At 37.4% G+C, this 124156-nt stretch overlaps 1 protein-coding gene across 4 annotated transcripts; it reads right to left on the reverse strand.

Moving 5' to 3' along the window:
* Positions 1 to 5670: 5670 nt before the first annotated feature.
* On the reverse strand, positions 5671 to 100546 carry TRIM24 (tripartite motif containing 24). 4 transcript variants are annotated; one of them, XM_027101783.1, is made up of 19 exons: positions 99838 to 100546; positions 61531 to 61649; positions 58086 to 58233; positions 54126 to 54258; positions 48467 to 48583; positions 44960 to 45074; positions 41635 to 41781; positions 34939 to 35056; positions 32289 to 32455; positions 27156 to 27329; positions 23102 to 23275; positions 19784 to 19919; positions 18217 to 18289; positions 16962 to 17130; positions 14371 to 14699; positions 12944 to 13076; positions 11905 to 11979; positions 10156 to 10305; positions 5671 to 9410 (listed from the first exon to the last, which is right to left on the reverse strand). In XM_027101783.1, exons 1-19 carry the CDS (start codon positions 100199 to 100201, stop codon positions 9201 to 9203), a joined length of 3051 nt encoding a protein of 1016 aa, XP_026957584.1. In that variant the 5' UTR covers positions 100202 to 100546; the 3' UTR covers positions 5671 to 9200. The 4 variants fall into 4 exon arrangements, with proteins under 4 accessions (XP_026957584.1, XP_026957583.1, XP_026957586.1 ...); XM_027101782.1 differs by having other exon boundaries at positions 32187 to 32455; positions 99838 to 100418; XM_027101785.1 differs by lacking the exon at positions 10156 to 10305 and having other exon boundaries at positions 32187 to 32455; positions 99838 to 100306.
* Between the last annotated feature and the right edge of the window lie 23610 nt (positions 100547 to 124156).

The raw sequence follows: 124156 nt of genomic DNA on the forward strand, positions 1-124156 counted from the left end.
AACATTATTAGCTTTTAGGCTGTATAAAAGCAGGCCATAGGTTGAATTTGTCTAACAGGCCATAGTTTTGTTGAAACAAGTTGTAGGCCCAAGACGGAGCCACTCCTGCCTGGGTGCGGCCTCAGCAAACCAAAATTTAAATAACCTTCATGTCCCTGTAAATGCTCCGCTTGACCAGAAACACAGTATATCCAGTTGGCCAAACACCAAGCCAACTTTGGGCTCTCTACTCACCTCTCTGTTCCTTATTCTTCATCCTCCCGCCTTCAGCCCCACTGTGCAGTTCTTTGAGCCCTTGCAAATGGCGAGTGCCTGCTTCATCAAGTGTCAGTTTGTTTGGACTCTGCCTAAATTGTCCTCTTTGATCATCTTTAACAGCCTCTGGTGATGAAGATGGAATCCAAAGCTGACTGCTTATGGCCTGTGGGACAAGATGCACAGGCGAACGACCCACTGAACCCTTCGCATTCATTGTTTTCTCATCAAAACCGAGGGCAAGCCACTTTTGGATTTGAGCCTCTGATCCCCCGCACACAGCTCTGATCCAAACCAACTTTATGTGAGGAAAAGCAAAGTGTATTCTCACACACACACACACACACTTCCCAGAAAAGTTCCAGGACAGCTATAAAAGGAGCCTACAATGGGTGGCAGCAGTTAGGGGATGCATAAACATAAGTCCACAGCATAAAGCACGGGGAGACTTGGAAAACTAAAACAAGAAATTAGTACTATTTGAACTAATGGCACAACAAAATCTAAGTAGCACAAGTCATACTATTAAAGTCATTAGGGTGACTGCCACTTGCATAAAGAAATCTCGGGCTTCCCTGGTGGCGCAGTGGTTGAGAGTCCGCCTGCCGATGCAGGGGACACGGGTTCGTGCCCTGGTCCGGGAAGATCCCACATGCCGTGGAGCGGCTGGGCCTGTGAGCCATGGCCGCTGAGCCTGCGCATCCGGAGCCCGTGCTCCACAACGGGAGAGGCCACAGCAGTGAGAGGCCCGCGTACCGCAAAAAAAAAAAAAAAAAAACAACTTATCATTTAAGGATTACATAGATCAATTGCTAATGCGAATCTTGAAGCCAAAGCTGCAAAAGTGGTGGGCATGGATCAAACACTTAAAAGACGTTAAAGCACTGGCCACCTAAATCTAAGGCTCCTGTGCTAAGTTGGTCATGCAACGGGTTACACTGACACTGCGCCACCTGACAACCTCAAGAAAAATTCTGTGCAACAAGGTACACTGTAAAATACCACAAAATCCCCAACCTAGCAGTACACCTCTCTTAGGTATTAATTTGGTTCTCAAACATCCAATGCTTACCTAAGAATTGGGATCCTCGAGTTTCAAAGAATTGAGCACTCCACCTTCCGGCACACCTGCTCATTTTGTCTAATAATTGTGGTCCTGGAAGCTGCAGACATCTACAAAAATGGCAAGTCTCACTAAGACAACCTAGCATTACAATGGCTATCATGGGGAACATTCCAATTAGACATATTGTTTAAGAACCACACTTGAAAGTAAGTGTTTCCAAATCAACCAGAATGGGACACCTATTTTAACTGGTATGCATTAGATTCCAAAAGGCTTCAAAATTCCAAATCAACTTCATTGCAAGATTCAACGCAAAAGGCTAATTTTTCATTAAAGAACGAAACAAGACAATAAGACCAACGTGACTCCTAAAACTCCCCTCTATTTTCCTTTACCCAAGTACTCACTGTCTACTAATCCTCTTACCTGAATTGCCTTTCCATTCTGAAGAGACAAGACCAAAAACAAAAATTCAAGTTGGTTTTCAAATTGCAGCAGCTCCAAGGCCAGAAACCTAAGATAATAATACCCACCCCCTCCCCTGAACTTGAATACCCCCGGTATCTACTCTCAAAGGAGGGCCCTCATGTGGGTCCCTCCCAGGGTTGATGGGACTCTGAAGGATTCTGATAAACTTCTATCAGTTATTCCCTGAAACAGCCAAGTGGAAACTAAAATTAAAACTCATGGAAAACCTTGTCAAATTCTGGTAGATACCAGAACTTACACTCTTCACTATAAACTCCACTCTGCGGGGTCTGCAGAATGGGGTTCTGGGGAAACTGGCAGAAGCCACAGCCAGAGGTGAGAATTCCTACCAATGTCACCTCTTCCTGAACCCTGTAGTTGCTGGTCAAGAGAGAAATTTCACGTCCTTCCTTTTCCAAATTCAGACCCTTGGGAATTTGATTTTGGGAACTCATTGGTTATTGATCCTTTCTGTCCCAGGGATAGCTATTGCCTTCTTGTGTCCTGAGAGCTTGGCTTTCTGCCTGCTGGCACATGCAGGTTGTTGGTTCTTATGTATGGAGGCAGCTCAACCATCAGGCCCCAGAATATGGTTGGACAGAAATGTGGGTTGTGTCCCATTTGCAGCCTACCAACTGTTGCCAGCTCTCAGAGGAATTGTCCAAGTACTTCATTCTTTTGGCCATCTTTGGGAGTGGCTCTAGATCTTGGGAGTATATTTTGGTGGTGTTCAGTACTGCCAGGAATAGTTACTGTTTGTCCAGTTTGAAACTTGATAGGGTATTTGAAAGAATTTTTTTTTTTTTAAAGTAACTTTATGGTCAGAAGTTGGCTGAACTAGAAGCTGATATTCAGAGCCAGATAGAAACTTTTTAGGCTTTCTCCCCTCCCCCACCCCCAAGCTAAAAATAAAACTATGTACCCAGAGGGGAGAAAAAAATATTCCAGACAACTCTAAATCTAGAACATAGGAATCTTTTAATTTTTATCTTAGTTGAAGATCTTCTCCCTGATATAAAGAAGCAAACTGAAGATAAAGTAGATGGTCAAGAGGATGATCAAAAGGTGGTACTAGGCACATTCTAGGCCCAAGACAAAGCCACTCCTGCTGGGGGTGCCACCTAGGCAAACCAAAACTTAATAACTTTCATGTCCAATAAATGCTCTGCTTGACCAGAAACGCTGTATATCCAGTCAGCCAATCACCAAATACCAAGCAAACTCTGGCCTCTGTACTTACTTCCTTGTTCCTTATTCTTTACCTCATAAAAACTTCCTGCCTTCCACCCCGTTTTGCTGTTCTCTGAACCCCTGCAAATGGAGACTGCCCTCTTCATGAAATGTTAAATGAAGTTTGTTTGGATTACCTAAATTGTCATCTTTAATCATTTTAAATAGTTTGCAGACCTCTCTTAGTCTAGTTATTAGAAAGTCTTAGGCTAAAATATTTTTGATGAAAGATGTCTAGGCTACACATGTAGGGTTAGCTAAACAACCCATGACAAACTGTAATTCAAAACACCAAAGCTGACGTTAGCAGCAATTTATAATTAACACCGAAGGATAGCAGTGATTGAAAACCACAGTCAACCACTGATAAAACTGATGCTTAAGCACCTTCCCAAGGATTTTAGGAACTTTCAATACCTGTGGAGGTATCCAGGCTTAAGATACTTCACAATGTTGTCTAGTACTGTCTAGTACCCAGGCTTCCTAGAAGACATTACATTAGTCTATAGCAAATTTTATCAACATAATTTAATTCAAACACTCAATTTCAGAAATCCTTTATAAACTCATATATATTGCTTACCTTAATAGTATCAGGCAGTAGTAGAAATGGAAGTCAACAAATTTTAAGTCATTGACTTGTAAGAACTTTTTTGGATTGGTTTCACAGCCCACTAAAAGACAATACTGGTTGACATAAAACCCAGCAATCCCACTACTGGGCATATACCCTGAGAAAACCATAATTCAAAGAGTCATGTACCGCAATGTTCATTGCAGCACTATTTACAATAGCCAGGACATGGAAGCAACCTAAGGGTCCATCAACAGATGAATGGATAAAGAAGATGTGGCATATACATACAATGGAACATTACTCAGACATTAAAAAGAAACGAAATTGAGTTATTTGTAGTGAGGTGGATGGACCTAGAGTCTGTCATACAGAGTGAAGTCAGGCAGAAAAAGAAAAACAAATACCGTATGCTAATACATATATATGGAATCTTAAAAAAAAAATGGTTCTGATGAACCTAAGGGCAGGACAGAAATAAAGACACAGATGTAGAGAATGGACTTGAGGACAGGGAGAGGGGGAAGGGTAAGCTGGGACGAAGTGAGAGAGTAGCACTGACATACATACACTACCAAATGTAAAATAGATAGCTAGTGGGAAGCAGCCACATAGCACAGGAGATCAGCTCGGTGCTTTGCAACCACCTACAGGGGTGGGATATGGAGGGTGGGAGGGAGATGCAAGAGGGAGGAGATATGGGGATATATGTATATGTATAGCTGATTCACTTTGTTATACAGCAGAATCTAACACAACATTGTAAAGCAATTATACTCCAATAAAGATGTTAAAAAAAAGACAGTACTGGTTGAGGTATTAAAAACAGTAACAACTGGAATCTCTATAAAGCATATTTTGCTTTCTGCAATAGGACAGAGGTGGAATTTGTCTGAATCCATAGTTTTATGTATAGAAGGAAATTTGATTTCTGTAAGTCTCTTCAGAGCACAGTCTATAGTGGCAAAAAGAAAAAAAAATCCTCCTGTAAGATGAACGTCAAAACCTTTATTCTGGACTTTTTGTATTTTGGGCTTTTCTAACATACACCCTCATCAGTAAATGCCTTAAACAATCAGATTAGAGAACCAGCATCATTGCCAAAGCATGGTACCTGGTGGCTCACTGAGCTTGTTGTCTCTCCTATTAAGAATGCCCTGATTTTCTTTGGGAAAATGTCACTTCTCAAATAAGTACCTTCCCCTTCCAAGGCTGAGACATCTGTTTAACCCTGGTTGATCCTTATATTCCATCCCCTCCCCTCAGTGAGAACTAGACTTCAGCCACTGTTTTCTGACTGAATTTTCTGGCTCACTTGTCTTGGATTAAAGGCAGTAGAGGACATGGGTAAAGAATTCACATTCACAAGTATGCTCATATATGGCAGACGATATTAAAATAGCCTTTCTTCCACACCACACTTGAAAATGTGGGAAAGATAGAATTTTGCTAAATGTTTAACTTCTAAGGAAGGATTTTTTTTCTAGGACTCAAATTAGGACTATTATTCTAGTTAAAAACACATTTAAGAATCAAAGAGAAGGCTTTTCCCACCCCCATCAATGTAACATCTAGAAAATATTCAAAACGGAGTTTTAAAAATACTTGTAATATCTGAGAATCAGAACTTTCCAAACTTTATAGGTGAAATTAACATAGGCAAACTTTCAAAGTGACTTGTAAATTCCCCACTTTTTGTGCCCCACCCCCACCCCCCCAAGCCCCGCCTCTTCCAATAGGTTTCAGACAAGTAGAATTTTTCATGGCATCTTTCGTTCTCCTTTCAGGGGGGTGGGACTCCTCGATTGAATATTATCTATCACCCTCTTCCTTCCTGTTTGCTAAATTAACTTTCTGTTTAGTTAAAGCTGGTGAAATCCATGTGTTATAGAGTTTTTTAAAAAAAGTTTTCCTATTATTTTTATGGACTAATAGATCATCCCTATATGTATTGATTTTATAGAGGAACATACAAAGGCAGTAATGGAGACCCGAACTAGTTAATATTCTACTGCATGACATACAGTAATTTTTCCATTAAAAATACCTTGTTGTGGTAAAATATTCACAGTAAAAATTCATCAAAGCTGATTTTTATTAAAATCAAAGCACCAGTTGACTCCCGCAAATTAAAAACAACAACGAAGACTACGGTCTCAGATATACTTCACAATAAGTGAAACCTTCATGGGCAGAGAAATCTGTGATCTGATTGGCTAGCATTATTCTCACTCAAGACCATGAGCCACCAACCTGTGAATTTTAGTAAATTCACACCAAAGATGAAGGGGCAATATAAATAAAAAGACATGAACTCTTAACTTACATGAGGTTATATAATACTTCAAAAAATATGTATATGCATGGTTATTTTAAATGAGGGCCTCTATTTCAATAATTAGACGGTTGAACTCATGGTTATGTCCATAATTTTAATGGTCAATCAGATCACTCAATTTCTCTCATTCATAACAGATACAGATAAACAGAAAATAAATATACCTTCTATTTAAACCTAAAAACCTTTTGCTTCAGTGCAGCAACCTACTGTTGGGATTCACGTTCACTTGTAGATCAGGCCTCAACAAAAGGGGGAGTTCCTCCTTTCATTGTCTAACTAGTCTCTCCACGGAACCCCAATTTAAAAGTTTAAACACTGTAACAGAATAGAAAATTGAAACACAAATTCATAAATGGAGCAATCGGCTATATACTCACCCTTTTGACTGTGGAGTGAATCTTTTTTGAAAGCATCCCTAAGTTGTATTACATCTACACTACTGTGTAGTAGTAAAATGTGGAGCCTATTCTTTAGCTTGGAAAAGAAAGTAAAGCTACCAAGGGAAGAGGACATTTTCCTCTCAGGACCTTCCAATTTCCTACACTTCCACTCAGAAAAGATAAGCAGGGCCTGTTAATTTAAAGGACAAAATAACTGCATTGCCAGGTGCTGAAGTACAATAGTATTTTGAATTTAATATGGTATACATTATCCATTTATACTTCTACCAAAGCCATGTAAGTCACTAACTGTGTACTGGGTTTCCTTTTTGCTGGAAAGATCAGATGCTTGGCACCTGGGAAAGCTTTCGATGAGTTTCCCAGGATTGAGTATATTCTAGCTGCCACATGGCCTGCTCATCATGTGATCCCATTCAGCATTGGGGGGTCTTGCAGATATGACATAAGGCTACTGGTTCTAAATCCAGAGGGTAATCTCCTGGAGTGTTTGATCAGAGGTAAACACTGGAGTTTTTTAAGTTTAGGTCAAGGTTGCTTGAGTTGCACTGACCTTTTGAAAGGAATGCTTTCCAAATGGGCATGAGGTTTACTTAGGCTCATCTTATAGCTTACTACTATTATAATTTAAGGACTACTTTGCTGGGATCCACCTGGACACACAGGCACCTGTTAATAAGGTCGTAGGACTTTAATTTTCAGATCATTAAGAAAATGTTATTTGGAGAAATACTTTTAGTATATATTATGTATGATTACAGGAAAGATGGTTTTCAAGTGCCTTTCATTCTGCAAAAAAATGATAAAGGTGAAAGAAAAATATTGTTTGAAAAGATTAATATGGCACTGAATAATAACAGTGAAAGTTTTGGGTATATTAGTAGAAATTCTGGCTCAGATGCATTTACAAAATTATAATTTTTCTCTCTTAAGTGCTACTTCCCTTTGTGATCATCCTCAAAATTTACCTGTGGTGCCCTGCTTTAACTCAGGAGACAAGTATCGAAGAAAAAACTATCATAAGAATAGTATTCTAAAATAAAAACAATAAACTTATTAGGAAAAGCTCCATGGCTGCTGTGCTAAAAATGCTGGAGCAAAAGAAGACAATTGGTGGTATATGCACTATTATCAAAATTTGTTCAAGTCTTTGGAGAATAAATGTCAAACACATATTCAAAACAATACAACAACAACAACTACCACCCTAAAACACATATTTGGAAAAGTGATTAAGACTTTTTAACCTTTAGTACATAACTGACATATTATGGACTAAACCTAAGTGTACACAGAAAAGATGCTCTTGCCAGTAAGTTCTTTTCTCATTTTATCTTTAGCAGTATCTGAAAACCCAATGACTTAGCCACAGGATATTTTCAAACTGTCCATTTTAAGAACTAATGCCATGTGGATACAAGCAAATCCTCTAGGTTTAATTCATGGGAGATGACACTATCCAAAGGATAAAATTCTTTCAAGTCAGCTATATTTTCATTCTATCAGCCTAGAGAGGAAAATTTCCTCAGCCAATTAATGTTTTATAAATAAAGGTTTACTTTGGCAAACTAAAAAAGTTCACATATAAATATACTGTCAAATGTTAGATTAGCAAATGGCACAATAATTTTCTTCTATCTTAACCTAGTTTCCTTCTTTGATACTGAACAACAAGTAAAAGGAATAAATGAAAGTCAGTAAACTAGCTAGGTCTGACCCATTAAGAATATGCTTGCCCTCAGAAGGTAGGTCTTTTGTATCTCTATCAGGAGAATGAACATGAAGTCCAGAATTAAGTCAGATGAAAGATTCAGTTTGAGGTTCTGCCTCTGAAGAATGGGAAATAGATGCTTCAGAAAAAAATGTAAATTTCACTCTAACTTCCTCCAGTTGCCTGCTCCCAAATTCCACAACACACTTCATTCCAATTTATGAAGACAGATGAAAACCACAAAAACTGGTCCCTTTCAGGGGAATTTATATTTAATGCCCAATAGGGTATAAGTTGAAGAATCCTTACATCAAATACGGCACACACTGCTGTATTGCGTATTCTGGACAGCTCCACTAAAAGCCATACTGAAAACAATGAGTCTTGTTATAAAAGGATCACCTGGCACAGTTAAAAAGCAAACAACAAACCACACACAGACACACAGCAAAACCAAACGAGTACACTTACTTCCTCAGTGGAAGAAGGTAGGTTTAGAAATGTACGAAAAATGGGCTTGAAAACCTGCTATACCAAACACACCTCTATAGACAGGAAAAAAACAAAAACAAAAATCAAACATCTGTTTTCCTTTTTCTTTAATACAATTGCCATCTTACATGATATACTATTAGGTGCCTTCTTAATAGCATCTAATCTACTTTTTCGTTGCACCAGTGGGCATCCTAGAATAGAACTCTTATTACCACTCATATTCATTGGAGTACTGCTCTTACGTACAGTACACCTAACTCATGGTTGGTCCATAGTTAATGAGTAGTGGTATTTTCTAAAAATGGATTAACGCACACATCCAAACCACATTAAATTTTCAACTTAGAGTTCAAACAAAGTCTATTTCCTTTCTATAGTTGCTATCACTCCAGACTGCAGTTTGAAATCCAATAAGTGGGGAGAATGTCTTTTTATTTTGTTGTTGATGCTTCTTTCTTTCTTCCTTTCTCCTTCCTTCCTCCCTCTTTTTCTTTCTTAATAAGGTTAAAAGAAATGGGTTATTAAGGAAATCAGAGTCTAGTAAACATTGAAAACTTAAAGTGGTCACAAGCTCTTCTTGGTAATGATGTTAAATTACTGACAAAAATGTTTTTTGAAAACAAAAAAAAAATCTAAAAACCAGCACACGCCAGTGGTGTTGCTTATTTAAGCAACTGGCGTTCCTCTATGCTTTTGAGGCGTTTCTTCCGGGGCTGTACAAAGTCATCATCTGAGTCATCACTAAATTTATTATCTTCTGATTCATTCCTGAATTCTACTTTAGGAAACCGTTTTTCTGGATAAAGGTTCTTCAGAAGTTCTTCAAAATAGCTTTCAAGTTTTATACCAGCATTGGCTACTTCTGAATCAGGCTGTTGAATAAAAATAAGAATTAAAAAAAATTTTTAGATAGTCAATAAAGTCGTGGATTTCTCACATTTTTGTTCCCTTCTAACTGAAGATTATGAATATCAGTGGATTGTTTTGGAGAAAATGTTTATGTATAGCTTTGATATAAAGTAAACAAAAGTCTGGGGCTAGACAAAATCTAGAGAAGATCAGATAAGAAGTAAATAAAAGGCTTTGACTCATCTGGATTACCAAAGAGATATCACAGAGATGCCATAATCAGAGAATCATCTAACAGGTATTTTTAGAACAAATTAAATGAAACGTGGAACTCTGGAATGAGTAGCCAATACAAAGGACAAACTATCAACAAGAGGCTATAAGTCTGATGTTTAGATAAACAGATGATAAAGTTTTTGAGAAAATTCTTAATTAAGAACTATCTAAACCACATTCTTAATGTTTTAATATCAACATCACAAAGACTGAACTCTGGTGAAGTGCCATATTTCAAGAAATAAAGGTGCTTCTGGGTTAAAATGTAAAGATAAAAATATTTTCTAAATTGTTTTCAAGTTGTCACCATATAATAAATCTTTGAATATACAGGTGGATAAAGTCTTCCTAACTACCTCTTTCATTCCCTGACAGACTTGAACTTTTGGTTATTTATGCTACCACAGATAGATATCTTGATCTCCTCGTTTGTTGGTAAGGTGTTTGGTTTAACATTACTTTCACATTGCTATTATTTTTTTTTCTTCTCACCTCATTGAATTCAGCACAGTTTTGAAAGATCAATCTAAAATCAGCTACAAAATCTTCAGGCTTTGTATACATGGAATAATCTTCTTGTAGTCTTTTCTTGATGGTTGACAAGTCCATTGGATTTTTAATTATTTTGTAATAATCTGGCACCTTTCAAAAGATATGAGATGCTATAATAAATAAATTCTACCTGGTCCTATATAAATCCTATAAGAAGTAGTATAAAATTCAGATTGTTCTCATTGCTTTTCTCTCTTCTATTTTGTCATTGATAAGGAAATTTATTCAGCAAAATTTACAAGTGCCTGAATGCTTCCACACATTGGTAAATGTTTAGTGTCACTTTTATCAAAAATCTTCACCAGTTATTTTTAATGAAAAAAACTTACCACATTTTCCCTCTTACTATTCTCCTTCATTATTAAACAAAAAGCAATCACTAGAAAAAGTATTACTTCTAGTAAGATTTGACATGCTTTTGCTGCATGTGTTATAGCAAGTGGGCTTTGAATCTGGGTTTGAACCCCAGCTCTGCTACTCACTAGCATTCTCCTGGGTAAGTTACTGGGTTCAGTCATTTCACTGAACCTGTTTCTTCATATTTCAAATAGAAATAATTCTACCAATCTCATAGGATTTTGTGAAGACTAAATGAGATGATATATATTAAGAAAAAGGGGGCTATTTTGCTGCTGCTATTAATGCCAAATGTAACTATAAGCCAACATCATAAAAAGTGCCAAATTCTAGGTTAACTTTTTAAATGAATGAAGTTTTTACTGGCATATTTTTGCCCTGGCTCTTTTGGGTACAAAGGACCCTTCCCCCTAAAAACTATTTACAGTGGATCCTTGAACTGTGCAGGTACACTTATACACGAATTTTCTTCACTGAATTCATACTATATTACTACAGGATCTGTGGTTGGTTGAAGTTGCAGATACAGAGGGCTGACTGTAAAGTTATATGCAGACTTTCAACTGTGCAGAGAGTCGGTGCCCCTAACCTCTGCCTTGTTCTAAGAGTCAACTGTATTCCTTATTCCTATCTCAACTTCTCAAAACTTGTTTTCAGGACAGAAGTTCACTGTTTATCAGCTCAATATATTTGCTAAGCTTGTTTTCTTTTCTAATGTTGCATTAAATTTTCTAAATTTATTGAACTGTTCAACAAATCTATTAGCTTTTTAAAGGAATTTCAGACCTCAGAGAAGAACACATTTTGAGTAGCAGGCCATTTCCAGCACTCTAAAATTATGCACTGAAGTCACATCAAATTTTAAATATGAAGTTTTTTGAAGTCAATGGTAAACACACACAAACACACACCTCTTCCTCTACTGTTAAAGTCTACTTATTACTTGAAGTTTGGACCTATAAATCAAAATGTGCACAGAGATTTGGAGAGGTCTTTATCTCAAATGGCAAGTTTTTTTCCCAACAGCTTTAGGATATATACCTAAAACTCCTGAGAGAGAAACAATTGATAGAAATCATCCCAGGGAATAGTAGGTAAAATACATGAGATGAGAAGAAAGAATATATGAGAAAAGAAGTTTTGGGCCAGTTTGTTAACCTTAAAATGTGCTTAAGATTAAAGCATGCAGTATGTATTAATAAGCTTTAAGATTTGGATTAATGTAAGAAACTTACTATTGAAAAATGGTACAGAAACTAGATTGTCATAAATCGAGTTTCAGAAAAATCATCCCACTGTACAAAAAAAGCACAAAATAACATCCATACTTACAGTTAGAGGAACTGGGTCTTGAAAAGCCAGGCTCATTTCATGGCAATAAAGAAATAAAAGTAGGCGTTCACACTTCTAAGCAATAAATAAAATGAAAATATAATGAAATAATGAAGTCATGGCTAATTTTTAGCAACAACGTTACAGGTCTCAAAGTATCAGAATAAAAGTTAAAACCAGATGAATACAAGAAAAATACTGATACTTGGAGCTTTGCTGTCCATTTCAATCATTTACTACAGTGTACTGTTTGACATTTTGGGGTGTATGTCATATGTGAGAGCAGTCGTTATAATTACAGGAACAAAAGCAGTATCACTAGAAACCTATCTGAAGTTGTTTAAAAATATATTTCCACTTCTCTCTCCAATTTGTGTACTGAATTATTAATAGTACACAAATTAATAGAAGAACATCCATATGTTGAGATCCAGAGGTAGAGCCCCTGCCATGGGGTGTTGGGTCCTAAGGACCCCTCTCTGAATGCAGATGGTTCCATCATGTACTCTGCTACTTCTCTGCTTACAAGTTTACCCCAATGAACACTGTGTAGCAGTGGCAGTGCATGTTTCAGCTCTCTCTTGCACAACAACTTTCATGCTGACTGTTCTACTTAATAATTTAGCAAAGGAGCTTCTTTAGTGCTAAAGGAGTGTTGACTTAGTAGCTTTAAATGTTAATTACAGTTAAATATATTAGCTAGCTTTGAGGTATAAATCTAGTGCCATTTGGTGAAAGGATGTAATTATTTCCAGGAAGAGTAAACAGAAAAACCCATCTCTTTGGTGCCAATTCTTAACAAATTCTGAGGAAGAAAACATATCTGAATCAAACCCGAAACTGACTAAAGGTAGACTAAATTTAAAAGTCTAAATCTGTCATTATTTAAGACTGTTACTTTTTTGTGGAAAAAGAGTACTAAAGAAAAAAGCAGTATAAAATTGGACTGAATATACACTTCTTTGATGAAGACACATCTGCATCGTACTAATGCATCTAACCAAAACAACTGTTTTAACAGTCTAGGTTGGAAACTTACCCTTTTATCTATTGGTGTTAGTTTGATAAGGCCTTCAGTTTTCTTTTTTTCTGAGTTGTGAATGGGAGCATCACAATCATACTCAACCTCTGGTTTAGATAAGTCTCGGCAGAAAGTGCAAATCCACTCTCCGCTGTTGGGGAATAAAGTATCTGGCTGAGTTCCTAATGCATCATTGCTCTCTTCACCACCTCCCTTTCCCACCTCCCTCCATGCCATCTATTATGCAGAATTACTTATTTGGCATCAGTGTTAATCACTGAGGATTTAGCACACATCTGCTTTGTACGTGGCACCATGCTGAGTGAGCTTGCAAGCAGAAATAGAGTTCACAGGCCTAAGTGGTAAACGTTAGCCTAGTTAAGGAGGCATGAAATATACACAAAATAAAAAAATAAACACACACATTAATCTATGGCTGATGTGAGGCACAATTGACCTTTCCCCCCAAATGATTTAAGAAAAAGAAGCACTCTTGGTACTGTTCTTATAACTTTAAAATTATAAATATTTATTTATATTTATTTTTTTTTCGGTACATGGGCCTCTCACTGTTGTGGCCTCTCCCATTGAGGAGCACAGGCTCCGGACGCGCAGGCTCAGTGGCCATGGCTCACGGGCCCAGCCACTCCGCGGCATGTGGGATCTTCCCGGACTGGGGCACGAACCCGTGTCCCCTGCATCGGCAGGCAGACTCTCAACCACTGCGCCACCAGGGAAGCCCTGAAATTATAAATATTTAAAAGTACAGTCTTGGAAGGGACTTCCTGGTGGTCAAGTGGTTAAGACTCCATGCTCCCAATGCAGGGGGCCTGGGTTCGATCCCTGGTCAGGGAACTAGATCCTGCATGCTGCAATTAAGAACCCGCATGCCGTAACTAAAAGATCCCTCATGCTGCAACTAAGACCCGGCACAGCCAAATAAATAAATAAATATTAAAAAAAAAAAAAAGTCTTGGGGACAAGGCTCACTTAAACAAACAAACAAACAAAACCTACAGCCTTTGAAGAACTAAGATATCAACCCAATGGCTCTTCTCTATGACCATGATCATCTCATAGGGTTTGAGAATTTACTCAAGGTATTTGTGAACAATACAGCTCAATGGCTGGCAAATAAGATGCACTAAGTTATGGCAGTGTTGTGCATAAGGATAACACTTTATGGTACTTCCCTTGTAATAATTTAAAGGGCCAGTTATTTTTTTTTTCTCCTCATAACAGACTAGGTTTTTGAGAGAAGCACTGGGAATGGGAGGCAGGGTATGGGAAACCCTGTGTTGAAAATTTTGGCGTATGCATTTATGCCAAGTGGACTCCTGTTTAAGTTTTTACAAAGGTTTTATGTTACAGTGATCATCAAAAGTTTATTGCTGTTATTATTTATAATGAAAGAACGTAAGGAAGGGAAGCAAGCACCGTCTTACCTTGGAAAATTTGCCAATGTGGGCACATGACAAGAGAGATGGAATACTTTGGGACACTTCTCACAGCATAGGAGTTCCCCTCCATTCTGACAAACTGCACACCAGTCCTCATTGGGGTCATCCTCTTTCCTTGTCTCTCCAACGTGAAGGGGTGACTTCTGTGAGGCATCTAGCCACTCAGACTTTCCATTTGAGGAATTTTCCTGGTTAAGTCCAGGTTGATCTCCTGTGCTATCAGGGGCATCTGATCTTAACACAGACTCTTCAGATGCAGAGCTCTGACTGCTATTTAAGAGCAGGGAGGTGAGTATGCTTCTTGGATAGTTGGTCTGCAGTGGAAAGAGTTAACATATGCATATGGGTATCTTAAACTGCCATTCTTTATTAGCACTACTGCAATTCTGGACTGCAGTCTGCCCACTCATGAGCACCTGGTTATTTCAAAGGAGTCTGTGAATCTGCATGAGACCAGAATACGTTTACTGCTAACTGTCCCTAATGGTAAAGAAGACATGGACCTCTACTGAAAAATACCTTCAAAACAGAAGATCAGCAGCTGTAACAGGGTGTGGATAACACAGGGAAAATCTTTGAATCTGCTGATGGCTATAGCAGTGGGTGGGTACTGTAGAAGTCAACCATGTGAACTATAAATACATTTTACTGGAGCTGTTAATTCAAAGTATATCTAAACACAAAACAGGCCTACTACAGATTTTTTATCATTCATAAAAAGGCATACTGCTTTAATTCTTAGAAGTAATTTCACCTCTGCAAGTGCCATTAATAACTTTAAAATGAACCTAAATGTTATGTTTGAGCCTAGAATGGTGAAAATTTCAAATTAATAACAAAACCTATTATCTCCTTTAAACATTTTTAAACATTTTGAAGTAATAAATGTAGATTTAGTTAAAAGCACAGGTATATAATATCATTCCTTGGAGCCAATTATTTTCAAATTATTTAGCTTTTCCCTCTGCTATTTACCTCCATACTTCTAAACAGTATGCTTATACTATAATTTTTCAGATTTTCAAATTTAAACATATTTTCAGGTTTTTTTTTTTTTGCGGTACGTAGGCCTCTCACTGTTGTGGCCTCTCCTGTTGCGGAGCACAGGCTCCGGACGTGCAGGCTCAGTGGCCATGGCTCACGGGCACAGCTGCTCCGGGGCATATGGGATCCTCCCGGACCAGGGCACGAAGCCATGTCCCCTGCATCGGCAGGCAGACTCTCAACCACTGCGCCACCAGGGAAGCCCTTCAGTTTTAAATGTATATATTTTCCCTTCTATGGAAGATCAGATTTTTCCTTCCTGATTCTCCACACCCTCCTTATACTTACACACACCATTCATACCATCCTCTGAACATAGTTTTATTAAGCACTGTTTTCTTTTTAGTTGGGAGGCGCCAGTATAACTGTTTATAGCCAGCATCTATTCCAGCTGGTCAGTATCATTGCTGTACTGGTTAAGTATCCTGAAAAATCAATTTTTGGTCAAATGCATATTCACGTTATATCCTGATTATATCCAGTTTTTATTTAAATTTGTATTCAGGTGTTTGTTTAAATCATTATGACTATATACTGTTCATTGCATAACCACAAAATGTACTATGACTACACTTCCTTTTTGTCTAACTTTTTGTTTTTCCTGTGAGTCAATAATTACCATATTTTAAAATTTAATCCATTTGCTTATTTTTCTAGATATCTAAGTCATTCTCACAATCCCCAACAGGGTTATAAAATGTTTCTCAATACTGTCAAAGCATTTTTCTCCCACTACATACATTCCTAATGGAGTCTTCTGTCCTCCTCCTACAGGGTGTACTGGAGGAGCTGTTGTATTGGGGACTAACTACCCTTTTCTTTGCCTCTCTTCTGTGTTAGATCCCAGAAATGGGATCTTATGTCTTTCTCTTTCTGGTTTAATTCATTTTTGATGAAGCATATTCTCAAATATCTTCTCAAATGAGTGCATGGAATTAAGTTTTTGAGAATCTGCATGCATGTCTAAAAATGTTTATTTAATCTTTACACATAATTGATAATTTGCCTGGGTACAGAATCCTGGCTACAAAATATCTTTCCTCACAATTTTGTTATTTTCTCTATTGGCTTCCAGCTTTGAGAGTCTGTGTTGAGGACTTGGTGACACTATGATGTCTGATCCATTATGTAAGGTGTTTTTTTCCTCTGGAAGCTTTTAGAACCTGTTTAGAATACTGGTATTCTGAAATCGATGAGGATATGACTTGAGTCTTTTTTTCATTTAATTGTTCTGGTACTTGGTAGGCCCTTTCAATTCAGATGCTCATGCCCTTCAGTTACAGGAAGTTTCCTTGTATTATTGCTTTGGCAATTACCTTCCATGTGTTTTACTCTGTTCTCTCTTTCAAATGCCCAACCTCCTCATTTAACCTCTGACTTTTCAAACTCTTCTCCCTGTTTGCCATCCATCTTTTTGTTTTGATCAACTGAAAGATTTAAATATAATAGTTTTTATCTCCTACGAGCTATTTAAAAGTTTCTCTCATCCTATCCCTCAAGTAGGAGTAGTATTGCAATCATAATATAATTACATTTTGAGCCCTAGATTCTTCATCTGATTCTTGTTTCACTATAACAACAGGAAAATCATAATTTTCAGGTGGTCCACTGTTTTCTTGTTTTATTCGGATTGGCTCCAACATGACCACTGGGACTTTGTGTGTAGAATCAGCTCCTGCTGGTTTGCTGGAAGAGCCAGAGCTATAAGTATAAGAAAAAAGAAAGAAAGAAAGAAAGAAAAAATCTAAGAAAGCTACCTTAAGTATCTTAAAACAAGGTATAATAATAGCTTTTCGGAGTAATGCTGTATCTTCACAGCAATGGTAACTATGTTACATCAGCAATAAATGATACATAACTGAAATGCATCTGCTGTATGCAAAACAGTTTCATTTATGTATAAAAAATGTGCCACATACTAACCTATCAAAATGGTTACATTACATACCTGGAAAGGTATTTAAATAAATTTAAATAAAACCTGAATTAAAACTGACTTCAATATCCTGAGGCTCTAAAATTGGGCAGCCAGATCTTAGAACTATCTTAGAATTAGAATCTTTTTTTTAGGATTTTCCTTTCATTCTCTAGTCAGTGACAAAGAGAAGTCTAGGCTCACATTAACGATTTACTGTCACAAAGTGTGAAGATAATTAACTAGGTTCATAATTTACTGGTGTTCTGCTATTTTAAAAAATGTAGTGCAACAAAAAAGCCATTTACAGATAGCTACTCTGTTCTCATAGGATTAAAGGCAAACTTTTCCCCTTCAGAGTATGCTACTTCCATACAATTAGGAAAGTAAGAATTGGGTTCACTATCTAGGAGAAATTCGCAAGCATTATGAGTGGGTGTGTAACACATAAAATACAGTTTCAACAACTGTAAAACAGAATCAATGTTTGGTTATTAGAAATGTCAGAACACCAATTTTAGCATAAAATTATTATTTGTTTTCCCTAAGTTTTTATTTGTGCATGTTCCTATATAGTGCAGTGTGTTACACAGACTTCATTTTTGTTTTTTCCTTGCTATTATACTAAAGTCAAATGTATTTTCTTATTTTCAACAGATAAACATTTTTGTATCTTTAAAGATAAAATTGTACTCTACTAAACCCATTGATTTATTACATTAACATATAATATACAATAATTATTAAACATTTAAAAATTAAAAATAAGGGAAATTGCTTAAAATGTATTGAGTACCAAAGCATGCTGAACACTGGCGAGAGAAATCTAGTTACAGATTTTATAGGCTAGAGAATAAGTTAAGTCAGTTTACCTTCCTCGGCTCCCAACGCTGGAGGCACTAGGTGAACGTATTGGTGGGTGTACACTTGTCATAGTAACAGGTCCTGAGATCATACACATTCGTAAAATGAATTAATAACTGTATTTAATTCCTACTCAATGTTCTCACTTAGTACTACATTGAAACTGGAAACACATAATGAAACTATATAAAACAAGAGTAGCTGCTGAACTCCCAGCACAGTCTAAAGTCCCCCTAAACTGGCAGGGCTGTTCAACCTCAGCAGTACTGACATTTGGGGACAGATAATTCTTTGATGTGGGGGCTGTATGTGCATCGTAGGGATGCTGAGCAGCACCCTCGGCCCCTACAGTTATTAGATGCCATGGCACCTCTACATACTCAGCATCCAGGGGTGTGACAATCAGAAATGCCTGCAAACACTGTCGAATGTCCCATGTTAGAGTAACCAGGGTAGGAGCTTAGTGAGGACGCTAGTGCCAGCAAAAGCTACAGAGGACAATAAAAAGTTGGTAGGGCTGGTATAAAAGCAGTCCAAGAGAGAAAGCCCCACAGAGGCTAATGAACAGAAGACACTGAAGCAATGTATAGAAGATACTTTGTCCCTTGCCTGACACTGAGTTAGTACTGGATAAACGTTAGTTTTAGTAATAGTGCCAAAATGGTTTCCAGAAATGTTTTGTCAAGTTATACTCCCACCAGCTATGTATCAGAGCATTTGTCCCATCACATCCTCATCAATGAGTATTTTCACTATTTAAATCTTTGCTTATTCAATAGTTAGAAATTATGTCTTTTTGAGTTTATAATGACTACTGGTGAGATGGAACCACCCATCTTTCTTCCTCTCCCCTGTTTTACTAACTAAATGTATTTCCTCTTTAGGGAATAATCTACTCATGTCCTTTTGCAATACTGTGTACTTTCCTTATTAATCTGTATGAACTTGTTACATAATTAAACAGTTTCTCTACCACATTTTGTCAACAATTTCCTTTCAGTTTGTTTATGTTTTAAATAAGTACCTCCTTTAAAATTCGACAACTGCTTAATTGTGCTTGTATGACTGGTGAATGGCATAAGAAATTCTCCTCTTTCCTTATTTTGGTCTAAGTCATCTAATTTGACAAGGTCTCCGCGAGTAGCATTAGTCAGAGTGCCTCTCTCTTGAAGGAAATAAGTAGTTGTGTCCAAAATTCTTAAACACAATTAAATAGCGAAAAAAACCACCAAAAAGAGTGATTGTCACTGATAAATTTTGATACTAGGAAAATTCCATGCAAAAAGAGATGATACTACAGGCAAATTATCAAAAAGAGAAAGTACAATACTAATTTCCTCCTGGGAGCACTATAGTGCCCATAAGTTCTATTCAAATTGAAAATGTACAGAGGTTTAACTTTTGCTTCCCACTTCGAAAGTACATTAATTTTAAAGAGTACCCAAAACACAGACCCATTTTAATCATCCAACAGAAAAAGGGAGGAGGCATAGGGTGATTTTTTTAAAAATTATTATAAATAGAATAAAAACTGAAAAAAAAACACTAATAAAAATTTTAAAAAGCCCACTTTACCTGTAAGGCCTGGAGATGGCACTGATGAATTCGGTGACTGGACGGTTCTGTTTGAGGGTGGTCTTGGCTGGCCATGATCTGTACTAGTATCTTTCCTCACAATATTGTCCAGCATAATAGTACTTGAGCAGTCAATCTGATGAGAAATTATTTCACGGCATTGTGACTTTGCAAGTTAAAAGCTACTTTAAATTTATAAGAAAACTTTAATAGTTTAATTATTATCAGATAATAAAACATGTAAATATCATATTTGAGAAGTTCTGATCCATACTTTCCCCATAAACAACCTTGAAAAAAAGCTTTCACACTTCTTAATATTTCACCTTAGTAAATATACTGAGTCACACTATTTCAGAAGTCATGAGCCAGGAGAAAAGAGTATTGTGTGCTACACCCTTAAAAATTAAAACAAAATTATAAAAAGAAATTCTAATAATGTTTCTTAATTTATTTAAAAATAATAAAAGGTACCAATTTAAAAAAAAAGCAAACTTGGTGAGAAGAGTAGCACAGTTTCACATTTTGCAAATTTCTTTATTGTCTGGCTTAATAACAGCCAACTGGAAACTTGTATCTTTTACTCAGTCTGCTGAGATGTGTGGTTTTGGCTGAAGAATAAGAAGAAAATCTGGTCTTACACAGAGAGGACCTTGTAGAGCCTCTAAAAAGGTTGTACGGACCCCCATGTCCTTGGCCCACACTTTGAGAACCGATGCTCTGGTATGCACTAGATTGATGAGACAAGTCTACGCATAACACATTTTCAGAACACTAACCTCACTTAAATACATTCTTAATGTTTGGTAGGAAAAAACTGATCCCTTAGAGATTCCTGCTTTAATGCAACAGGTATACAAATAATTGACTGCTTTCCTAATTGACTGCTAAGCTAAAATATCGATAAATTTCTACTGAATAAGACTTTAATACTTTAGATGCAAATATTTTTTTAATTTTTTCATTGATGAATAGTTGAATTACAATGTTGTGTTAATTTCTGCGGTACAGAAAAGTGATTCAGTTATTCATATATATATTGTCTTTCATATTCTTTTCCATTATGGTTTATCACAGGATACTGAATATAGTTCTCTGTGCTATGCAGAACTTTGTTGCTTATCCATTTCTATATATACCAGTTTGCATCTGCTAATCCCAAACTCCCAATCCAACCCTCACCCACCCCCCTTTAGATGCAAGTATTTTTAATGCTTAAATATACCATTTATTCCTCAAGAACGTTTTTGTGATTAAAATCCAATTTAATAGTTCCAGCCTTTCTCAATCAAGATTCTCCAAGAGAATTAAGTTCTACAGTCCGAGGGCATAGACTGTATATAATGAATTTACTTCTCGCCTCTGCATCTAGAATGGTACTAGTTATGAACCATCCTTGGGAGGACTGAGGAAATAGTCACTCAAATCAGTTTCTTTATTCTGTGGTTCAGATGAGGAATTTCAGTTGAGAAAGCTGGTGGACAAAGGGTCATCTGTATCTGAGGACTGCAGAGGAAAATTTACTTTCTGTGGGTCCTCTTTCAGTAGGGGAAGGAGGAAGTACACAGGGTTATTTATGTTTAATATTCTTTGGGCACTACCTTGGCCAATACTTTTCAGAGAGTGCAAAAAGTACTGGAATGACTAAATTTGTTAGATCTTAATGTAAAAAAAGTTATTTACATTGTGGAATAATCCTAAAAGCTAAAATAAAATTATAGGAATGACAAAAAAAGTTTCCCTATCGATTGCCTATGCATGAAAAATACACGTACTCTACCCATTTAAAGTATAAACAATTATTTTAAAAATGAAATAACTCTGGTAAGGTTAATGATGCAACTTTTAGGAAATACTAATTGATCTCAGTAACTTGAAAAACAAACTAAATAATACAAAATTTTAGATTCCTTCACATCCTACAAGATTTCTTAAAAGTTTTTAATGTCTGTATGAGTGATTACCTTAAGCTTATAAGATGAGAAAAGGTAAAACAAGTATCAACTTATGTATAAAGATTTGTTTATTCAATGTTATATTTTCTGTCTTTGAAAAATATTTTTTAAAAAGTCATACTGACAAAGAGCTTAGAGGGTAAATGTGTTTAATTTAAATAAAAATGAAATCAGAGGTAATTTTGCACTGGTTAGTAAATGTTATCATTTCTCTTATTATTATTATGATTTTTATTTGAGGGGAGCTTTTCCTGTGCCAGGCACTGGGCTTTACTTGCATTAGTTCATTGAGTCTTTTTTTTTTTTTTAACATCTTTATTGGAGTGTAATTGCTTTACAGTGCGTGTTAGTTTCTGCTTTATAACACAGTGAATCAGCTATACATATACATATATCCCCTTATCTCCTCCCTCTTGCGTCTTCCTCCCACCCTTCCTATCCCACCCCTCTAGGTGGTCACAAAGCACCAAGCTGATCTCCCTGTGCTATGCAGCTGCTTCCCTCTAGTTATCTATTTTACATTTGGTAGTGTATCTATGTCCATGCAACTCTCTCACATCATCCCAGCTTACCCTTCCCCCTCCCCGTGTCCTCAAGTCCATTCTCTACGTCTGTGTCTTTATTCCTGTCCTGCCCTTAGGTTCTGCCCTTCAAAACTAATTTCTTTTTTTGATTCCACATTTACGTGTTAGCATACGGTATTTGTTTTTCTCTTCCTGACTTACTTCACTCTGTATGACAGACTCTAGGTCCATCCACCTCACTACAAATAACTCAATTTCATTTCTTTTTATGGCTGAGTAATATTCCATTGTATATATGGACCACATCTTCTTTATCCATTCATCTGTCGATGGACACTTAGGTTGCTTCCATGTCCTGGCTATTGTAAATAGTGCTGCAATGAACATTGTGGTATACATGACTCTTTTTGAATTATGGTTTTCTCAGGGTACATTTCTATTATTAAACTTGTCTCCATCTCTTCTGGCGTCTTAAATGTTAGACTCCTTCTCTAACCTTATTCTATTGTAATATATCACATTCCAGCAATTCAGCCTTCCAGTACCTCCTCCCATGTCCTCACCCCTTCCTTCCCAGCTTAGATTCCATAATCCATCACCATAATCATTCATTTACAAACACTTTAACTCCAGTGCCCTGAAAGACATTCTGTAGTATGTTCAAGTGTTAATATTAATCTTTTTATTATTCCTGCTGTTACCATATTTCTAAAGGATAAAAACAACTTCTAAACACAAACGCACAGCCTATAATCCAACAAGCCCATGCCTTTTACCAGATCCAAGTTCACTTAAAATTTTTGAAACAGAGTCTTAGAATAAATTTTATGTATACTTACATCTGGAAGAGAAGGAAGATTATAGGGACCTCCCACGGGTGAGCTCAAATCAATCATAGGTGACCCAAAAGCCTTTCCATCATATCCTGCTGCACTAGTAATGGTGGGACTGGAAGGAGTAGAGGACGTGCTGTTGGCAGCTGATGGGGTGGCCTGACCACTGCTGACCTGCCACTGTGGTAGCAAGAAGGAAAGAAGAAAGGTGGTCTATCAGCAGGCCTGTAACGTAAAATGTCCATCTAATCCCTGTTCCAGACACAAAACAAAGTAAAAGACACAGTCTGCTATTTGAATTCAACTGTAATTTTAATGGAAAGGGGACAGGACACAAGTATATATAATTTTCATTAATCCTGTCCAAACGTAAAAAATAAAAAGAACTGATTTGTACCAGAAGACAACAGTTAGTATTCACAAGAAAACCACAGCACCCAATCTTGGAAAGCTTACACATACTGGAAAAGAAATATAAACATGTACAAAGCAACTTCAAGGTAAAGATGGAGGGCTGAAAACATACGTTTTCTTCTGTCCCTACCTGATACACCTGAAAGTAAAATGACAGTTAAGGGAATTTTTTTTTGAAAAAGGCACTGACCCATAAAGACAAAGAGAACAGGGGAGAAGACAGAAATCACATTTTGGAAGCTGGAAGGCAAATGGACAAAAAGCAAATGAATTAGTCGTAGCCAATTGGATAAAGCTGAAATCTAAGCTGGCAGTGGGAAAAACAGAGAAGCAAATCAGTATATACTGTAGAACCCCTAAGAGCCTGAGAATTAGAAGCATAAGAGGTGAAACTGGGACTAAAAACAGGATGATCTGTTGAGAGTCTGTTTAAGAAGGATTAAATCTCACGTTCGTTTCCTACTTTATCTGTAGCTACCCCAAGATAATAAGGACCACCTCCACCTCTGCAAAAGAAGACTGGAAATTAATTTTCTAGAATAGGTAAAATAGTCTTTGGGCTGACGAGCATCAGGCTCAGCTGAAGGCAGAATATTGCACTTGGGCTTCCCCAGTGGCACAGTGGTTAAGAATCTGCCTGCCAATGCAGGGGACACGGGTTTGAGCCCTGGTCTGGGAAGATCCCACATGCCGCGGAGCAACTAAGCCCATGCGCCACAACTACTGAACCTGCGCTCTAGAGCCCATGAGCCACAACTACTGAGCCCACGTGCCACAACTACTGAAGCCCACGAGCCTAGAGCCTGTGCTCCGCAACAAGAGAAGCCACCGAAATGAGAAGCTGGTGCACCGTAAGGAAGAGTAGCCCCCGCTCGCCACGGCGAGAGAAAGCCCGCGTGCAGCAACAAAGACCAAAAATAAATAAATTAATTAATTAAGAAAAAAAAGAAGCATTGCACTGAAAATGACGAGTAAGAAACCATACAGACACTGAATGCCGAGCTTCCTGCCCACTCTGCCTCCGGCCCGCTAATAATCTTCTTCCCCCAGCTGGCTTCAATGAGCAGCCAGGCCCTGCATTTCAGGCATGAAACAGAAAGATCTTTTGGGAATTGGACCACTACCTATGGACAGTGACCTTAGTAACTCTCCTAATAAACATGCCTAGCAAACCTCACGTAAGAGTGAAATTCAGCCATCAAACGTTAGCCCCCCACCCTGGCTTTCAGGTTTTTTTTTTCCTAAACACCCATTTCTCATATACAAACAGGTACTTAAGCATCAATAAACATCTGAGGAAACTCTTTGTCATTTAATGTTAGAGGCTGAAATAAACACATTAATAAAGGAACGCTACAGGGTATACAGAGATGAACCATGCTGCTATCTATACTTTACTTTGAAACCTATCAAAAAACGAGAAGGTTTGATTGACAGATGGATGGATAAATGGGTATATGGATAATAAGTGAGAAGGCAAATAGAGCAACCTATCCCCTATACAACTCTTTCAACTTACTATGTTTGAAAATTTTTATAATAAAATATTGGGGGGAAAAAAGCCACTAAGAGGTATCTTAAGACTATGCAGGGGAAAAAACTCCCAAACTCAGTTTCATTTATATATGGACTACACAATATAGAGTGACAGTGATGGAAATATTCTAACTTTGAAAAATCTAATTTACATGCTCCACTGAAAAAACTAAGTAAAAAACCCTGTGAATATGAATGTCATCTTTACCACATACCCACCCCTCGTATCCATCCACCTGTCTGTGTCTCTCTCTCTTCCTCCTTCCCTCCCCAGAATAAGCAGTTACAGTTGATGTGTATCTTTCCAGGTTTTTTCTATATATATATAAGTGAGATTTAAAAAACAAAAACAAAACCACAAAATTGAAAATAACTCACAAAAAAATCCGACAAAGTTTTTTGCCGTGTAATATACTTCGCAGATCATATATAGATTACTGCCTTTTCTTAATAGCCAAAAAGCATTTCCACTGTACAAGTATATTATAATTTGTTAAGCTACTCTATCAATTAAAACAAATTCCCCATTATCTTTTATCCTAGCTTGTTCATTTATTCATTCATGTTTAGACTTCTGACCAGGAAACATTTTTAAAAACCTTCTTAGAGTGCATGTCTACCCATTAAAAATAATACATAGGGAATAGGTGAGGAAATATTTGAGTACCCAGAATGTTCCAGGTGCTTTTATATACACTAACACTAAGTCTCAGCAAAACTCTGCAAGGTACTCACTCACTCTATAGTGGGGGCAAAGGAGATTTTAAAGAGTACACTTGTACAAGGCCACAAAAGTATTAGGAAAATAAACGAATTTAAGACCAAACTGCAGTCTGGTCCCTTTTCACCTCACCTCTAATGATGAAACAGAGATAGGTATAAATTTTATTGAAAATAATTAAAATATTATTTTAGAAAGTATTAATATTTTATCGAAACCAAACTAATTATAAACATATACACACACTTAGTATACGTACTTTTAGAATACTACTTTCAAATCATTTGATTAAAATGAATGTCACAGAATTATGGGAATAGCATCATATTCTTTATTTTGGTCTTGGCAAAAAAATTAAACTGAAATCAATCTACTAGTCCTAAGCTGGAAAGGCTTGACACAAGTACTTGGAGAAGACAAAGCACTGGGAGAACTTTTTGAAACAGTGTAATAGGGCTTCCCTGGTGGCGCAGTGGTTGGGAATCCGCCTGCCAATGCAGGGGACGCAGGTTTGAGTCCTGGTCTGGGAAGATCCCACATGCTGTGGAGCAACTAAGCCCGTGCGCCACAACTACTGAGCCTGCACTCTAGAGCCCGCGAGCCACAACTACCGAAGCCCACGCGCCTAGAGCCCGTGCTCCGCAACAGGAGAAGCCACTGCAATGAGAAGCCCATGCACCTCAGCGAAGAGTAGCCCCCGCTCGCCACAGCTGGAGAAAGCCCGCGTGCAGCAACGAGGACCCAATGCAACCAAAAATAAATAAATAAAATTTATAAAAAAAATAAAAAAAGTGTAATACCTAAAAAATATTTTTACCTGAAAACACTAAGAATATATATATAATATATATTATAAATTTATATAATACAAATATAAATTATAACTTAGATAAACATTAAACCTTCTAAGAGTTAATATATAACCTTAAATATTAAACTTTATCAGATGTATACGTACTACATATTAAAACTGTGTGATACTAAGTTTGTGCCCAAGAAGTCTCCCTGAAACACTTTGAAGATTTGTTTATTGGTCTCTCTTTAAGTATGCAATCTGTATTTGTTAGAATAATTCTGTCTTAGGAAATTTAATGCACTCACCTAAACGCTACACACATTAACACTGAAAAATTCATACCTATGACTCACCCTCCTTCACTTCTGTATAGTGGCTTGATTTCTCTTGTTAATTACAAAGCATCAAGATCCTCTCTTAGCTTTGTCTCTCTCTATAGGGCAGTCTGTAATAAACTTTGTAATCCACATTTATTTAAAAAAGGAAAAAGCTTACTCTTGCTCTTTATCGCCATTGCTCTATCCATAAATTCAATGTGATTTGGAAGTAGAGAGAAGCAGAACAAGCAACTGTGGAGAAGTAAATATATATACCTGTTTTATGGCTTGTTGAGCCAGGAAAGCCATCTGCAGGGGGTTGGGCTTTATTGCTTGTCGTGGCGTACTCTGGTTTGGTGGATATCTTAGCTGTTGAGGATGAGGAGGAAGAACTGGTCCATTGGGTTTGGGGCTGTGATTCTGAAAATTTATCAAACGTGGAGGAGGTTGCTAGAAAAAAAGAAATTCAACCAACTCAGTGACAATCATCTCCTGAAAGACAAAGTATGAAGAACTCCATTTTATAACTTTTACAGAACGACAGCAATTCTCTCACAGATGAATCATTTATTAAAATTACAGTCAGGGTACGGGGGAAGGGGACAGCCTTCCAGAATGTGTATAAGCAATTTAAAGAAAAGAAGTTTTATTAGGAAAGACCCTTGGGAGAGGATTTTCCAGCTGCAAGTAGGTTAAACTAGGATTAGATCTAGGCCACACTGGGAAGTAGGGAAAATTTGTCGTTGGTATTCTTCTAAGTCCCTGATGATTATATTCTGTAAAGAACTGCCCTCTTCAATCTTCCTAAAACAATGTGATGGTAGAATAATTACTAACATTTACTGAGTAGTTATTACATGTCAGGTACTACTTTAAGTGCTTTACATGTGTTAACCCATTTAATCTTCACAATGATCCACTAAGGTAGGGATTACCTCTGTTTTACACAAAAGGGAACTGAGATATAGAGAATTTAAATAACTTGTCCAAGAGTAACAAAGATAGGAGGAATGGAGCTGAGATTTGAACTCAAGTCCTCTGGCTCCAAGCAGTAAAACATAAATAATGAACAGATGAATATTAATAACATTTAAAAATTAATGAATCGGATCTTATTGCGATCAAACTATGTGCCAGGCATTGTGACTGGCATTTTACATGTGTTATCTCATTATTACCCTCCCCTCATTTTACAAATTAGGACACTAAACATTAAAAAGCTGGGATAAATTGAAAAAAGTCACACAGCTCGTTAAAGGCAGCACTAAGGCTTTAATCCAAAACTAGTCTGCCATTTCATTACCCAAACAGGTTTTGGTGTTTAGCTGGGGGTTAAGGTACTAATTACGGCTTAGAGGATGAGTCTCTCTAAAAGAAAACAGATTTTGAAAGGACACCCTTCAAGGACAACACTGGTTGATTATAGGGCAGGGTAGGGGCTGGGAAGGCAAGCCTAGTTTGCTCAATAAATGCTAGCCCTAGAAATTGAGACCAGTGTTCTAGAAAAAGGTAACCGTATATGCCAGTCTCACCTTGACTACCCAATTCTCTCTAAGGTTGGCAACTTATTGCAAAGTAAATACTTATTTTCAGGCTATCTTAACTGCATATGAATAAGAACTTCTCAGAAAGGGAACTATTAACTCCCACATTCAAGGTGGGAAAAATAAATGTGAAATTTATAAAGGCTGAAATAGCAACATCTTAAACTTTGACACTGTGAAGGCAGACAGCCATAAAGTGTAGCTCTGCCCTCTTTTTGTTCTTTTCCTTCTCCCATTTTTGGAATTCATCTCCTTTCCTGGGTAAATTATTTCTCTTTCCCCTCTCTTGCAAATTAGTTGGCACTGGGTTCACCGTCAATAACTTTCAAGAGTGACCAGCAATTACAGACCCAATGAAAAGTAGATTTAGACACTATTTCAAGATCAAGGGAAATTCTTGAAATTCTATTCTTCTGGGTGAAGAACAGAAAAATATTAGAGAAAACGAGAAAATGAAAAAATCTTATAAAAGCGTAAGCCTGAAGCCATAGCAATTCTCTTCGATTCTTCTATTAAAGTTTTGTGACTTGAAGGGTTTTATATCATAGAAACACAAACAGAGAAGAACTGGGGAATCATAGTGGAAAACTTCTAAGTTAATCAAAGAGACAATTTTTTAAAAAGTGGAAAAGCACCCAAAATGATCCTTAAGGGAGAACAAAAGTAGTTACAGAAGTCTTCTGCCTCCCCCTGCCCTGAGATTTATATATTGATTCAGTCAAGAAATGACACTTGATGCCAGAGTACTGTACTGTGTGAAAAACCAGTGTGGGACTGGGTGTCAACTCTCCCATCAAGGAATCCCAGTGTGGTAAGATGTAAGGTGATTTTTCTTTCCTCTCCCAAACTGTTACAGTTGATTGAGTTAATTTCTAAGAACCCTGTGACAGGAAAAGCAACTTGAAAGAATAAGACTAGCAGCTAGTTATGAGCATAAAAGAAATAGCAAAACCAGTGCTATTTTAATTAAATGGAATCAATTAATTTGCAAGAAGGAAAAAAGGGAGAGAATAGAGAAATATAATTGAGAGCTTAAGCAAACTGACATATAATCATCACTATCCTCACCTTCACTCTAAATACTTTTATTATTACAGGTTTTCATTTTATTCTATGTCAGTATAACCATGAAGCATAGCAGATGTCCTTCTAACATCCACCCACTGTTTAGGAAATTAATGTATACATATGAATGAGAGTTATCTCCAGAGCAGTAAATCTAGCCCGGGAGTGACAACCATTATGTATAAAATAACATACTTAGATCTAACAAACTTAGCCCTGTCCATTAGAGTATGATAGAGTATACTGTACACCGCTCAATAAACAGAGATGCATAATGTTTATCAAGTTTGTACCACTCAGTCATATAACTATGTATTCTAGCTCTGTATCACACAACTCTTTAATCATTCAGATTACACGGCTAATCTTCAGAGGAAGAAATAGGGAACTACTGTATAAGTGATTTTTAGAAGGAGGCCTTTAAATTGACATGGGTCCTATTGGACAGATGTAGAGTATGATTTGAACACACCCACAAAGAGGCACACACACACCCTGCTTACAGACATTTTCCCACATATATATGCAAATAAACTGTTAGAAAACTAAGAAAGCAGGTGGGTAGAGCAGTGTGAAAGTTTACAGATGAGGGAAAACTGATGAGTGAAAAATGTAGGAGTGGGTATTTGGTACAGAAGAGATAAAATGAGAGATGAGAGTACTGGAAGGAAGTTCGGGAGTCATTGAGAGAGGACAAAAAGAGAGGTGTGTGAGGTAATGACCAAAAGATGAGAAAATGACTTTACAGTTGATCTTTGAACAACACAACATGGGTTTGAACTGTGCAGGTTCACCTAGACATGGATTTTTTTCAATAGTGAATACTTCAGTACCACACAATCCGTGGTTGGCTGAATCCTCAGATGCAGAACAGTGGATACGGAGGAACCACAGAGAGAGAGGGCCAACTATAAGTTATACATGGATTTTCAACTATGTGGAGGGTTAGCGCTTCTAACCCCTGCATTGTTCAAGGGTCAAATGTATTGGTAAGTGGGAAAATTAGGCTGCATAATAAAGATTGTACATTATATATATCATATAGCAGTAAATCCTAGAGAGAAATAATAAGATCAAAAGAAAATTTCTGAGATAAGCAGGCTAAAGGCTTGATCAAGGTCACTTCTGGTTTGTCACTGCTTATATAAAAAACTGTTTGAGAATGTGACCAAGTCACGGAGTTATCTATTAAAATGCCTCAGTTCTTCACTCCTTAGTGAAAAGGGAATTAATACAAATGACGGATTTATCTTATTTCAGGTTAAGTATTAAATAAAAAATCACTTTAACATCTCTCGGACACAAGATAAATAATCATGCAAATGCTTAGCACTAGTCACTTAACAAGTAATTATTTTCTCTCTCTTTTCCTCTTCACATTTATCTTCAGAACAATTTGGGTGCTCTGCAGTCTACCTGCAATATGTCACCCTGCAGCCTGCAGAGGTAGTGACAAAATTATTCCTCAATTTTCTTAACAAAATCTCAACTCTGCCAGTTGCACTCCTGATATCGAAAGCGTACATGTCTTTTCCCATTGAACACTCACCAAACAAAGACCACTTAAATTGCTTGTTATTTACTTCCTTTTAAAACCTGGGTTAAAACAAAGTTCAAGAGGAATAATCAACTGGTCATGCTAATATTCTCCTGGATTTGACATGCCTTCTTAATCAAATTACTAGACAGCCACAAACTTAAAATACATCACACCTCAGGCCTTCACAGAAGCAATTTAACAAAATCAGTATCTACATATGCCCACAACTTTTATTCAGGGTTGAAATAAGTCCTATGAAAATCATGTTTTGTAAAACTGCTACCAAAAAATGCTATTATGCCATTTAATTGCTTTTTCATAAAGAACCACATTATATATTCCTCTTAGTGCTAGAAAAATACTAGTAAAAAATTTCTCCTAATGGCATGTTCCTTTTAATCAAATAATATAGATATTATTCTTGTTTCTTTTTTGTTTGGCTGACAAAAAGTTGAGCTAAGTTTTGCTCTCAAGCATGATGAGCACCCTTAGCCTAGCTCTGCATGCTTTGAGTATTCTTAACACTTATTAATCCCTCTGCCATTTCATTTGTCATTTACTGTAAATCAGTTCAAATTCTTCTGAGAAATAGGGAGTATAAATTAATAAATAAAAGTAACTGAAAATAACAGACAATTTGTATGGATTAAAATAAGAATGGTTCTTGGAACATTTGCTCAGAAATAAAGTTTGAAAAAGGTAGACTTCTAACGAATCAAATCCTTGCCCTTTTCTATTTCATTTTGTCCTAGTTTCTAAGATGCAATGTGATTTTCTAAACACTGCATCCTTACAGAGAAGAGATAACCTAAAGTATTAGTCATCCTGAAGCACTAATATAAGAATTATGAATTACAGGTACACAACTTTTCCCATCAATCATATGCACTGGTTATTTAAGAATGGAATCATTTATCCTCTTATAATCTGAAGATGAAAGAGAGCAGATGAGAATAGATGTCCCAATTAAATAAACCATTAATTTCTTTTTGAGAAGGGCTAAAATCTAGAGTTAAATCAGGGATCCTTAATGTGATAAATTTTTATAAATTCATATATTTAAGTCATGGATGAAAGATGCCTTGGTTATTTTAGGAGCTGCTGAATACAACTGTACTATAATTATCTAAGTTAGGACAGGCCTGCTTCCAAATTTACCTGATGAGAGATGGAAGGTTGCTGGATGGGCCCCTGCATTCTAGGGTTTGGTAAACCCACAGGTGCTGGCCTCCGTTGCACCTGTTGCCTCTGAGCCATTACCTGTTGCTGCATATGCTGGAGTCGTAATTGAGCTAGGCTGATCTGTGTTGGAAACTTGGATAACTGGTTTGAAGATAAACCACCTGGTGGCTGTGAATTCTGTTCCATGACAGGATTCTGCTTAGGCATTTGTGGTTGACTCTCTTTATCTTCGATTACTAAAGAACCTAATTAAAGAGAAAAGGTTAAGTTCTAAAGATTTTCTGGTAGTGAAATACCGTATTTTGTAGGGCTATTTTTACTGATCTTCAGAATTGCCAAGGAGCTTCTTTTTCTCTCAGGAACCCTTTATACTCTTAAAAATAGAAACCCCAAAGAGCTTCTGTTTATGTAGGTTCTATCAATCAAAATTTACCATATTCGAAACTAAAAATGAGAATTAAAAACATTTTTCCTCACTAATTCATTTAAAAGTGACAACCCATAATAACACATTTTTATGAAAAAATACTTATTTTCAAAAAAATGTAGTGAAGAGTGGCACTATTTTACATTTTCAAACATCTCTTTAAATGTCTGGCTTAATAGCTGAACTCTCATACCTGTTTCTGCATTATCTAATATATTGTTTAAATATATGAAGAAAATCCAGCCATACATGGATATGTACTTGGAAACAGGAGGCCTGTCATCACCTGAAGGAGCCTCAGACCCTACTTTGAGGACTGCTGTTGCATATCAAAACACAACAAGCAAACCTGACATTGGATCTAAAAACAATACCACAGTATTTCTGATTTAGTTATCTCTCAAGTTCTTTACACCTTCAGAGTACACTGTTAGTTCTCTGATGGAGAATACTCTGCCTTATAACTATACTGTTAGAGTTTAAAGGTACCTCTAACAGGTGTGGTCCAAGCATAAGGCAAAGCTTGATTTCTTCAACAGCAGAGACTCAGTTAAATGTTTCTGATGTAATAAACATATGCATCCTAAAAAATACAGTTATCATTCATTAAATACTTACTCTGTATTAGATACTGCGACAGTAGGTCTATGTATATTGTTAAAGTCCTCTGTACAGATAAGGGATTTAAGGTTCAGAGAGATTGAACAACTTACCCAAAGTCACAAAGACACTAACTGAATATTCATCCAAATCAACATTTTTCCCTTGTAGTCTTCTATAACATATTTCTCAGAAGCCGTAAATAACCAAGTTTGGGACACTTGTCTCCTTAGAAGATTTAAAATGTAAATCTCATTGTAAATGGCAATTTACAGAGCTGTATAGGACAGCTCTGAGAAGTCCTACAGTAAAGGATATTGTTTTACAAACTCCTCACAAATAGATGTTTTTGTTTTCGCTGTAGACTTAGCTAAAACTATATCCATTTATGTGTATACAGTTACACATATTCTTAATTTTATTTATGTTTACATCATGTGGTCTATATTTTAAATGATATGCTTACAAGTACATACAATTCTACATATGACTATTTGTGTGGATATATAACTGTGACAGGTTCTCTATATAGCTGCATGTATGGTGGAGGGTAGGAGATAGTTAACTTATATACACGCTTTGTATTAAGATGCTTCTTTTTAGTTACATAGGTGAGAGTGTGTATGATTCCAGTTGCTTGCTACGTATCAATCAATCAATAAATATGTGCTTCTAGACTGAGCTGCAGGAGTCAACTTATGACCTTTCCTTCAAAGGGTCACCTTATTACCATTCCTTCTGTTCTTCCCATGTATGAATGAGGTTTGTGTAAGCCTATTTCTTCCTTTCCTGGTGTGTTCTGAGAGCACTGGCTCTCTCTCCAGCCGTTTCTTCCTTTCTTATCCAGAATCTAGCTTAGGGAATGAGAGAGCAACCATCTTTCAAGATTTTGAAACAAAGTCAATGAGCCCAAAAACTGTCATCAAAGGGAATACTGGTGGTTGATGAAGAATGTATATGGAATTCTTAAATTTTTGTTTCTATAGTCTCCCTGTGAGAAATTAAGAAAGGAGGCAAAAACTGAAGACTTTTTCTACTAGCACATAATGTAGCAAGTACTGCCTGCAAGGATATTTGATGTTACCAAATGATACCATAATGATAGTCTCCCTTTGTGATAACTCAGTGCGCTCTAGTACTTAAAATTTGGGCACTTATCTGTACGTATAGTACACTTCAGTTAGGAGGTTAAAAATTATATAATAATTACATAAAAGGCAAAAGAAGAAAAGAGAAGTCTTCCCTAGCTAGATAAAGCAGCCTGATGACTGGCTCTCAAGAGTAAGTAAGCCAATAATTGTATGAGAAGTCCTGTTTTAACAGAAAACATTCTAAATATAAAAAATCCTATATTAATGGCAGTCAAGAGTTTTATCAACCATTCTGATAAGTATGTAATTAACAGTACAAGCAAGATTCTATGGGAAAGAAAAAAAAAACCTCCTAAATCCAGAAATCTAGACACCCTGAGTCAATATAAAGGATGTTTCATATCATCCACATATTTACATGTGTGTTTATATTCATGCATGTGTCACGCATATACACACGCTAATGAAATACTAGTGAAAATTCCATGTACTTAAAACAAGATGATAAACACACTTTGGGGGTGGAAGGGAATACATTTTCAATAATCTCATAATCATTAAGAGTTCCAGAAACAAATGGCACTTTGAGAAAATGTACATAACAGCCTACCTAAATTGATAATATTTTGAGCCCAGAAACTAGGATCACAGTGAAATTGGATGGTATTGTTGGTCACTGGGGAAGCATCACACCTTGCTCGAAGGAGGTGCCGTAACCGGTATGTAATCTAGAAGAAAGCAGAGAGACAACTAAACATCAAAATCTTTATTAGCGGGCTTGCCTGGTAGTGCAGTTGTTGAGAGTCCGCCGGCCGATTGCAGGAGACACAGGCTCGTGCCCCGGTCCGGGAAGATCTCATATGCCGCGGAGCGGCTGGGCCCGTGAGCCGTGGCCGCTGAGCCTGCGTCCGGAGCCTGTGCTCCGCAACGGGAGAGGCCACAACAGTGAGAGGCCCGTGTACCGCAAAAAAAAAACAAACACAAAAAAACACAAAAAAAACTTTATTAGGCAAGTAATTTATTAAGTTCCCAATAAATACACAAAAAGTGGTCTCTGTATCATATGTATGCTAACACAAAATAAGCAATCATATATATATATATATATAAAAGTTATAAAAAAGTGGACATACAACGCAGTTTTCCTTCCAAAACATGTTATTAGTTTTGAGGTACAACTCAGCTATACTGTTGAATACAAAAAACTAACTTTAACTATCTTAAAGTTAGTTTTTTGAATTATTTAAACTTCACAGAAGCACCAACCAAGTATCTGTAAAATAAAAAATTTTCACAAATTCTGCTCTTTTATTTATTTTACTTACTCTTTCAAAGAAGGATGCAGAATTGAGATTAGGCGGCTAATGAATTACAGAAAATACAAAATACTCTCTGCTCAGGAAACATAAGTACAGCTCATAACTAGGCCTACGAGTGGGATGGCTCTCCTTGCTCCCATGCTGTGAATCTCGGGTCATCACACCACACCCCCCATCTCCTCCACACTGCAGTCCTCAGTGAATACTCAGTCACTCTCCCTCAGTCTTGAAGAGTTTAGCTCCTGGCTCACCATCACCAACGCCAACATTACTCCTGTCTTAATTCTTGATGATTTTATATCCAACTAGATGATCTTTCTTTCCAGCTTACTCCCTTCTAGTGCCCAGATACCAATAAAACCTACAAACCCTAAAGGTCCTATAAACCTTTGCTCTTAAAATTTTCCCTGTCCTTCGACCTCATGTTACCAATACCCTTACCCTAGCCCTCCGTTTCTCCTTATCCGGCTCAAATCCCAGGGTTAATCCTCATAATCATTTCCTGGTATATACCCTCAACCCCTCTTTCTCTCACATGTCAAACTACACATACTCCCTTCCCTCTCCTCAACCTTTTCCCCAAACAACAACCAACAAACAACACTGGTTTAATCTAACTTTTGACTCACTATAATTGGACTGATAAAGGGACTGACCAAACTTCAAACACAGCCTGCTTACTTTAGGTAGGGCCCTAAGGTTGACGGGCCTCTGGTCCTTCATGTCCCTACTCTCCTAAATGACTATTTCAAACCTCCTTTCTCTTTTCAAATCTCCAGCATCTCCTCCCCCATTCTCCATCTCAGCTGATGGTCCTGATTACGGTTCACTGAAAAAACAGGAACAATCAGGGAACTTCCACAAACTTCCACCACCTACCAGTATTAGCGTTCCCTCCTATCACAATGGATTAACTGGCCACGCTTCTAGCTAAAGCCAATCCTTGCACTCGTGCAATAGTGCCCAACACCCTCTTGCCGACACAAAGACACTGCCCAGCAATTCTCTCCCCTCTCCTGTATCCATCAAGTTTTCCATTTTACTGCATCAGTCCCATTAACACATAAACATGTTTAACTTTTCCCAGCTAAAAACAGAACTCTTGGCTCCTTTTCTCCCGCCATCAACTGCTCTCTTTTCTGGCAAAACTCCCACTTTTCCTGCTCTCTTTTCTGGCAAAACTCTTCAAAAGACTCATCTATAATGTCCCCCGTTCCTCTCCTCCCACTCTTCCCTGAAACCATTCAGGCTTAGTAGCTTTTCACACAGGTGGTCACTTGGCCCTCAGGGAAGCATTTTCTTCTCTTGGCTTTGAACAAACTATGATCTCATGGTTTTCCCCTTATTTCACCAGCTGCTATATTTTAAGGCCGCTGAGAATAGGTTTGTGTCCCAATGTACCATCTCAGTTTCCATTGTTGGTTCTTTCACATCTCCCACACCAGGAATGTCCCAGGGCCCAGTCTTGCAACTGCTCTCTTTTCTCCTGCACCCACATACTTTAAGTGATCTCATCCAGTCTCATCGTTTATCCGACTCTTAAATTTATATCTCAAGCCTGGACCCCTCTATGAACTTGCACTTCCAATGGCTTGCTCAATATCTCTACCTGATTCTCTAACAGGTACCTCAAATTTAATATGCCTAGAAGGGAACTCTTGATCCTTCTCTTCAAGTCTACTTGTCCTATGATCTTCCCCACCTCAATTATTGGCAACACTATTTTTCCTACTGCTTAGTCCTTGGTTCCTTTCTTTTCCTCATGCCTTATGTTCCACTTGTCAGCAAATCCTGTTGGCTCTATCATTAAAAGATATGGACAATCCTACCAATTCTCCCATTATCAACTCTACTGTTACTACCCTGGAAAAGCCACCTCATTGCAGTAAGGTTATAAATAGTCTCCCTTATTTCTCCCTTGCCTTCAACCACCTACAGTTTTTTTTCAGCGGCCAGAGTAATTGTGTTAAACTGTAAATCATATTCTGTCATTCCTCTCCTCAAGTCCCTCCAATGGTTTCTCATCTCACTTAGATTAAAAACCAAAGTCCTCATAATCAACTACAAGGCTCATATACTATTTGGCTTTCCAGTACTTCTGACCTTACTCATCCTAGTGTCTGCTCATTCACTGTGTTCCACCCTCTTAGGCCTACTTGCTGTCCATATCACAAATAACTCCCACCTCAGTCTTTGCACTTGCTGTCTGTACTTGTGCTCTGCATGAATACTCTCCCCGAGTATCTGCATGGCTTGCTTCCTCACTTGCTTCAGGAATCTGCTCAAATATCACCCTCTTTAGATAGAATTCCATAACTAAAATCACAATCCTACCCCAATGCTCCTCGACTCTTCCCTTAATTTACTTTTCTCTAGAGCACTCAATACCATGCAATGGTCTATACATTTTACTTATTTTGGTATTGTGTATCTCTCTTCATTAAAATGCAACTTAAAAAATATTTATTTATTTATTTGGTTGTGCTGGGTCTTAGTTGCGGCTCACGGGTTCCTTAGTTGTGGCACATGGGCTCCTTGGTTGTGGCAGGCAGGCTCCTTAGTTGTGGCATGTGAACTCTTAGTTGCGGCAGGCAGGTGGGATCTAGTTCCCTGACCAGGGATCGAACCCAGGCCCCCTACATTGGGAGTGCAGAGTCTTAACCACTGCACTACCGGGGAAGTCCCTAAAAATGCAACTTCTTGAGGGCAGAGATTTTGCTTTGTTTTCTGTTCCCTTAGTACTCAGAATGCCACCTGATACATAACAGGTATTCAATAAATAATTTTTGAATAAATAAGTTTGCTTCATTCGATTGCTAAATTATCTTAAATAGCTACAATAAATTCTGTGTAAAAAAACGTATTTATTTTGGGACTACGTAGAATACATGGCACAGTGTTTAGCAAACAGCACTCAACACAATGTTCTTTTGCCTAAGTTTTTCTACCTTTCTTAATTTTTTTTGCATCTTCTAATAATTCTCATTATAAAACATGCTCATAATATGCTAAGCAAAAGAATTATGGCAAAAACTTTCCTATGAGGAGTCATAAACCCTGGCTACTGTAAAAGATAAATAAGGATTAATTAAATATACTTGTTGATCCCTTCAGATGTATCTGAACTTAAACTCAGGTTTCACACTGAAAACTTAGCTACTGTTCAAAAAGCAAAGGACAAAATTATTTTTAAAACTATGGAAGATGTCAAAACAGCTTTTCAGATGGCAATACTGTATACTTTCTCCTTTCTATTGAAGTTAAAATAAACTTAAAAAAGAAATTTAGTATTCGAGTTTCCAATCCTGTAAAATATAACATAAGGTTTTGTCTACACTTATTTATAGCTTCTGACAAGAGATGTTATCTGCTACCTTATTTATTTACCATCAATCTTTCATTGAGTTCCTATATATCAAGCACTGGGTAACACAAAATTTTTACCCTTTAAGAAGTAAAAAGTCTAATGAAATTCACAGAAAAATATGCAAATGTAATAATAGTAGATAAAAATCAGTAATAGTATTGATGGATATATGCATAAGGGCTTTGTAAACACAGAGAAGGGTAATCCAACCCAGTCTTGGTCATGGAAGGCTGCCAAAAGGAAAGGAAGACACATCTAAACTGAACCTGGTAGTCTCTACAAAGATGAGGATTTACTCAGGAGAAAGAAAAAGCATTCTAAGAAAGGCTAACAGTACCCAGGCAAAAGACCATGACATTCTGAACCCTGAGGACTAAAAGCAAGGAATTGTCGATGAGATATTCAGGAAACATAAGTCTTTGAAGATTAATTATATGGGAGGACGGGGGAAAGGGAGTAAAAAAGATTGTGGATTTCCCTTTTACTACCTATACCTTAACAGCTTCCTAATCACTAGTATTATAGAAATATCTATTGCTAGTAAAAAGAATACTGTGTTTTACTCTCCTGGTCTCTTCTGTCGGTATTTCTTGCCTTCCTTCTAAATAACATAAGGATAAACTCAATGTTTAACAGATGACAGAAGAATCCTAAGGAAATACTGTGAAAATGTTTTAAAATATATTTAAAACTGGACTTCTGAAAGGATCCTGCTATTCCAATGGGTTTGGTCTTTTACTGATTATAATTCCTATAGCAAAAAAAAATGAACTAAGAATTACAAGCTAAGCTTGAAATTTCAGGCCAGCAAGACGTTTCTTTTTAATTTTTAAGCATATAAAAGCCATCATTAAAAAAATAACCTTAGTAAACATGGCTATATTTATGAAGCATAGAAGCTCTAAAGGACAGAGTTGCATAATATAGTGACTTTCAAATTTTCTGAGGTTAAAAATCCTTCTAAATGTTTAAAAGTAATCACAAGCCTTAGCTCTGCATTCACTATAGGTAAATTATTTTACTAGCTATATCTGCTGCTAGTGATGTGATTGGGTTCCACAGACTTTTAAAAATTAAAAAACACAATTTAGTAAATCAGGAAGCTGGTAATACTGGTTGCTTATGCTTCACTGTGTTTATTTTCTCCTGTGTATAATATAGAGACCAATCTTCCTCTCTCCTATTTTAAGAGATCATTGTGCAGATTAAGTAATCCCATCTTCGAGTTTGTACTGTTTTCTTTGTCTTATAATCACAAACAAAATCATAGAATAAAATCAGAGAAACAAATTCTTAAACTGATAAGGAGATTGAATATCTGATTGTGTGAATAACATGCTTTCTTACACACATACGAATAAAAATATTCATAATGGGTCTAGTTGAAAAAAAGACAATTCTCTCATTTTCTCCTTTTATCCGTTTTGTTTGACTTACAGGAAAACATAAGTAACAGAGAAGGTATGTACTGTATAGAAGCTGTTTTTCATTAGACCAATGAAGCAGTAAAAAGGAAGAAAAAGAAAAAAAAGACTCAAGATTGACCACATCATTGATAATTATGAAAGAAAATAATCTTAAGAGTTGAATACAATTCATGATTAGGAATACTTATATAAATCAGTTTTCTAATAAGTTACTCAATATTTGAACCTAGTTTACAGAAGTTTATCCTGAAGTGCATTTCCTTATTTCAAAATGGTTGTAGAAAATTCCTTCCACAAAACTGAGTGGGTGAACAGAAAACAAATTTGGATGTCATAATTTGATTTCAAAGTGTCAATCTCTGTGGAATCTTTAATAAAATAAGAGTAAAGCAGGAGATTTTAAGAATGCTTATGTGGTGTGACTTCCACGGCTGAATGTCTTCTAGATCCTTTGCTACTAAAGGTGGTCTACGGAGCAGCACAGCAGCATCACCTGGGAGCTCGTCAGAACCACAGAATTTGGCCTCACCCCACATCTACTGAACCACCTGATTAGTATGCAGTGACCATATTTTCAGCAGCAAGGTTCTAGACTATTCTGAAAACAGCTGAACAAATGAGAGCCACTTTTCTCTAGCAATGGGGTTGAAATACCCAGCACCATATATCACTGACAGAGTAAACAACGCAGTACAGACAAAAGGAACACAGCCTTTGGGTTCAGGTGTCCAAGCTGAGTGGCCTTAGGCATGTTACTTAACTCTGTGCTTTGGTTTCATCACCCATACAATGGATGGATAGGTATACCTATCTCATAAAAATGATATAAATGTTTAAATAAAATATTACATGGAAATGCTTAGGATTAGTGCCTGGCACACTACAGGTGATCAGGAAATGTTTACTCTTATCTTTATTGTTAGTATTAAGTTCAACTGCCACTAAGACAGAGAAAACTTGGAAAAGAACAAAACAGGAGGGATGATGGTAGATTAAAATTGAAGATACGCCTCAATCATGGCAATATAAGATTTTTTAAAACCAAAATATTTTGATTGATAAAAATTAGAAAAAGGTAAAAAGCATTTAAGTACAGACTAATGAACATTTCTAAATTTTAAGCATTCTAATAACTCCATTGTTTCTCTCTGTATTTTGATAGTATGTTAAATGCCATACTTAGTTTATCTTACCAGTCGCTTGCTATAAAGTAATGCTGTACTGCTGCCACTGGAAACTGCCCATTTAGAAAAATGCATGACATGTTCCAACTGTTTAGAAAGTCCAGCCACTTCCTGCTGCTGTTGCATAAGTTTCATTCGATGATCTTTTGCAAGACTCTGAAAAAAAAAAGTTTCAAAATTAGTTCTGCATGTAACATACATTTTAATGGTCATCATCAGATTACCCAATTAGAATAACCATTATTAGAATAACCTCTAAGAACCCAGGTGATAGCAACCTATCCCTTGGTACAAAAGCTCATTCTCACTGAAGTAAAAGCCGTGCCCCCAGTGCCGTAGCCACCACCAACGCCACCCTGCCTCTGCTGCCTGCCCCTTCTCTCCAAGGCCCTTGGTCTGGTTGTACATATTTTGGGATGCAGGTTTCTGTTCATGCATCTTCCAGTATCCAAAGAGGTACAAAACCGTGGATTAGCTATAATACAGTAAATGCCCATTAAATTCAATACTCACAAATAAAATAGATGTACCATCCAGCAATCAAGTAAAGTTACCAGATCACATGATTTACTCAAGCACATGATTTCACCTTTTAGGCATTCTTATCCTGATTGCAACTAGCTTGTGCCAAGTCATGCCACATGGTAGACAACATTTATGCTTTGTGTGTAGTAAAAAAAAAAAAAAAAAGGAAGCAGGCTTCCCTGGTGGCGCAGTGGTTGAGAGTCCGCCTGCCGATGCAGGGGACACGGGTTCGTGCCCTGGTCCGGGAAGATCCCACACGCCGCGGAGCGGCTGGGCCCGTGAGCCATGGCCGCTGAGCCTGTGCGTCCGGAGCCTCTGCTCCGCAACAGGAGAGGCCACAACAGTGAGAGGCCCGCGTACCGCAAAAAAAAAAAAAAAAAAAGGAAGCATATAATTTTTGTCTATTGAAAATTACCATGGGAACCAATTGATATAGTGACTAATGGTACCAATGCACTCTCAAAAAAAACTACAGAAAAGCAGACTATAGAATTTCTCTAAGGGAAGTATACAAGCAAGAACATAGGTTAGTCACAAGTGGAAGAAAAACCCACTGAACCTGTGCTATTTTAAAGGTCTCTAACCTCAAATCTCCTTTACCTGGCAAGGAAAGGAGGAGAGAACAGGACTTTCTACTAGCTCTAAAAAAAAGTTTAAAAGTAAAATTGCTACACTCCAATATGGAATTATATTCTCAATAGAGAAAATGAACCTAGATCCTGGCCCTAGTTGGTTTCAAATTTGGAAAATACACATATGCTAAACTGAATTAAGTCATTGCAGTGACTATCAGTGGCTTTGTCGTATCTAATTTTAAGTCCAGAGATAATTTACTTATTAGGCTATTTCTGACCTCTGTAAAAACTAAGCGTTACTTTGGACACATTCTAGAAAGAACAGAAATTCTGTTGACTTTTAGGGATGTTGCAAATTGAGAATCAGAAGCCCAAGTTTCTTGGTCTTCTATAGTAACAAACTATTTGGGTCTGGAGTCTTAGTAAATACTGACTACATTTATTCGCCTTAAAGAAGGATTCTGTGGGGCTTCCCGGGTGGCGCTGTGGTTGAGAGTCCGCCTGCCGATGCAGGGGACACGGGTTCGTGCCCCGGTCCGGGAAGATCCCACATGCCGCGGAGCGGCTGGACCCGCGAGCCATGGCCGCTGAGCCTGCGCGTCCGGAGCCTGTGTGCCGCAACGAGAGAGGCCACAACAGTGAGAGGCCTGCGTACCGCAAAAAAAAAAAAAAAAAAAAGAAGGATTCTGTGAACCAGGAGACTGGGTATGAAGACTGAAAAGCATTTTTAAAAGGTGCTGCAAAAATTTTAAGTTAAGGGTTTCCCTGGGCGCAGTGGTTGAGAGTCCGCCTGCCGATGCAGGGGACGCGGGTTCGTGCCCCGACCTGGGAGGATCCCACATGCCATAGAGCGGCTGGGCCCGTGAGCCATGGCCTTTGAGCCTGCGTGTCCGGAGCCTGTGCTCCGCAACGGGAGAGGCCACAGCAGTGAGAGGCCCGCGTACCGCAAAAAAAAAAAAAATTGTAAGTCAATAAAGTTGATTTAAAATAATACTGATGACGAGGTTCATCCCTAGAGATTTGGGGATGTGGTCATCTTTTGTTCCTTATCTTGATTTTTAAAGAACTCCTCAAGTGATTCTGATTTACAGTGAAGTTTGGAAACAGCCACAGCAATGTGTGCACTATTCATCTCTGAGAAGCAAATCTATGCGACATTTGATTTTAAGCAGAGCTTTGAAATCTTTTAAAATAGTTTAAATGCTTCTATCTAAAAAAAAAACCCAACCAAACAAAAAAAACACACCACCGCCCGCCCCCCAGAACCTTGAAAACACAGTTACTGTAAATGTATTCCTCCTAGCCGAATACTTTTTCACTAAGTATTTGTTTCCAAGAGGAGAGAGAATTATTTTGGTCTTTGTTTCCTGTATGATTGATTAAACCATGGGAATGACCATGCTTTCCCAGGAGGAAGAGAACCTTCTGACAAAGACCTTATAATTTTGTCAACTATAAAATAAAGATGTTGAACTAAATTTTTTCTATGAGGCTTTTTTAAAAATCTCCGAACATCAGGATTCTTTTATTCTCTTCTTAATTTGCTTCTCTACTGTTAAATTCTTTTTGCACCAATACATTAAATGGATACCAAAATATCATGCAATTAATATTATGTTAAGATACCATGTAGAAGTTGTAACCTCATGTTATTTGAGTCAAACACTGACTCTGGATCTTGACCTTCATGAATATAAGAAAGCTGATGAAGTTAGTAATATTTTTCTTACCTGCAGTGACAAACAACTATCTTAAGTGCCTTGAGCATCTCTCCCTGAGTACTGCTTTCACAGTTAGGACTGCTGAGGGCAGGAGACACATCCTTTTACCTAATTTCTCGTAAGGTTAAATGTATATATTTGAGAACTAAATATAACTAACTTAATGTAACTTTCTGAAAAACTTTGCTCAATTGCACTCCTCTGGTGACCCAAAGCTGTCAATTCAATGGACCTCTAAAAAGATTCATCTCTTTACATCTCTTTAATATTTACTAAGCTCCTCCTTCAAGCAAGGCATTATATTTTGTGCTCTGAAGTAAACAATAAGGATTAAGACATTCCTACTGTATCATACAGCCGTAAACTGTCAGATACAAGGTAGAGCCTGAGAATGGAGAAAAATATTACTGAATCAAATGTAAACAATTATACAAAAAAGGCTGTGATTTCAAATACACGAGAAAATACTACAGTAAATCACTACAACATACTGTCCCATTAACAGTAACTTACCTCAAGCTGATGCAGTAGAGCTTTTCCTTTTTTATTTATTTCTACCATCAATGTAAATATGGCAACTTTAATATCCTGTTCCACCTGCTTCTGATTTTGATTTACTTCAATTATCCTGAAAATTAAACAAAAGGGGGAAGTCTAAAATCTAAGGCAGAAGATTTGTTTTACAGTATGTAATATTGATTTTCTAATCCCTAAATTAGACCAAAAAGTTTTCAGCTCTTAAAAGCTCAGCTTTTTCTAAGGGTGCTTCAGTTTAAATAGACTTTCTTGAAGATGAGATAGCAGAAATATTAATTCTTCCAAAAGACATAGTCAATTCAATCTTAAAATCAAAATGTATAAAACTGCAAGAGAATGAACACATCTTAAGAAAACATTATTTGGAAAGATTATGACACCTGGAAAAATTCTCAGCCTAAAAGGTTGGACAAAAAAATGATTTATAAACAAGATAAGGAAAACCAGGACTGAATGAGTTCTACTGTATTCACTGCAGCTAAGAAGTAGAAAAGCTTAAATGTGTCACTATTATCTTAGTCATCTGAACTGTTACCTATTCATTATATCTGAATAAAAGCAGAAAGACAATAATAGTAGCTTGCTACTTTTAATAGCACATTTGTCTTGAAATAAGCAGCCAAATAACTATATGTTTTTATCAACCAGCATATACATTTTTTCCTTTGATTAGAGAAAATGGGAATGCTATTTTCATGGAGATCAAGATGGATAGGAAAAAAAATACATAGCATTATACCAGAATATCTTATAAAAGCAGAAATAGAATAATGAGGCATCCACCATCAAACATTCTGAGATAAACAAAAAGCTTTATTTCTAAGGTAGATAGCTAGTGGGAAGCAGCCGCATGGCACAGGGATATCGGCTCTGTGCTTTGTGCCCGCCTGGAGGGGTGGGATAGGGAGGGTGGGAGGGAGGGAGACGCAAGAGGGAAGAGATATGGGAACATATGTATATGTATAACTGATTCGCTTTGTTATAAAGCAGAAACTAACACACCATTGTAAAGCAATTATACCCCAATAAAGATGTTTAAAAAAAAAAAAAAAAAAAAAAAAGCTTTATTTCTTCTGCCTGCTTATCTTCCAAAACTTAAGATGAAAAGGGCAGGGATTTTATTCTCTGTTGGAAATTCTTTTTTTTTTTTTTTAATTATAGTTGATTTACAACATTGTATTAGTTTCAGGTGGACAGCAAAGTGATTCAGTTATACATACATATATATATTCTTTTTCAGATTATTTTCCCTTATACGTTATTACAAAATATTGCGTATAATTTCCCTGTGCTATACAGTAGGTCCTTGTTGGTTACCTATTTTATATATAGTAGTGTGTATATGTTAATCCCAAACTCTTAATTTATCACCCCCCCACCAACATTGGAAATTCTTCAAGATAATTATTTGATATCAATATTGGCTAGAGGATCAAGGAAACCAGATAGGTCTAGGAAGCAAACAACCTCAAAAAAAAAAAAAAAAAAACCCAACAAAACAAAAAACCCAACTAATTTAAATCCTCATGATGGTAGAACAGGATGAAAAAGGGACAAGTAATGCCATGTTTGCACATGCATAAAGATGAATTAATAGCAAAGTCAGTCCAGTAAATTTAATCCTTCTATAATCAGGTAGCTATAAAGATACAAAGAATTAGCACCTAATCCAAACAGTCTTTAATTTTTACCACAATTCAAAAACTAAAATCCTTCCACACCATAATGTATTATTTTGTAAAAAGAGCATAAACTACTACTACTAAAAAAAAAAAAAGGTAAAACAAAATTTGGAAAATTCACACTATGTGATTTTAAGACTTACTATAAAAAGCTCTAGTCATGAAGAAAGTGGGGTATTAGCAAGAAAGAAAAGCACAATGGAAAGAGAGTCCAAAATAATCTCACACATATATGGTCAACTGATTTTCAGCAAAGGTACCAAGGCAGTTTAGTAGCAACAGGATAATCTTTTCAACAAACAGAACAAGTGTTGGAACAAATGAATATCCATATGTTAAAAAAAAAAAAAGAGTAAACTCTGGCCCATAGGTCATACCATATACACAGTGAAAGAGTAAGAAAGAAGTCAAAAGGGTGAATTTCATCAACGGTGGATCGTTTACATAAAATTAGTTATTTTACAATTACTACTGTTTGCCACTAGATGGTAGAGATTATCTACCCTTATCATTCCATAAATATTCATTATATATTTTCAATTACTCAGACACAAAATTTTAAACCCACCAATTACATCAATTTGGCAAAAATACAGTACTGTTATTAGAATACGACAAAGGAAATAGTATTTGGTCAACTACAGTTCTCATGTGAAAGAGAAAGGTAAAATGAAATGAGAGCTGATAACAAAAGAATAATAGAAACTAAAAGACGCACAACAGAACTTTTATTATCACAATGTATAGTAGATGTAATAATAACACCAGGGAGTCAAGAAAAGGTTAAATTATGTTTAAAATCTCCATTAAGGAAAGCAGGTAAACCAAGGAATTCCTTGGAAAAAAGTACCAAATGCCCCACCCTAGCCATGTTGAAAAATGATGAGTAACAGATTGTGACAACTGATCTTAAGGAAGATGAACTACAAAAAGGCTGATATACTTTTCCCTATGAACAACATTCAAAGCCCCTGCAAGGCCTCTCTTATTCAGGCTCTTTCTAATAAGCATTTCTTTACCTATTTAAGCAGTGACATGTTACTTTCATGTGCAAAACAACAAAAGAAAGGGAACATGGGATTTCACAGGTGTTGTAAAATGTCAGCATGTGCCTCAAATGGGATGCAAAGGGGGGTACTAGGCAAACTCCCTCCTCCCCACAGAGGTCAATGGTTTGCTCTCCAATCACTGAATTTTAGGACATGAGCCTTTGGACAGTTGATTTACTCCCTTGGAGGACAAACAGTATAACAAGCAATATGTAGAAGCTGTTTAAGTACTGTATCTGACAAGGAGTAAAAGGTATGTGAAACAGTTTAACAAGCCCTGTCTCCTGGTGTTCTATGATCTCTGCCTCATTGCAGTTAAAAGCTGACAGCTCAGGGGAGGCATCTCTAAGTCTAGCAATCCTTAAAATAGCAATTATGTATCTAATTAAGTGTTAAAATATTTTACAGTACTATAAAAATAGTTTTGTTTTTAAATCCTGGCATTTCTTGGATAATTGGAAAACACAAAATAATTAAAAATTATTAATACTTACCTGATAAATGAGCTGTTATTAAATGTAGCTTATTACCATAATAGTTTTGAAATTTCATGGCTGAAAAGAATACTTTCCAAACTTCCCAGAAATCCAAAGTTTCTGGAAAAGTCTTATCAACTATGTGTTATTAGACCCATCCGACAGCTTACTTGGATGTACTTCACCATGAGTTAAGTAAAATGTCTGTTCTTAAAGTTAATATACTTAACACATTATATATAGATGATTTAAGTAATACCATAAATATAAATTTACCTGTTTTGGATCTGATTTCCTGTGAATTTTATGTATTTTGTTTTTTCCATCAGTTTGGTGATTAGTGTATCTATGATCACTTTCTGATTCTGAAAAGCTTCTTCTATAAATTGATATCTGAAAAAATAATAAGCAACTTATTTCACACAAATGTCTGTCTAAAATGAGGAAAAGCCCCAAAGCAAACAAATAACTAATAGGAAACTATTTATGAGTATAAAGGATATAAATAATAATCTTTTTAAAATACCAAATATATCCACAGAAGGCAGGTCCCCCCCCACCACAAATTCTCTCTTAAAAAGGAAGGAGTCTTTACAGATATTAATCATGGACACTCTATTTTTTTAATTTCTATTTTTTAAATAAATAAATTTATTTATTTATTTTTGGCTGTGTTGGGTCTTCATTGCTGTGTGCGGGCTTTCTCTAGTTGTGGCGAGTGGGGGCCACTCTTCGTTGCGGTGTGCGGGCTTCTCATTGTGGTGGCTTCTCTTGTTGCATCTAGGCGTGTGGGCTTTGGTACTATGGCGTGCAGGCTCAACAGTTGTGGCGCACAGGCTTAGTTGCTCCGCAGCATGTGGGATCTTCCCGTACCAGGGCTCGAACCCATGTCCCCTGCACTGGTAGGCGGATTCTTAACCACTGCGCCACCAGGTAAGTCCATGGACACTCTTTAAATAATTTTTAAAATCTGAGAAAAACACATTCAATCATTCAGTTTTACAAGCTTAACAGGCTCCCTTGGTGGACCTGGCAAAAAGTAATCATAGATAAATATCTATGTAGATTTATTAACTATTTTGCAATTTCATAATTATGAAAGTTTGATGCTTTGTAAACAAATATTTTGAAGATCACTTTTAAATAACAGGTTTAAATATACTTTTCAATATTCATTGTGCTACAGGTCACAAATAACAAATATTGCATGCTTTTAATAAATGGGGGGAAGTGAGGTGATGGGGGTAAAACTCCTGATGTTATGCCTTGCGTGTGACAAAGCTTCAAGCAACAATATCATAAAATACCTAAATTAAAAAAAAATTGACTTGAAAGTTAAGATAACAACCTCTGACAAACTATGTAAGATGACTCTAAAGGAGCTCTAGAGAAACAGATGATGTGTAAGATACATAAAAAGAGTTTTATTAAAAGTTTTTCATAAAATGCACAAAATACATTATTTCACATAATGTGATTTAAAAGTGTGAGTGTAATTAAATCAGTAAGTATTATAAGTAGGGTTGCCAGAGTTAGAAAGAAGGGGGAACACACAGTTAATAATATTTCTATTGGATTTCTTTTGTACATAATCATATTGTTTGTAAATACTGACATTTAAAATTCTTTCTTAGGTGCAAGTTTTTTTATCTTAGTAAACTTTTTTTTGTTATACACTCTTTGGGACCCTAATACAATGTAATTATTAAATGAAATGATCAAACTGGTCATCTTTATTTAGGTTTATCCTAAACTCAATGCAAAAAATTTACAATATTCCATTATGATGTTTTCTAGCTCTTTTCATAGATAATCTTTATCAGGTTTGAGAAATTTTCTTTTATTCCTAGTTTGCTAAGATTGTATATCATGGATATACATTTTTTCTTGACTGTTTCTTCTGCCTCTGTGGAGATGGTCATATAATTTTTCCTTTAGTCTTTTAACAGGACGAATTACATTAATGATTTTCAAAGGTAAAATGAACTTTGTATTCCTATAATAAGGCTAACTTAGTTGTGATTCTATTATCCAAAAATCACAATGCTCCTGGACTTGGTTTCCTAATGTATTTCTTAGAAATTTTAAGTTCATTTCATGGGTAAGACTGGTTTGTAATTTTCAATTTTGATTTCTCATAAAACAAGTTGGAGAGAATTCATTCTTTACTGTTCTATGGACAAGACTGTATAGGAAAAGCATTATTTTAACCTTACCTATTTTGTAGATTCATCAGTGAAATCATTTGGGTCTGTAGTTTTCTTTGTGGGATTTACACTAAAATAAAGGACTGTTCTGATTCTCTATTTTATATTGTGCTAGTTTTGGTAAGTGTATTTTCTAAGAATTATCCCACTTCATGTAAAAATTTTCATATCTATTGACAAAAAACCTTTTTATATTTTTAAATGCCTGTAGAAAATGTGGTGATGCCCCCCCCTTTTCACTCCTGGCATTGGTTTTTTGAGTCTGTTTTCTTTTTAATCATTCATAAAGAGATTTGTTAATCTTTTGAAAGATCCAATTTTTGGCTTTGATTCTGCATTGTATTTATTGCATCCTTTTTGCTACTTACTTTGGGTTTAATTTGCTGCTTTTTCTAACTTGAGATAAATGTTTAGGACATTTACTTTTTATCCTTAATATCTAATATATGCATTAGCGATATATATTTTCCTCTAATCGTGGCTTTAGCAGGATACGTCAAGGATAGTATTTTCACTATCACTCAGATAAAAATATTTTCTAATATTCATTGGAATTTCTTCTTTGATGCTTTAAATTTATTTTTACCTGCTTATCTTTGAAATAATTTCAAAGTTAGATTTGCAATAGCACAGAGGTCTCATGTATACCTTTACAAAGATTTTCAAATATTTCCTCAGCAAAGTCCTTTAACTCCTTAATAATTAGTATGCATTTCCTAAAAACAAGGACATTCTATTACGTAACCCCAGTATAATTACTAAATACAGGAAAACTGACACTGAGATAATACTTTCATCTAATCTACAGACCATTCTCCAATTATGTGATTTGTCTCAATAATGTCCTCTATATCATTTCCCCTCTCTAGTCCAGGATACAGTCCAGGATCATACCTCATTGTGTTTTGATATGAATTACATTTCTTCATTTTCAAATATATGGAGATTTTTCTCATTTATTATTGTTTTCTAGATTGACTGCATTGAGTTTACACAAGAATTTATATGATTTCGATCTTCTGAAATATAAAACTGCCCTGGCATATGGTTAATTGATTTTTTCCTTTTTTATGTTTGGAAATAATGTTTATCATTGGGTGCAGTGTCCTTAATGTCCATGAGGTCATTTGCTAATTGTGTTTTTTGACTCTTACTGAAATATCCTTACTGAGTTTTAGTCTGCTTGTTTTGCCGATTACTGAGAGAAACATGTTAAATTTCCCACTATGTGGATTTGTCTCTGCCTTTTTTCTTTATATTTTGTAAGGCTATGAGGAATATAAATTTAGAACTATTATATCTTTTAGACAAAAAGAGCCTTTTATTGTTATAAAGTTTCTCTCTTTATCTCAAATAATGTACTTTGATATACCAGCTTACCTTTGATTAGTGTTTGTATGGCATAGCTTTTCTCATCATTCTTTTTATATACTTAGGTTTTAGATGTTTCTCTCACAAAAAGCAAGTAGCAGATTCTTTATTTGCTTTCTTATCCAGCCTAGAATCTTTTAATTTGGAACATTTTATCCATTCACGTTTATTATAATTACAAATATATTTAGAGATATACCAACTTATCAAGTCTTATTAAATCCCATTTGTTCTTTGTTCCTATTCTCTTTTTTGGCCTGTGTTTAGACTAATTGTTAATTTTTCTACTTTCTCCCTCTGTTATCTTGATAATCATATTGACTTTTACTATTCGTTTAGTGACTACTCTATGCATTAAAAAATGCAGATCTTAACTTATCATCTAAGAATAACTTGTAGTTTAGTACCTTCTTCCTAAGCAATGCATGAACCTTAGAACATGAACTCCATATCCTCCTAACATATCTGTGTGATATTTAACACACACATGACACACCAAGACATTACTGTGTAAGTCAACATTTATTTAGATTTACTCATACTTATCATTTCAGCCGTTCTTTCCATCATGCATCACCTACCGTTCTTCTTCTGCCTAATGTATGCTTTTGTGAGTGTTTACTGGGGATAACTTCTCCCAGTTTATTTTGTCTGAAAACGTCTTTCTTATAAACCTTCATTTCTGAAGATTATGTTCACTGGGTATAGAATTTTAGTTTTATAGTATTTTCTTTTTGCACTTCAAAAATATTACTTTATTTTTTAATTATCCTGCTGGGGAGTTATGGGGCTTCTTGAATATGGGCTAGATGTCTTTCTTCAGTATTACAAAGTTCTAAGCCATTATATTCTGCCCTCAAATGTTGCTTCCTTCCCATTCTTCTCTCTCTTTCTTGGACCTCAATTACACCTTGTGTTACATCTTCTCGATCCCTCTTCCATTTTCCATCTTTCTGTTTATTATGCTTCATTTTGATGTTTTCTTAATTTTCTCCCAGTTCATTAATTCTCATTTCCTGGCATGTCAGACCTGCTCTTAAACCCTCTATTGAGTTAATTTCAGTTACTGTAATGTAAGTTCTAGACATTGTTCACACTGTCTTATCTCCTAGCATATTTGGTTATTTCTAATTGTGTGCTGAATCATTTTGTAAAACTCATTATTAAATAAATCTGAGGTCTAGGATGATGTTTTCTTCCTCCAGGGAGGATTTACATTTTATTCTAACAGGTAACTTGGGGCACAAGCAATAAGATTTCAATTTAATCCAACTTTGGGTACTGAGAAGATCTGATTCTGCACTTTAGTTCCAGTGAGGAACTGTAATATTTACTAGCTCATTCATCTTTACCATAATAGAGTAGACTTTCAGAATCCCAACTCAAGGCAAGAAGAAGCCTTTAACTCCTGTGACCCTGAACTCCAATCCCTGTCTTTCAGCCCTGTGAGCATATTAAAAGCACCCCTCAACCTCTAGGCAAATGCTTCCAAGGGGAAAAAAGCCTGTACCATTCTCTATCCCCACTCCAACCCAATCCTGGTCCAATAATTCTTTATTACCAAGCTCTAAAAATACCTTATCAATGATTTCTGTATTTTGTCCATGTTTTCTAGTTACCCTCACTGGTATGGCTGGTCCAAATTACCTAGTCTGCCATTATTGGAAGACCTTTTTCAACCAATTATATCTGTATCAGTTTATCAGAATCTTACTGTTTAATTCAGTTGTTGCTAATTCAAATGCCTATGGAGGACAGGTTTAAAAGTAAGCTTTGGTAGGAACTATGATGAATTAGAAGAGCATGCCCATCCTAAAGATGACTAAAGTCAATTCCAGTCAAATACTGACATGAAAGTATTGAATATATGGGACCTAGGGCTAAAACAGATTCAATTTTCTTAAAAAACAAAATAAAAAAACCCAGAAAACAAAAAACAAAACCAAAGCCAGAGATCTAAATGTTTTTTTAAAACATAAAATTTTATTTACAACGCTGGCAACTAATTCCATATAGTTTAAAAAAGCGCGTCAGCCAGTGGTTCTCAGCTAGGGTGATTTTGCTGCCTAGGGCATTTGGCAACGTCTAGAGACATTTTTTGGTTGTCACAACTGGGAGAATCCTACTGGAATCTAGTAAATGGAGGTCAAAGGTGCAGTTAAACACCATACAATGTACCAGATAGCCCCCACAACAAAGGCAGCAGCACCAAAGTTGAAAAATCTTGAACTAGGCCAACATACTGATGGCCAAACAAAACATTATTTGCAGACGGCCATTTGGCTGGGGTGCCAGCAGTCGTCTAGTCCTCATAAAGCTGTATTATAAATCTATGTATGTAGGAAAGATGCAGGTACCTGTGCTCTTTATGTTCTAATAACTGGCAGTCCCGACATGTCAGTTTGTCACATGTTTCACAGTAAAGTTTCAGCTGTTCCTTCTTATGAAAAGGACAAAACACTGGTCGCTGACTGGTCACACCAACTGCCTCTGTAGAGACAATGGGAGGCAAAAGAAGAAAATTAACATAACTGAATAGTAAATAATTATTAGATTGTTCATTTAAATTAAAGTCCATTGAGATATAAAGGAGCTACAGTTTCACTGACACCACCATTACCAGCAGGTTTTACAGATAATAAAATATTAAGTATTTTTTGCATTTCTGGAGGAAAAGATAAATGAGCTTTCCACTTTTCAGTGTAAAAATTAAAATTAATTCAGGAGAAAAAGGAAGTGTGTAGCTAAAAAGATGTTTTATGAAATTAAAAAATCTTAATAGCCCAGTTAAGCGAACGGAACCAACTGGAATGTTTTGTATTCCAAATGTGGGAGTTTTTTTTTTTTTAATGCAAAGCAGAAAAATCTAATAAAAATGTATAAAAGAGGTGGTGGAAAAATTATTTCTCCACTTTTGCAAAATTCCTAACAGAGGATACCCATTAACACAGAGATAATCATAAAGTTTACACTATTACACTGTAGTCATCCACATAACTTCTTAATAGTTATCTAGAGTGGAGATAAAACTGGGCAATGCTTATGCTACAATGTTAAATAGAAAAATTAGAATACAAATAAATACAATGACTGATTAAACAATACCAAGGTAAGCTGAGAGGAATTAAAAATTAATGAACTAAAAAATATATTGAGGGTAATTAGATAAATTTAGGGATAAAAACAAAAAGGTAAACTACTATTTAGTCATATCAAAAAGGGAAAAATATATAAAATTCTGAACAAAAAAAGGAAAACAACCAGATAGAGAAAATTAGCAATGTATTAAAAGAATACTAAAAGCACAACACATCAAGACCAAATGGAATTAATTCCAGCAAAGCAAAAATGGTTCAACATTACTATTGTCATAGCTCCCTGCACCCTTCTCCTTGAGGTTCATATCATCTGGGCATCACAGTAGATGATGGGTGACCATACATCCTTAGTTGGCTTGGGACATCCTGGTTTGTACCTGCTCTTCAGGAATAATTATTTATAGAGCTTCTGATTTAGATAATTATGACATCATGTCATCCCTTTATAGACTTCCTTTATTTATGAAGAATTTCAATCCTGACTCATAGTCATCCTCCTAGCCCTTAGTCTCATCATCATCCTGGATGATTCGGAAGTCCACAGAGAGTACCACATAAAGACAAGCCTCTCAGACTTTTTCATCTCTAGAGACTTGTACTTCATTTTAGCTACTTATTCCATTTCATACACACCATGGTCCCACCCTAGATTTATTGTCCATTACTATTCCATTTCTATAATCATAAATTCAAATATCCCACTCTAATAACTTCTACTTTCTAACTTCCCAATTCTTAGTTAAACTACTCTCACTGTACCTCACTGATATTTCTAGTCCCTAACCATTTATTTCGCCCTATCAACTGACACTGTCAACTTCACTTTCTTTATACAGTTAAAATCCCCAAATTCTTCATGTCAACACATGCCTATATCCGCATCTCTTATCCTGTGGAACTTCTAGAATGTTGGTCCGGCTAAACCCCAACCCTAAATAGTTCAATTCTTCTCTATAACTATATCAGACTGCCGAGGACTGATAGAGGAAGTTTTAAGGACTATACCAAATGTAACCTTGATGCTACCAAGCAATCCTATTTCCAAAGCTAGAGCTCTCTTTCAACTGGAGTTATTTCAAATATCCTCCATATTTCTTACCTTTCAGTCCTATTTCCTCTGCTCTCTTTTTCAATAGATGGCTGACTTTACAGAAAAACAGAAGTCTTTCTAGAACTAATCTATTAAATTTACCTGAGTATATACCTGGCCTTTTCTCTTTTGTGTCTCTTCTTCATCAGTGTTCTCAGAAATTATATCCCCCTTTTCCTGTGTCTCAAGACTCCTAGCCTCATCTCTTACTTCTCCTCTTCTTGCATCTTACTCTCCAGCTACACTCAATGTTCCCCCTCTGGAAATTTGTGCATGTGCTTCAGTTTTCCCCACCCTTCTCATTTATGATGAACTTCCATTCATCCTTGAAGTCCCAGACGTGGCCTTCAATGTAAATCCCCAAATCTGAGTTTGATACTCCTTTCATGTGCTCCTACAGAACTTATGAGGCTAAACTATGATTGCTAATTTGTTCACAGTCTTCATCATACTAATAACTTCTGGAGGGTAGGAAGTACCTATCTTATTCACTTTTTCATCTCTTTAATCTAGCAAAGTTCCTGGAATATAGAACAGGCATACAAACACTGGTTGACTCAATGAATAAAAAGCAGTGGATTAATTTTTAAACAGAAATATACTAATGAGCCATAAAAATCAACAAAATGCTGATAAATATTACAACATGGATAAAACCTGAAAACACTACTGTGGTAAGTGAAATAAGCCAGACATTGAGGGACAAATACCCTATGACTCCACTTGTATGAAATATCTAGAATAAGCAAATTCACTGAGACAGATAGTAGATTAGAGGTTAGCAGGGAATGGTGAGGAGAGGGGAATGGGCAATTATTATGTATTGGGTACAGTTTCTTTTGGAAGGGCTAAAAAAGTTTTGGAAATGGTGGTGATGGTTGCCTAATACTTTGAATACAATTAGTGCCAATGATTTGTACACTTAAAAATGGTTAGAATGTCAGATTTTAAGTTACACATATTTTACTGTAAAAAAAATGTTATTAGTGAACTTTACATTATAAGCATAAGCAACACAATAAGAACCCAGAAACCACAATTAAATACATAAAAAGCAAAACTTCTTTGGTTATCTATACAACAAATATCATGAAACAGGTTTACTATAAGAATATCAGAGAGAAAAGAGTTGTAAAACTTTTTTTAAGCCCACCCCTTATCATCTTAAAAATAAGAGACAAGAGAGAATATAAGTTTTTAAAAATTTTTTAATTTTTATTGGAATATAGTTGCTTTACAATGTTGTGTTCGTTTCTACTGTACAGCAAAATGTGTCATGTATACATATATCCCCTCTTGTTTGGATTTCCTTCCCATTTAGGTCACTATAGTACATTAAGTAGAGTTCCCTGTGCTATACAGTATGTTCTCGTTGGTTGCCTATTTTATACATAGTATCAATAGTGTATATAGAAAATAAGTTTTTATGTTTTTTTTGCAGTACGCTGGCCTCCCACTGTTGTGGCTTCTCCCGTTGCGGAGCACAGGCTCCGGACGTGCACCCTCAGCGGCCATGGCTCACGGGCCTAGCCGCTCCGCGGCATGTGGGACCTTCCCAGACCGGGGCACGAACCTGCGTCCCCTGCATCAGCAGGCAGACTCTCAACCACTGTGCCACCAGGGAAGCCCCGAAAATAAGTGTTAAAGACAACTTTTTCACATGTTGTACATTCATACCAAATTAAGGCATTTATAGGAGAAGGAGGGTTGTGAGTATAAAGCAGAATTCTGTATCTATTCATACTGACCAACATTGACAAGTATTCAAATTCAGCCATAATACAGACTTCCTTGTAGTAAAAGACAAGAGTATATTTAATGCTTATGAGTGTATCAAAACAAGTTAGTAGGGCTTCCCTGGTGGCGCAGTGGTTGAGAGTCCGCCTGCCGATGCAGGGGACATGGGTTCGTGCCCCGGTCCGGGAAGATCCCTCATGCCGCAGAATGGCTGGGCCCGTGAGCCATGGCAGCTGAGCCTGAGCGTCCGGAGCCTGTGCTCCGCAACAGGAGAGGCCAAAATAGTGAGAGGCCCGCATACCGCAAGAAAAAAAAAAACAAGTTAGCATGGGAAAGAAAGAATGACTTGGGAGGGATAGAGAAAAAACAAAATTTAAAAATTAATTTATTACCTGGAGATACTTCCTCTTTCTGTCTCACAGTGTGGTCTTTTGTGAATTTCACCCTTTGATGAGCTCTGATGCATGTCTTGCAGAGCCATTCAACACACTCTACACAAAACCCATTAGCTTCTGCATTGTCCTCACAGCTTGTACATACCTAATAAAAGAAACGTCACGTCAATTTTTGAGAATAAAGAAAAGGTGGTCACATGACTAATCATACATAAATGATATACCAACTATACTTGACTCTATCAGTTATCTTCTTAACAGTGTTCATAAATTTAAACTGACACTATGTTTTAAATTATAAACATATGAAATGGAAATATAAGGACATTGCCCTTAGTTCAATATATCAAATATTCTAGGCACTATGCTAACTGCTGAGGATATAACCATCAGAAAAAGCAAGCACAATCCTTGCCCTTATGACATCCAGTCTCCTAGATGAAATGTAGGTTCAAATCCCAGTTCCCCTACTTACTGGATGAGTAGTCTTGGACAGGTTACTTAGAATGCTCATCTTTAAAATAAGGGTAATAACATAAATTTTACTGAGTGGTTGTAAAGATGAATTTTACTGAGTGGTTGTGAGGAAGTCAAACATTACTGAAACAATAATACTAATACATAACTACAAGTTGAGAAGTGCCATAAAGGAAAAAGTATGAGAAGCTAGAAGAACATATGATGGGGGAAAGTAATCTGTTTTTAGTGGGGTTGAATGGTTGGGGAAAATGAGAGAAGAGATTACCCAGGCAAAGCTTTCTCTAAAGAGATCATATTTGCACCAAGATAAGAAAGTTGAGTCATCAATTACTGATGAAAGCTTTCTAGGCAGAGAGAACAGCATGTACCAAAGCCTCCAGCAAGAACATGGCAGGTTCAAAGAAGTGACAGAAAGCCAGTAGGACTCAAGTGGAGAGATCAAGGGGAAAACTGGCAACAGAAGGAGCTGGTGGCAAGGCAGGGGCCAGATCAAGAAGGATCATGTGACAATTTTGGTCTTTGTCTCAGAAGTCTCCTAAAAGCTTTTAAGTAAGTAAGTGACATGGCCAGATGTGCATTTTTAAAATCACTGTCCCTGCAATGTAGAGAAGAGATTAGAAAAAGGGCAAGTGCTTCTGCACAGAGATAGGTAGGAGCCCTTTGCAGTGGTAGAAGTGGAGATGAATGAAGGAGATTTGGGAAGTAAAACTGACTGGTTTGGAGGACGCACTGGCTATGAAATGAAGAAGAGATAGCACCTTTTTTTCCAGCTTATATAACTGTGTAGATGGTGGCACTATTCTCTGAGAACAGGTATTAAGGTTACACAACACATAAGCAGTCCTCATGATATCATTTGTGGATGGGAAAAAAATTTTTCCCCTCAGTCAGTGGTTTACATTAGCCAAATTCCAAATACCTGGATAATATTTCCATAAACCAAAACCTGCCCTTTCTCAGTTCTTGTCTTCTACCTGTCTAACATCTTTTGATGCCACTGACTCTTACTTCCTAGAAGTCATCTGGATTCCTTAACCCTTCCAGATTCTCTTATCTCCCAGATTGCCTCTCTGGACCCCACCACTACTCTTTCTCCTCTGATTCTGTAGATTTTTGTTAGGTCTAGGGATTGGTCTCACCTACTCCCTCGGCTTCAACTATCACCTCTATAAGTATGTCACCTAAAACTTAATCTCCACATTATGCGGCAAAAGGACTACGGGATTTCTATACATAATGTTAAGGAAGGACCTCTAGTATAAAAAGTAAAAGTAAAAAAGCAAAGTGTTAAAGCATATCATACCACTGCTTATCTAGGAAAGATGAGGATGGGATGGGATGACTTATTTGCTTAAATCTTAAAAATAACATAAAATCACTTAGATTATAAAATAATATTAAAAGTGTAAGGATAAAACATAAAAGAAATTAAATGGTTAGCCATAAGGTAGAGAAAAAATAAGGTAGAGGGGTAGGTGAGATGGAGATAGAAGTTTGAGTTCTCTGAATATACTCTGTTTCACAGATTTTATTTTGGAACCAGTATATGAATGTTCTATATGTAGTTAAACAAATTTCAAATTAAAAAAAAAACTAAAGCCCTAAACAAAACCCTAAACAAAAGCAAAATGAAACTAATGCACCTGCCTATCAAGTGGGTGGCTTAACCATACAGAGAAGAATTACTTATTTCAAATAACTTTAAAACATGATGATTTGATTGAATATCGCCAGTACATACATATAGTAATTATTGTCTTCTTGTTTTCTGTTTTGACAGAGATAATGCTATAATCTCCATTTTCAGTACCAATTCTATTCTTCTATACTCTTACTCTGCAAGGCTCAATTATGCTTAATGAGCTGGCTCCACATTAGATTCTAGCAATAGGTGGTGCTGGAGGAAGACTGCAATGCCAGAGGAAAAAGGGACTTGATCGTCTTAGTTGGCTTCCTATTTGCTTGAGTTTTCTGTGAACATCTACAATGCTAGATTCAACTTCAAAATGTCAATATATACTTGTTATATTTTCCCTTCCTCTCTTTTTAAAATAGAAAGTATCTGTTAAATCATTCTCCTGAAAGTCCTAGAAAAATGACCAACTCAATGGTGATGAGCACCCCTAGTATCCATATTGTGCTCTCTAAATACCATTTCAGACTAAAAGGAACCAAGGCTCCTAGGCGAACCAACCACCTGCCAGTGACACTGCGATTGTATCAGAAGGGTTCGGGAATCCTCACTGCCAAGATGGCACAAATTGAGCACCAATAAGGATAACTACAACACATTTTATGTTAAAAATCCATGAGTTCATAACAATAAACACACATACACACCACTCATTAGTCACCTCTGAAGAATGCTAAGAAACTAAGTCACTACTCTAATAATTAGCAACTAAAGGGAAAGAATCAAGCATTTAACCACCTTTCCTGTATAACCTAAGAATAGAAGAAGGAAGCTTTTTTTTCTCTTCCAGTTGAGAAATAAAGAGGAATGACAGAATGAAAATGTCACCATTTTTCAAAGTCCTAATGAAATATGGAATTTTGGCAGTGCTCATTAACGCCATTAACATCAGGAAAAAGACAACCAGACATCATAAGCTTCCTGCTTGAAATACACACAGACATATGGATGAAAGTATTCTTATGAAACAGCCTCTACATTTTTATCACCAGTTTACACAAAATACAGGAGACAGGGAAGCATGTTAAATGACTTAAGGAGAGGTCAGCAGAATTCACAATAAGGTTAACTCTACCGGACCAACAACCCAGTTTATCCAGCAAATATGTTAAAAGGAAGGAAAAAGAAAGCCAAGCAAGGTGAAGGGGGCATCTGAAATTAATTAAAAGATATGTTTGAGACAAACCTACCAAATGCATGGTAAGTTCTCCAGCATTTCAGGCTGCCTCATTAAGAGGAGGCAAAAGATTCAAGACTTAATACACTTACCTGATTAGACTTTTCTACTGTACTGCTGGGAACCTCAGTAGTGTCCTTCACAAAAAAATTATCTATGATGTGTCTCTCGGCACATTCTTGGCTGCAAACTGGACATCGAATGACTCCCACTAGGAAAGACAAAATTGTGTTCTAAGTTGTTTTTGGTTAAATTCAAGTATAACTGACATAACATTAAAATTAGTTTAAGGTGTACAATGTAATGATTTGATATTTGTATATATCACAAAATGATCACCACAAAAATTCAGTTAACATCTGTCACCATGAACAATTACAACTTTTTTTTTCTGGTGGTGAGAACTTTTAAGATCCACTCCTCTAGCTACTTTCAAATATACAATACAATATTCCTAACTATAGTCACCACGCTGTACATTACATCCCCATGACTTACTCATTTTATAACTGGAAATTTCTACCTTTTGCCCCTTTTCACCCATTTCGCCCCACCCCCACCCCCACTTCAGGCAACCACCAATTCTGTTCTTTATATCCATGAGCTCACATTCTAAGTTTTAATACAAACATACTGAGTCCTAACCCAACACATCTCATCCAAACTGTGAATGGATTCTGTGAATGTCCACTCTCTTCAAATTCATACCTATTACTTAACACAAAGCAATTCAATTTATGTATATACAGGGGTTTTAAATGCGTGTGTGCACCCACACATGTGTGTATACATGTGGTGTGTATGTGTATATGTCCCACACTAGTATATTAAATGATGAATGAATGCTCATAATTTTAAATGAGATAACCTTCCAAATAAATATCCTTTTGACTATTCTTTTTATTGTTTAGCAACTTCTCTCACAGTGTTTTTCAAATAGAGATGTGCAGAATCATATGGAGACTTTAAAAGAATGAGAGTTCTGGTTCTCTCTGGACCTATGGAATCAGGATTTCTGAAAGTGGAATACAGACATACCCATTTGTTTATGTTTGTTTTTGTTTTGAATCTCGATTCAGAAACACCAATCTGCTTCCTTTAACAGGTGCAAATAGCGTTCCTTTTGGGTGGGGGGGGGTGTGACTCTTTCATAGTGATTGGTAAAACAATAAATAATTAATAATTGTGAATGAATTAAAATCTAAATTTTTGATTAAATTAAAAAATTTAATATAAACTTGATGCAGTAATTTGTACCAAGGAGACTGCAGTAAGGTCCCCAGATACATTTTTTTCAAAATGAAATGCATAAGAATGAACACAAAGTAATCCAAAGGTCAATTTCATTTGTATATACAAGCAATAAACAAACATTTTAATTAAAAAAACTATTTTACAATAGCAACAAAGAAAAGTACTTAGTAGTAAATTTTTTTAAATGTATAAGGCCATTGTGTAGAAAAATGTTAAGCTATATTTAGAATCATTAAAAAAAAATCTAAGTAATGAAAACACCATGTTCTTGATGGTAAAGATGCCAGTTCTCCCCAGACATGTCTATACATTCAATGCAGTTTTTAATAATAATACCAACAGGGATTGCAGTAGAGTTTTGACAAGCTGGGGGAACATGTCTAACAAATAAGACAGTAAACATATAAAGCTATGGTCATTAAGATGGTGTGATATTTATGAAAGGATAAACAAAAATGGAACAGAATATACGTACCAGAAACACAAGACAGATGTGGCACTAGAAATTGGTGGAAAAGGGGTGCTATAGTTTGCTACAGTGGGAGAAGGATGAAATCAGATCTCTCCTTAATTCAAACAATAATTCTCCAAGTGGGGAAAGCAGGGTGGGTGGGGTGGTGGGATGAACCGGGAGATTGGGATGGACATACATACACTAATATGTATAAAATAGATAACTGGTAAGAAACTGTTGTATAAAAAAATAAAATTAAATTAAAAAAATTCTTCTGGATAGGATAGATTAAGAACTTTAAAACTTTCAAGAGGAAATACAGGAGAGTATCTGTGTAACCTTAGAGTTGGAATAAATTTCTCAATCAAGAAACAAAGAGCAATGGGCGTCCCTGGTGGCGCAGTGGTTGAGAGTCCGCCTGCTGATGCAGGGGACACAGGTTCGTGCCCTGGTCCGGGAAGATCCCACATGCCACGGAGCGGCTGGGCCCGTGAGCTATGGCCGCTGAGGCTGCATGTCAGGAGCCTGTGCTCCGCAAAGGGAGAGGCCACAACAGTGAGAGGCCCGTGTACCGCAAAAGAAAAAAAAGAAAGAAACAAAGAGCAAGGGCATAAGAGAAAGATGAGTAAGTTCAGTAAAGTTAAGAACTACAGTTACACAAAAGATTACCATGAAGAAAGTGAGAAGATAAGCCCCTGATTGGGAGAAGATATACCTGACACACAGCACTGACAAGAAATTAGTAATTAAAATCTGTAAAAATGTGACAATGCATTTCACAAAATAGAAAGATTGAGTAAACATGTTTTTCCTTATTCCAGATAAGTACAGCTAAAGATTCTAGACAGCCTACATAAAACTGAGAAAGGTAGACAGGAGGCAGACTGTCTAGAGACCTCAGGACCCAAGGAATGACAACGGTGAGTTCACTGGGTTTTCTTTTAGCCTCATATATGCCAAAGTAGGTGCTCATGAAGCTACTATCTCAGAAATATCAACAGGTGTAAACAAAGAAAAGTCCACAAAAGCCTGTTCCCTCTATCCAGAGGACAGGAAAAGGGCAGCCTGGCAAGAAAGAAAACTACTCCAGCAAAACACCACAGAAAAAAATGTGCTTCCTCTCCCACCAACAAAGACCCAAGGGGAAGCCTAGACTTCTACCCTGGCCAAGCAGAAACCAGGTGCCCCAACCATCTCCTGCTGGCTGTCAGAGAAGCCTGGTGGGGAGTTAGGGCTTTGGTCCTCACTGGGTGGTAATGAGGCCCCCAGCAGTGTCAGTGGAGACTATGTGAGGAGCCTGAGCTTGTAACTCCAGGACAGTAATGAGGTACCCCTCCACCTCCATGCTGTAGGGTAGTGGAAAGTCTGGACTTTTATCGCTATTTACCAGTAACCTCCCTCACCCCTATATCCCCACTCCTTAGATGTGTCAATGAAGAACACATGGGAAGCAGTAAGTAGGCACCCATACCCCTACTAGCCAGGGAGGTATCAACAGAGGCCTGGTGGGAGCATCAACTTCCACACCATTGACCAGTAAGGAGGAGGGCCTCTCTCTCAGGATATCAAAGGATGCAGCAAGGGGAACTCAGACTTCAACCTTTACCTCACAGGAGGCAGGAAATAATAAATATACGAGCAGAAGTGAATGAAATTGAAAACTGAAAAGTCAATTCAACAAAAAGCTCGTTATTCAAAAAGGTCAATAAAATTAACAAACCTCCAGCAAGACTGACAAAGACAAAGGAGAAGACACAACTTACCAAACATAAAGAATAAAAATGGGGATATCACTATAGACCATATAGACAGCAAAAGAATGACAGAGAAATATTAACACTACTCACACAAAATGACAATATAAGTAAAATGGACCAATTCCTCAAAAGGCACAAACAAATATGAAATAATTTGAACAGCCTTTTAACTACATGGAAATCGGCTCTAAACAAAATGAAATACTAACAAACATGTATATTACTTGTATGCTGAAAACTACAAAATTAAGAAATCAAAAAAGATCTAAATATATGGAGAGACAACGTTCATGGATAGAGATAACTAATGTAGTAAAGAGGTCAATTCTTAATGTGATCTACCAGTTTAACAGAATTCCTAATACAAACCCAACAAAATTTTTTTGTAGATATAGACAATATTGTTTTAATATTTATATTAAAAGGCAAATGAAGGACTTCCCTGTGGCACAGTGGTTAAGAATCTGCCTGCCAATGCAGGGGACATGGGTTCGATCCTTGGTCTGCGGAGCAACTAAGCCTATGTGCCACAACTGCTAAGCCCACAGGTCACAACTACTGAAGCCTGCGTGCTCTAGGCCCTCATGCCGCAACTACTGAGCCTGCATGCCTAGAGCACGTGCTCCACAACAAGAGAAGCCACCGTAATGAGAAGCCCGCACACCACAATGAAGAGTAGCACCTGCTCGCTGTAACTAGAGAAAGCCCATGCGCAGCAACAAAGACCCAACGCAGCCATAAATAAATAAATAGTAAATGCATTATAATAGCTGAATCGACAATGGAAAGAAGAATAAAGTGGAGGAATCACTCTATCCAATTTCAAGGCTTATATAGCAACAGTAATCAGGAATGCCTGTTATTGACCAAAGAATAGACACACAGATGAATGAAATAGAATAGAGACCTGAAACAGACCTATACAAGTAGGGCCAACTGATTTCTGACAGAGGTGCAAAAGCAACTTTATACTGATTAAGTCCAAAATGCTGATGAGAGATATACTGTGTTCATGGATTGGAAGACTCATCACAGTAAAGATGTCAATTCTCCCCAAATTGATCTATAGGCTAGTGTATTCCTATCAAAATCCTAGCTAGATCTCTTTGTAAATACAGACAAGATTATTCCAAGATTTATGTGGAAAAGGAAAGGAACTAGCATAGCTAAAGCAAGTCCGGAAAAAGAAAAATATCGTGAGAAGACTCACTATCCAATCTTAAGACTTACATATAGTGAGTTAGACAGGGTAGTATTGGCAGTATACATGCACAGATGAATGGAACAGAATACAGCACCCAGAAATACACCCACACAAGTAAGCCCAGCTGATTTTGGACAAAAAGTATGAGAATGATTCATTGGAAGAAGGAAAGACTTTTCAACAAATTGTTGAAACAACAGGATATCCATAGGCAAAAACTGGACTTCAAACTAACCTTCACATTTTATATAAAAATTAACTCAAAGTGGATCAGATTTAAATATAAAACATAAAACTATAAAATCTTTGGAAGAAAACAGGAGAAAATCTTAAGGACGTAGGACTTGCTGAAGGTCTTAGACATATCAAAGACAATCCATAAAAGAAAAATACGGATGAATTTGATTTCATCAAAATTTAAGACTTTTGCTCTGCAAAAGACCTATAAAGAAGATGAAAAAACAAGCTACACACTGGGAGAAAATACTTGCAAACCACAGATCTGACGAAGGATTCATATCTACAATACATAAAGGACTCTCAAAACTCAAAAAAACAAAAACCCAATTAGAAAATGGGCAAAAGACATGAAGAGACATTTCATCAATAAGGATATGCACATGGCAAATAAGCACATGATAAGATGTTCCACATCACTAGCCATCAGGTAAATAAATGCAAATTAAGATCATGATGGGATACCAGCACAAAGCTATTAAAACAGCTAAAATAAAAAGTAGTGACAATGCCAAATGCTGACAAAAAATGTGGAGGTATTAGATCTCTTATATGTTCCCACTGGGAATGTAAAATAATAGAGCCACTGTGGAAAACAGTTGGGCAGTTTCTTCAAAAAGCTAAACATAACATTTATCATATGAATCAGCAATCTCATTCCTGGGCAGAAATAAATTGAGGTTCACACAAAAATCTGAACACAAATATCGTAATTCAGTGTTATTCATATTAGCCCAAAACTTGAAACAACCTAAATCTCTGTAAATAAGTTAATGGTTAAATAAACTGTGGTACATCCATACCATGGGATAACAGTCACCAATCAAAGGGAACTAATTATTGATATATGCAACAAACTGGATGGATCTTAAGGGCATTAGTGTTTTTTAAAAAGCCAATTTCCAAAGGTCTTATGAATGATCCACTTACATAACACTCTCAAAATGACAAGATTATAGAGATGGACTATAGAGACTACTACTTTCCCTGAAATTAGGGACAATGGGGTGTGGGGAGAGAGGGTAGGTTTGACTATAAAGGGGTAACAAGAGGAAGAGCTTTGGTGATGGAATAGTTCTGCATCTTGATTGTGACGTTATATGAATCTACACATGTGATAAAGTTGCATTACAACTATACTCACTGGGCTTCCCTGGTGGCGCAGTGGTTGAGAGTCCGCCTGCCGATGCAGGGGACACGGATTCGTGGCCCGGTCCGGGAAGATCCCACATGCCACGGAGCGGCTGGGCCCGTGAGCCATGGCCGCTGAGTCCGCACGTCTGGAGCCTGTGCTCCGCAACGGAAGAGGCCACAACAGTGAGAGGCCCGTGTACCGCAAAAAAAAAACTAAAAAAACCCGCACACACACAAAAACACTATACTCACTATTGTAACAATGTTAATTTCCTGGTTTTGATATTGCACTGTAATTATATAAGAAGTAATCAATGGAAAAAACTGGGTACAAAGGATCTCTCTGTAACTTCCCATGAATCTATTATTATTTCAAAATAAAAAGTTAAAAAAAAACTAAAAAGAACATTTATTTAGTGCTCTCCTTATATGTACTGCTTTATCCTCGTACAAATGAGGAAATGGAGATCAGAGAATCTGATTAACTTGACCAACGTCACACAGTAGTGGAGCTGTGATTGTTCAAATCACAGCTGTGATGACTGACCCCAGAGTGCAGTGTACTACCACACTTTACAAAAATGTCTTAGAAAGCCATGGGTTCACAGATTGCATCATTTTGACAGATAGGATATTAGTCCACAAATTAAGGATCCCATTTGTTGTAAAATGGATGGCTAGTGGGAAGCTGCTGCATAGCACAGGGAGATCAGCTGGATGCTTTGTGAAGCCTAGAGGGGTGGGATAGGGAGGGTGGGAGGGAGGCGATATGGGGATATATGTATACATATAGCTGATTCACTTTGTTGTACAGCAGAAACTAACACAACATTGTAAAGCAATTATACTCTAATAAAGACATTTAAAAAAAAGAAAGAATCCCATTTATGTATGGTGGTGAGTTTGACCTAAATGAATTTAAACCCAAATAAATGCTAGCTCAACAATACTTTGTTACCAGAAAAAGTTAGTGGGAAAATGTAATTTCTGTTCCAGTCTGAGCACATTTAAAGTTCCTCTATACAGACTGGTGGAGATCAGCATCTGGAATATATCCTTCTAGAAATTAGAGTGATTAAAATCTGATTAACTAAAGAAAAATAATTCTGTGGGAAGTGTGTAGATATTTTCTTCAATCATTCATCACTGTGTACTTAATGGCCATGGTTGTTTTTTTCTGTTATTTAGTGGGTTGAAAAAATTTTAAATGGTGCATAGCCTCCTTTAAGTCTGTTTTCAAATGTTACCTTTGATGATGCCTGCACCCCCATCCACCTTCCTGCACCACAGATTCCCCTAATCCTGCTCTAATTCTTTTCTCTCTGGCAGTTATCCTTCAGTTCCATTTATTTATATTTATTGTTTATTGTCTGACTATCCCAAGTAAAATGTAAATTGTCTGGTTAGTTCACAGATATTCCAAAGCACCTAAACATGTACCTGGCACATAGCAGTACTCAATAAATATTTGGTGAATGAGTGAATGAACTCCCTTAGTGATGCACACACCTTGTGATCCACAGTTTCACCATGGAGAAACTCTTCAGCATCAGGAAACATGCTCAACAATGTTCATAGCACCATTTTTCAGAAAAGTCTACAACTAGAAACAATCCAAATGTCCATCAACAGAACAAAAGTACTGTGGTATATTCAAATAATAGAACACTATACAGCAATAAAATCAATGCATGTAAATTACAGATGGCTGAATCCTCAAAAATGTTAAGTGAAGAAAGTCCCAGAAGAATATGTATTATACTCTATCAAAGTTCAAAAATAATATATAAGAAAGCATATATAGCTGATAAACTATAAAGCAAAACAAGGGAATGATTAACACAAAATTCTGGATAGTGGCTAGGCTATGCCTAGGATGGAGGAAAGAATAAGCAGCTCCCCTCCAATACTAATTTCAAGCCCATCTATCTTTCCTGAACCAAAACATTTCGAAGGCCTAAGAGCACATGGAGATAAACAGGTTGCAAGCAAATGAAACCTCATGCCCAGTCTAGGGTTAAAAGAGAGCCTGAGGTCTAGTAAGCAGCTACTCAGCTCTAGTGCATTAAGTATTATCCCCATTTTACAGATCAGGAAACTGAGCACCATGACTTGCCTGTGGTCATTCAACTACTAACTGGCAACTCTGGAATTTGATTTCTGCATACACATCTTATGTACATTCTACATGGAAACTATTTAAATAAAAAGAATATAGCATGGACTTTAAAGCTATATAGACCTATATTATTCCTCTTTATTGACTGTTCTATATCCCCTAAACAATCTTTCTGAGCCTCTATTTCCTCTTCTGTAAAGTAACAGTACGTGATAATCATGATAATGGTTACCATATTAAGAACTTATTGTGCTCCGGTTATAGTGCTAAGTATTCCATGCTCAACAGAACAAATTTGAGGCAGAACTGTTATAAGGATTATATTAATAAATGTATAAAAAGGGCCTAACGATGTTGGGCTGGTACCTGGTAAACCTGTACATCATACTCTATGCCCCCAATTAAAATCAGGTAACAGGTGACTCCTTCTGAAAGGACCAGCACAACCTCACCTACCTCATTCCCTCAAATCATCTACTAAGACTTACACAAATGAACTCTGAGTCACAGAGGTACCTCAGCCTAACAAGGAACAATGAGGCCAAACGTTGGTAAATCTCAAATTTGCATCTTTACCCATACTTCATTCCCAAGCTCAAGATGTACCTTGTCAGTAGAAGAAAAACTAAGGCACTGCATATTATACAGTAAATACCTGAATGCCTATATGAAGAAAGTGATTCTTTGACACACTATCCTGGAAAGGGTGGGGATACTGCAGAAACATAATAAAGTTCCCATTTTTGAAAAGGGAAAATTTGAAATCGGAAAGGCAAGCAGGGAGTCAACTTTAATTCAAGAGAAATAGCAAAGCAAACAGACTAGTACAAATGCTACAAATTTCTTCTCTTTGCTGTTGCCAGAATATGTGCTGGTAACAAGCTAAACAAGGAAATCAACTATTTATTAATCAAGCTGAAAGAGCTAACAATTCAGTATTATATTTATCTGTATTTTAAAGGAAAAGGACTGTTGAAGTTATATGTAAGTTTCTGTGCTTGCCAAAAGAAATCATGAAAGATGTTTAATTATAAGGTCATAAAAACATGACTGATATAAGAGATTAATAATAGATCATAAATTACACATTTATAAAAGTAGCTGGACTTAAACTCACTAGGATCTGGTTTTATTCTTTTTATTCTACGAATTAAATATTTACAGTTTTGGGGCTTTGAGATGTAAATATGATTTGCTATCTCCTTTGTGAAGTTTTAGTGTCTAAACCTAAGCTCAATGCAAGGCTTATGCTTTGAAATTAAGTACTAGGAATGGCTGGCAACTCTTTGCCCATCTCTATAAAAGAGACGTATGTGGCTTCAAAGCCTCTTATTACACACTGTGGATCACAGACATAAGTGAGTTGAAGGATAGGACCATGAGATGGAGCACCACCAGTCAGGCAACTATATTTCAACATCCATGGGAGAAAAAGGAGAGGATCTATATAATGCAAAATAGTGCTCTGTCCATGGTCCTGTCAATACCATTGATGGCTTGCTACTTAAGCATATGGGTGTGAATATAACAAAAGACCCAATTAGATGCTACCTACAAGAAACCCAATTTAAATACACACACAGGTTTAAAAAAATGAAAGGATGGAAATAGATACACATTCAAATAATAAGCATATGAAACCCTGAGGACTTTATAATAGTATCAGACAGAGCAGACTACGGAACTAGAACTATTACCAGATATAAAGTGAGGACAGTGTATAATGATAAACAGCTTGATTCCTCACCAAGACATATAATCCTAAATGCTCAAGTACCTAATTAACATGTCAGAACACATCATGTAAAAACAGATACAGCTCTAAAGAGAAACAGACAGATCCACATGATAGTTGGAGATTTCAAGTCTCCTCTCAGTAATCAATAGAGCAATAGACAGAAAATCAGTAAAGACATAAAAGACTTGAACAAAAGAATCAAATAACTTGATCCAATTGACGTTTAAAGAACACCTAATGTTAGCAGAATACATATTCTTAAAGTGTGAACGGAATATTCACCAAGATATAACATACGCTGGGCAATAATCCAAGTATGGGTTAAAAGAACTAAAAACACACAAAATATGTTCCATGAGTACAATGAGATAAACTTAGAAATCAGTAACAGAGAGAACTGGAAAACCCCCGAATATTTGGAAACTGAACAACTTACTTCCAACCAACCTGTGTGTTAATGAAGAAAGGTCTAAAAACCAATGGTCTAAGCATTCTCCTCCAGAAGCCAGAAGAGCAAATCAATCCACCAAAAAAAGTAGAAGGAAGGAAATTATAAGGAGCAGAATACAATGAAGAAGAAAGAAAATGGCAATAAAGAAAAAAAAAATCAATGAAACCAAAGCCAGTTCTTGGGGGTGGGGGAAAAATTAATAAACCTCTAGCTAGACTGATCAAGGAAAAAGAAAAAACACAACCAAAACCAAAAGTAAAAGAGGCCATTTCTACAGATTCCATGGAGCTTAAAAAAGTATGGGAATATTGTCAACTTGACTAAATGTGTTGATACTTTAAAAGAAACAATTATCAGAATCTTCTCAAGAAGAAACAGAAAACTTGAATATATCAATTAAAGCAATTGAATTCGTACTTAAAACCTGTCCCATAAAGAAAAGTCTAGACCTAAAAGGGACCACTGGATCCCATCAAACATTTAAAGATAATACTAACTCTAAACAATTCTTTTAGAAAATAGAGGAGGGACACTTCCCATCTTGTTTTATAAGGCCAGTATTACCCTGATATTAAAATCAAGGAAAGAAAAGTACAGACCAATATCTCATTAATGAAATATCAGAAAATCAAATTCAGAATACATAAAATTGATAATACATCAGTTAAGTAGGGTTTATTACAGAAGTGAAGGGTTGGTTGAGCATTCAAATCAATTGAAGTAATTCACTATATTAACAAAATAAAGGAGAAAAGCCATATGATCATCTTTGAAAATTTCAACACTCATGGAAGATTTAAAAAAAAACCTCTCAGCAACCTAGAAATAGAATGAAACTTCCTCAACCTGATAAAGACCATGTATGAAAATCCTACACCTAACATATTTAAATGATGAAATGCTTTCTGGTGTGATTTGGAAGAAGGCAAGGGTATCCGCTCTCACAACTTCTATTCCAAGTGTTTAGTGTCTTTAGATAAAGGAATAATATTTTCAGTTTTAAAAGTTTACTTTTTTATTTTGGAATATAATTATTTTTGAATATGTAAAATATTTACATGGTTCAAAAGTCAAAAACTATATTAGAAAGTATACCAGATTTCACTCCCATCCCTATCCCTCTTATCCATTTCATTCCATCTACCCCACTTCCTATAGGTAAGCATTTTTATTAAACCATGTTTGTGGTTTATCCTTCTAAGTTAACTTTATTTTTCTGTCCATAAAAGTTCTTTTTGCAAAAATATACAAAGTATATAGCATCTTCTATGGAGTATTCTTACCTAACAAGGTTTAACATGAATTTAATCAACTACACTACTAGTGGAGAGGAATGACTTAAAAAGCCTATGAGGGAACACCACACAAATCCAGAATGCAGAATATTTTATAATCTAACTGACTGGTTCTCTCCACCAAGTACAAATTATAGAAATGAAGATAGAAGAGGGAACTATTCTAGATTAAGAAAGACTTAAGAAACATGATATCCAAATATCATGCTGTATAGTTAATCCTTGACTGGATTCTGGTTTGAACAAAACAGCTTAAAGGACATTTTTGGGGGGTAAATGTGAAGATGGACTTGTACTAGAACACTAGGAAATAATAGCTATTTTAGTTGTCCATCCATGCTAATAATGATATTGGGAGTATCAAGGTTACTTTCCTTATTTTTTGGAGATGCAAGTTAAACTATTTAAGGATGAGATGCCAAATCTGTGATTTACTTTAAAGTAGCAAAAATGGCAGCAAAGGATGTCGTTAAAAAAAATGGCAGCTTGGGGGTTGGTCTCTCTACCAAAACAGCCATTAAGCTGGAAAAAACTATCAGAATCAACTATTCCAGAACTTTGAAACTGGTTCAGACATTTACAGCAATCAGGGAAGAGCTTAATGAAGGAAGGGGCTGCTGTACTTTGGTAAGAGGGCTGCTTGCTTGAACCAGCTACCATGCCCAATTCCTTAATTCTGCTGCAAAGTGGGGACAGCAGCCCACATCCCTGAAGTGGCTGGCTAGTGCCAGGTGCACAGGACCTTGAACTCAAAAATTAGGGGATTATGTGATTTAGTTAGCATGGGGGTTCCCTGAGGGTCAGCTGAGATGCTTGGCTTTATTCAGCTCCCCTGGGCTGCAGTTGTTTCCCTGGCAGCACATATCAGAACATTTAAAGAGGTATACACACTTTTAAATCTACACATTTGGGGCTTCCCTGGTGGCGCAGTGGTTAAGAATCTGCCTGCCAATGCAGGGGACACGGGTTTGAGCCCTGGTCCGGGAAGATCCCACATGCCGTGGAACAACTAAGCCCATGCACCACAACTACTGAGCCTGCACTCTAGAGCCCATGAGCCACAACTACTGAGCTCACGTGCCACAACTACTGAAGCCCACGCACCTAGAGCCTGTGTTCTGCAACAAGAGAAGCCACCGCAATGAGAAGCCAGCGCACCGCAACAAAGAGTAGCCCTCACTTGCCACAACTAGAGAAAGCCCGCATGCAGCAATGAAGACCCAACGCAGCCAAAGATAAATAAATAAATAAATAAATAAATCTACACATTTAAAGAAACCTCTAAGAGGTCGTAGGCTGAGATAACAGGTCAGTTAACACACATAAGAAGGAAGGCTTTGCAAAAGTAGTTTCAAAGAAAAATGAACAGAACTTGAGGGACCTGTGAGATACCATCAAACATACCAACATACAAATCATGGCAGTCCCAGAAGAAGAGAGAGAGAAAAGGGCAAGGAAAAAAATATTTGAAGAAATAATGACTAAAAACTTCCTAAATTTGATGAAAAACATGAATATACATGTCTAAGAGACTCAACAAACTCCGAGCAAGATAAACTCAAAAAGATCTTGTTTATTATGGTAACTCTAGAACTCTAATTTTTCCACTCCTCAGGGATTGCTGAGTTTTGCTCATTGATTGCCAGAGCAGTCCATTTGTGACTTTTCCAAACTATTTTGCAAAGTGTGTATGAATTCCTAGTGAGTGTGGTCATTGAAGTTTCTGTTCCATACTATCTGGTAGCCAGCCAGTAACCTGACAAAGATGTCCTTAAATGTCTGGATCCAAAAGGGGAGAGAGTTACCATCTCTATATCTCAGCAAATGACAGAGTCCAGCCCTCTAGCCCTAAAGGATCTGTGAGACTGACCAAAACAAACAACCCCCAATTTTTGGAGCCCTCTTATCAAAGAGCAGCAGCCTCTCCCTTCATCAAGCACTCCCCTGGTTCTTTCAAGTGTTTGATCAAGGTCTAGAGTCTGAAATGGTTCCTTCTGGTAATTTTTTCCAGTATTTTTTAAAATTGTTTCAGTGGAGGAACTGACACCTAGAGAAGTGCACGTAACTCTAAAGAAAACTTCATACAAGTAATATAAAAAAGGAAAATCATAGGCCACCTCTCTCATAAACGTAGAAGCAAAAATCATAACATATTAGCTAACCAAGTTCTGCAATGCAAAAAAGGATAATATAACATCACTAAGTAGCCTTCTGCCTGGGAATGCAATTATTCTATTATTAGAAAATTAAATCTTAGAATTCACCACATAATAGATTAAAGAAAAAAATTATCCTCACTAGATGAAGTGTTTGATTAAAAAAAATTTATTCACAATTAAGGAAAAAAACAAAAACCAAAAACCTTTTGTGGATATTAGGAATAAATGAGGTGGTGTAAGGCCTATATATTGTGCTGTCTCAATTCTGGAAGAATTGGGATAGCCTAACTGCAAGTATCCCTCCCCATTCTACTACCACAGATAAGATCCCCTAACAAACAATTACTCCTTTATCAAAGGGACCAGACAGTTTCTGCTTACCCTTAAATAGTGGGTTTCAGTTCCTGGCCAGCTTACAGAATTATTCAAACAAGCCAACCACATCCTCCTGTGGGAACCAGGGGGCACCCTACTTTCATAATAGTGCATACAAAGCCTGCCTCCCACAGTACCTGGTTGTTCACTCTGTCCCTGTGTGGCCTTGCATGGCATGCAGTGGCCTCCTCCCTAGGGCTGTGAGTATATGTGACTAATACACTACTGTCCATCTCATTCGTCTAGGGTTAGGGCCATTCTTATGATGGGAGTCCTTCCCTCACCAATGGAATAAAGAATAGGCTATTAAAACCATATATTATATGTTTAATAAATTAAAATAACACCTATAATCTTATAAAAGATATCTATAAAACCTCTATAGCAAACCTTATATTTAAAAGTTTTCTCTGTGAGATCAGGAATAAGACAATGGTACCACTGATACCACTTTAATCCAACAGTGTACTGGAGATTTTAGACAGCACAGTTAAGCAAGAAAAAGAAAAGGTTTAAGGATTGGAAATGATGAAATAAAAAGTGCTGTTATTCACAGATGATATGACTATATACGTAGAAAAGCCAAACAAAGTTATAGAGAAATTACTAGATTTAGTAAGATTCAACAAAGTTACTGAAAAGAAATCCACATTTAAAACACATTTGTATTTATATTTACCAGGAACAAAAAGGTAAAAATGAAGTTAAAATAGGACACCATTTACAACAGCATCAAAAACTATCAAATACCTAGGAAAAATCCTAAGAATATGTGTGCAAAATCCCTACAGGAACAATTATAAGTGGTTAATGAGCCACTAAAAAATATATAAGAGATATAGCACAGCTGTGGATTAGAAAACTCAACATTACAAACATATAAATTCTCCCCAAACTGGAACAATTTTCCACAATCAATATCCTATCAAGTTTTTTGTGGAACTTGAAACTGGATTGTAAAATTCATATGATAATTCAAACAGCTAAAAATATTCAAAAGATGTTTCTGAAGAATAACAACAAACGGTGGGAGGGGAGGTTTACACAAGGATCTGTTTTACCTGCTATCAAAACCTATTGTAAAGGGGCTTCCCTGGTGGCGCAGTGGTTAAGAATCTGGCTGCCAATGCAGGGAACATGGGTTCGAGCTCTGGTCCGGGAAGATCCCACATGCCACGGAGCAACTAAGCCCGTGAGCCACAACTACTGAGCCTGCGCTCTAGAGCCCGCGAGCCACAACTTCTGAAGCCTGCGCACTTAGGGCCCGTGCTCCGCATCAAGAGAAGTCACTGCAATGAGAAGCCTGCACACCACAATGAAGAGTAGCCCCCGCTCTCCGCAACTAGAGAAAGCCTGCACACAGCACGAAGACCCAACGCAGCCAAAAAAACAAACAAAAAACACACAGGTTTTTAAAAACCTATTGTAAAGACAGTGATTCAGAAAAGTGTGGCAATGCTTGGGGGAGTGACAAGTAGACAAAAAGATCAGAATTGGCTGAGAAACAAGTACTGAGAAACAGACTCATGCATATATAAATACCTAATAACTGATAGGGATGGCAGTGCATTAGGAAAAGGATGGTATTTTCAGCAATGGTGCTGGGGCAGTTGGTAAAAAAATGAAACTAGACTCCACCCACTTGTCATATGTACAAATCAACTGCAGATGAACCAGAAACCTAAATGTGAAGGGCAAAACTATAGAACTTTTAAAAGAAAACAGGAAAATAATTTCGTTACTTTGGGATATGGAAAGATTCTTAAAACAACAACCACAAAGGAGGATTCATTAAGTTTGGTTGGGAATTCCCTGGCGGTCCAGTGGTTAAGACTCCATGCTTTCACTGCTGAGGGTCCAGTCAATCAATCAATCAATCAATCAAGGTCTTGGTTAAAAGACCCTATAAAAAAGACAAACAGAATGGGAGACAGTATCTAGAATGTTAAAGAACTCCTATTAAAATTAAAATAAACAACTCAATATAAAGATGGGACAGAGACTTGAACAAGCGCTTCACAATAGCTGAAATCCAAATGGTCAATATGCGTATCAGACCCAGAGAAGTTAACAAGAAACATCCATCAGATTGCCAAAAAATAAAAAGAAGGATAACACCAAACGCTGGTGAGCATCCACATCTCAGCCAACAGGAACACAGGTTAGCTGCTGGTGGGTATTTGAAAGTTGCTAAAAGTTAAATTGACTATTTGCACACCCCATGACCCAGAATTCTGCTTTTCAGTAAAACAAAACAAAACAAAACTCAGGACTCCTATATATGAACAGCAGGATACATTAACAAGAATGTTAATAGCTGCATTGCTTTAAAAACTCCAAAATGGGCAACATTTCAAATGCCCAGCAACAACAGAAAAGTTGTGGTATATTTGTATAATGTATTATTACACAACATTAAAAATGAATGAGCTATAGCTATATGCAATAACATGTATGACCCCTTCAATGCTTAATGAAAATAGCAAGAAATGAAATGAAATATAACAATATTGTTCTTTTTACACAAAGTCCCCAACAGGCTAAATTATATTTACCATAAAGTAAATGAAGGAAGTGATTAACATAAACGGGCAAATCGACTCCATCTACGGGACGGGAAGGGGTGATGAAAAAGGGACACACAAGGAACTTCTGGGGTACTGGCAATGTTCATTTCTTGATCTGGGTGGTAGTTACATGAGTGTTCACTTAAACTGTTAACTGCACATGTGTTTTCTTCACAACTTTAAAAAGTTTAAAAGTCCTAATTTGGGCAGGGGTGGAACCTATTCAACAAAACTGAGAAAGCAGCAAGAACAGTTAGGAAGTAGCTGAAATGACCCTAAGAAACAGAGAAGGCCTGAACTAAGAGGATAAAAAGAAGGGAACAAGATTTTTGACAGAAAGTTGACAGAATCTGTCTGGGAGGGTAGCTTTAAAAAGTCAAGGAAGAAGTTTTAACTTTTAGCTTAGTACTTTTAAACACACTGAATATATAGGAAAAGAACATATAAATAATGAACACTTCCACAATCAAATTAAATATTATTTAAACAAGTTGACTTTTACTAACTACTGCCACAGGTATGATTTTAAGAGAATTTTTTCTACTTTTAAAATAATTTAATTTGCCCTGACTTATCATCATGCTTTCCAGTTTTTTCTTTAATTCTACTAATACATGACACCAAGTACTTTTTAAATTACTGTATAAGAGTTATTATAAAAAACAGGAGTCCCCTGTCCAACTGTACAATGGAAGATGATGGATAAGCCCCCATCCAAAACTCCCTCTTTATCATCCTAACATTTATTTCTATTAGTTTTCCATTAAATCAAACCATTATGAGCCTTTACTAATATTCACAACTGAGCCACAGAACATATTACATTTATATTTCCTTTCTCAAACAATTTTGTTCATAGTAATTAACAGTTCCTACATTTTACAATTCGCTTAGTTTTTAGGTATTCATCACTAAATCACCCCACACTTTCCAACAAATCCCTTTCAATATGTTCAAGTGTATCAAGTGGTCTTTGAACTTTACTTTCGTTTACTCAAGATGTGTCCTTCTCTGAGAAGTCCTTACTCCAGCTCCAGTCTTCCTCAAGCCTGCTGCAAGCTGCTATCCTGGACTTTCCTTCACCATTATCCTGCAAATTCCTTTGTCTGATGACATTAACATAATTATCTGTTTGCTTTAATACCAATGAAATAGAAAGTTTCCAAGTAACTATACCAGGATAATAACTAAAAACAAGCCACAAAATGAAATATAAAATTTATTTTTCTGCTTAGGGAAATCGCATACTAGAGATGCACAGTTAATGTTGTAATTTAAAATCAGTTGAAGAAAAATCCTTTATTATGTTAGTAAAAGTACCCGGTTGATTATATTCATGTGTTCATTTGCTTCAGGATGGTTTTTTGGGGCGGAGGGGGCTAATACTTTAGTTTTTATTATATAACACTCTTACACTGTTCCAAAAATCAATACTGCAATGCAAGTTACATAAATGGGTCTGCTTTCATGCCTATCCCTTCTCCATTCCCTCTTGCCTCCACTGGTAGTCATTTTTCAGATTTTTATTATTTTTTAAAAAAATATAAGCATGTATTGGGTTGGCCAAAAAGTTCATTATGGAAAAACCCAAACGAACTTTCTGACCAGTGCAATATTTTCTCTTTCTCCCTTCCTCTTATTTCTCATTGTTACTGAGATATCGCTTTTAGGCCATTTTAGTGGACAGGGGTAAGAAACGCACACTGACACAACTTAACTCCACTGCTTCAAAGTCAGCATTACAGTCTTCTGCATCTTGCCATTTTTTTGTTTGTTTGTTTGTTTTTTGTTTTTTTGCGTTACGCGGGCCTCTCACTGTTGTGGCCTCTCCTGTTGCGGAGCACAGGCTCCGGATGTGCAGGCTCAGCGGCCATGGCTCACGGGCCCAGCCGCTCCGCGGCATGTGGGATCTTCCCGGACCGGGGCACGAACCCATGTCCCCTGCATCGGCAGGCGGACTCTCAACCACTGCGCCACCAGGGAAGCCCCATCTTGCCATTTTTCACTCAACCATACATCCTGGAATTCACTCCATAGCAGCCTATGGAGATCTTCCCCCCTCCTCTTTTACGTCTGCACAGTAATACATCAGAGTGTATTCCACCAGTTACCTACTGCTAGTCACTCCAATTTTTCATTTTTGCACGCATGGCTGCTACAACCCTGCACATACATAATTTTATACTTTTGCAATTCTACCGTTGTGATGCATTCCTAAAAGTGAATATTGCTGGGTCAGTGAGGAAATGCATTTCCCATTTTGCTGGATGTTGACAAATTCCATTCTTTAGGAGTTTTACCATTTTTCATTCCCACCAGCAATACCGCTGAGTGTCTTACTTTCTCCACAGTTTCACCCAAAAAGTATAATGCCAAATTTTGAGGGTTTTTTTGGCATTCTATTAAGTGAAAACATGGTGTTTCAGTACAGTTTTAATTTGTACTTCTACTATTATAAGCATATTGTCATGTTTAATGTATTACTTCTACTCCTTTTCTGTTATCTAAAACCTACTCTTTATCATTATTGAATCTTTCCTTCTGCATTCTTTTCTTTTGTTCTTTCTACCTTTTTGAGTATTCACTTATTTTCATTTTCATTGATGTAAACATTTGATGCTAAGAATTTTCTTATGATAAAAGCTTTGGCTATAACAGAGATGTTCATGTGGCATATCCAGTCTGCCACCTGTTTTTATAAAGTTTTGTTGGAACAGCCAGATAAACTTGTTTATACATTGTCTACGACCGACCGCTTTCACACTACAACGGAAGAGTTTGAAAGCTGCAAGAGATCATATGATCTGCAAACTTTAAAGTATTTACTATCCATCCTTCTGTAAAAAGAGAAAAGAAAAAGTTTACTGACCCCTGCTATAATGTACAGATTCTGATGTGTCATGTCAAGTAACCGAAAAATTCTACTTGAATTTTCACTTTAAGCCAAGAGTTGTTTGGCAGTATGTTTGTTAGTTTCCAGGTGGAAGGGCCTTTTTTTCAATTTTTTGTACTGATTTCTAGTCCAAAAATGCTATATCTATTTGGGGGGAAAATTTTGGAGAGTTTTCTTTATATGTCAACAAAAAATCATTTTTTCATCAATGCTCCACACGCTTTTTCAAAGATGTTGTATTCTCCCATATGCAATATACAGCCACGAGATCCTCCTTTTGGTTGTGTTATTTAGGTCTTAAATAGCCTTATAAAATTTCTGTCCACTTGACCTATCTTCAACTGAGATTTTAAGTCTTCTTTTACTAATTCTTATTGACTCTCCTGAAACTGTTTTAAAAAAATCAAAGTTGTCATTAATATCCATGTATCCAATAATACATCTTCATTAAGACTTGCAGTTTGTAACCTTAAAATGTTACCTCTTTAATGATTTCTAGCCTGAGTTCTACCTTGTGCAACATCAAAATAGTGACCTCTGTTTTCCTTTTATTTGATTTGTCTGGCATATCTTTGCCTAACCTCTTATTCTTAACTTTTCTGAGTCTTTCAGTTTTGTGGTTACATCTTTTGTATAGAGCACAGAGGTGGCTTTCGCTATGTTAATTAACCTGAAAATACTTTTTTTCTCTTAAGAAGCCAGTTAAGCTCATTTAATGATATGCCTGATATGGTCTCAATTCTGTCAGAGAGAATATATAAATGATCTCACTGTGTTTATTTCCTTTGTTCTTTTTTTTCCCCTTCCATATTTCTTTTGGTATCTAGAAAGGTTTTGGTTTTTGTCCTAATGGTCCCTTTTTATGTGAATACCTTTATATAACCTTAGTTCTCTCTTAAATACTGACTATTGATTCCCTAGTATAAACAATATAGGAATTAGCTCTTTTCTTCCTCTCATACCATCTCTGCACTGCAACCCCAGCATCTATTTAAAGTAATAATATTCTTTGATGCCCTGGTGAATTTCTATAAGGCAATCAATGAGTCTATTAAATCATTTCTTGGTTGTCTGAAATTTATTCTCTAATAGCTTTCTCAGGAAAGATTTATGTGAACTATATTCCTTAAGTTCTTGAATAACTGTAATATATCTACATTGTCAGAGCATATAACAAGTACATACTACTTTCTCACCCTTTCTCCCGCTTATTAAATTCAGTTCTACAGTTAGACATAAGAATTCCCTGCAGAACATCTTCCCTGTTGTTTTCTTGGCATAAGACATTAATATACAGACTCAACAGCATGGTATTGGCATAAAGACAAATAGATCAATGGAACAGAACAGAGAGGCCAGAAATCCAGACATACATGGACAATTAAATTGACATTTGACAAAGGCAGTGCGGTACAAAAAGAATAGCAGCAGTGGTGGAAAAATTAAAATATCCACATGTAAAATGAACTTGGATCCATGCTTTATACCACATATAAAAATTAACTGAAAATAGATCATTGACCTAAAAGTAAAACTTAAAATTATGAAACTTCAGGGAGAAAACATTTGTGTTAGGTAAAGATTTCTTAGATACAGCACAAAAGGAAAATTAAAGTAAGATAAATTGGACTTTATCAAAATAAGAAATTGGGGATACTTGAAGAAACAACTAAGGCTGGTAAACAAACAACATGAGATGAATCTAGAAACTCTTTGTTTTGCCAGAAAGTAAGAAGTGTTCAAAAATCAACAGGGGTGTGTCAAAGGACAAGATGTCAACTTGAAGGATTTGTACTACCCAAATGGGAACAATTTGATTACCAAAACAAAAAATTAAAGAAATGGATTATTACATATTAAATAAAAAATTTCATAAGCCCATAATGATAAATAAATGGAAAAGGAAAATGTCACTGAAACAGTAAATTATCAACCGATAAGCATGGAATGATATAAAAATCACCATTTTGCAACATCAGAGTAATAACTGATGAAAGCATGAATCAGCAGTGGATGCCCATCAAAAAAGTTTTTGGGAACAGAATATTCACACAGACCCCAAAGTACCTCACAGGATGTTACGTATTAATTACAAAGGGGAGAAAAGACATCTTTAGGGTGGAGAAATCTGGCATTCACCTCCTTAAACAAGTGATCAAAGCCAACACCAATAATAATGGGACAGAATGAGATCATGGTTTCCTAATGTAAAGCACTGAAAAGGACACATCATTTATGCCCAAAATGCTGCTTCAGTCTGGTTACAATAAGGAGAGAGAAACCATACATTAAGTTTTAAAAAAGAAGTTTAATATAAATATTTGTTAACCACATGAAGGAAATGGGTTAACAAAACTGGTCAGTAAGACGCAGAGAGAACTCTAAAGAATACAGGTATAATATCAGACATGATGTGATACGATATGGCATAATAGCCACTGCCTCTAAGGCTGAGACAGAATGCCCAAGGAAGTATTTTCCCTCCAGGGCTGATATTAGACTTTGGTGGAGAAGGCACAGCGGAGGCTTGCACTTTGGTGCTGCACCAGAGGGATTTGTTGGAGATCCAGTCTTTGGAACTCGTCCACAAATGTATTCTATGGAACGTGCTGGCAATCTGTATCTTGGATCCTCACAACATCCCTTCCATCCAAAAACAAAAACAAACCAAAAAACCCCACAACTGGGTTTTTTGTTGTTGTTGTTGAAAGGCAATATTGGGACTATTGGCAAAATCTGAATATGTATTACGTATTAGATAACAGTGTTGTATCATTGTCAAATTTCTTAAATTTGGTAACTATACTGTGCTTACATACATGATTATCTTTGCATATGTCAAAACTCATCAACTTGTATATTTTAAATACGTGAGGCTTACTGTATGTTTAATCTTATCTCAATAAAGCTTAAAAACACTTTTAAGAAGAGAATCTCTATTCTTCAGAGACACATTGACATGTTCAGGGCTGAAGGGTCATGATATTTACAATTTACTCATATGGGTCAGAAAAAAACAACTAAGTATACTAACACGAGAAATTTAAAGAAAATATAGCAAAATCTGGTATCCTTAGTAAGGGTACATAAGAACAATACTAGCTAAGTTCTTAAACGTGGTCTTTATGCTTGAAAATCAGTTGGTTGGATACAGTCTCAACTCACATTTTCTTTCTGTGAAAATCTTAAAATCTTTACTCCACGGTCTTCTGGACTCTAATGCTGATGTTGGAGTCTAATGATAATCTGACATTCTTTCCATTATAAGTGATGTAGTCTTTTTGTATAGCTGTCCAAAGTGTTTTCTTTTTCTTTAAAGCCCTAGAACACGTTTCAGTGGTGCCTGTTCTGTTTCAATTTTCCTAGGCACATGGTAAGACCTTTTAATACAGATGTTGATCATCCTTTCAACATTTTCTCAGATTGTAATTTTTTTCTGTTCTGTTGTTTTAGTACTCTTCATATTATAAACATCCATTTATTTATGGGTATGTGAATATAAGATCTTGTCACTTTCTCTATGAATTTCTTTGATCTCCTTCTCTACTTGTTTGATTTGTTTTCATCTGTCTTTTTCCATCCTTTACTTTTTTTTTTTTTTTGCGGTACGCGGGCCTCTCACTGTTGTGTCCTCTGCCATTGCGGAGCAGAGGCTCCGTATGCACAGGCTCAGCGGCCATGGCTCACGGGCCCAGCCACTCCGTGGCATGTGGGATCTTCCCAGACCGGGGCACGACCCCGTGTCCCCTGCATCGGCAGGCAGACTCTCAACCACTGCGCCACCAGGGAAGCCCTCCATCCTTCTTCTTAAAAAAAATTTATTTACTTTTACTTTTTATTTCTGGCTGTGTTGGGTGTTTGTTGCTGTGTGCGGGCTTTCTCTGGTTGAGGTGAGCGGGGGCTACTTTTTGTTGCGGTGCTGGGCTTCTCATTGCGGTGGCTTCTCTTGTTGCGGAGCACGGGCTCTAGGCACACAGGCTTCAGTAGTTGCGGCACGCAGGCTCAGTAGTCGTGGCACACGAGCTCTAGAGCGCAGGCTCAGTAGTTGTGGCGCACGGGCTTAGTTGCTCCACGGCATGTGGGATCTTCCCGGACCAGGACTTGAACCCATGTCCCCTGCTTTGGCAGTTCTTAACCACTGCGCCACCAAGGAAGCCCCCATCCTTTACTTCTTTTATGGTAGTTTCTAGAGTGTCTATTCATTCAAGAACTTTCTGGTTTATTTTCATTTCTGAAACACTTCTAATTTTATTCCTTAACTGTCAGTTTTTCTTTTCATGACATCCTATAGCACAGCCAACTCATTTCTAAACTTTTGTAATTATGGTTTATGTTGTTTTTACATAACATACTGTTTTATTTGTAGAAATAGGTTTCATTATATCCCTACTTTAAGACCTAGGTACAATGCTATCTCAATTTCTTTAGATCTATTATTGAGGGCTATTGTCCTTTTTTCTTATGTAATATCTTTGAATGGTGTAAAACCACAGTAGATTCCATAATTCGTAACAAGGGACTTTCCTGTATTTATAAGAGAAGTTTCCTATGTAGAGGTTGTTTCCTAGATTCAGAGTTCTAAGGTTTCCTCTTACATTTTTACCACAAAGTATTCAAACCTATGGTACCTTAGTGTAACCACTTCTCTAATATTTTCTGAAATCTGCCTCCTCTGGTCCCCCTTCCCACATGTATCTGAACCTTCTCTCTTCTTAACCCCTAAATTCCTATCCTAGTCAACTTGTGTTTATTTGCAGCAGTTTCTTCTCAGCATGGCGCTCTGTTCTTTTCACTGAATATTTCCAAGAACCTCAGGTACCAGGCTGTCCTAGCTCCCCCAGACTTTCCTGTGGCAAACTCTTTGCTTCATTTCAGACTCATGTTAACAGTTTGTGGACCACACGTTGAGTAGCACTACCCTGAAACACTCTGCTGCTTCAGAGAAGGCATACAGGTATCACTATAAATTCTGATCTCTAGCAGCAAACATGATCTATAATCATACTACGTTTTACTGGGAAATGCCACCCACTTTGAGGACACACAGAGAAACCTTCTATATTTATGCCTTTTCTTGCCTTCTGTCCTGTTCACAATAAAGAAAACATTTCTTCTCCTATCCAGTCACTAATCTCTCCACCATGCCTTGGATCAATCCTACCCTGTCTTCTCAGAAGCTCACAAACTCACAAATCTCTTCTTCTGTATATTCAATAGCTCACTTGACTGGATCCCAAAATAGATCTACTATATGATCCAGCAATTCCACTCCTGGGTATATATCTGAAAAAAACAAAAACACTAATTCAAAAAGATATATGCACCCCAATGTTTATAGCAGCATTATTTATAATCGCCAGGATACAGAAACAACCTAAGTGCCCTTCAACAGATGAGTGGATAAAGATGTGTGTGTGTGTACACACACACACACACACACACACACACACAGGAATACTAGTCAGCCATAAAAAAGGACAAAATTTTGCCACTGGCAGCATCATGGATGGACTTGGAAGGCATTATTCTAAGTGAAATAAGTCAGACAGAGAAAGACAAATACTGTATGATATCACTTATATGTGGATTCTAAAAAAATACAACAAACTAGTGAAAAAACAAAAAAGAAGCAGACTCACAGATACAGAGAACAAACTAGTGATTACCACTTGGGGTGGGGGACAATATAGGGATAGGGAAGTGGGAGGTACAAACTACTGGGTGTAAGATAGTATTACAAGGATGTATTGTACAATACAGGGAATATAGCCAATATTTTGTAATAACTGTAAATGGAGAGTGACCTTTAAAAATTGTATAAATAGGGCTTCCCTGGTGGCGCAGTGGTTGGGAGTCCGCCTGCCGATGCGGGGGACACGGGTTTGTGCACCGGTCCGGGAGGATCCTGCGTGCCGCGGAGCGGCTGGGCCCGTGGGCCGTGGCCGCTGGGCCTGCGTGTCCGGAGCCTGTGCTCCGCGGCGGGAGGGGCCGCAGCGGTAAGGGGCCCGCGTACCAAAAAAAAAAAAAAAAAAAAAAAAAAAAATATATATATATATATATATATATATATATATATATATATATATAAACATGCTTAAGCCTTTCCTATTCACAAAAAAATAAACAAGAAATATTCCTCAACTCCTATTTTTTTCTCCCCAGGTACTGCCTTATCCCTTTCCTCCCTCCCTTCAGAAGTAAACTTTTTTGTTTTGTTTTGTTTTTTAACAGAGTTGGTAAACTTTTCCATCTATATCTCTTTACCTCCCACCCACCCCAATATGGTTTTCCCTTCTATCTCTCTACCAAAATAGTTGTGGCCTGCAAGCCACAACTACTGAGCCCGCGTGCCTAGAGCCCGTGCTCCTCAACAAGAGAAGCCACTGCAATGAGAAGCCCGTGCACGGCAACGAAGAGTAGCCCCCACTCGCCGCAACTAGAGAAAGCCTGCACACAGCAACGAAGACCCAACGCAGCCAAAAAAAAAAAATTCCTAAAGGTTTGTCCTAAGTGATCTCTACACTCTACTTTCCAAGAGTAGAAGGGAAGGAAACAGAGGGAAGACAACAAGGAGACCAAAAAGGAAGGGTCAGAGAAGTGGGAGAACTTGAAGAGCAAGTCTAAAAGATTGATGAGGACAGGAAGAAACGTAAATCAACATATACCAGTACAGAGACAGACAGACACTAAGAATCTCATGTGCTTTAGGCTCTCTTCCTGGTTATGCTTGATGCTGATATATATAGTCAAGAGATCCCAGGGAGACTATTTATCCATAATCAAAGATCTTCTGGTATTTCTTTGAGGAATAGGGTTGTTTTGCAACTTCAAAGAAGAGAATTTGAAAAATGTTTTTAAAGACTAGATAAACATGCAAAAACACTGAGGCAATTCAGCTGATATTTATATGTTCACGTGTTGTTTTAAACACAAATATTTGAACATGCACCCTACATATATATTTATTATGTACATATGCTAAAGTACTAGTGTATCTTGTACATAGTAAATCACATAAATATATTTTTAAAGAATGAAATAAATGCTTTTAAATGTATTGCTAATCATGAAAGTTTCATACCGTTACTGGCTAATGGTCCAAGATGTCATATACACTTATGGCACAGTTCATTAACATAGAGGATGTCAATCAATTTCAAAGAGTCTTCTTATTAATTTTGAAACTTTTAGGCCCAATTCTTGTTAGACCTAGTTAATCATTGCTGTCAACTTCACAACAAGACTGACGAAGAGCCTATAAAGGATCAGTTCTGCCATTTTATGCTGCTATGCTTGCAAAATTAGCATTATCTTTATCACAGCTGAATTATGAGACTTCAAAGATTCAAGTAATTTAAGCCTGGTGGGAAAAATCACAACTCCATCAACTCCATACACCTGATAAAATTAAACACAAAATGAGGCAGCAACGGTTACAAGCTTTCTACAGAACATGGATCTCCTTGCCTGCTAACCCACCATTGACTGCATATTCAGGTATCAAGAATGCAAGTATCTATCCCCCTACAAAACACTGAAAAAGTCATTAAATATGAGCAGCCCTGATTTCTCTGGGCTCAGTTTTCTGTATTTTCCTAAACTGGGTAAGAACCAAGCCAACAGTACCCAACCTTGATTACAGACTTAAATGGAACTATCTCTACACTTTTTTTTTTTTTTTTTTGCTGTACGCGGGCCTCTCACTGTTGTGGCCTCTCCCGTTGCAGAGCACAGGCTCCGGACGCGCAGGCCCAGCGGCCATGGCTCACGGGCCCAGTCGCTCCGCGGCGTGTGGGATCTTCCCGGACCGGGGCACGAACCCGTGTCCCCTACATCGGCAGGCGGACTCTCAACCACTGCGCCACCAGGGAAGCCCTATCTCTACACTTTTAATTAGAATTGGGATCACTTTTTTTTAAAAGAATTTATAATTTTTTTAAATGAATGAAGTATAGTTGATTTACAATGTTGTGTTAGTTTCAGGTATACACCAAAGTGATTCAGTGTTTTATATATGTATATAAAATATATATATATTCTTTTTCAGATTCTTTTCCATTATAGGTTATTACACGATACTGAGTATAGTTCCTTGTGCTATACAGTAGGACACTGTTGTTTATCTAGTTTACATACAGTAGTGTGTATGTGTTAATCCCAAACTCTTAATTTATCCCCCCACCTTTTCCCCCTTTGGTAACCATAAGTTTGTTTTCTATGTCTGTGAGTCTATTTCTGTTTTGTAAATAAGTTCATTTGTATCATTTTTTAGATTCCACATATCAGTGATATATGGTATTTGTCTTTCTCTGACTTACTTAGTATGATAATCTCTAGGTCCATCCATGTTGCTGCAAATGGCATTATTTCATTCTTTTTCATGGTTGTATATACGTACCACATCTTCTTCATCCAGTCATCTGTCAATGGACACTTAGGTTGCTTCCATGTCTTGGCTATTGTAAATAGTGCTGCTATGAACATTGGGGTGCATGTATCTTTTCAAATTAAGAGTTTTCGTCTTTTCCAGATATATGCCCAGGAGTGGGGTTGCTGGATCATATGGTAAAACTCTTTTTAGTTTTCTAAGGAACCTCCATACTGTTCTCTATAGTGGCTGTACCAATTTACATTCCCACCAACAGTGTAAGAGCATTCCTTTTTCTCCACACCCTCTGCAGCATTTATTATTTGTAGACTCTTTGATGATGGCCATTCTGACCAGTGTGAGGTGATTCCTCATGGTGGTTTTGATTTGCATTTCTCTGACAATTAGTGATGTTGAGCATCTTTTCGTGTGCCTGTTGGCCATCTGTATGTCTTCTTTGGAGAAATGTCTATTTAGGTCTTCTGCCTATTTTTTGATCAGGTTGTTTGTTTTTTTGATATTGAGCTGTATGAGCTGTTTGTGTATTCTGGAAATTAATCCCTTGTTGGTCACATCATTTGCAAATATTTTCTCCCATTCTGTAGGTCGTCTTTTCATTTTGTTTATGGTTTCGTTTGCTGTGCAAAAGCTTTTAAGTTTAATTAGATCCCATTTGTTTATTTTTGTTTTTTTTCCATTACTCTAGCAGATAGATCCAAAAAATACTGCTACGATTTATGTCAGAGTGTTCTGCCTATGTTTTCCTCTAGGAGTTTTATAGTATCCAGTCTTATGTTTAGGTCTTTAATCCATTTTGAGTTTATTTTTGTATATGACATTAGAGAATGTTCTAATTTCATTTTTTTTACATGTAGCTGTACAGTTTTCCCAGCACCAATTATTGAAGAGACTTTTTCTCCACTGTATATTCTTGACTCTTTTGTGGAATATTAATTGACCATAGATATGTGGGGGGGATCATTTTTTATGGCTATTGCACATGTGCCCTACATCTTATAATTTAGGGACTTTCCAGACTGTTGAAACCGAGGGGCTTTTTTGAGTGGCATCCATATGGAACTTCTCTAGGAATGGAGATTAGACCCTAACTTCACTAGGGTCCTGGTAATGGCCTACCATGATCTTCAGTCTTTTGACAGTCATTTTAGTTAAAAATAGATGTGAAAATCCATAAACTTACTTATCCAAATTGTGTTACAATTTGTGGGAGAAAAAAAAAACACAACGGGGTCTGCAGTAGAGAAATCCCATCACCTCCAGGGCAGCTGTGTATAGTATTGTTTTTGTTTTTTTCTTTTATGAGAAGATTTATTCCTAGTTCTAGGTCCCAATCTTCCAGGGCTCTAAGCACAATTAAACTTGGTGGGTAGGTGAGGGGAGACCCATTCAGATACAGCACAAGGGACTGCCTAATTTTAGAGGGCAAATGAGGATTATTCTTGTTCCATCTGCTAAACCATGTATTCCCTGGGGCTACATACGCCACACTTATTTCTAACTCACACAAAGGTAACTTTTGGACTTGCAGCAGCCCTGACTCCTCCCTCAGGATACTTTGTGTACAATATGTGCAATGTATCCAGTTAACATGCTTATTCATGTGACCACAACAATCTACACATCAAGTACTTTCCAGCTTAATTTATGCAAATAAGTTCTAATGTTTTCCCTCACCTCACTAGAATTTTATTTCATAATGCAGCACACATCCCATTTTAGAGACTGCTGGTCTAGTGCATACTTGAAAATGCACATAAAATTTGAGAAAGGGGTCAAGGTAACAGGAAGACACGAGAGATGTGTGCATCTAGGTGATAGTTTAAATTGGTGCGGTCTCTAAGAAAAATTAAAGGGACAAATCTAAGAATCTAAGAACCAAAGTTTGCTGATTACCCACATTTGAGTATATGAAAAAAGTGCAATGTGATTAAAAAATGGTCTTCGGACATCAACTTTTCACCAGGACAGAGTAACTAGTACCAAGACAAGCTTGCCTGACATGAATAACTATATGTAACTGGGAAGAATAAACTCAGGAAGTGAGCCCCTATAATATCTTGATTGTCTGCCTGGGAACTATATCCTGACCATGGTACAGGGAACTAGAGGCTCAGGAGAACACAGCTTAGGAGCCAGGGGAAATTTGGGGCTATGAAACAGATAAGCACTGGAGAGAAGGGAACTGCACAGAGGAAGGGTGCCAGTAGTCTATGTAGGGTTTCTCCAAATTCTTGGCTGAAGGCTACCACTCATGTGCAGAGTGAGACTTACCAGAAGTCTACCAGAGAGCAGCTGCTAAGGGATTGAGAGAGGAGCAAAGATACTAGAGGCCCAACAGGAACAAAAAGAAAATAAATAAAAAGATGGTAATCTTAAATTGGACCATACTAATAAATTACTTAAAATGTAAATGAATTAAACAATTAAAAGCAAAATTTTACAACTTGGATAAAAAAGCAAGACACAACCATACACTCTCTACAAGAGATACACTTTAAATATAAAGGTTAAAAATAAAAGGATGGAAAAATAAACAATTTAAACACAAAGATAAGAAAACTGATTGCTAATTAATATAAGACATTGCATAGGTCATGAAACAGTAGTATGAATGATAGAGAGGAACATTTCGTAGTGTTAAAAAGGGCAGGCAATTCATCAGTAAGACAAAGCTTCAAAATACTTATAGCAGAAACTAACTGGATTAAAGGAATAAAGAGAGAAATCAACAATCATGATTGAAGACTTAAACATTCTTCTTTCTATAACTGATAGAACAAGCAGACAAAAACAAAAACAACAACAAAGGGACTTCCCTGGTGGTGCAGTGGTTAAGAACCTGCCTGCCAATGCAGAGGACATGGGTTCAAGTGCTGGTCCGGGAAAATCCCACATGCCGCAGAGCAATTAAGCCCATGCGCCACAACTACTGAGCCTGCGCTCTAGAGCCCGTGAACCACAACTACTGAGCCTGTGTGCTGCAGCTACTGAAGCCCATGCGCCTAGAGCCCGTGCTCTGCAACAAGCCACTGCAATGAGAAGCCACGCACCACAATGAAGAGTGGCCCCTGCTGGCTGCAACTAGAGAAAGCCTGCATGCAGCAACAAAGACCCAATGCTGCCTAAAATAAATAAATAAATTTAAAATATGTACAGCTTTAAAACAAACAAAAAACCAAACCTAGCAACAACAAAAAGAATAAAAATATAATTTTTTTTTACAACACTATCAACCAACTTGACCTAATTGACATTTACAGAACACTACTCCCAACAACTGTAGAATTTAAATTCTTTAAGTGCACATTCACCAAAATAGATGATATGCTAGAATATAAAATGTCTCAATAAACTTCAAAAGATTTAAACCCTACAGAGCATTTTTTTTACTACAATGAAATAAGCTATCTAGAAAATCCCCCATATGCCTATAAATTAACACACTTCTAAGCAACCCATTGGTCATAGAAGAAATTACAATAGAAATTTAAAAAATTTTTAATGGAATGTTAATAAAAACACAACACAAAATTTGTCTGAGGTGGCTAACACATGCTTAGAGAAAAAACTGTACCTTTAAAGCAGAGACAATAAATAAAATTAACAAAGCCAAAAGTTAGTTGATAAACCCTTAGTAATAGTAACCAAGAATAAATATGAATTACATATAGAAACAAAAGGGGATATCATTCAACTCCTGAAAACACTAAAAGGATAAGGGAATATTGTGAACAAACTCATGCCAGTAAATGTACAAACTAGCTGAATCATATAATTTTCTTCAAACAATTTACCAAAATGGATTTGAGAAGAAACAAAAAATCTGAGAGCCCTTTCTCTATTAAAGACACTGAATTCCTAATCAAAACGTTCCCCGTAAAGAAAACTCCAAGTCCAGGTGGATTCACTGGTGAATTGTCAAGTATTTAAGGAAGGATGCATAGCAATTTTACAAAAACTCTTTCAGAAAATAGAGATGGAGGGAACACCTCACACCACATTTTGAGGTATTACCTTGATACCAAAATCAGATAAAAACACAAGGAAAGGGCTTCCCTGGTGGCGCAGTGGTTGAGAGTCCGCCTGCCGATGCAGGGGATACGGGTTCGTGCCCCGGTCCAGGAAGATCCCACATGCCGCGGAGCGGCTAGGCCCGTGAGCCATGGCCGCTGAGCCTGCGCATCTGGAGCCTGTGCTCCGCAACGGGAGAGGCCACAACAGTGAGAGGCCTGCGTACCACAAAACAAAACAAAAAAAAACCCACAAGAAAACCATACCACCAATGTTCCCCATGAAGAAAAAAAAAAAAAAAAACCCCAAAACCCCTTAAAGTGTTAGCAATTCAAATCCAGAAGTACACAGAAAGGATAATACATCATGACCAAGTGGGGTATACACCAAGAATTCAAGACTGGTTTAACATCTGAAAATCAATGTAATTCACCACAGCAAAAGAAAAAAAAAGAGAAAAACCATAGATCATTTTAATAGATACAGAAAATGCATTTGACCAAAATTTATCATTCATTCATGATAAAAAAAAACCTTCAGTACACTTGGAATAGAAGGGAACCTCTTAATTTTGATAATGGGCATTTATAAAAAACAAACAAGCTAACATACTAGTGGTGAATGACTGAATGTTTTACCCCTAAGATCAGGAATAAGAAAAAGGATGTCATCTCTCATTTAATATTGAAATTAAACTTCTATTCAATATGCTACCAGAAGTCCTAGCTAGTGCAATAAGGGAAGAAAATGTCATAAATTATAAAGGATGAAAAGAAACAACTACCTGCAAGTAACATGATAGTCTATGTAGAAATTCCTAAGGAATCTACAAAAAACTACTAGATATAATAACTGAATTTAGCAAGAGAGTAGCATACAATCAATATACAAAAGCCAATTGTATTTCAATATATTAGCAACAAGTAATTGGAAATGAAAAATTTTAAAACACCAATTTCAATATTGTTAAAGAACATTATCATAAAATATTTTAGAATAAACTTCACAAAAATTGCCCAAGACCACTATAAGAGTACTGAAATTAAAGATCTAAATAAATGGGAAATAAAACATGTTCATGGATAGGAACAGTCAATATCATTAAGATCATTCTCCCCAAATTGTTATCTAGATTCAATGCAATTCCAATCAAAATCATAGCAGACTTTTGTGTAGAAATTGATAATTCGATTCTAAAAACTTGTAAAGAAATGCAATGACTTTAAAGGGCCAAAACAATTTTGAAAAAGAACAAAATTGTCCAATTTCAAAATCTGCTTAAAAAGCTAAATTAAAAATAAAAAAAAATTATTAGTACTGAACGAATAGATCAATAGAATAGAGAGTAGAGAAACAGAACCATACATATATGTTCAACTGACTTTTTACAAAAATGCCAAAAGTAATATAACGGGGAAAGTATTCTTTTCAAAAAATGGTGCTTTAACATACGGTTAAAAACATAAACCTCAACCTTTAACTAGCACAAAAATTACCCAAAATATATTACAGATCTAAATATAAAAGCTAAAGCTATAAAAGTACTGAAAGAAAAGACAGGAGAAAAATCTAAGTAAACTTGGAGTAGGCACAGAATTGTCAGAACACGAAAATCACTAACCATAAAAGAAAAAGAAATTATAAACTAGATAAAATTTAAAACTTCAGCTTTTCAAAAGACACCATCAATAAGAAGGTATAGTCAGGGAGTTTAGGATGGACATGTACACACTGCTATATTTAAAATGGATAACCAACAAGGACCTACTGTACAGCACAGGGAATTCTTATCAATGTTATTTGGCCTGGATGGGAGGGGAGTTTGGGGGAGAATGGATACGTGCATATGTATGGCTGAGTCCCTTTGCTGTGCACCTGAAACTATCACACTGTTAATTGGCTATACTCCAAAATAAAATAGAAAGTTAAAATAAAAAAGAAAATGAGGGACTTCCCTGATGGCCCAGTGGTTAAGACTCCACACTTCCAATGCAGGGGGTGCAGGTATGATCCCTGGTCGGGGAACTAAGATCCCACATGCCGCATGGTGCAGCAAAAAAACAAAAAAGAAAAAGAAGATGAACAAGCAAGCAAAAGGAGTGGAAGAAAATACCTGCAATATGTGTATGTAGACAAGCGCCAGGAAACTGGACATATATAAAGAATTTTTACTTTTCAGTAACAGGCCAAATCATCTAGTTTTAAAAATCTACAAAAGCCTTAAACTGAAATTTTACCAAAAATAAGTAAGAATAGCCAATAAGCACAGGAAAAGATGCCCATTATTATTCATTGGGGAAATGAAAATTAAAATCATGAGATACCTCTTCAAACATGTTAGAACGGCTAAAATTAAAGACTAACACCACCCAATTAGTGAGGACGTTAACTTGAACTCTCATACACTGCTGGAGGGAATGCAAAATGGTACACCAGGGTAAACATACACTTATGACACAAACAAGGAATTCCAATTCTAAGTATTTACCCAAGGAAATGAAAACATATTGACATAACGACTTGTCTACAAGTATTTATAACTGTTTTATTCATAACAACCCCAAACTGAAATCAACAGTAACTTCCATCAACAGGTGAATATTGTATACAGATCTTAAATCTTAAATCCTTTGTCATTATATATTGTATTCGAAACGTGATTAATACCTTTCTCCAAGAACCAAAAGAAATCAGCTCCCAGAATTGATAGCTGTATCTTACAGACTGCCAGTTAATAAAGAGGACTGATGGACTCACATTTTACTCTCCCTTGACCCCTTTCAAAAGTGTGCTCTCAGTATTCTTTAAAAATAGCTCTTAGAGCTTGCTACTCTTTGGCTGAACGGTACATCCACACTACAAAATATTGCACAATGTTGTAACATTTCTCCAAGATCAGTTTGTCTCCTGACTTCATGTACCAATATGTACCTAAAGAAAATGTTTTCTAAGCTCTTCCCTCTTTCCTGGACATTACTGCATACTAAGAAAATGAAAGTCGGGACTGAGGTAGTAAACCAACTTTAGCTTGTGGTCACTCACCCTCATTCCTTCCAACTGGTAGCCTTACAAAAGTTTGAACCAACGTTCTCAATGGAGGCTTGGTGGCTAGTGTAATTGTGTCTAAGCATTTACAAATTATATGTTTGTTGCTATAAATTAGCTTTGTTTCTTCTTTAAAACAGTCAAACCATTATGTTGATTTTTGTAAAAAATACGTGTTAGAAAAGACTTGCTTTCTATAAAGTTCATTTAGGATATAACAAAGGGAGCAGCAAAAAGTACTTAATAGAAAGGGAAACTAGGTCTGATACTGTGGAGAACACTACACCTTGAATTTTTAATTTTCTAAAGAATCCTCTTTGATCAACTGTACTGTGGAATATAATACAGCTTGAGCTAAAAAAAAACTCAAAAAACCCCCCAAAAAACTAGGGTTTATGATTATACTCTAGAACTCTAAAACTATGACATACTGGGCTCTCTGGGGTGAGAGGCCTAGAAATCTAGATGCTCAACAAGCATACCAGGTGATTCTAGTAGAGCTAAAATTTGAAAACCCCTATCTAAATCTAAGAGTATAATTGCAACACATGTGGCTTCAACAAAACTTGTTTTGTTTGGCCTACAGAACGGGTCTACATTGTGTGTGCGCGCGTGTGTGCGTGTGCCTGTGCATTTTTAATTACTTGCCAATATCTAATACTAGAAAAACATGACATAAAAATCCAGACTCCAGACTTCTCGTTAAAAAATAAATAAATAAAATATCCTCCAACCCTGGCCCTGCGCTGTCACAGGACAATGTGCTGCAGCTAAGTACAGTTTGCTCCCCTTTCCTTTCACTCCCCACCATTCCCTATTATTTTACCCCAGGCTCATAGTTCTCCATCTCAATTACTTGCTTAGCTCCTGAAGGTAGTTTGACCTATGATGCCTGTACCCACAAGTTCATTAGGAGAATGAAGAACAGAGATAATCAAATGAACCCTATTTATTTACAGTTGATTCTTGAACAAGTTTGGGGTTAGGAGTGCTGACCCTTCCGCCACTGAAATTTCGAATATAACTTACAGTCGGCCCTCCCTATCACCAGTTCCGCATCCTTGGATTCAACCCACCGCAAATCTTGTACTACTCTAGTATTTGCTATTGAAAAAAATCTGTGTATAAGTGCACCCTTGCAGTTCAAACTGTGTTGTTCAAGGGTCAAGTGTAGTTCTGAAATATATTGCCTAAACTTTTGTTACAGCTAGTATTAAAATAAGTTTGCAAGGAGAGAGGCAGGGAGAAAATATTCAAGTTATTAAGACTCAGGATAGTATTTTTAATTTATTGAAGATAGCCCTAACTATTTTTTAGAGGTGTATGTGAAAGTATCATTTAACAAAGGCTTCTTCTTTCTTAGTATAAAAACAAAAACATTATCTTCCAATTTAAATGCTTTCCTGAACTCTTGCTTACAATACAAACACAAAGGTAAAAAATATTTGGAGACTGGAACATTTTGAGAACTCTATATAATTGCAAACTTGCCTCAGAGTTGAGGATCAGAGCTTTTATTACCCACGGTCTCATTCATTCAGATCTAAATGTCATGGCCTGGCACACAATACATCTTAATTCTAGAATTATGCAAAATTTAGTTCCTAATTAGCTACTGGCCCATTTGATCATTTAAAATATAAATAAAAGAAACACTTAAATGTGTCTAAAAATTAAGAACTAAAATTTAAGTTTCACCTGTACTAACTTTCCAACAGGTGGGCCATGGCAGAGCAAATCAGCGTGAAGGATTCGAGATTTTACCCTACTTGTAAGCTAACAAAGTAGCTTCCACGGATGCTGGTTGAAGACAGGAGACTTGTGGGTCAGATACAAAGGGCAGTTTGTTACTTCCAGTAATAATATAAGCCAAAGTGTCAACATTTTTGCACTGGTTTCCAGAGGCCTGGTTCCCACCTGGCAAGGTGAAGAGGGGCAGCTGATGCTTGCACAGGCAATGGGTTGTGTTGCAGAAGAGGAAACCTAAGCCTAGGGAACCCTCTTCTTTTATGATGGGCAATAAGCATGCCTGCCTTTCACTCCAGAAGGTGACATCTATCTTTATTATACAGCACCACATGCATGGCTATTCTTTGCTCTGGTGGAAGACACTATCTCTACCTTCCAAGGCTCTTCCTTATACAAACATCCTTTAAAAACAGAAACAAAGGGCAGTCAGTACCTCCCCTGGTAAGACCTGCAGAAACAGAGAAACCCACGGAAAACTGTCTCTCTCAACTAGACACTGTTCCTAACATATAATTAAATCAAGAATCTAACACTACAACCTATTTAAAAGCATCAATTTCATATGTTCTTTGACCTAGCTCAACTGTTTAATCTGCACTTTATCTCTAATTAAATCAACTAGTCCCTTTAAAAAAGGCAGTATATATTAAAAACGAATTATTTCCACTTTGTATTTTTTAAACGGAGGTGCTCAAATATTTGCAATATAAACATTTAAAACCTCAATTATTCTACTAGAAACAATTTACTGTGCTTACTTTAAGTGTTTCAAACCTGTTAACGTTAGCAATGGGAACTACCTGTCAAAAGTCTCATTATACAGTAACAAACACCACAAAGAGAACAGTAACTTCAACATTTCCAGCTGCTGTCCACAAAATACAAGAAAATGCGGCACCCCAAATCACTTTGTTCTGTTTCTCTTTACCATTTACTGTCTCAAAATAAAATCTCCGAAAGAGAAGGACAACAAAACACCGTCTCTTAGTTCCTTTGTCCCCATCGGAGAGGAGAGAACTGGGGGCTCATTAAGGTAAATAACCCAAAACATGCAAGACAAAAAATAGACGGCATCCGATCTGTAATCAATCATCAAAGAAAGTCACCATCACTTCATCTTTATCCCTCCCTCCCCCTCTCCAGCTCAAATAACATGGGTACATACGAGATGATTAGGATCACATGGACCTGGACAAAGCTTTGGGGAGGCAGAGGGCAGCGGTTAACTAGATGCAGTCGTCAAAGGACCCGAGATACTACAGCAGACTCCAACAGAGGTTTTCAAAAGTACGGGTCGCATGGGCCATGCACCCGGGGGGAGAATGCTGGGGAGCAGCAGCAGCAGCGCGGCCAAGTCTACAGCGCCGGTGGAAGTTGCTCGCGGGGCGCGCGGTACGCCGCACAACGCGCGGGCCCTCCATGTCACCGCCGGCAGCACAGACCCTCCTCGCCCCTCCCCCGCCGCGCACCCCGGGCGGCGGCGACATGACAGCGGGTCGCTGCGCCGCTCCAGGGCGCCGGCCTGCCCGGGCTCTCCACCCCCTACCGCGCCCGCACCCGCCTCTCACCTTGGGTAGCGAACGGCGAGGAGCCGCTGACCGGCGAGCCGGAGGCGGGGACGGGCGGCGGGGTCTCGGCCGAGCCCAGCATGGGGGCGGGCAGCATGAGGTAGCGCTGGGGCGCGGGCAGGCAGCGCTGGCAGAAGGAGTGCAGGCAGGGCAGCAGCTTGGGCGCCCGGCTCTGGATGTTCTGGTGGCACACGGCGCAAGTGTCCAACAGGTTGAGCCGGGCCGCCTCGCCTCCGCGCTCCGAGTCGGGGCCCTGCCGACTCTCGGCCTCGTTCTCCCCGCTCGGCGGAGCCGAGGGCCCCCCGGCGGCCGCCGCCGAAGCCGCCGCGGCCGCCGTCGCCGCCTTCTCTACAGCCACCTCCATTGTCCTGCCCCCGCCGCCGCCGCCGCCGCCGGGAAAAGACGAGCGGGTTCTCTGCCCGCCGCCGCCCCCGACGACTTCCTTCTCCTCCTTCTCCTCCCAGGCCGCCCGGGTGACTCGTAGGAGAGGGAGGGAGTCCAGGAGTCCAGAGCCAAGGAAGCCTCCTCAGGCCCCGGGGATCCGCCTCCCGGGTGGCGCGGCCGGAAGAAGGGGATCTGTCAGTGGGGACTGCTCTTCGCACCGGAGAGGCTGCGCCCCGTCCGCTTCGCCAACCGCCGCGGCTCTCGTCAAATCCGCCCAGCCCGCCCTCGCCTCCCGGCCTTTCTCTCGGGCCCCAGGACCCACCTCAGGCCCCGCCCCCTCCCTCCCTCTCCCAGCAACCGAGGCGACGGCAAGGAGTGCGCCGCCCAATAGCCGCCGCGCCTGGTCGGGGGGCGGGGCGTGCGGAAGCCCGCGAGGCTCGGACGGCCGTTGCGAGAGGCTGGGAGGTGGGAGGTAGCTTGCCCCGCCCCGCCCACCGAGCTCCTGGAACCGCGGCCTCTGATTGGGCCTTTGTGTGTGTTTAGCTCCTCTAAAAAGATTAAGGGTTCATTTGTTAACGATCGACCACCTAATTCGGTCCGCCTGTGTTAGCTCCTCCTACGGGGCGGGGCTTCACTGTGTCTGCCGGACATTGTAAATTAAGTAACTGCTACGAAAAACTCATTTTACTACTGCAGACAGGGGTCCTGTAGGAGGAATAAATATGGTGGGAGGGTAGAAGGATGACGAAGTGGAGAGAGTGAAAAGCAAAGGAAAGAATTTTGAAAAATGGGAAAATGTTGTGTAGAAAAGATGTTGTGGAGGAGGCATGGATTTTGCCACCTGAATTTACTCATCTCTATGATGAGTTGCGAGCATGAAGAGTAAGAGGGGAGGTTCTCTTGCAAGTCGGGAATTTTTAAAGGGTTTCCCCAATGAAAAAGGTGAAATGAATTTTTAAAGTCAGTGATTTGCTTTTTAAGTGAATAAAAATGGTTTATTTTCCAAGGAGTTAATATATATTGTTTGAAAGTGTTTTATTGCATAAACATGGCATCATTACAAGAAATAGAAACAAATGTCAATACTGATAGCCAAATAATTCTAAAATATTCTTTTTCATCCCCCCAACCCCACCCCACACTTATATCAGAAGTTACACATATTTTCACTCTAAAAATGGCCAAAGGGGGCTTCCCTGGTGGCGCAGTGGTTGAGAGTCCGCCTGCCGATGTAGGGGACACGGGTTCGTGCCCCGGTCTGGGAAGATCCCACATGCCGCGGAGCGGCTGGGCCCCTGAGCCATGGCCGCTGGGCCTGCGCGTCCGGAGCCTGTGCTCCGCAACGGGAGAGGCCACAACAGTGAGAGGCCCACGTACCGGGAAAAAAAAAAAAAAAAAAAATGGCCAAAGGGCCAACTCCAGGCATCCTAGCTCTCCCTCGAGACCTTACCTTTCCCAAATTATTCCTCTCCTAGCAGCCTTTTTCCCAAACAGATCCTTAAATCCAATTTCCATAGGCCTCCAGAGTGAAGTTTTCCTTCTTAATGACATTCAAGGGCTATTTATTTTGTATAGTAGTAGTTTCTTAAACCTTAGTTTGGATAAGAATCACCTGGCAAATTTACTTAGACGCTGATCCTTGGACCCCTCCCCATATTCAATTTTAGCAGCATCTCCTGATTGTGATGTGGATGATCCAGGAACAGCTTTAGAGCAACAATTTTCTTATCCCACCTGTTATCCCTCCAAATTTCATCCCCATACACCTCTCAAGCTGAAGCTCCCACTACTTTATGCTCCAGCAATTTTAACTCTTCCCTGCTTTACACGTGCTTTTCCCTTTGTTTTGAAATGCCCTTCCCTCTGTACCCTGTTTTTGTAGCCGTACCTTGAAAATCTTCATATAGTAGGAAAGCAAATTCTGTATTAAAAGTAATGCTTTTAATATGCTAATAATTCATTGTAGAGGTGGTATACAGGATTCAAGCAGACTGAAAGACAAGTGCCTTGTATTCCTTCAGATGATGGCAGTGGAGAAGAAAAGAATAAGAGGTAAATTGGGGAGGCTTGTTTGGAGAGAATTCCATGCAATTTAATACAACCCTCTAGTTCAGTTTCTCAAATCATCATGGATAATTAGTTTTAGAGAAAACTATTTTCCATATTCTTAGACTTCCTAGTCTCATGTAATTAAAACAATCATGTTTTACTTTGTTCAAATATATACGGCTTCTGGGTTTTTTTAAGTCCAGAAAATGAATTTATTGTTTTAGGTTTGTTTTTTTTTTTTTTTTTGGTACGCGGGCCTCTCACTGATGTGGCTTCTCCCGTTGCGGAGCACAGGCTCCGGACGCGCAGGCTCAGTGGTCATGGCTCACGGGCCCAGCCGCTCCGCGGCATGTGGGATCTTCCCGGACCGGGGCACGAACCCGTGTCCCCTGCATCGGCAGGCGGACCCCCAACCACTGCGCCACCAGGGAAGCCCTAGGTTTTTTTAATCCCAATTATCTTATCTATATATTGTCCTCCCAAATGTATTGCAAAAATATTTCACAGAGATCCACACTCTTATTCTTCCTTAATTACAGCTCTCTCTATTGCCCTCTCTTTTTCTATAATTTCTATGGCTCCCCACTGCATCCAAGGCTCTCCACAATTTCATCCCTGCCTGATAGCCTCATTCGATCTTCCTGCCTGATCCTCACTGCTTTCCCATACCCATTCTAAGCTTCAGCCTAATTGGATGGCTTGTCATTTTCTAAACTTCACCAGCACTACTTCTATCACCATTTCTGAGAGAGGAGATACAGGTTGCCTGTGCTGGAAGAGAAGGGAGTCTGCAAGGAGAGCAAGAGCATTAGATGCTGGTGAGGATTTCTCACACCCACCCCTTAAAAGGTAGCAATGGATGGAAATTCTTGAACTTCCAAGGAAGTTTAACAAAATTATTTTTGAGTAGAACTCTCAGAGGTTGTGACACAGGTCTGGACAAGAAGAGTTTGAGATTACCCCTTCGCTCAATCTCCTATAGCTTTAAAGGAAAAAAGTAAAGATTTTTGTCCCTTCAGTAGTAGTCCAAAGGCTTGGATGACTTGAGGCTTCATTGTAAGGACAAGGAGGATGCAGTGTGCAGGGACCAAAGACTGTCCTGCATTACCTCAGTGGCTTCCGGAGAGATGTCAGCAGTCAAGAACCAATGGAGGCAAGGCACATTCTATGTATGCCACCGTAAACCAAGGATGCCCGAGGACCCAGTGTCTCTCCCACATATGCCATGGCCCTATTACGGCCTCGGATCTTCAAATTGGCCCTAGATAGAAGGGAGAATGAATATTGTATTGACTGACTTAAAATCTGAAATGATGACCAAAAACAAAATAGAAACAAAACCTAAAGTAACTGAGAATATGACTAGATTAAGTTTTCTGCTATCAGAAAAATGTTAAATTCCGTTATTTTTTTAAAAATGTTTATAGGGAATTCCCTGGCAGTCCAGTGGTTAGGACTCTGCACTCTCACTGCTGAGGGCTGGGTTCGATCCCTGGTTGGAGAACTAAGATGCCACAAGGCGAGGCCAAAATAAAATAAATAAATATTTTTTTAATTAAAATAGTTTATAGTCTGCATACTACTTGGTGATGCAGTAAAGGGTTAACTCAGTGAGGGTGGGTTACACAATCATCTACATATTCCACAGAAAGAACTGACCCTTGAATAACTCCTGGGAGATGATCTCTGAACTGTTATCTTACCTAATAAGAGTGTGTTTGTAAGCTTGAAGTTTTGAGCCACACTCTATCAGTTTGATCTGATACTAACAAGGCTAACAATGGTTTTTGCATACCTGAGGCCCTGGGCCATGCTGTGTCAGTTTGACCTCTGAGGGGCTGGAGACTAAGTAGTTAAGATCAATCACACAGGTGCTGTGTGGCTTCACAACTTACCCCCAATTAAAATCCTGGATATCAGGGCTTGAGTGAATTTCCCTGGTTAGCAACATTTTGCATGTGTTATTATGTAGTTGATTGGAGAATTAAGGCTATTTGTGGGATGCCACTGGGAGAGGACATTTGGAATCTGGTTCCTGGTTTCTCCTGGACTTTGCCGATGCACCTTTCCCCTTTGCTGATTCTAAGCTGTATCCTTTTGCTGTAATAAACTGTAACTGGGAGTATAGAAACTTTCTGAATCTTGTGAGTCCTTCCAGCAAATCACTGAAACTGAGGGTGGTGTTGTGGACACCCAACACAAAAGGCATGTTATTTCTCCTACTAGATTACAATTCCTCGAGGCTAAGAACCATTTCTTCTCTTCTGTATTCCTTTAATATCTCACATATTTCATGGAGGCCAAAAATCTAGAGCTTGCTTTAGTCCTGCTTTAGTCCTCTCATCCTCTGCTCCTTTCCAACTATTCGCCTTGATTATGGTCCCTTTCCTCAAATGTTTTGCTCTTGTGAGCCATCTGCAAAAGAGTAAGTAAGGTCCAGGACAGATATTTGCAGGTGATTTTCCATTTTCCTGAACACCTCCCCTCCCCAATGGTTTTTTTCTTCCAGGTAAATCATGTTTTCAGAATGTTACCTGCAGAAGAAAAGAAGTTGGGTACGGGCTAGAGAGTAATAGGAGAAGGGGTATATTCATCCCCTTGTTTGAAGGACATGTGTAACACAGAGCTGTAAACTGAATATTCACTCATGAGGCTCTAGTCAACTTACTACCTTTCTGAATAGTTGGAGTGAATCAGCTTAAGAACTGGAAACAGGGACTTCCCTGGGGGTCCAGCTAAGACTCTGTGCTCCCAATGCAGGGGGCCCGGGTTTGATCTCTGGTCAGGGAACTAGATCCCACATGCTGCAACTAAGAGTTTGCATGCTGCAGTGACGATCCTGTGTGCTGCCACTAAGACCTGGCGCAGCCAAATAAATAAATACATAAATATTTTTTTTAAAAAAAAGAAGAACTGGAAACAATACCTGAGCACACTGTTCTGGGACTATCTGGGGGAAGAGAGAAGCTCCACATTTTAATAGTCTGCCTGCTCTGTGAAGGCACTTTTTTTAAAAAAATTGAAATATAGTTGACTTACAATGTTGTGTTAGTCTCAGCTGTACAGCAAAGTAATTCAGAGATATATATATATATATATATATATACATACACAGACATATGTGTATATATATTCTTTTTCAGATTCTTTTCCATTATGTTATTATAAGATATTGAGTATAGTTCCCTGTGCTATACAGTAGGCTGTTGTTGGTTATCTATTTTATATATAGTAGTAAGTATCTGTTAATCCCAAACACCTAATTTATCCCTGCCCCCCATCCCCCTTTCCCCTTTGGTAACCATAAGTTTGTTTTCTATGTCTGGGAGGCTATTTCTGTTTTGTAAGTAAGTTCATCTGTATAATTTTTTTTAGATTTCACATATAAATGACATCATATATGCCCAGGGGTGGGGTTGCTGGATCATAGGATAATAAATAAATAAATAAATATTTAGTTTTCTAAGGAACCTCCATACTGTTCTCCATAGTGGCTGCACCAATTTACATTCCCACCAACAGTGTAAGAGGGTTCCCTTTTCTCCACACCCTCTCCAGCATTTATTATTTGTAGACTCTTTGATGATGGCCATTCTGACCAGTGTGAGGTGATTCCTCATGGTGGTTTTGATTTGCATTTCTCTGATAATTAGCAATGTTGAGCATCTTTTCGTGTGCCTGTTGGCCATCTCTATGGCTTCTTTGGAGAAATGTCTATTTAGGTCTTCTGCCCATTTTGTGATTGGGTTTTTTTTTGGATGTTGAGCTGTATGAGCTGTTTGCATATTTTGGAAATTAATCCCTTGTCAGTCGCATCGTTTGCAAATATTTTCTTCCACTCCATAGGTTGTCTTTTCATTTTGTTTATGGCTTCCTTTGCTGTGCGAAAGCTTTTAAGTTTAGTTAGGTCCCATCTGTTTATTTTTGCTTTTATTTCCATTACTCTAGGAGGTGGATCCAAAAAATATTGCTGAAATTTATGTCAAAGAGTGTTCTGCCTATGTTTTCCTCTAGGAGTTTTATAGTTTTATAGTATCTGGTCTTACATTTAGGTCTTTAATCCATTTTGAGTTTATTTTGTATATGGAGTTAGAGAATGTTCTAATTTCATCTTTTACATGTAGGTGTCCAGTTTTCTCAGCACCGCTTATTGAAGAGACTGTCTTTTCTCCATGGTATATTTCTACCTCCTTTGTCGTAGATTAATTGACCATAAGCGCATGGTTTTATTTCTGTTCTATTGATCTATGTGTCTGTTTTTCTGTATTGGGTTTTATTATGAGGTTAAGGATTGCAGAGGGGGAAAAGAAGAAAAAAGCAATGAAAAACTCAATAGATCAAGAGTAGATCAATAAGAGGACCAAGAAAAAGAAAAGAGGGTGAGAACAAGGAAGATAATAAAGGAACAAATGAAGGAAAACAAACAGAATAAAGGGAAAAAGCAACAACTGCTGCAGGTAACATAAGAAGAGAAGAAAGGAAAAGTGTAGTAATTAGGAGCTATAAGGAGAATGAGGAGATCTGTGACCCTCTGTGAAGAAGGGGCAAATAGTGGAAGATGAGTGATTGGACCAAAGCAGGAGATGGAAAGGACTCTGAAGATGACATGGTTTATTCTTTTTTGTCAAACTTTTTTTTTTTTTTTTGCGGTACGCGGGCCTCTCACTGCTGTGGCCTCTCCCGTTGCGGAGCACAGGCTCCGGACGCGCAGGCTCAGCGGCCATGGCTCACGGGCCTAGCTGCTCCATGGCATGTGGGATCTTCCCGGACCAGGGCACGAACCCGTGTCCCCTGCGGACTCTCAACCACTGCGCCACCAGGGAAGCCCTGGTTTATTCTTAAGAAAAAATTTCTAAAACATTTATCCTGGCACAACTCAACATAAAGCACAGCAGTAGCACAGGAAATTTCTACTTTTCAAGAAATATTTCACTGGATAGTATAATGCATTGTACAGATTTCTACTTCTGAAAAGTGTCATTCTTTTGGGTTATTTTGAAAAAACCTTTAACTCTATTTATTTGAAACAAATCTTAATTTGTTACATAGCTTTTGTTTGCTTTTATGGTGGTGATATAATTAACCACTACTTTTAGTTATGCCTGCTTTTCTGTTCTACAGTTTGTTCTTCATGCAGCCCAAAGATGCCTGTCATTGCCACCTACAGACTTCATTGCTACTGGGGAGCATCTTTTCAGACTCTATCTAGGTAAACATACTCTCTACGTACACACCCACACATATGTAATTTTACATAATCGAAATCACAATATACATGATTTTAGTAACTTTTTTAAATGCAATGCTATGGACTGATTTGTGTCTCCCTTCAAATTCACACGTTGAAGACTTATACCCAGATGTGACTGTATTTGGACATAGGGTCTTCAGGAGTAAATTAAGGTTAAATAAGATTATAAGGGTAGAGCCCTAATCTGATATAATTGGCGGGCTTATAAGAAGAGAGAGCAGAGTGCAGTGCATGCCACCCTGCTTTCTCTTTCTCTCTTTCCTGGAGCATGTACACCCAGGAAAGGCCATGTGAAGACCTAGCAAGGTGGCCGTCTGCAAGCAAGGAAGAGAGCTCTCACTGGAAACTTAATTGGCCAGAACCTTGATCTTGGACTTTCCAGCCTCCTGAACTGTGAGAAATAAATTTTTGTTGTATAAGCCATCCAGTCTATGGTATTCTGTTATAGCAACTCAAGCAGACTAAGAAACCCAACAATACATGTAGACATCTATAGATTTATAAAGCCACTTTTAATGACTGCCTATGACTCCATTATAACAAAATTTATGGGAAAAAACTATACTGACAGACATTTAAACTCATATTAGCTAAGTTATGCTGTGAAAATTTCTGTGGCTCAAACAATAGCAAGTTTATTTCTCTTTCGTATAACATGTACCACTGCTCTGTGCTCATTCAAGACAGCAGATTCCTTCTAGCTTGTTATTCTGCCATCCCTTAAAATGTTGTCCTTGTCTACATGGCTAGATCTGACCCACAAGCATCATGTTTTCACTTGGGAAAAAAAGACAAACTGGCAATTTTCATCAGGTAACACAGAAACGGACCATTTACTTCCATTATGTTGTTACAGGGCCACAGGAAACTTCAAGGTCAGCTGGGAAATGTCCTCTTCAGTGGAGTAGTCATGTATCCTAAAACTTAGGCGAGTGGAGGTTCTATTAGTAAAAGGATAAAAGGATAAAGGAAGGTTGGATGTGGCAGAAATTAGTAATCTGACTTATGATTTTTTGCTGCATTTCATTTATCTCTGTGGACTTAGATTAAATTTTTGAAGTGGAATTCTTAGATCAAGGGTTGCACAATTAATATCTTTAAACGTATCACCACACTGCCCTTCAGAAATAATTTCTATTACATTCCTACTGATGTTATATGTGAATACCAATTTCCCTGCATCTTTGCCATTATTCTAGTTAATCTTTGCAATCTGAATGTCTAAAAAAGGTAAGTTATTATTAATTTTATCTTCATTTCTTTGATTAGTGCTGAGACAGAACATATCTTCACATATTTAGGGAGCATTTATATCTTTTTCATTTGTGATTGCCTGATCATGGCCTTGGACTATTTTTTCTATGGCGTGCTCATCATTTTTTCTATTGTTTTGAAAGACTCATTGTTTATCACACACCATATGTTGCAAATTGTTTTCCCATGCGTCATTTGTATTTTAATCTTGTGGATTTTTTTTCCTTCTAGACAGAATTGTTGACTTTATGGTCAAATTTATCATTTCTTTTCTTTATGGCTTTGGATTTTGTGACATGTTCAGAAATGCCTTCCATCTCAAGATTATACAAGTATTCACCTATATTACCTTCTAAGGTATAATTTTAAGAGGTACATATTCATATAGTTAAAAAATAAAAATAAAATAAAGCTACATAGTGAAAAAATCTTGCCATTACACCTAACCTCTTCTGTCTCATTAACCTCATGACCCTCCTCTTCCTCTGGAAAATTCACCGTAAACTCATGAGAGAATGAGAGCAAAAAAGGCAAGTAACATATCAGTGTATTTAAAAAGTTGTTTTGACCTCATGGCTCCCTTGAAAGGGCATCAGAGAGCTTTCAGAGTTCTCAGACCACATTTTGCGAACCACGTGACAGCCCGATACCAGCAGCTAAAAGACTTTTCATAAAAGCTCTCTGAACAGATTAATTTACTAAATAATTACATACATCTTTAGTAATTTATAATTTTTACAAGCTTTTCCAAGTGACTGTTTCATAGTATTATATATTTTTAAATTAAGCAATTATGGAAGTCTGGAATAAAGGGTAATGGCTCCCATGTACAACCAACCCAGCACTAACTTGACTCCTCATGGTCACAGAGGTAGCAATTTGTTGTAAATATGTCTACACCCTTTTTCTACAAATGTGTATTCATATACAGATGTGTACTGGGGGCTTCAGGTCTGTCCTCCCCTGCACCCGAGCACACATATATAGGACTGTGCTGTAGAGATGTTTTTTCTGTAACTTGCTCTTTTTACTTTACAGCCTGAAGGTCTTTTCATGTACTTCATTCTTTTTAACAACCACATAATATAGTAACAACTCTGTGACATGAACATTTTATTAGTTGGGGGGAGGAGAGGAGGGAAAACCAAATTCATTCTCGTTTCCATGTGGATTACCGGTGGTACTAACCATGTTCATTAAATGATTCATCCATTTCCTCCTCATTTGATATGCCACCTGTAGCTTGTATCAGATTTCCACATATGCATGGGTGTGCTTCAGATACCATTTTGTTGATTGTTCCTGAATACTATTTTTTTAAATTAATTAATTAATTTATTTATTTATTTTATTTTTGGCTGCCTTGGGTCTTCGTTGCTGTGCGTGGGCTTTCTCTGGTTGCAGCGAGCAGGGGCTTCTCATTGCAGTGGCTTCTCTTGCTGTGGAGCATGGGCTCCAGGCGTGCGGGCTTCAGTAGTTGTGGCACATGGGCTCAGTAGTTGTGGCTCACAGGCTCTAGAGCGCGGGCTCAGTAGTTGTGGCACACGGGCTTAGTTGCTCCGCAGCATGTGGGATCTTCCTGGACCAGGGCTCAAACCGGTGTCCCCTGCATTGGCAGACGGATTCTTAACCACTGTGCCACCAGGGAAGCCCCTGAGTACTATTTTAATTTCTGTATCTTTATAATATATATTGCTATCTAAGAGGGTAAACCCACTCTCCCTTTTATTTCTCTTCTTAAATTGTTTATGCTTTTTTTCTTTTATATGACTATAACTTATTGAGTAGATATATTCATAGTTTCTTTTTTTCTCATATATGATCATAGTTTGTTATTTATTTAAAAATTTTTTAAATTTGGAAATATAGTTGATATACAATATTATGTTAGTTTCAGGTGTACTACATAGTGATTTGATATTTGCATACATTGTGAGATGATCACCACAATAAGTCTAGCAACCGTCTATCCCCATACTAAGTTATTACAATATTATTGATCATATTCCTTATGCTGTATATTATATCCCTGTGACTTATTTATTTTATAACTGGAGGGTTATATCTCTTAATTCCCTTCACCTGTTTTGCCCTCACTCCCACCCCCCCCCTTGTTTAGACTATTCTATGTTTACTATTCCGTATACATATTTTTTACAAGAAAAAGAAGTACCTTTATTATCTTCCATAATCTATTTAAGGAATTTTGCTTCTCAGAAGCAATTTGAATAAGAATACAAAGACATTTTTTTTTTGCACAGTCGTGTATATTCTAGTCAAGACCTATCACAGAAACTTTAAACAATCAGGAAGCAGTTTTTAAAAGGTATCACATCATTATCCACATACATTTTATAATCAGCTTATCAAGTTCTATAAAAAAATCTAATTGTGATTTTAAAAATGAAATTATCTAGTTTCGAACAGGAAATACATAGGCCTGATGGAAAATTCAAAGTGTATATGTGGATTTTCGAAAGCAGTCATAGCAGATGGCATGTAGATGCTAATGGCTAGCAGAAAATTAATTTATAACTCTTATGTTCTTAGTTTGTGTCATGACCATTAATTCTGTCTTTAGCTTGTACCTCTATTTTTCTCAACTTTATTTTTATTACAGTTAATTATATGTATAATTGTATCTCTCTCCCCAAAAGAAGTGTGGGCTTCCCAGGGGCAGCATTTGTGTTGACTTCTCTTTGTAGTCTAGTGCCAAATACATAGCCCAGAGCCTTGGGATGGCATTAAGGAAAGAGAAAAGTAATTGGTTTTGATATGTAGGAAGGTGAGTTATATTAATACAGGGAACAGCAGGAGTAGACACTGAAAACTGAAAACAATTGTCACTTAAAATATGTAAACAATCATCTGCCTCCTAGAGGGAGAGACTTGATTTACATTAAGGTCGATCATCCCTGAGTTCCAGGAAAACCATTCTAATTTTGCTTTATTTGTGCAAATGCAAAGTAAAGACATTTTTGGAATGGAGCTGTGGTCTAGGAGCTAATATGCTCCTCATAATTTTATAACATTTGTCTTAAGGCTCGGCAGAATTGTGTATTATGTTTCCTTTAGATTCTCATTTAGAGAAATGTTTGTTTCCTAGATTCCAGTTGTCCCATGCAATCACTTCCGCGTATTCTTGGGCCATATCTGTAGTTATCTCATTTATGCTGTTATTTGCTCACAGGAAATCACAGAAACCCTGGAGACTGCTGAAACAATATGCAGGCCTGGTCATCCCTTCATGTGCGAGGGAAAACTGTCCAAGGAACTACACTGATCTTGGTGCTATTTGACATAGACTAGACTGTTGATAGGACATGGTTTTATTCAAGACTGAATATTCTGGACTTTGATAACACTACTAATATTTTAAAGAAGATGCAATTTAGGGAGTAGATGAATAAGAAGAGAGAAGCATTAGAGAAGTGATTAACAAAATCTGGAGATTAGTTACTAGATCTATTAGTTTGCCCAACACAATACTAAAGCTTTGACTTTTCCCCCTTTAGTCTTTTCTATTTATTTATTCATTTCCATTCATTTTAATAGACTTTCATTTTTAGAGCAGTTTTACATTCGCAGCAAAATTGAGCAGAAGGTACAAGAGTTCCCATGTACCCCAAACTCCCCACACAGGTATAGCCTCTCCCGTTATTAACACCCTCTGATGAACCTGCATTGACACATCTTTATCTTCCAAAGTCCAGAGTTTACATTAGGGCTTGCTCTTGTTGCTTTGACATTTTATTTATTAAAATACGTTGCTTGAATTTTTAAAAGCTTGTTTTCGTCTAAAATCTTGGAAAAGCAGAAAAACACATATAAGAAAATAAAAATCACCTGCACCCTCACTCAGGAAAAGACCACAGAAATATTTTGATATACAGATTTCCAGGTCTTTCTGTTCTTCCTCCCTTCTCCCTTCTTTCCTTATTTCGACCTCTCTTTCTCCCGTTCTTTCTTTCTTTCTCCTTCCTTCCTTCCTTCCTTCTTTTCTTCCTTCCTTCCTTCCGTCTTTCTTTTTTCTTTCTTCCTTCCTTCCTTCTTTCTGTCTTTTGTAACACTTTTTCACCTATTTTCATTTTCCTATGTTGTTTTCTGACAGGGGTATTTTTAGTGGCTATATAGTATTTCATCGCATAGATACAATGCAGTTTAGTTAAGCATACTCAGTACTGGTTTATGGGTTGTTTCTGCTTTTTTGGCTGTTATAACTATTGCTGTGACTTTTTAAAAACTGTACCTATGCAATCCTTTAAGTTTGTGCATGCTTTTCTCTGTAGCATAAAGTCCTAAGAGTAGAATTTTGGGGTCAAATGTATATAAATGTACATATTTTAAATTGAACTGATTTATACTTTCACCAGCGCACTAATACATAATAAGATCATGTTTTTAGGGCTTACCTGGTGGTGCAGTGGTTGAGAGTCCGCCTGCCGTTGCAGGGGACGCGGGTTCGTGCCCCGGTCCGGGAAGATCCCACATGCCGCGGAGAGGCTGGGCCCGTGAGCCATGGCCGCTGAGCCTGTGCGTCCGGAGCCTGTGCTCCTCAACGGGAGAGGCCACAACAGTGAGAGGCCCACGTACCTCAAAAAAAAAAAAAAAGATTATGGTTTTATAAAAAGAAATAGGAAAAAGCAACTACCAGTCATGCAGCTGACGGCTTCTAGAGGAGCTAAATCGATATTGCTTTCCATTTCCAAGGAATGGATGGTCACCAGTGTAAGGGATAAACTGGAGTCATTCATTGTACAATTTAGAGAAAAAGGTATAGTTGAAGCTCTAAGAAGTTCTGAAATCAAGTATTCCAATAGAAAGCGAGAGTCCGTACTGCAGTTTTTATTACCAAATCTCACCTGGAGTGATTCAATTCAAATATTTATGAGCAATGAATAATGAATCGAGTGTAATAAATAGTTATTTCTCTTAATGATTGATACTTACGTGAAAGAAGGCAAATACTCTCAGGGGATGAAGTGTGACTGGACCTCATGATTTCAACATGAATTTTTGTTTCCTATGCAGCAAATTACGGTTTTACAAGAACTTTTCCTTTTTTTTACTTTGAAGTAGGAATGGTGTTGGGGAGGGAGTCTGAAATACTGGAAAAGTTTTTAGAAAGATTTCCAAAGATATAAGATTACTCAAGATGTAGAAACATTCAACACAGAGCTCTTCAGCACCTACCAGGTTCAAGGTCCTGTGCTGGCAATTGGGTGTAGCAAGACGATTAAGCTGAGCTTGTGACCCTCATACTCCAATGAGGAGACAATTAATCATGATACAAAATAAAAGACATTGGAGTTCTGGAAAGGAGAAAAAACTCTTCTTGGGAGGCAGGTACGAGGGGGGCAGGGCTGCTCAAGGAAGACCTCAGAACTTTCTAGGGCAACCAGTCATTCAAGTCTTAACATGTAACACATTACTGTGATTATAACATTAAAAATAGGACAGAGACGTTGTTCCCATGAGATTACTTTTCAGGGTGGAGAGTGGTTAGGAATACACATAATCATAAAGCTATGAACTGATGTTGTCTTTTTAAAAATCAAAATAATGTAGAAGACTTTTCAGGATTGGTAATAATTTTTCGTCATAATTCTAAAGGCTTTTCTCCATTGTCTTTGAGCTTCCTGTGTGGCTGTTGAGAAGTCTGATTTTGTTTTTCTTTAGAAGTTTATAGGATGTCTCATCACCCGCATGTTCTAAGTAGACTCCCTCTCCCTTCTCTTTTGTTGTTTGATCCCAAGCATGGGCACTCACACTTCCTTCTGTTCCCAATGATGAGCGCCAAGACTTGGCTGGCGCATTTAACAAGACTTTACTAAATACTTCAAAGATTTCAGAAGGGAATTGCAGCACATCATTGCTATTGTTGTGTACAAGGCTATATTTTTTGTAGTTATCATTCTTAACCCATAGTAACTCTTTAGTCTACAGCTTTTCACCACAATAGTCATAATGTCATTTTTTCTGACAACTCATTCTTCCAGTATACTGTTTTTTCACTCAAAAACCTCCTAAAGAAATATTCTATAAGCAGCAATACCTTGACATTACGATTTCAGACAAAGACCCACTCACCAATATTCTTGACACAACAGTTTCTAGCTAAAGAACATCATGTGGAACAAATCTGAATTGTGTGCTATGTTTGATTTTTGTATTGCAGATGATTTCATGTGCATTAGGGAGAGAGACTCTTCAGTCTGTTTTGAAGGGCTTTTCTGTTTAGCCTTAATTTTGTCCTAAAGGGTTTTTTTGTGTGTCATAACTTTATTTTTAAGAGCATCTCAGGTGCAAAGTAGTATAAGCCTCCAAATGGTTCAGATACCAACCATTGAACAAAGAGGTGTGTGGTAAACAGAATGAAAAGGTAGAAAAAATAAAATGCTTAAAATGTTTTTAAGGGGAGCTCACCATATTGTGTGTAAGAATTTTCGTAAATGGTGAGAAGATGAAGAAAAATTCTGAATCAGTCGTACATGCTGGAAAGTTGACCAAGGAGCTGCTTCTAGCATCAGTCTCAAGAAAGAAGAGATAATTGTCAAGTGCATCTGACTCTGGTCTTGAATATCTGAACGTCCATTTGTATCCTCTTCACTACCTTCCCAGAAGGACTCCCCTGCTTCTTCCTCTACCATCTACCACCAGGTCTTTAATTCATCCTTTGGCAAGTACAATAAACTTTCATTACATTTCACTTTATATACAAATCATGTTTATATATTTTCAAATTGTTTATTGCTTATATACAATTATTTGTATTACTTATTACATTTTTCTGCCAAAATTATATGGGTTCTTGGGTTGAGATTTAAGGCATCATAATTTTTCCCATTAAAATTTCATTTCCCATTTTAATTTCATTAAAATTAATGAAATAAAGTTTTTGAAAATGAATTTTTAATTAACACCAGTGTTTGGAGGAATGAATTAAAGATGTTAAACAAAAGGATAATTGTAGATGGTGTTCCTCAAACTCCATAGGTCCAAGTCCCAGTTGGGGTCTTGAAGTGGGAGTCCCTGAACCTGGCCTGCAGGGCAAGCCTACCGCTCCTTAAGGGAGTACCCTTGAGCTAGAATAACCAAATATTTACTGTCCAAACTAGATACTTTCAACAGTGAAAGGGGAGCTATTAATAATAACCTCAGGAAAATTGGTGTCCAGTGAGACTGCCCCAGGCAGATGAGGGGTGTCTAGGATGTCACTGTACTGTGAGTCTGTCTCATTTACCTGGAGTCAGTGATGTGCTAGTATAGGTCTAACTGGCTTGGGGGTTGGGGGAATCGGGAGTGTATCCATTTATATGTTTACTGATTTCCATGGTGTAAATAGTCTGACCATGGCCGATTTTAAGCTACTAACTATATAACCACCAGCTCACAAGATTCCTGAAAATTATAGTAATTGGTTCTTGCTAGCCAGTACAAGCCAGCTCTAACATGCTAGTGCCTACAGGCCAGACATCAAGTGCTTTGAAGCTCGGAGTAGACTTCAGTTTCCCTTCATCCATATCCTCTATTCTTGTTTTCTCTCCCAGGATAGACTTCTTCCTAACAGACTATAGATTCCATGACCTTCAGAGGAATCCCCATCCTCAGCCATAGATGTGGTCTTGCTTTCTTATTTCTCCAAACATCGTTTATTTATTTATTTAATCTATTCAAGAAATATTTAGTGTGTTTTCTATGTGCTAGGTATTGTAGTACATAAGAATACAGTAAAAGTTCTTGCAAAACCATAATTTGCTGCATAGGAAACAAAAATTCATGTTGAAATCATGAGGTCCAGTCACACTTCATCCCCTGAGAATATTTGCCTTCTTTCATGTAAGTATCAATCATTAAGAGAAATAACTATTTATTACACTCGATTCATTATTCATTGCTCATAAATATTTGAACTGAATCACTCCAGGTGAGATTTGGTAATAAAAACTGCAGTACGGACTCTCGCTTTCTATTGGAATACTTGATTTCAGAACTTCTTAGAGCTTCAACTATACCTTTTTCTCTAAATTGTACAATGAATGACTCCAGTTTATCCCTTACACTGGTGACCATCCATTCCTTGGAAATGGAAAGCAATATCGATTTAGCTCCTCTAGAAGCCGTCAGCTGCATGACTGGTAGTTGCTTTTTCCTATTTCTTTTTATAAAACCATAATCTTTTTTTTTTTTTTTTGGCGGTACGTGGGCCTTTCACTGTTGTGGCCTCTCCCGCTGCGGAGCACAGGCTCTGGACGCGCAGGCTCAGCAGCCATGGCTCACGGGCCCAGCCTCTCCGCGGCATGTGGAATCTTCCTGGATCGGGGCACGAACCTGTGTCCCCTGCAACGGCAGGCGGACTCTCAACCACTGCGCCACCAGGGAAGCCCTAAAAACATGATCTTATTATGTATTAGTGCGCTGGTGGAAGTATAAATCAGTTCAACTTGAAATATGTACATTTATATACATTTGACCCCAAAATTCTACTCTTAGGACTTTATGCTACAGAGAAAAGCATGCACAAACTCAAAGGATTGCATAGGTACAGTTTTTAAAAAGTCACAGCAATAGTTATAACAGCCAAAAAAGCAGAAACAACCCATAAACCAGTACTGAGTATGCTTAACTAAACTGCATTGTATCTATGTGATGAAATGCTATATAGCCACTAAAAATACCCCTGTCAGAAAACAACATAGGAAAATGAAAATAGGTGAAAAAGTGTTACAAAAGACAGAAAGAAGGAAGGAAGGAAGAAAGAAAAAAGAAAGACGGAAGGAAGGAAGGAAGAAAGGAAGGAAGGAAGGAAGGAAGGAGAAAGAAAGAAAGAACGGGAGAAAGAGAGGTCGAAATAAGGAAAGAAGGGAGAAGGGAGGAAGAACAGAAAGACCTGGAAATCTGTATATCAAAATATTTCTGTGGTCTTTTCCTGAGTGAGGGTGCAGGTGATTTTTATTTTCTTATATGTGTTTTTCTGCTTTTCCAAGATTTTAGACGAAAACAAGCTTTTAAAAATTCAAGCAACGTATTTTAATAAATAAAATGTCAAAGCAACAAGAGCAAGCCCTAATGTAAACTCTGGACTTTGGAAGATAAAGATGTGTCAATGCAGGTTCATCAGAGGGTGTTAATAACGGGAGAGGCTATACCTGTGTGGGGAGTTTGGGGTACATGGGAACTCTTGTACCTTCTGCTCAATTTTGCTGCGAATGTAAAACTGCTCTAAAAATGAAAGTCTATTAAAATGAATGGAAATGAATAAATAAATAGAAAAGACTAAAGGGGGAAAAGTCAAAGCTTTAGTATTGTGTTGGACAAACTAATAGATCTAGTAACTAATCTCCAGATTTTGTTAATCACTTCTCTAATGCTTCTCTCTTCTTATTCATCTACTCTCTTAATTGCATCTTCTTTAAAATATTGGAAATATGCCTAATTATAATAAGTTTATATTTTATACAGCTAATAAAAAGTTATCACCCCCCTCAGGGAAATTATGTGGGAAAAATCTTCCTTATAGAAGAATTCTAGATTATAAATATAGAAGAATTGATAAAATTACGATATTACCACACATCCCTTAATGAAGTAATGGATCTAGGAAATGATTGTCAATAGCTGCTAAAACCATTAGGTGGAAAGTTGGTGGGAAACTTTATAATGAATGGATTAGACCAGTATCAACAGAAACCAAAGATCAGTCTTAACATCACAAAAAGAGAGAACATTAATTATTATATGCCTCTTGATGTAATGCAATAGAGAATGTATAGTATGACCAATAAACCATTTTGAGGAATAAAATCAGACTTGAATCTGATCAAGCCCCTACCTCTAACTACCAGTTTACAGGAAATTCAGAGAATTGAAGAACATGTTAGGGGAACAAACATGGAGATGGAACTGGCCAAATCCAGAACACGGGGAATTCTGTGCAAATACAAACAACTTGGGTTCTTCAACATCGACAAGAAAATGAAGAGACAGCGAGATGGAGAGAAGAAGCAGAAGAAGAGAGAGAGACAGAGAAAGAGAAAAAGAAAGAGAAAGGGAGAGACTATCTTAGAACATCAAACAGGTTTCTGTTGTGGAGGAAAATGTTCCTCTATTCTCATAGGTTCTCCAGCAGGCTTTGCAAAATTAACTGACAACAGATTAACAGGAGAAAAGTCATACACATTTATTTGATGCTAAAAGTATTATGTGGCATGAAGGGACTTCATAAAAAGAGAAAACCCCTAAAGAAACAGCTAGGCTTGTAAGCATTTATACCATTCTCCAAAAGAGGTTACATTTAAAGAGAAGTGACAAGACAAAGGAAAGGGACTTTGAGCTTCAAGAGGTGGCAAATTGTAGGAAGGCAAATATATGAGGAAACTAGTGGTAGATAAAGGCTAGTTAGTAAGATTTGCTTACGTAGACTCTTTTTCAGCTCCATCATAAGGTTGTTATTTTCTTCCTCATATGAGAAGTGGGGGAAGGCACCTCCAAAAAGGAGAATTTGTGTTGTTTTCAGGAACATAGGAGGATGGCTGAGAGCTCATTTGAGTCTTCAGCTCAAAATAATCCTTATGCCAGAGTGGCATATTTTGGGGTGACATGTTCTGATCTCCTATACATCTATAGGTGAAATCTGGAATTCACGTTAAAATTATCCAGTTTGGGAGGGGAGTAGATAGGAGTGTACATGAATAAGATTGACAGTGTGTTGATACCCACTGAAGTAAGGTGATTTGTACTATTCTCCTTAATTTTGTATACAGTTGACTCTTGAACAACACAAGTTTGAACTGCATGGGTCCACTTATACATGACTTTTTTGCAATAACTATGTTCTGTACTGTGAGATTTGCAGTTGGTTGAATCTCAGGATGTAGAAACACAGATAGGGAGGGCCAACTGTAAAGCTGTACACAAACTTTCAACTGTGTGGAGGGTGAGTGCCCCTAACCCTGCGCTGTCCAAGGATCAACTGTATATCTGAACTACAATAAAATGTTTTAAAATAAAGAGCCTATATAAATACCAGATTTCCCCACCCAGTTTTGTGAGGAGTAACTTGCATATGAGGAGCCTGATAAACTGTACCCAGACATTTTTCTTTGTATTTATTTTTCCTAAAAATGTTATCTAGCTATGTATTCTTGTTAGAAAAATTGCCTATGCAAGAAATCTATGAAATGACTTTCTTCAAGTTCCCTTGAACAAGATTGAAAGAAACTTTGACTATGCTTGCAATAAATTGTTGCCTTGACAATTATTTGGACAACCCGGAGAGATAGGTAGTATAAATATTAGCATGCCCATTCTTTAGATAAGGAAATTTGAGATTCAGAAAAGTTGACTTTCCCAAGGTCAGAGAGTTCTACCTGAATCGTTGGAAGAAAGATTAGTAGAACCCAGGTCATGTAACACTCAGCTGAGTGCTGTATCTTCTTCCTTTCTTCATGGATCGTTCTGATATATGATTATTGCATTATAATATCACACTACGAGAGCTTTACTATAAGAAGATCAGTTTATGTATGAGAGGCTATTTTAAGACACTTAATGCCATTCAATTAGGGGGAAATACAGTAAATCTCTCAGACTGGATGTGAAAGGAATGTAAAACGCTGGCTTGCAAAATATGATGTCTCTTCTTTGTCAGCCAGACCACTGATGTTCCTTGTACTCTGTGCTCATTTTCATTTTGTGAGTTATCTAAAACATTTCAGTCTGTTTCAATTCTATCTGAAGGGAAAAAGGCTTTTGTCCATTCTTGCTCCAGCAAGTTAACGTGGAAGCGGGGTCGCCCTGTGGGTCAGGATAACGGTAGTTGTAACTAAAGTCATGTTGACTTAAAGGAAACTGCACAACATAAGGATTGTGAGTTATTCATGGACCTTACTGAGGACTATAACGCAGGAAACAGCCACTCAGTAGCTCTAAGAAAGCTGTTTCAAAGAGGTAGGGAGAGAAGCTTGTGTATATGTGTTTTGGCTGGGGAATATGTGCAGTCAGGTATACATCTTGGTAAAGGAAAGGATGCTACTAGTCATAAAGAACAGTATCTCAAGTTAATGATTTCAGTGCTTCTCTGTGTGTGGGAAGATGCAAGACTCTGGCTTCACAAAAATTCTTCCTGAGATACACATCTAACTATCTAAGGGCCTTGCTTGTCCAAAGCACAGAGCATCCTATTATCATCTTCACTGCCTCTGTCTGGAGCACTGAGTGTACTGTTGGTCAGCGACTGCAGTGAGTCAATCTTTGTATAACTGGGTAGCGAGCAACACCCTTTGTTCTGTGTTTACAGTTTTACAGTCATGAGTAAAATCATAACCCAAAGGGAAGCTAACACACCATTTAATTTGGCAAAGCCAAATTCATTAAGTAGCACATAGGAGAATGAAATGATGCATGTGGGCTGTGAGTAGGCTTTCTCAGGGAGCTCTTTTTAACTTGGGAAGACTAAAACATGCATTACTATAAAGATAACAATAACAGAGCTTTCAATCTATCAACAAATACTGATTGTTCACAGTATCCGTTAGGTCAGCACTCTGACACTAGATCTCTAGAAGCTGGAGGGAAACAGAATAGAAGCACAGTAATAGCTTAGTTCAATTTACAAAAGAAAGGGCCAAGCAAGGGTGAGCTTCAGCAAGAAATGAAAAAACCACTTCACAATCAAGGCAACAAGATTCTCTTCCAAATTTCACTGCAATAATTCTCTCTTTTTTTTTCTTTTTGCTGTGTGTCTTGCGGGATCTTAGTTCTCCGACCAGGGATTGAACCCAGGCCCTCGGCAGTGAGAGTGCAGAGTCCTAACCACTGGACAGCCAGGGAATTCCCTACTGCAATAATTCTGACAAGAGTCTATTACATACTGGTGAGTTTGAAGCAGGAGCAATGGGAGAATTAGAACAACTTAGAACTTCAAACTGAGTTAATCAGTAGTTGAAAAGATTAAGCAATTGAGAGGATGAGAGAGGGGAGAGATGATATAAAAGCTGTAAATCCACATTTAACACAGCCGAAGCCAATAAGTAATGTCTAAAATTGATTTATGACAAAACAGTGGTACAATGAAAATACTAGTAGCCAACCTTTTTTAAGCATCAGTGTGGTAGGGGTGGGCAAAATGGGTGAAGGGAGTCAAAAGTACAAACTTCAGTTGCAAAATAAGTCAGTCCTGGGGATGTAATGTACAGCATGGCTACTGTAGGTAATAATACTGAATGGTATATTTGAAAGTTGTTTAGAGAGTAGGTCTTAAAAGTTCTCATTATAAGAAAAAAATTTCTGTAACTATGAATGGTGGATGTTAACTAGACTTATCGTGGTGAACATTTCACAGTATATACAAATATGGATTCATTATGCTGTATTTGTGAAACTAATATAATTTTGTATGTCAATTATACCTCAGTTGAAAAAAGGTGCTAATATGCCAAACACAGTTCTAAGTTCTTTTTTTTTTTGCGGTACGCGGGCCTCTCACCCTCTCCCGTTGCGGAGCACTGGCTCCGGACGCGCAGGCTCAGCGGCCATGGCTCACGGGGCCAGCCTCTCCGCGGCACGTGGGATCTTCCCGCACCAGGGCACGAGCCCGCGTCCCCTGCATCGGCAGGCGGACTCTCAACCACTGCGCCACCAGGGAAGCCCTCTAAGTTCTTGATATGTAATAATTCATTTCTATCCCTCAATAATCCTATGGGGTAGAAATTATTATATTTTCTTAAGCATGTTATTTAAATTAATGAAGGTAACTACTAAGAGAAAGAGCTAAGAGTTAAAAAGCGGAACCCTCTGGAAATGGGACAAAGAAATAGAGAAAGATGGGGCAGGGTTCCACTGTTTTTCATTAAAACTTTTCTGAACTATTTGATTTTTAAAAATTACTTCAGTAATGTATTTTCTTGTAAAAATGTAAACATTGCAGATAAGGCTAAAGGCTAAAATCTACTCTGGATATCCACCACCAGCAGCAGACTCCGTTTTATCAGTTCAGTGTGTATGTTTCTAAATATTTTCATCTGTGTTTACATATATACATATAAACTCTTGAAAATGTATGGCATTGTTCTTTGTGTGTTTCCATATATGATATACTATTTTCTATGGGTTGAATTGCATCCCCCCACCAAAAAAGATATGTTGAAGTCCTAGCCCTCAGGATTTCATAATGTGACCTTATTTGGGAATAGGGTCTTTACATACAGCTAATCATGGTCCTTATGGTGCATCCTAATCCAATATGACTGGTATCCTTATAAAAAGGGAAATTTGGACACGAAGGTAGACACATACACAGAGAAAATCATATGAAGATGGAGGATTCGAGTTGTGCTGCCATAAGCCAAAGAACACCTGAGGCCACCAAAAGCTAAGAAAACTATTCCCAGAGGAAGAGGAAGGAGTCCCCTACAGCTTTTACAAGGAGCATGGCCCCTATGACACTTCGATATTGAACTTCTAGCCTCCAGAACTATGAGACAGTAAATTACAGTTATTTTAAGCCACCCAGTTTGTGGTGCCTTGTCTGTGTTTCTTTAGGTTTCCTGCCCCTTTTTCCCCACCCCAAAATAGGTTAGAGAGCTATCCAATGTGGCACTGTTGAGTGTGAATAGGGGAACAAGTACAAACTGGGGCTATCCTGGATTAACTGAAATGTACGTCACCTAGTATATATAAAGCTACCATCTTCTAAAATGCAGCATAATATATATAGCTACAGTTTATTTAGCCATTTTTCTTCCAGTGGATGTGTTAGTTTTTCCTAATGTTTCATTGTAAAAATGATGCAATAAATACCTTTTAATGAGTTTGCTTGCATATATGTGTTAGGGCTTCTCCAGCATAAGTGCGTAGAGGTGGAACTGCTGGGTCATGAGGAATATGAATTTCCAAATACCCTCAAAGTTGTTTTACCGATTACACTTTCACCAGCAATGTAAGAAAAACTCCATTTTCCTATAACCTTACCAAACCTGATACAGTAAACTTTTTAATTTTTACCAATACACTTGTTGAAAAGTTGTGTCTTATTTTTGTTTCAACATTCATTTCCCTGATTACCAGTGAGGTTTAGCATCCTCTCATATGTTTATTGACTATTTGTATTTTGTCTCCAATGATATGAATTGCTTGTTCATATCATTTGCTTACTTTTCTGTTGAGTTGTTTATCTTTTTCTTATTGATGTAAAGGAGGTAGATAGATAGATATACATGCACAAATAGATATACACACAAATATATTCATAAATATATATGAATATATATTCTGGCTTAGAGACCTTTGCCTGTTATATACAATGCAAATATTTTCTATCAGTCTATCCATTTCTTCACATTTGTTTGTGGTATTTTTTTAATCAAACAAAATTTTAAATTT

This window comes from Aethalodelphis obliquidens, unplaced genomic scaffold, assembly GCF_003676395.1.
Source record: "Aethalodelphis obliquidens isolate GAN/ISIS:26980383/991018 unplaced genomic scaffold, ASM367639v1 scaffold5, whole genome shotgun sequence".
Lineage (NCBI taxonomy): Eukaryota > Metazoa > Chordata > Mammalia > Artiodactyla > Delphinidae > Aethalodelphis > Aethalodelphis obliquidens.

Bases quoted from the DNA above. Each gene is read 5' to 3' on its own strand.
- TRIM24 (XM_027101782.1), bottom strand. From the start codon at position 100,201: ATGGAGGTGGCTGTAGAGAAGGCGGCGACGGCGGCCGCGGCGGCTTCG. The intron at 23,276-27,155 runs GTATATATATTT...TTGCTACCACAG, and splicing joins CTCAACAAGCCATAAAACAG to TGGCAGGTCAGCAGTGGTCA. The intron at 9,411-10,155 runs GTGAGAAGAAAA...TTTATTCAACAG, and splicing joins ACTGTGCTGAATTCAATGAG to CCTGATTCAGAAGTAGCCAA.